The sequence below is a fragment of the Aotus nancymaae genome, unplaced genomic scaffold (genome assembly GCF_030222135.1).
Source record: "Aotus nancymaae isolate 86718 unplaced genomic scaffold, 86718_ANA_hifiasm-v0.15.2.pri h1tg000011l, whole genome shotgun sequence".
NCBI lineage: Eukaryota > Metazoa > Chordata > Mammalia > Primates > Aotidae > Aotus > Aotus nancymaae.
In genome coordinates, this window is record NW_026988422.1 from 88,164,391 (window position 1) to 88,305,119 (window position 140,729).

At 56.7% G+C, this 140,729-nt stretch overlaps 4 protein-coding genes across 9 annotated transcripts in view; 1 reads left to right on the forward strand and 3 right to left on the reverse strand.

The window, feature by feature from the left end:
- AHNAK2 (AHNAK nucleoprotein 2) overlaps nucleotides 1-12,850 on the reverse strand; it is a 33,366-nt gene extending 20,516 nt beyond the window's left edge. The window contains exons 1-4 of the mRNA XM_064375266.1: nucleotides 12,808-12,850; nucleotides 1,653-1,711; nucleotides 1,449-1,547; nucleotides 691-792 (exon numbers count right to left, since the gene is read on the reverse strand). Of these exons, the coding sequence (XP_064231336.1) occupies nucleotides 691-705 (15 nt within the window). The 5' untranslated portion in view covers nucleotides 706-792; nucleotides 1,449-1,547; nucleotides 1,653-1,711; nucleotides 12,808-12,850. The remainder of the gene's footprint in view (nucleotides 1-690; nucleotides 793-1,448; nucleotides 1,548-1,652; nucleotides 1,712-12,807) is intronic.
- Nucleotides 12,851-29,294: 16,444 nt separating this feature from the next.
- Nucleotides 29,295-48,045, forward strand: CLBA1 (clathrin binding box of aftiphilin containing 1). Of its 2 annotated transcripts, XM_064375267.1 has the most exons (6): nucleotides 29,295-29,802; nucleotides 31,179-31,324; nucleotides 33,266-33,392; nucleotides 37,954-38,070; nucleotides 41,618-41,687; nucleotides 41,913-48,045. In XM_064375267.1, exons 1-6 carry the CDS (start codon nucleotides 29,377-29,379, stop codon nucleotides 42,239-42,241), a joined length of 1,215 nt encoding a protein of 404 aa, XP_064231337.1. In that variant the 5' UTR covers nucleotides 29,295-29,376; the 3' UTR covers nucleotides 42,242-48,045. The 2 variants fall into 2 exon arrangements, with proteins under 2 accessions (XP_064231337.1, XP_012326557.2); XM_012471134.3 differs by lacking the exon at nucleotides 41,913-48,045 and having other exon boundaries at nucleotides 39,504-41,698.
- Nucleotides 48,046-52,092: 4,047 nt separating this feature from the next.
- On the reverse strand, nucleotides 52,093-64,439 carry CDCA4 (cell division cycle associated 4). The gene is made up of 2 exons (XM_064375268.1): nucleotides 64,243-64,439; nucleotides 52,093-55,646 (listed from the first exon to the last, which is right to left on the reverse strand). Exon 2 carries the CDS (start codon nucleotides 55,638-55,640, stop codon nucleotides 54,915-54,917), a length of 726 nt encoding a protein of 241 aa, XP_064231338.1. The 5' UTR covers nucleotides 55,641-55,646; nucleotides 64,243-64,439; the 3' UTR covers nucleotides 52,093-54,914.
- Nucleotides 64,440-86,923: 22,484 nt separating this feature from the next.
- GPR132 (G protein-coupled receptor 132) lies at nucleotides 86,924-99,083 on the reverse strand. 5 transcript variants are annotated; one of them, XM_012471129.3, is made up of 3 exons: nucleotides 99,014-99,083; nucleotides 93,040-93,151; nucleotides 86,924-88,685 (listed from the first exon to the last, which is right to left on the reverse strand). In XM_012471129.3, the coding sequence occupies exons 2-3, from the start codon at nucleotides 93,044-93,046 to the stop codon at nucleotides 87,586-87,588; spliced, it is 1,107 nt and encodes a 368-aa protein (XP_012326552.1). In that variant the 5' UTR covers nucleotides 93,047-93,151; nucleotides 99,014-99,083; the 3' UTR covers nucleotides 86,924-87,585. The 5 variants fall into 5 exon arrangements, with proteins under 5 accessions (XP_012326552.1, XP_012326551.1, XP_064231339.1 ...); XM_012471128.3 differs by lacking the exon at nucleotides 99,014-99,083 and adding an exon at nucleotides 97,173-98,433; XM_064375269.1 differs by lacking the exon at nucleotides 99,014-99,083 and adding an exon at nucleotides 97,173-98,433 and having other exon boundaries at nucleotides 93,040-94,305.
- Between the last annotated feature and the right edge of the window lie 41,646 nt (nucleotides 99,084-140,729).

Below are 140,729 nucleotides of genomic sequence, written 5' to 3' on the forward strand. Positions count from 1 at the left end.
CAGCCTGTCCATGCCACCAGGCCCGGCAAGGCACCAGGAACAGGGAGGAATGGCTTCTGCTTTTTCTGTGGCTAAAGGTTCCCTTTTTCAACTTCTTCATGCATTCTTCACAAACACGCGAAGCACCGATTGTGTGCAAGGCACTGGTGCTCAAGCCAAGGAAGAACAGCAGTGCCAAGGAAAACACAGGACATTGGGTGCAGCTGCTGGACCTGGGACACTGGGGCCCGTGTCCTGCAGACCTCTTGGACTTCTGGGGCCTCCAAGGACAAAACCAGCTGCTTTAGAGGCAGAGTGCCCTCATCATTGGGTGCCAGCAGAGTCTGGCACATGGCTACATGGCCTAGGAGCTGCCTGGCCCCTTCCAACCCCACAGCTTGAATATGCCACAGACATCATTGTACAGAGAAGAAAACTGAGGTCTGCACAGCCAGGTCTACCTGACCAGGAACTTGGCTGTGCATCAAACACCAGGAAGGGGTGGAGGAGAGGGTCAGGACAAGATTCAGCCTTCTGGAGACCCTGCCCTTCCCCAGGCCTGATGAGGGGGACAAGAACACCCCTCCCCAAGGTACGGGGCACACTGCCAGCCTCCTTGCTCCTCCCCTGCCTGCTCTGAACTCAGACTCCCTGGCTGGATCCCTTGTGGACAGACACACCTCTCTGACCCTCAGCTCCTGCTATACCCACCTCTGGACGACTCATCCTGAAAAATGTCCGTGAGTCCCCTGAATCCCGCTTCCACCAGGATCTCCGTCTCCCAGAGGAACCTTGCCTGCCGGGGGCGTCTTCCTGCAGCCACAAGTGTTGGGAGTTAGGCACCAGCCCCAGCTCAGGGACAGGGAGGGGCACACGTAGGCTGGCACCAGACCAGGAGCCCTCCCTTCAGAGGGGCCCAGAACCTCCAACATGCAGCTGTGTGCAGAGGGAGCCGAGTTCCTCCGGGCACATCCACAGAGAAAAGGCAACAGCTGGCCTTCCTGCTTCCTAATAGGGCCCAGCCTACAGCCCACAGCTCCCACAGGGAAGCCCCACAGCAACTGGAGTTTTGTATGGAGGGAGATAAGAAATTCAAATACAAAAATGAATCCTGTCCTAGACATGCCTCCTCTGATCCCTTCCCCAAGTCCACATCTCCAGAGATAGCCATGGGGCTACCCAAAAGACCACTCTTTTTTATATGAGTGTGTTACACAGGTGCACATATGCACACATGCTGTGCCCCTGAAACAGATTCATGAAGTCTGTTCCCCATCAGCCCACATGCATGCTCGCAAGAACTGCAGGGTACCTCCATCCCACTGTGTCCTGGCAGGGAGGGACCCCCAGGGCACAGAGGAGTCTGAGAGGACATCTGAGTAGGCACAGGTGTGGCCCAGTGGGCTGCCCACACAGGACAATGCAGGAGGAGACCTGGGTGCCTGTAGGGCTCTGCCCAGTAGGCTCACCTGGAGTCCAAAGTCAGCAGCCTCAGTCGAGTATTCGTAGACAGGTGAAGACCCCTGTGGCCGTGGTCGAATGACCTCATCTGCAGGCCCCTCAGTCACCTGGTGGGAGACAATCCAGTCACCTTCGCCGCTTGGTTCTCCCAGGGCCCAGGGAGAATGGAGGTGGGGTGTGAGGAGGACACACTTCCTCCTGCTCTCACTTACAGAGTGGTCATCTTCCGTTTCTGCATCTGGCTCCGTGGGCTGCAGCTGTCGGCCGGACACTGAAGAGAGAGCGGCTGTCAGTGGAGACAAGCAAGCTAGGGGAGCAGGTGGGGGCCTGGGGGAGGGAGTATACGTGCACTGTGAAGCGGGCAGAGTCCTGTCCTGGACACTGGATCTGAGAGCAAATTCAGGGGCCTGGGGAAGATCTGTAGCCACTGGGCTGGAGAGGCTGTGGCATCAGGTCAGGTAGCAGTGAATTGAGACTGGACTTATTCCAAGTTGGAACAGATTTAGTCCAAGAAAGTTGCTTAAAAAACGCAAGGTGTCTATTATCGTATAACCACACCCTGGGAGGATCAGAATCCAGAGTTCCTAGAATATGTTGTCTAAAATGTCCAGCAGCCAGCAAAAAATTTCAAATCACACAAAGAAACAAGAATGTATGCTCCATACTGAGAAACAAAGCAGTGAATGGAAAGCGTCTCTAGGTGTCCACCAGTATTCGGTTTAATACAGACTTCAAAGAAACTACACAAAATCATGTTTAAAAAATTAATGGAAAATATGTTAACAATGGCTCAGTGAAGAGAGAATCCCAGAAAGAAACAGAACTTATTTGTTAAAAGGCAAGCAAAAATCCTGGAGTTGAAAATTTACTACTGGGGTTCACCAACAGAATTGAGATACTAGAAGAATTATCAGCTTGTAGATTAATATAAATTAACCAATTTGAAAAACGGGGGTCGGGGGAAAGGTTGAATGAAGAAAAACAAACAGCCTCAGAGATCTGTGGAGCATTAACCACAGATAAAGAGGCAGAAGAGAGAGCTGAGGTGACGGCTGAAAACAAGCCACAGGATCCAAGAAACTCGAGCAAACCTAAGCAGGAGAAAAGCAGAGATCCAGACATATCCCGTCAAAATGCGTAAGAGAAGGGACCCGTCACATAATAAGGGCACGAAAATACGACTAACACCTGAATCACATCAAAACCATAGAGGCTAGAATCAAGTGGAACAATATATTCAAAGGCTGAAAGAAAGTGTTGTCAGTGAAGAATTTGATATCAAGCAACCTAGCTCTCAAAAATAAAGGCAAATCGTCTGGGCATGATGGCTTATGCCTGTAATCCCAGCACTGTGGGAGACTGAGGTGGGAGGATTGCTCGAGCCCAGAAATTCAAGACCAGCCTGAGCAATACAGTAAGATCTCTACAAAATTTTTTTTTTAATTAGTGGGGCATGGTGGTGCATGCTGGTAGTCCCAGGTGCTCAGGGGGCTGAGGCAGGAGGATAGCTTAAGCCTGAGAGGTTGAGGCTACAGCAAGCTGTGATTGCACCACTTCACTCCAGCCAGGCAGAGCAAGACTGTCTCAAAAAAATAAAAATTTAAATTAAAAAAAGCAAAATTAAGGCATTCCCAAATGAACAAAGACTTGGAAATGTCATTGCTAGCAAATCTGTCTTACAAGAAATACTAAAGAAGTCCTTTAGACTTAAAGGAACTGATGATACTAGACGCTAAGTCAATGCACAGAAGAAATGAAGAGTGCTGAAAATGGCAGACACGCAGGTAAGTATAAAAGAGTCTATGACTACATATTGTCCTCATTTTATTTCTTAACTTCTTTTAAAGACATAGGATTGTGGCCAGGCACTGTGGCTCACACCTGTAATCCCAGCCCTCTGGGAGGCCGAGGTGGGTGGATCACCTGAGGTCGGGAGTTTGAGACCAGCCTGACTAACATGGTGAAACTCTGTCTCTACTAAAAATACAAAAACTTAGCCAGGCGTGGTGGCGGGTGCCTGTAATCCCAGCTACTTGGGGGGCTGAGGCAGGAGAATCGCTTCAACCCAGGAGGTGGAGGTTGTAATGAGCCAAGATTGTGCCACTGCATTGCAGCCTGGGCAGCCAGAGTGAAAACTCTGTCTCAAAAGAAAAAAAAAAAATTGGATTGTACAAAGCAAGGACTGACAAACTTTTCTTGCAAAAGACCATGTAGTAAATACTTTACGCCTAACAGACCACGTGGTCTCTGTTATAACTCTGCAGCTACAGTATAGGAGCAGCTACAGACGATAGATAATGTGGAAGTGAAGGAGCGTAACTGTTTCAACAGAACTTATAAAGCATAAAGGAGGCTGGATTTGGAAGACAGGCAATAGTCTGTGAACCACTTACACAAGGCTCAGCACCATAGTGTTGGAATGATAACATACATAGATGCAGTATAGATGTGACCATACTAGCAAGAAGAAGGGGGAGGAGAGGGCATACAGTTAGGCCTTCACATCCGTGGGTTCTGTATCCTGAGTTCAACGAACCTTGGGTCAAAAATATTCTCCCAAATTGCATCTGTACTGAACACGGACAGACTTTTTTTATTCCCTAAATAATATAGTATGCCAACTATTTACAAAGCATTTAAATTGTATTAGGTATTATAAGTAATCTAGAGATGCCTTAAAGTCTAGGGGAGGGTGTATGTAGGTTATTTGCAAATACTACATCGTTTTATAGAAGGCACTTGAGCATCCATGAATTTTGGATGCAAGGGAGGTCCTGGAGGCGGTCCCCCATGAATGCTAAGAGACAACTGTATCTTGGATCAGAGTTTCTATAATTTACCAGAATTAAGCTGGCATTGCTTGGGGCTATCAGCGGGGGGGAAATTCATTGTAAATGGGGTCGAGAAAATTTGGGAGGGGATGAAAGTGTTCCAGAGCTGGATTGTGATGTTTGCACAACTCTACAAGGTTTGCAAAATGATTGAATTGTTCATTTACAATGGGTAAGTTCTATGGTTTATAAACTATACCTCAATGAAACTGTAAAAGAAAAGATAATTAACTGTATAAAACAAAAATTAAGTCAGGCATGATGGTTCACACCTGTAATCCCAGCACTTTGGGAGGCTGAGGCGGGCGGATCACTTGAGGCCAGAAGTTCAAGAGCAGCCTGGCCAACATGGTGAAACCCTGTCTCTACTTAAAATACAAAAATTAGCCAGGCATGGTGGTGAACGCCTGTAATCCCAGCTACTCAAGAAGCTGAGGCAGGAGAATCACTTGAACCCGGGAGGCAGAGGTTGCAGTGAGCTGAGACCGTTCCACTGCACTCCAGCCTTAGCAACAGAGCAAGACTCTGTGGCCAAAAAAATAATAATAAATAAAATAAAATGTATTTTAGAATTTTACAAATACAGAAGTAACCCATATGACAGGATGGGGATGGAGTGCAGAAGCGGCTGTTGTGAAGATACTTGAAGTAGGACAATCTTACTTGAAGGTATACTGTAATAAGTTAAATATTCAGAGTATAAATCATAAAGCAACCATTAAAAAATAGAAAGATGTATAGGTGATAAGCCAACAGTGGAACTAAAATGGAATACTAGGCTACTGCTCAGATGGCCAGGCCCAGACCCCTGGCCTCCATGACCTCCCAGGAGAGCCACAACCTCCGTTTCCTCCACCCACCAAGCCAGCCTTGGGTGCAGTGCCTCATGCCTATAATCCCAACACTTTGGGAGACTGAAGCAGGAGGAGCACTTGAGGCCAGGAGTTTGAGACCAGCCCGGGCAACACAGTGAGACCTCATCTCTAGAAGATATTTAAAAATTAGCCATGCATGGTGGTGCATGGCTGTAGTCCCAGCTACTCAGGAGGCCGAAGTGGGAGGATTGCTTGAGCCAGGAGGTTGAGGGTGCAGTGAGCCGAGATCATGTCACTGCACTCCAGCCAGGGTGACAGAGCAAGACCCTGTCTCAAACACCAAACAAACAAAAAATACCTAGATTTCTTTTTTAAAACACTGAAGTAAAAACTGGCAAAACTGAAAGGAAAAATAAACCACAATTATTATACAATAGGAGATTTTAACACTCTCAGGAAATGACAGCCTTACAAAGTAGAAAGCGCCCATCAATCAACGAGACCAAACTGGCACTCGGAGAAACTCCTGACAGCAGCCGGTGCGTGCTACTCTCGGGTGCACAGGGGACAGTCGCTGAGACAGACCCCAGGCTGGCTCAGAAACCTGTCTCAGCAAATTTAAAATAGTTTCAATCATCCTAGGTCTCTTCTCTGACCAATGGAGTCAAGACAGTGTGGCAGAAACACACATCAGTAAACAGAACACCAAGTCCGGAGCAGGCCCGCACTTTCCACGGCAAATTAACTCTGCCGGGTTTGTTTGTTTCGTTTTGAGACAGCGTCTCACTCGGTTGCTCACGATGGAGTGCAGTGGCGCAGTCTCAGTTCACCGCAACCTCTGCCTCCTAGGTTTGAGCATTTCTTGTGCCTCGGCCTCCCAAGTAGCTGGGATTACAGCCATGCGCCATCATGCCTGGCTAATTTTTTTTTTTTTTGTACTTTTAGTAGAGATGGGGTTTCACCACGTTGCCCAGGCCAGTCTTTCTTGAACTCCTGACCTCAAGTTATCCACCCACCTTGGCCTCCTGAAGTGCTGGGATTACAGGTGTGAGCCGTCATGCCCAGTCAATTCCTGTCAAAGCAGCCCAGTTGTTCCAATAGAAAGCAAAGTCACCAAATGGTCCTGGAACAGCTGGTTATTTATTGGGAAACCAATAAACCTGAACCCTTCCACCCCATCACTCATGAAAACGAATTTGAAATGAATCATAGAGGTAAATGTAAAACCTAAAACTCTAAAACTTCTAGAGGAAAACAGAAGAGACCGTCTTTACCACATGGAGGTCAGCAAAGTTTTCTTAGACAGGATACAGAAGATACGAATCATAAAAGGAAAACTGATCAATCAAAGTTGTCCTAATTTAAGACGATGGTCTTAAGAGCTTTCATTTTCCTCAGAAAATGAAAAGGCAATGAATGTATCTGGCAAAGGACTTGCATGAAGCCCGTGTACAGCTCAATAGAAGACAAAAAACTCCATGAAAAATGGGCAGAAGATTTGAATAGACATTCCACAAAAGAAAATGTATGAACGTCCAATAAGCACAAGAAAAGACAGCCGGGCGCGGTGGCTCACGCCTGTAATCCCAGTTACTGGTCTATATTAGAATTGAGAGCTTCTGTTCATCAAAAGACACCACTAGGGGCGTGAAATGGAGATTAGTATAGCCAAAACACAACAGAGGTTCCTCAAAAAATTCAAAATAGAACTACCAGCTGGGCGCGGTGGCTCACGCCTGTAATCCCAGCACTTCCGGGGGCCGGGCGCGGTGGCTCACATCTGTAATCCCAGCACTTTGGGAGGCTGAGGAGGGCAGATCACAAGGTCAAGAGATCGAGACCATCCTGGCCAACATGGTGAAATCCCATCTATATTTACCAAGCAAAGGCCTCCAACGCAGAATGCACAAAGGATGCTTGCAAACCAAGACAAACAACCCAATAGAAACATGACAAGAAGACGCTGGAAAGGTGGCTCATGGAAGAGAATGTTCAACCAGCCGATTAGCATATGGAAAGATGGCCAGCCTCTCTAGTCATCTGGGCAATGCCACCAAAACCACAAGGTGCCACCTGCTCCCAGGAGAATGGCTGAAATGGAAAAGCCAAGGCGGGCCACCTGGGACGAGGCCTGGGGCAGCCGGAAGTCTGTCCTGGTGTGGGAGGGGTGAGCTGGCACAACCACTTGTAAACAGACTGGTAGAGTCTATCAAAGCCTGACATGCCTACCCTGTGGCCCAGCAACTCATAGCCAGGGGCAGGGCCAAGAAATATGCGCACCTATGTCCCTCAAAAGATGGGTGCAGGAACGTCCATCTCAGTATAATCTGCAGCACCCAAAAACCAGAGATTCAAATGTCCATCAACAGTAGAATAAAAAAAAAAAGTGAGGCATTTGTCCAGGGGAACAGTATATGCCTATGTGCATCACGGATGAGGTTCACGAACACAAGGTTGCGATAAAGAAGCCCATCACATGCAGGTCACAGTCAGGCGCAGGGCTGAAGTCCCAGGGGAAGCGGGCAGACAGGATCTCTTGGTAGTGGGCGGGGCCTACTTCCCAACCAGAGGACTAGTTACTTGGGTGTGCCACGGTTTGCACCCTTTCTCCATAAAAACATTTTAGAATTCCACATAAAATAAAAGACAATTATAAACTTTACACTAATAAATCTGACAATTTAGACCAATTGGATATATTCCTAAAAAACTCACGAGAAGAACCAAACTTGTCCAACCCACGGCCCACAGGCCAAATGCAGCCCGGGACAGCTTTGGATGCGGCTCAACACAAATTCCTAAACTTTCCTAAAACATTATAATATCCTTTTGCAATTTCTTCTTTTAGCTCATCAGCTATCGTTGACGTATTTTACGTGTGGCCCGAGACAATTCTTCCAGCGTGGCCCAGGAAGGCCGAAAGAGAGGACACCCCCGACGGATGATCCAAATAGTTTTGCAATGATTTAAAAATCAAATCCCTTATTTAAAACCATCGCACAAAAAGAACTCGAGACCCAACCCCCACTCCAAATTATCCTCTAAATATTCCAAGAAGAAACAGTACCAATCTTACACCAACTTCCAACTCTGGCACCCTGGCTTGGGCTCCAGGGCCTCCTCCAGCAGTGACGCATTGCTGGTAACGAGGAGGGGCTCAGACCTAAGGACCCCACCCCTGCCCCAGACCCAGATTGGGAGGGAGCATGTCCCTGTCCTTTGGGCCAGTATCCTGGCCTCAGGACCAGCTGCTCCCTGTCCCCTGCGGTAGGTGTCCTGGCCTTGGGTTCTGTCCCACAAAGGGGAAATGGGGAGGCCCTATCCCAACAGGAGTCTAGGCCTGGCTGCTGCTCTCAGGCAGATGTCCTGTGTCGCCCTGAGCGAGCTCACCCCCCTCTGAGCTTTCATTCCCTTGTGGATACATGGGCCACGCTGCCCGCCCTGACTGTGGGTTGCCAGGGTATAGACACTGCGCCCCCAGAAGCACCCCCAGGGCCACGCCTGCTCATCCCAAGAGCACCTCTGCCTGCGCAGGCCCCCGCAGCTCCCTCGCTGCTTCATGGGCGTTTCCTTGCCCTTCTGCAAAATGGCTCACAGCCTAGGCCCCCTCTGGCTCTGCTCTCAGGCCTGGCAGGGCTGGGGGATGGTGTCTCCTGGAGGAGGTTCTATCAAGAGAGGGAAGAGGAGGGCAGGAGGTAAGGGCAGGCAGGGCTAGGCCAGCGCCAGGAGGCATCAAAATTCATCCCCACATCATCCCGCCCCCGCTCCCGACCTTCCTACTGCTCAGGTGGCCAAGCCCAGACCCCTGGCCTCCATGACTGCCCAGGAGAGCCACAACCCCCTTTTCCTCCACCCGCCAAGCCAGCCTTGGGCAAGGTATCAGCCTAAGAATTGTACCCCTGGCGACTCCACGACACAGTCTCCCCCACAGGCCCCCTCTCCCTAACCAGGCGGTAAAGGGGCAAGGCCGTCTCCCTTCTGCATAGCCCTGTCCTGGCCACCTCAGCCCATCTCACTCACCTGGGCACACAGACACTGCCCACCACCTGACAGGCCCCTGCTGCTCCCACCTGGACGCACCCCCAGCCTGCAGAGACAGAAGCTGGCCAGCCCCACCACTCTGCCTCCCAAATGGCTGCCTCCACCCCTTGCCCACCTGCCCCTGACTCCCTCCACGTGGCCCTGCCAGGGCACCCAAGTGCCCCCCCAACCCTGAGGGACCACCAGCTGAGGCTGCCCCGGCCCCTCTGGAGCTGCCTGGAAATCCAGCCACACCAGACCCACAGCAAGTTCGTAGGACGGAGCTGTACTGAGGAAGGGGACAGGAATCTGGCCAGAGCCTGCCCACCGCTAAGCCAAAGGCAATGGCAGGTAAGCCACTCTCTGGCCTGTTTCCCTTCCTGCTCTGCCCAGACCCCTCAATCCCCAAGGTGGGTAACAAATGAGAAGACCGAGGCTGGGAGAGGAGAGCACTTACCCAAGGGGACCCAGCCGTAGGGGCGGAGCTGAGGCAACTCCCCCAGCCCGTCCTTACCCAGGAGCAGAGGAGGGTCCCTGGGTCACCTGGCTCACAGCTGCTCATGAGGAGGGAGGGGCTCCCCGCCTCAGCATTCAGGGTGGGGCAGGTGTTCTGTTCTAAGGCTGCCCAGAAACCCAGCTGCCTCCCCCTCTCTCCGCAGCCGCCCCAGCCAAAAAGCCCCACCCAGCAGGCGGGAGCCTGGATGGGTTGGGGGTGGGGGACAGCTGCCGAGAGGCCCAAGACAGGGTCAGGAGGCAACTCCTCGGAGAAGGGACCCGCCAGGCAGGGGAGCGCAGGCCTTCGGGGGTAGGGGTGGGCACCACAGTCCACGGCCAGACAGCCGGCTGCACTTCCAAATCTGCTCCAGGGGAGTCTTGTGAGTGTTGGGGCGGGTGAGGGAGGGTGTAGACAGCAGGCCCTGGGCACACCCTGTGCTGGGAACCTGTGTGGGGGAAGGAGGAGGAGGCGTGACCAGCCCTGCTCCTGCTGGCTCGGTGCCTGGTCCTGCCGCTGGCCCACGCGAGACAGTCCGCAGCCCCACCCTCAGCCGCCGCACTGGGAGCAGCTGTTCCTACACTGCCCGTGGTAGGGATGGAGCTCTCTGGCCACACAGCTGCGGAGAGGGGACCCCTCTCACTACGGGGGCTGGCAGGAGCTTAGCCCAGGGACGCAAACAGAAGGAGGAAATCCTGCCTGCCTCGAGATAAGGCTGCCCGGCCAGGCTACCAGCCTCGGACCCACACCAGTGGGGAGAGAGGAAGGCCCCCAGTATCCCAGTCCCCCACCAAGAGCACCGCTTCCCAGGACCGAGGTCCTCAGGGAGCCCCGCCTCGGACCAGGGGCGGCCACTTTTGGCCAGCCCCACCCTTCGGCTCTCGAAGACAGGCTCTGCAAGTGGCCCCATCGCCTGAATCAGGACACTGGTTGTTGACAGTGACCAAAGCCCCACTTCACAGAGGAGGATGTGGAGTGACACGCCTGAGCCAGGCCCAGCTGGTCAGGCTGCTGGCACCTGGTATCTCTCCCGATGCCCTTCCCCGCCTCCCTGGGCCCCCCAGTGCCCCGGCCTCGCCTCGACACTACCATTAATACTCTTGTGGTGCAAACTTGCACCCTGGGGAGGGACCCCAAGACCCAGGTCAGCTCCTTGCATGCCAGGGTGGGTGGGGGTGGCACCACAGTGACAGCCAAAGCGGACACCGGACGGCCCAGAAAAGTTGCCTCCCCAAGAACTGGACTATTCTGGTGCAGGGCGGGAGCTGGCAGGGCAAGGGGAAGTGTGTTTGGGGGAGGAGCAGATCCTGGGCAGGAGGCGGGAGCTGGGGGCGGGCATGGAGAAGGAACACAGGCTGGGGAGTGCAGAGGCTCCCTGACACAGAGGACCCCTCCAGCCGCCAGCTAAGTGAGAGTACTTAGAGGGCCCAGGACAGGTCCGTGGGGGAGGAGGCAGACGTTGCTTAAACAAAACCCAAGTTTGCATCTAAACTGGCAGCCCCAGGGCCTCACCTCTGGCCTCCAGGTGGGAGAGCATGGTTGGGTGTATTTCCAAGTCACCAAGGCCCTGGGGGCTGGAAGGGAGGCGACTGGCTCTCTAGTGGTCAGAAAAGTCCATCCTGGGTGGGAGGAATGGCCCCCTCCAGGCTTGCAGGTGTGTGTGCACACGTGTGTGCTCATGGGATGTGCGTGCTCAGGGAGCGTGTGCACTTATGTGTCTGGCCTGGGCTCCTCCCTCTGAACACCCATGGGCAGCTCTGAGTGAGGCCAAGGAGGTGGGAGTCCCGTGGGAGTCACTGCCCTCGGGCTGGAAGCCGGGTGCCCACCCAGACGCAGGAGCACGCAGCCAGCCACACTGCGACCTCACCCAGTCGTGGAACTTGATGAGGAAAGGGCCAGGCCGGCTGACTGTCACGAGACCCACAGACTCCTCAGCAGCGTCCCCACCCCTCCCCGGTGCTTCTCGAGATAACTCTTTTGGGATTAGGCAGGCAGAGCCAGCTCAGGCAAGGCTGTGGCAGGGGGGCGGGGGAACCAGCCTCAGTCCCCTAGACCCGGGAGCTGGGCTCCTCACACACCCAGCAGCCACTCCCCACTGCAGCCCAGCTGCGCCCATGAGGCTGTTCACATGAGAAATCACATGAGGGTAAGCCCTCTCCCAAAACAACCTTCTGTAGCTCCCTGGTGCCGTCTAGCCCTAGCCGACATCCACAGCCTCTCCAGCCCTCACTGCCTGCCTGGGCCACGGGCTCTCTCCTGCCTCCAGTCTTTCTCAGGCTGTTTTCTCTGCTGGGCAAATTCACAGACTAAGCTTGGCCACCCTGCTATGGCTTCCGGGCGCTGCCTGGTCCCTCGTCCCAGAACACTTGCTCATCAAGCACTCAGAGCCTGGCACACAGTAGGTGCATAATAAATGCTAATGCAGGCAGTGCATAGGAAAAGGGAAGGAGCTGCTCAGATCTCCTGGAAAGGCCTGGTAAGTCTGGGGGGGATGGGGAGGCAGCAGGGGGCCCAGTTCATCTCCTTCTGCTCCTGGAGAAACTGAGGCACAGGGTGGCACAACAGCCACCTCTCCAAGGGCTTTGGCAGCCAAAAAGAGCAGCCCCATGCTGCCACCCATCCCAGGCGGGCTAGCCCCACAGACGTCCGGGACAGTGTGACCCTGTGATGGGGCTGCCCACCGCCCCAGGCCCCCACGGCCCCCTCAGGCTCCCCCAGGAGAGTAGGCCTGGGCTTGGGAACCAAGCAGCCTCCACAGCCAGCCAGGGCCCCCATGTACCAAGCAAGCCCAGGTCATCCGAGGCCTCCTCCGCAGGCCACACGCCCGCCTCAGGGACTTGCACACCTGCAGCTGCCCTGCAAACATGTGCCCTTGATGTTAACCTCCCCCACACCCAGACTCCCTGCAAACAAGAGCCACTGTCCCCTACCTGCCTAGGGCCCACGGCTCGGTGTCCTGCCACACAGCTTGTATGCCTGACATCTCTGCCCAGCCCGCGGGCCCTGGCTGGAGCCACAGTGAACTAACACCCTGGCCTGTCCATCAGCTGTGGGTCAGGGGGATGCCCAGCCCAGCTCTGTTCCTCTAGCCCCCCTTGCTGGTGGCCTGCTGGCCCCCACAGACCCTCGAAGCAGTGAGGCAAGCAGGTGCCTGGGGCTGACTGGGAAGGGGGCCGAGGTGCAGAGGGTGAGCACAGGAGCCACTTACCGAGGAAGCCACAGACGGTCTCTCAACTGGCCCAGAAGTGAAGATCCCAACTGGCCACCTCCCCCAGACACGCCCGGTTCTTCCCTCCACAGCTCCTCCCCACATTGTCCCGCCTCCGCCAGCTCCTAGGGCTGGCTCTGAGCCCTGCCAGGACCCATCAGCGGGAGTGGGTGGGTCCCCTGATGGGCCGGGAGCCAGACCAGCCCCCAAAACTCACTCAGCTTCTTGGAGCTGGGGACCCCACCCCGAGTGCCCCCCCAGCCTGAGCAGCTGACTGCAGAGGGACAGACCGCTCTGAGTCACACAGCCAGCCTAGCCTGACTAGCGCCTTAGTGGGCGCCAGGTCCTGCTGTGTGGACAGACACAGGCCTGAGGCAGGTCCCTCTCAGGCAGGCTCTGCACAAGCCCTGTGCCTCAGTTTCCCTATGAGTGCCAGGACAGAGGCTGGCCGAGAGGAGCAGAGCCATAGCCTAAGGGCAAGGCTGGGGGGCTGGGCCAGTGGCCTTAGGGCCTGGTCAGCTGCCACCTGCCTGAGGCCCCAGGGCAGCTGACCCCAGCCTCCTTTCAGCCTTCTCAGCCCAACTCACAGCAGCCCCCACCCCTCAAAGCACCAGGGTATCTGGCAAGCAGGGTGTGGTGGGGCTCAGGAACCAGCAATTTTCTTTTCATAGACGAGGTCTCGCCATGCTGCCCGGGCTGGAGTGCAGTGGCTGTTCACAGGCGCGATCTCACTGCTGATCAGCACGGGAGTTTTGACCTGCTCTATTTCCGACCTGGGCCGGTTCACCCCTCCTTAGGCAACCTGGTGGTCCCCCGCTCCTGGGAGGTCACCATATTGATGCCAAACTGAGTGCGGACACCTGAATGGCATATCGCACTACAGCCTAGAACTCCTGGGCCCAAGCGATCCTCCCACCTCAGCCTCCCGAGTAGCTGGGACCACAGGCACACGTCACCTCGCTTAGCTGGAACCAGCATTTTTGAAACAGGGTCTGTCTCTGTTGCCCAGGCTGGAGTGCAGTGGTGCAATCATGGCTCACTGCAACCTCAAATTCCTGGACTCAAGCCATCCTCCCATGTCAGCCTCCCGAGTGGCTGGGGCTCCAGGCGACACAACCACGCCTGACTACTTTTTAAATTTTTTTTGGAGAGATGGGATCCTACTATATCGTCCAGGCTGCTCTCATATGCATGGGATCAGGCGATCCTCCCTCCTCGGCCTCTCAAGTAGGCAGGGCTGCAGGCACACAGCGGCACGCCGTGAGGCGAGCAGGCAGGCGCCCAGGGCTGACCGGGAAGGGATCCCAGGTGTGGGGGGTGGACACAGGAGCCACGAGTTTTTAATTCTTAATTTAAATTTTTAGGCTAATTTTTTTTTGAGACGGAGTTTTTTGTTCTTGTTACCCAGGCTGGAGTGCAATAGCGTGATCTCGGCTCACCACAACCTCCACCTCCTGGGTTCAGGCAATTCTCCTGCCTCAGCCTCCTGAGTAGCTGGGATTACAGGCACGTGCCACCATGCCCAGCTAATTTTTTGTATTTTTAGTAGAGACGGGGTTTCACCATGTTGACCAGGATGGTCTCGATCTCTTGACCTCGTGATCCACCCACCTCGGCCTCCCAAAGTGCTGGGATTACAGGCTGGAGCCACCGCGCCTGGCCTAGGCTAATTTTTAAATTTTTCGTAGAGATGGGGTCTTCCTATGTTGCCCAGGCTAGTCTCAAACTCCTGGGCTCAAGTGATCCTTCTGCCTAGCCTCCCAAAGCGCTGGGTTCCGGTGTGAGCCTCCGCACTGGCCTAGCATTCTGTTAAACAAGGTTTCCATCCTTTCTAGTCATTTGGATGCAAGTGGTGGCTGACAAACACCCAAGTCCCATGACCCCAAGTCCCCCACTCTCCAGAGCTCCAGCTGCCTGGCCCACCTCCTGGTCACCTCTCCCTGCTGCCCCCCAGGCCCTCAGCCCCCACTTCTCTTTGCTCTGGGCAGCCAGCAGAACCTGGCAGGACTCACCCAGCTGTGCTCCAGGTAGCCCCCTTGGGATCCCAGGTGCCAGCCCTGTGCCCATAGCCCACGTGGGGACCTGTCTCCAACAGGCAGTCTGGAGCAGGCCCGCACAGCCAAGGCCCAGCCCAGGTCTCGGGGCAGCGAGGGGCCACACCCGCTTAGGAGGTCAGCAGCGGAATGGCCTGTACCCGCACCAGACCCCAGCGGCAGACAGAGGCATGGGAAGGTGTGGCCGAGAGGGCTGAGTCCCCACGGAATGCCAGGGTGGCCTGAGGTGGGCACAGAGAGAAGGGGTCCCCAAGTAGACCAGAGGGCTCCAAGGGCAAGAAAGGCTCTGTCCCAGCCCAGGGCAGGGGCACTGGCAGGCAAATGGGGTGGGAGAGGCCCCAGGGGCTCCTCAGTTCTGAAAGGCCGCGAGGCCCCTTCCTGGCCTCCCCCCATTGCAATGCCCTAAAGAGGCTGACACAAAAACCTAACGGTCACAAAGGTGGAAAACAACTCTATTTACACCGAGGCAGGAAAGCTGGCCAGGCCTGCTCCGGGGACACACCCTCCACTCCCAGATAGCTCTCACCTGGGAACGCGGTTTACCTGTTTACCACCTGACACCCACACTGCCAGGCAGGGCGGGGCTGGCTGAGTCAGCACTGTACCCAGAGGCCCAGCCCGGCTGCAGTGGGACAGGAAGGGGACACTGGCTCAGAGCAGGGCCATCACACCAGACACAGCACTGCGTCCCGAAAGGGACTTTGCCCCCACCCCAGCGGCCAGAGGTGCCCTGCAGAGCTGGCCACACGAGCGCTTCCCAGACGCTCACGGCAGTGCTCCCAGTGTGGTCCACCAAGCCCTGGAACTAGGACGAGATCTCCCAGTGCACCCCTCCTCAACACAGACACCAGGGGAGCGCACCACACCCCGCCCCCGGCCCTCTCCAGACTAAGCACGTGCCACTGGCTCTCCTGGGACACCCTCGAAGCTCAGATCCTGGACTCGCTCCCTCACCAGGCGGTCAGCACTGAGCCCTTGGCTCCAGAGCCCCTGGCGGTGGGTGCCCAGAGCACGGTGCAGACGCACAGCAAGGGAAGGGGTCAGGCTGGAGGCCCTGAGCTCTGTCTCAGGGCCACCGTACCGCGAAGGGTAGGAGCTGCAGAGCCGCACTCCACACCCTGCCCCTGTTGCTATCCAGTCCGGAGAGGGGCACATTTGACCACCAGCAGTCGGGTGCTGGGCAGGGCCTCGCTCACCTGCCTCAGTTCCCAGGGACTCCACAACAGACCCCTGGCAGCATGTGGCGGGACTCAGTGGTCAGGCAGGTGCCTGATCAGCTGGAGGGGACGGTGGGCAGGGCGTATGCTGAGCCACCACGTCACATACCCTGAGACCGAGGCTGTCCAGCACGTGCCATGATGTGCACTGCACAGCCAGTCCTGGCTCAGAGCTGCCAGGACCCAGGACCAGCTAGGAGTCGCCATGGGAACTCGGCTGCTGGCGGGGCGGGGCGGGGCCGGGCTGAGGGCAGCGGATGGTGAATCAGCCGGCAGAAGGCCAAGGCGTGAAGCTCGGCATTCTCAGGGCGTGTGTCACCACGGAGCCCATGGTGCTGCCTCACCCAGGAGCCAGGCCTGCCAGGCAGCAGGAGCGGGCCGAGGACCGCGGGCCGGAGCCCTAAACAAAGGGGCCCTCACTCCACTGGGTGGGGCTGAGTCACGGGGCCTCCTACCCACCCAGGCGCCACCCCCGACAGCCCCTCCAGCCTCAGGGCTCACACGGACATAGCCCAGTGAGGCTCCCCCAAGTGTCCTGCCCCTGCGTCGTCCCGGGCACCCCCAGCTGCCCTTGCTTGACTATACTTTTGGTGGGGTCCAGTCCAGGCAGGGGTGTGGCTTGAGATCCCTCTCCGGACTCCTGCCCGGAACAGCCTGCGCAATTGCCTACCCTCCCACCACCACCCCTGCAGGAAGCAGTCCCTCCCGAGGGCTCTGCAGAGAGGAGGCCCCAGGCCACTCCCACCCTCACTAGCACACACTGGGTCAGCAAGTCTCTGCCGCAGAGCAGGCCGGGCAGGGACGGGCAGCCGGAGGGGAGGGCGGTGGCTGCAAATACCTCTGCGGGCCTGTCGGGGTGTGGGGAGGGGGGAGTCCCTCCCAGCCCTTCCCACCCCTGCCTCCTGGGCCCAGCTCCACGTTTCCATTTTAGAAAGTGCTTCTGACTATTAAATATTTAACAAAGCAAGGAAGGCCTTGGCTCCTGGCCTGCTACGGGTTCCAAAAAAACAAAAATGAAGGATAATCTGGAGGCCCAGGCTGAGTGCAGCAGGAGCCTGGCGGAGACACCCTCGAAGCTCACAGTGGGCCAGGGACCCCGCTGCCCTCAGAGTGGGTGGAGAAGAGCAGGGAGCACGGCCTGTCCTCCCTGTGTGTCCACTGAGACTCCGCTAAGCTCCCTCCAGGCTCACCTGGCCTCCGTGGGGGCATGGAGCAGTTCCTTCCCACCAAAACTGCCCTAAGACCTAGGGACTCCCCGGTGCCCCGCTGCCCTCAAGACAAAGCCCTCCCTCCAGCAGTTGGCCCTGTCCCCTCTCCATCCTCCCCAACCCCGTCCCAGATGCACTGGGTTGAAAGGCTTGCAGATCCCTGACCTCGCCCCTGGCCTCTGCAAGCTCCTCCTGTCTTCCTCCGCTTCTTTTTCATAACCAGTCCTAGTCTCCATCGGGCCGGTTTCCCTCCAGGGAGCCCTCTCTGGCCCCTCTGTGCCCCCCAAGCCTGCACTGGCCACAAAAATGCGATTCACTTTTGTTGAATGAACACTGGGTGCATGCTTGCTCTGCTGAGGTATGACCTTCGGTCCCAGGGTCCCTGGGTGGCTGGCTCTGAGACCCAGATTGATGAATGGACAGGTAGCCAGACAGACGGGGAGGCACCCCACACCTCACACCATCCCCGAGGGCAGGGTCTGCCTCTGCCAGCCAGAAGACCAAGCTGGGAGAGGGTGGTGTTTTACTCCTTTAATGGGTGGCAGGGACCCTCAGACAGCCAGTGCTTCCCACTTGCTGGGGATTCGGGGCCTTTCCTCCCCAGCAGCCATACTTCCCCATACCTGGGCAAGCCAGCCCCCAGCTAAGCAGATGCCAGCTGCCTGAAACACAGAGGCCTTCAGCATAGGTGTCACAAGAGGGAGGACACAGAGTGGGTCAGAGGGAGAGCTGGGAGTGAGCCCAGCAACCCAGGGGGCTTCCCGGAAGAGGCAGCTTCTAGCCCAGCCCAGGACAGAAGAGCTTGGCCAAATGGAGAGAAGGCAATGAGGGCATTCCCACTGTAGGCCCAGCCACAATGAGCCCAGGTGGGAGTGGCACTCAGCTTCCTGGGCATGGAGAAGGCTCGGAGGGAGCGGGCTCCTGGGACATTGGAGCCAGATGCTCTGCAGGCCTGACTCTCCTGCCCACTTCTGAGCCCCATCCCCTTCCCTGGGCTGCACCAGGTGGGCACTGCCTGAGGCTTGGGGCAGGAGCCGGAGGCCAGCAGGCAGCCAGCCTTTCTCCTTGGTGATCCAGCTTCAGTTTCCCCAGCAGGGAAAGAGCTGGGGTGCTGTCAGGAACACACTTATGACATCACTCTTGGTGGCTTCTGAGAGGCCACCTCAGTGGGGGATGAGGGGGACAGTCCAGGATGCCCTGTGCTGCCTCCTCCTCAGTGCCCGTTCCTGCCACTAGGTGGCTACAGAGGGGCTCCTTTGCCTGCGGCACCCTCCCTGGTGGGGCAGGGCAGAGCCAGCACCTGTCAGAACAGCAGGTCACCGACCAAAGCGCTCCATGTGCCGCTCTAGCCCCTGAGAGCCCAGGGAGTCCTCGCTGTCCCCAGCCTCAGCGTCCCTATCTGCAGGATGGGAATACACAGCCCTCCCCCAGGGTAGACAGTCTGGTCAGGCAGATACTAGGGTGGTGACAGGCCCGCCAGCACTGGTACTCGGCATCCCCGCCTGCATGGCGCTGGCAGCACGGGCAGCCACAATCACTCCTGTCCCCGAATGCAAGGTCCTGACCCACATTTGCAGCGCCGAGGCCCTGAAGAGAGCACCAGCGAGGCACAGAACAGCCAACACCACCTCCACAGCTGCCCGGCTTTGCACCTCTCTTGGGAAAAGGCCCAGCCACGTCATGGCCCCCACCCCAGAGTAGAGACCACCCAGACATCCTCACATGGTGTCACTGCACCGGGGCCTTCCCAACACGGTGGTGTTCCTTGGGGCGTTGTGGGAGGTGCTCAGGCCAAGCCAGGGGCAGCAGGTGCAGGGCGGGGACTGGGGCCAAGGCTGGGGGAGGCGAGGGGAGGCTTTCCCTGTCTCCCCAGCTGTCGGGGGCCCAGCTCTGCCCCTGGGAAGGGGCCAGTCTGCCCCTGGAGTAAGCAAGGGTGTGACACCCAGCACCCATTGGGAGTGAACTGGCTGGTGTTACAGTCAGCAGCACTCCGTGGGGTTGGTGCACCCAGGCAGAGCCCCCTTCCCTGGGGCTGTGAAGGAGCCGGGCTTGGGACCACTAGGTCGGGCGATCGTGATCCTGTGAGGGATGTTCCCAGCCCGGCCACCAGGGGGCAGCCTTGGTGCGAAAACTGCCGAGGAGATGGCTCCTTGCTGGGCTGGTGCCTGGGGCTGCTGGCAGAGGGCAGGTTTGCAGGGGAGAGTCTGCCCATCTCTGGCCTGCTGAGAGGGGACTGCGGGTGGAAAAGGCCTGGACCAAATCCGGCTGGGAATGGCAGTAGATGGCAAGCTTGTCAGGAATGCACATTCCTGGGCCACAGGGTTGGGGAGGGCCTGGGAACCGGCACACTGGACAGGACTCCCAAGGGCTCTGACCTTGCGGCTCTCCTACCAAAGCCCCAGTGAGCGCCACTGACCTTATTCCCTAAGAGCAGATGGTTCTGTGGGCTGGACACAGGGAGGGACTGCCTGGGAACCACGAAGCCAGCACGGGCTCTGCGGCGACAGCGGGTGGATGAGATGGTCCTAGACCCTGCAGCTTGGGAGTCTCTGGGTGCCCAAGAATGAGGAAGAAGCGGGGTGGAAGGGCTGTGCTGGGAAGCTGGGGGCAGAGTAGTGGTCCCATGTCCCTGGGGCCCCGCCCTTCTCCTTCTGACCAGGTTCACCTGCAGTGATGTGGGCAGGGCCAGCCATAGTGAAAGAGGAGGGGCCGAGGGCCCCCAGCCCACCGGGGCCATCATCCTCCCATTGCTGAGCCCAGACACGGGCTCCCGTCTGTGACACCGTGAAGCCGGTGCTGTAGGGGCCTCCCAGCTCTGGAGCCCTTCAGACGAGCCTCCCACCCAAGGTGCTCACCAGACAGGCCACAGGAGGGGCCTTGGGAACACCTGCTGCAGCGGGGGGCATGACCAGGCCGAGGGCACCCCTCTGCACCTGCAGCATCATGGGCACCATTACCATCGACCTGTTTTCCCCAAGGAGTAGGATGCAGCCTGCACCAGTGCCGGCCAGCCCAACCCCCTGGCCGGTGGCTGCCAATGCCCTGGGTGTGGCCAGGCTGCAGCAGCAAAGACCCAGTGCCCGAGAGACTGCCCCCCCTCCCCGCCCTGCCCTCCAAGATGCTGAGACACCCAGGCCCTGGAACCAGGCCCAGTGTGGGGACAGACACACAAAGAGCACCAGGTACCCATTCTGTAGACTGGGGCTCAGAGGGAGGCTAATGACCCTCTGAGGGGCATGCCAGTGGGCAGCACCCACTTTCCCTTGCCCAGCACTGCGGGACCCTGTGGCCTGAGTCTGATCCCATTCAGACCCCTCACCAGGTTCCAGAACTCAGACATAGCCCTGCCACAGCCTCCACCTAGCCGGCGACCCCCCACACAGCCACACAGTAGATGCAGCCGAGACCACACTGGCAGCCCTGGACCAAAGCCGAGAGCCCACACTCCCGGACCAGCGTAGCTGCTCTCCCCCAAAGCAGGTGGGATGCCCTGGGTCGCGGTGGTCTCGGCTTCCGTGCCCCATGCAGACACCAGCCCAGCTCCAGAGCGCGGTAGCACCTCCCAGGAGGCTGCCTCTCGACCAGACAGCATCCCAGCAGCGGGGCAGGCGCGAGGAGAGACAGATAGGGACCGCGAGTGACAGAGTGACCGACAGAGACGAGTCAGCCACCGAGACACACAGTGAGCGGCAGGGACAGCCCCAGAGGCCGGGAGAGGAGCGGGGACCGAGAGCCGCGGACAGATAGAACGCGAGGCACGGGAGAAGAGACCCCAGCACCCGGGGAGGCCCAGAACCGCGCGCGAGTCCCGCCGGCGTCCCCGAGGCCCCCGCCCCCACGGCCCGCACTGCGCGCCCCCGGACACGCCCCGGCGCGCGCCCCCGCGCGGAGCCCACCCGCCCCAGGGGAGCGGGCTACAGGCGGGGAGGGGCGCACCGCTGCCGGGGGCTCCGGGCCAGGTGGGCAGCACCATGTGGAAGCAGTCGCACATCGCGGCGGCCGGGCGGTGCGGGCCGGGCGGCCCGTCGCGTCCAGTCGCTGGTCCCGTCTCCGGCGCACCGGGCGGGCGGGCGGGAGCCGCGCGCTGCCCCGCTGGCCTGCGCTGCCGCTGGCGGCCAGCCTCGAACTGCGGACACGACGCGCCTGGTACCCGGAGGCTCAGCTAGGACCCCGCCCGGGTCCGCCCAGCCCGGCCCGGCCACTGCGGAGCGCGCGCGCGGGCGGTGCCGCCGGCCTCATTCAGCCCATTGGCTGCCGCCGCCGAGGCCCCGCCCCTCAGGGCCAGGCCCCGCCCTCCAGACCAGGCCCCGCCCCGCGCCGCGCCCCCGACGCGCCTGTCGCGTCCGCAGGATCGACTTTGGACTCTTGCCAGGGAGGGACCGCCGGACCCCCGCACTGAGGCTCCTGGACTTGCCGCTGCCTTCACCTCCCAGTCCGCGGAGACAGACACTTTAGTCGCGAGCTGGGGTGGGGGGCGGTCTGCGGGGACAACGGTGGTCGCCAGCGCCCCCGAAGGTGATCTGGACGCACAGGGACAGGATAGAATTCTGCAGGGGCTGGGGCGGCAGATGAGAGCGTGCGGCGGGAACGGGGTGCCCCGGACGGGGCGGCGGGGTGGGCTCTGCGGGCGGAGCGCCCGGCGCTGGGGGCTGTCCTGGAGCCCGGACCCCGCCCAGAGTCATCCTTTATGCTGATTCTTGTCAAGAGCCTGGGGCCTAGGACACAGCGGCGACCAGCACCCCAGTGGCCCTGCCCCAGGGGCTCCGGGTCTGGTGTAGACACAGGCCAGCCTGCAAAGATGAGGCTTCTGCAGGGCGGCACTGCTCTGAGGGCGGGGAAACGGGGGTCCTGGAAGGCTCCTGGCAGCGTAAGCTGGGACCTTAGGGGTGAGGCATGAGCCAGGCGGTGCAGGAAGAGTGTTCCAGACAGAGAACAGCGTGCGCGCAGAGAGTGAGGGCAAAAGGGCTGGCTTGACAGTCAGGCCCAGCGGGTGGGGGCAGGGCAGCAAGGCTGCTCAGGGGGCTCCTGCGGGTGGGAGGTGCCACCCAAGGCTCCAAGCAGGCTTTCTGAGTTTGGTGAGAGCTGAGGAAAGACTGCGCACGTGGCTAGGTGTGTTGGCATGGGGCACTGCTGGAATCAGGAGCAGCTGAACGAGGGAGTGAAAGGATCCCGGGATATTGGGGCAGGGGGCACTTGGTGAGGACCAGGGTTCGAGGGTGGGAGCCTCCCTGGGATCTAGCTTGGGCACCACACAGAGGTGGCACACCTGGGGGTGGGGACAGGGAGGGCAGGGGCCCAAGGGAGTTCTAAGAGTTAGCTGAGGCCTGGCCTGTGTAGACCTGAGTGGGGCACACCCGGGAAGGATCGGAGTGCTGCAGAGGTTGTGGGGGGAGGCAGGGCTGGAACAGTCCCAGGAGAGGACCACCAGCACCAGGAGGACCTGCCTGGCAGTGTCCGGGGGTGTGGGTCAGATGCAGGGACACACACACACACACACACACGGACAGACATACAGAGACACAGAGATACAGAGACACACAGATAACAGACACACACTCATACAGGCACATACGCTCACAGACACACACAGGCATACAGACACAATGGACAGAGACATTCAGATGCACAGATACACAGATACATACACAGGTACACACAGAGACACACAGACACACAGACACAGGCACATACACTCACAGAGACACGCACATAGACACACACATACACATAGACACACACACAGAGGTGGTACACCTGGGGGTGGGGACAGGGAAGGCAGGGGCCCAAGGGAGTTCTAAGAGTTAGCTGAGGCCTGGCCTGTGTAGACCTGAGCGGGGCACACCCCGAAGGACTCACACACAGATACACACATGCACAGGGGCGTACACACACAGACACATACACATAGAGACACACACAAACACACACTCTCTCTCTCACATACACACACAGACACCCTTTCCCAGAGTGGGAAGAGACCAGGCTGTATGGGAAGGGCCATGCAGACACACACAGTCATAGGCAAGGTCACAAACTCACCACCACACGTCTCAATACACCGGGAGACAGGCACACACACTCAGGCCCGCAGGCAGGAACACCCACACCAAGAAGAATGCACATACGCACAGGTGCACACACTCCGGCTCACTGGGAGGCCAGGCACAGCCAGCGTGCCCAGGTGCGATGACATCCGCGTGCAATGACTCACTCCGGACAGTTCCCGTTAGCTGCGCTGCAGCCACCGGGCAGCCGTCCAGCAGCCAGCCAGATGGACGCCAGAGCCACTGCCCGGAAGAGGCCCTGGCAGCCTCCTCCCCACCAACCCAGGCGGGGTGGGGCACGGCCTTCTCCCTCCTGCGGGACACGCGTGGGTCTTACCCCGCCTCCTCACGGTGTCCTTCTTTCAGGGCTGAGCAGTGTTGCCTGGGGCCCAGAGGCCCTGCACTCACCTCATTCCCCAGGGACCCACCCTGCTCTGCCTGCCTGGAGTCAGTCACTCCCTGGGCACAGGGAAGTAGCCACTAGGGTGCCCGCGTGCGTGCGCCTCTGTCTGCCAGGTCTGCCGGGGGCTTGGTCTGCCACTCCTCTGTGCCTCAGTCTGGCTGCAGGGCCTGGGAACAAGGGGCAGCCTCGGGCACTCACCCACCTTTGTGTCCTCAGCCTCGGTAGGTGTGTGCCCTTGGCAAGGTCATGTGGCCCCCTGGGGCCATCCAAATGAACTGGCCCCTCACCTGATGGTCCGGCATGATCTGTACAGGGCTATGGTGACTCCCCTCCGCTTTGCGGGGCGGGTGAGGAAGGAACCCTGGGTGGGGAGGCCAGGGCTGCCTCCCAACGTGTCCCTGTCCCTGGGCTCCTACCTGCTGCCCCTGCCTCTGTTTTCCTTCAGAAAGATGAGAGAGCCCTCAAGGCCATCTCGGTGGGGGCTGAGTGAGAGCACAAGTTCAGCGTGGCATCGTGGGAGTGTGGGGACACCACACTCGGGAGGACTTTGCCCTGGCCCTGCCCCTCAGTCTGGGGTGGCTGAGACCTTCCCCAAGCTGTGTCCACTGAGCCTGCCCACCCCTGGCTAAGAGACAGTCCCAGAGCCCAGCCACGGCTGCCCAGGACCAGGGACTTTGCCTCTGCCCCGGGTGGAGCTGTCCACTTCCACAGCAGGCACACACAGACACACACACACACACACACAGACACACACACAGACACACACACACAGACACACACACACACACACAGCTACGCGGTGCTCCCCTGCAGCCCCACATTCAGGGCCCAGAATTCAGGACGAGGTGTGGGCAGGGCCTGTTCTGCCCAGGGGCGCCCTCCCCTCTCCTGCCCGCTCTGAGACAGAGGGCTGGTGTCTCTGCAGTGGCCTCTGGCTCTGCCCCACCCTGAATGCTGGGGCTGCAGTCTGGCTGTGACTGTCAGGGGACCTGGGAACCCTAACTAAGGACTGCCCCTCCCTCCCACCCTCCTTCTGGGGTCTTCTCCCAGCTTGAGGGTTAAACTGAGTGTCCTGAGTAACAGACACCTTGGGGTGTCTTTCCAGAGAGCTTCCCCACCTCAGGGAACCCCAGTACTCCTGGGGCCCTAAGGGCTCTATCTCACTCCAGACGCCTCTGGGAGGGCCTGCAACGGTCAGTGCACCCCCACAAACGGGCAGGCTGCGGCTATGCGAGGCTGGGGACTGGCTCCCCCGGGCCCAGCCAAAATCCCTGCACCTGCCCACCAGGGCCTCAGCAGCCCAAACGGGGCCCAGGGTCACAGCAGCAGAGAAAGTGAGGGGGCCTGGCAGCCCCCATCCCAGTCCATCCCTACCAGCTGAAGCCTGAGCTCCTGTCTTCACGCCCAGCTCCAGTCTCCTCCCCATGTTCCCCTCTGGAGACAGATGCCCGGCTGGGAGGACCACAGAAGCGAGGCTCAGGAATGCATGCCCCCATGCACAGCATCACGGGACACGAGCCTGACTCATGGTCACCCCTGACACACACGAGGCCCCACACCTGCTGTAGGTGTCACCCCAGAGAGAGGCTGTCACATGCTGTCTCCTGTGCACGCAGCCTCTACCTCCTCCTTGGACCACTGAGATGACAACACTGGCCCAGCCCACTGGTTGCCCACGGCCTTCCTGAGGCTGGGTGCCAGGACATGGGGTGCAAGCCCTGGTGGGACCTGGGTGAGGAGCCGAGGCTCCCCAGGCCCTGACGCGTTGACAGAGCTGCCACCCTGCCCCCATGGCCTGACTGGCTGCTCGCCTCCACCCTCCGCCGGCAGGGATGCCCACGGCATCAATGATTGATGCTCCTGCGGCAGCTGCAGCAACGTAAGCAAAAATAGCTCTGCCGTGGTCCTTGCCCCACCCCGGTCACAGCCTTGCGTGCAGCCCAGCCCCGTGCCCAGATGGAGGGGTGTGAGGAGAGGTGAGAGCGGCGAGGACCGTCTCAGCCGCCACCTGCCCCTGCTCAGTCTCTTGCACGGAGGTGATGGGGGAGGACCCCTGCGAGCGGGTGGGGGCACTTGTCCACCCAGCCTCCCCCTCTTGACTGACCACACTGACTCCTGACCTGCAGTGGCCTCACTCTCTCTCAAAGCTGGGTGCCTGTTTCAGGCCTGGGTATTGTCCCCACGTCCACTTCCTCTGCACCCACACAGCTGGGATCAGGAAACACGGCTGTGGGGGGCATGTCAGGGTGCTGCCCTCGTCCCACGCAGGTGGGCTTCTTTCAAGCCCTGTGTCTCCATCGAGCCCTCTGGCTCAGCAGTCCGCCTGGGATCTGAGTGGCTGCAGGCTCCCATGCTGCCGCCTGCAAGCCCTGTCGTTCCTGCTGCTGGTGGCGAGCACAGGCGCTCTCCCCTGCTTGCCCTAGGGACTTGGGGCTGAGGATGGCAGAGGAGCAGGACGCCTGGGTGCTTCTGGGGACCCCTGCCCAGCCAGTCCTTGCTCATCAGGTGATGCTGGAAGGTGCTGAGATGACTGTGGGGTTCTGTGGGGGGCGGCACCAGCCAAAGGGCCCAGGCTGGCCCCTCCTCCTGAGGCTGGGGTTGGGAAGCTCCGCTCCTCTGCAGAGGGAAGGTGCTCCCCACACACTCATTGAGCAGGGCTGGGGCTCAGGGGTGCACAGAGGTGGCTGGAGAGGTCCTGGGAGGGCCACATGGGCTCTTCCTCCTGACACACTGTACCTGCCACCTCCATGCCCCTCAGGAGCCATGGCTAACGTCCCCCACACCCAGACTTTAATGGGTGCCCACCCTCTGGCGCCCAGTCTTCTTTAGCAGCTGGGGCCAATTCATCTTGAGCAGTGCCTGCTCTGCTCACCAACCTAGAAGCCTCGTCCTCAGCTGGTGCCACACAGGGCTGTGCCATGAAGCCGGCTGGTCTGCCCAGAGCTGGCCCAAGAAGCCAAGCGGCCTAGCGACTACCTGGGCTGCCCCACCTCCTCCGGCAACCAGGGTTGGGCACCTGAGGTCAAGGTCGCCTCTGCCATTTCCTCTGCCCTTGGCTTCCCCAAGGCAGCACCTTTCAGTGGGTTGCAAGGGGTCACTCAGTGTATCAGCGCCGCGGCTGCCATAACAAAACCAGAGACGCAGTGGTGGAAAACAGCATGCAGCACTGACCAGCTCTTCTAGGTGTGGGCTGGATGGTGTGCCTTCTGGAGGCTTCAGAACAGACCTGTTTCCTGGTCCTTTCAGCCTCCAGAGGCACCTGCAGTCCTGAGCTAGTGCCCGGCATCACTCCGGCTCTGCTTCCATCTCTGCGTCTCGTCTTGGACTCTGACCTTCCTGTTTCCGTCTCAGGTCCTTTGTGATCACTCCTCACCAGGCTCCTCTCCTCCCTTCCAGAGCCTTTCACTGAAGCACATCTATAAAGTGGCTTTGACCTTGTAAGGTCACATATTCACAGGTTCCCGGGATTGGGATGTGGACGTCTCTGTGGGGCTCTGTTCAGCCACCACACCAGCTAATCAAGCCACATTGGGCATTTTCACACTCAAACCATCCTGGGGGTACTGTGCGCCCCACGCTCTCCACGTGGAGGCTGAGGCCCAGCTGGGATGGGGGGATTGCAGAGAACCAGGAGAACAGCTCCTGCCCCAGCTCTGCTTCTCACACAGGCCTTTGGGGCTGGGCCTCAGTTTCCCCACCTGTACACAAGGACAACACTCCTCCTGCCCGCCCCCCCACCAGCTTCCTGGGCCTTAAGGATGGCAAGGACAGTGCAGGGATGAGGGCAGCAGTGGGAATGGATGCTGCCCCTAGGCTGGCAAGACAGGCTCAGGCCTGGGCTACAAATCCAACCACTGCCCAGTCACCATCCAGTCCCAGACGGTCTGATGGAAGAGCTCCCATACTGCGTGGCCTGGCTGCTCCGCCCCTCAGGAAGGAGCGGGGACAGGAGGCTGGTCTGAGGTGCAGAGAATGATCTCATCTTGCCATTTGTAATATTAAATTTTTCGGGAGCTTGGCTGAGAAGGACCAGTGGGGGAAAGAGTGATTCAAGCAAGGACAGAGTCCAGGCCCCAGGGTGAGAGAAATGTGAGCCTGGAGGTGGACAGGGTGGACAGTGGGTGGGCTGGGCAGCGGGTGGCTTGGGCAGCGGGTGGCTGGCTCAGGGCTTCACCAGGGCCAGGCCCTCCCCTTACTCAGAAGAGGCAGTGATGGGCCCAGTCTGGGAAGGCCAGGGAGGAGATGGAGTCAGGTTGACTCCTTGAGTCTGGGGGTGAGGGCAGAGGGCAGAAGGCCTGGAAGCCCAGAGGGGAGCTGGCAGAGGTCAGGCTAGCTCCTCAGTCCCGCCGTGGCTGGAGAGAGACTATCCACCGGCCCGGCTCTGCCGGGGGCTGGCTGATGACAGCGGAGGGGGCACTCCGTGGGGCCTGCGAGGGAGGGGTGGAGCCTCCCCGCCGCTCCTTTCCCCGGGAAGGCGGACGAGTCAGGGGCAGGCGAGGTTCTGGGGTTCAGGAGTCAGCAAGACGGACTTGGCCCTCGCCTGGGGGAGCTGGAGTCCTGAGGGGCCGTGGCTCAGCTGCACCCACAGAGGCGGCGCGGCGAGCTCAGCCGCGGGGCGCCGGGAGAAGGTGCTGCGGGTGATAGATGCGCTGGGACGGGCCTGGGGGACTTGTCGTGAGGAAGAATCACTCGGGCAGCGAACTGAGGACGGACAGAAAGCTCGTGCGACCCCGCGCCCAGGGATCTGCCAGCGGGGAGGCCAGACCCCACGCGCAGTGGCTGCGGCCCGGGGCGGGGCGGGGGCGGGGCCTGAGGGCGGGGCCGGGCCAGGGAGGGCGGGGCGGGGCCGAGGGGCCTGAGGGCGGGGCCGGGCCAGGGAGGGCGGGGCCGGGCGCGGGGCCTGAGGGCGGGGCCGGTGCTGGTCACGCCCCGGGTGCGTGCTGACGCCACGGCGGCGAACGCCGGAAGCGGAGCTGGCGCACGCCGTTGCCGGGCAACAGGGCGGCGCGGACTGGAGGGGACGGCTGGTGGCAGGTTTCGCCCGGCTTCGCCCCGTCGGGCCCAAGCGAGGCGGCGACGAAGGTGCGTGCGGGCTCTGGGTCCAGGACGCGTGGGGACCCTTGCGAGCCGCGGGCTGGGCGCTCAGCCGGCCACCTCGGACCCTGTCCAGACTCAGGCGGTCCAGGGCTGCCCTGCGGGCCGCGCGCGAGAGGGACTCTCTGGAGACCCCGGGGCGCCGCACCCCTCCTTCCCACTTGGGCCTCCAGTGGGAGCCCGGCTCCCGCTCCTCTGGTCAGCGTGGGGCTCCCAGGCCCGCTAGCGACTCTCTCCAGAGAAGGAGCCCCGCCTTGGGCCGCTCGTCGCACACCTGCCGTGGGTCCGGGACGCGCCCCTGTGTCGGGCTCCGCGCCGGCGCGCGTAGTAGGAAGCCAGGACTCCCGGGCCACCGGGCCGTGCCTGCGGCTTGTGTCAGCTCCACAGCAGCACGTGGGCACTCTCCACCATCAGCCACTGGGCAGCCCGGGGCACTCCTGCGCGTCCCAGGCCCTGTCCAGGGCGGGGGAAAGTTGGCGGCCAGCACTGTGGTGTGCGTGTCTCAAGAGCAGCCGCCCATCGGGCCTCTGCTGGCCTGGCCACTCCAAGATGCAAGACCGGCTGGAGCTGGAGGGAGAGCCTTTGAGTGACTTCCAGGATTTGGAAGCAGCCAAGGCTTCCCTCCCAGTGGCACCTGAGAGGCTGACTGATGACAGTTTGGAATGGATGCGGATCTCCCCTGACCTTCTCCTGTCGGATGGGAAAGCCAGCAACTCCCTGCCCCGTGAGGGCGGTTCCACCTGCACCACCCGGTGTCCTGACCCTGGGGAACACAGCAGCACTTGGGGGGAGTTTGAAGGCTTTCGGGAATCTTCAGCTAAGTCTGGACAATTCTCACAGTCGCTGGAACTCCTGGAGGGACCCACAGAACTCCAGCCACTGAGAACCACTTCTGCCCCAGAGGAGTGCCGTTCTCACCAACCGTGCCAGGGTGGACCTTGGGTGACAGGAACTGCTGCTATCCCACCTTCTGAGGTATTGCTACAGCGCTGTGGTCACCATGTTGAGTGGGACGTGTCTACACACCAAGAGGCCTGCAACCCTGAATGCTGTGGTGTGCTAACCAGGGATGGGCTGACGGCCTCGGAGGGTCTGCTTCTCTCCTGGCCTTCATCCCTGGCCATGTGGTTGGCAGTCCCATCCTGAGGCCAGGGAAGGAATGAGTTGGCAGAGGAGGCTGCAGAAATGGGTCATGCCAAGGCCAGGTGGGGGCCACCTGAGCTGGGTCCCTCTCTGTGACCATTCCTCCCCCTGCCTGTCCACTCTCCATTGGCAGGCTGCACAGGCCCCAGGTCGGGGCGTGTAGGGAGGAGCTTTATGTCTGAATTCTGAATCTGCAGAGTTCAAAAGTCTCAGAGATTCTAAAATCACATGATCACATTTCAACTTGTAATGAATTGGGTGATGCCTGATCCGACCCGTCCGGGAGCCCTGGTCCCAGCCCTCGGCCCCTTGCCCCCTGCTCTCTTTCAGAACCCACTGTCACGTGTTTACTGCTGGTAACACCTCTGATCCTTCTCTTTTCCTGTCTTCTTCCTCCTTCCATTGTCTGCTTTCTCTGCCACTTCTTCCCAAATGGTTCTTCCCAAACACCATCATGAGAGATAAGAAGTAAAACCAGTGAGGAAGGAAATAAAGACATTGCTGTTCTCAGGGTGGACTGTTTGTTTTCTAAACGGGTCAGTTTCCCTGGACCCTGACGAGATCCACTCTAATAGCGTAAGGTCTGCTGTCCTGCTTGTTCTGAACACAGGATTTGTTTTCCAGCATGATGGATGTATTAGGGAACAATTTGAGCGTAGTTGAAATTTCACAAGAAAGAGTAGATGAATGCAGAAAACTGCCCCCAGCTGAGCTGAGGCACAGTGGAATACATGAGAGTCGCATACGCACGCCCTCAAACAGCTATCAGCGCCCCAGTGTAGCACACCCGTCCACACCTGGTGTTAGGACCTCGCCCAGTTCAGACCGCCCTCCTCCCACCTGTTCACGCTAACTCAGCCTGCAAGCCTTTGTCTTTTCCAAGGTAAAGTGCTGTGCTTATTGTAGTGTATATAATTTCTTAACCAAACATGGAAAACAGTGCTAACGTTGTTGGGTGGCCATCTTTTTTCATGTGTCACTGACAAAGTTTCGATGTTTCGCCCTGACCTCACTTTTCCCATGAGCCCTCTGGTGTTGTGTGATTTTGCTAATGTGGTGATTTTTAGGAGTGAATACGTCAAGTGATAGTAACACGAATGGTATGATCAATTACAGATTTCATGGGTATCGTAATTATTTCTCTGGAATAAGGTAACATGATGTGTCTTTCTCCTATCTTTAGTATGCTTTTGTTTTTTTCTTTTCAGCCCATTCTCAGCTATGAGAACATTTTAAAGTGTGCTTTTCAAGAAATAACAGTTCCGCAGGCAGCTGAAGACATTTCCACCCTAGACCATTTCCTAGAAATAAGCAGTGAAGAAAAGCCTGGCCTTGAATGTGTGCATAAATTGTGGTAATGAACTTAAGAAATATTTCATACAGCAGCCCCATTTTTACTTTTGTTTGATGAAAGTAGATGTGCGAGGCTTTGTTTTCGCCTTTAGGTCACAGGGGTCCTGTTGGGCGAGGGCAGCAGGATTGATGCTCCTGCTGTGGCCTTCCACTCCAAGCCCCGTTCATCCCCTCCCACACCAGGTCACCTGGAGCAGCTGGACCCGAGCCCTGCTGCCCCTGGGTCTCAGTGCCAGCGCTGGTGGAGGGCTGGGGGACTCGCACTCTGTGCGAGTGGCTGGTGGGCCTGGGCAGCGGGTACAGGGGCCTTCTGGGGAATGTGGCTGAGTGGGCACTGGCTGCCTCTTGGTCCTCAGCCACAGAGTTCTAGAAAATACTCCACACTCTGGAGCCCCATTCTCAGCCCCAGGCCCAGCCCCATGGGTGTGCTCCCAGTGCTGGCTGCGGGCCTGCGGGCTCCTAGGGGAAGTCACACATGCAGTCGTTTGTAGATGGTCATTTTCTAGGGGCGCACTTTCAACTGAACATTGAGAAAGAAACAGTGCTCTAGTGGATTATGCAGCAGTGGTTGAGAAGCTCGGGATAAGTTGGCCCAAAGCCCCAGAGGGAGGAGGGAAGTGAAGGCTGGAGTGAGCTGGCTTCCCTGTTTCTCGGTGTGGTCTTTGGAGAGGGTCTCCCAGCAGCCAGGGGAGAGCCAGGTTGGCCTACTGATTTGTGTGTCTCTGAGCAGGCCTGGACTTTCAGAGGACTCTACAGATAGGCCGTTCTGGGCTCTAGCCCTGGCCCACTGTGGCCTCTACTGGGGTCCATCCCAGCACCTGCCCCAGAGTACACTCCACAGGGGCCTGAAGACAGGCCTGCAGCCCAGAAGGCTGCAGCCAGCATTGCCCAGACAACCAGTGTGCCCTCTGTATGTGGTGCTTCTGCAAAGCGTGATCCTGGAGAAAAACTGCCAAGAATGTGGTCCCAGCAAGCTGGCGTGGGAGGTCACTGCTGGCAGTACTGACATCTCTGTCCGCAGCAGCACGACTCATGGACCCAGAGGCATGGGGAGTCCTGGGTGTCAGGACTTGGCAGGGCTGGACACTCATGGGACAGAAGGCTGGATGGCACTTTGGGGGTGGAATAGAGCATGGTTTGTGTGTTCTGAACAGTGGCGTATTTTTGGAAATGGTTTGGCGTTTAGCACGTCTGGCCTTCTGTCATCTGGAGTGCAGTGAGTGATCTCAGCTTACTGGAACCTCTTCCTCCTAGGCTCAAGCGATCCTCCTGCCTCAGCCTCCCAAGAACTGGGACTACAGGCACACACCACCACACCCAGCTAATTTTTGTATTTTTTGTAGAGACAGGGTTTTGCTGTGTTGCTCAGGCTGGTCTCGAACTCCTGAGTGCAAGTGATTTGCCCTCCTCAGTCTCCCAGAGTGCTGGGTGGTGAGCCACCACACCTGGCCTTGCAGTCATTTTCCCTTTTCTGCTCGCGCGTGAACTGCTTACAGGAGACTCGTCTCAGTCGCCCGCAGCACGTACCAGTGACGTGTGGCACGTTCGTTTGTGAGCATCTATTTTGTACTCGGCACAGTTCGAGGCACTTGAGTGAACAAAACCAGCAAAATACCCGGCCTCATGGAGCGTCTGCTCCTCGGAGTAGACAGTAAGGGCGGTGGTGTGAGGCGCAGAGGGGGCATGGGAGGGAGGTTGGGGTGCCGCAGGATGGCACGTGTTGTTCGAATAAAAGCATAAATGGGTAAATAAACGAGACAGCTCAGGGCTCCTGCAGGAAGCGCTCTTTTTGGGTTTCTTAACAGCCATGTGCCTCTTGGCTCTTGTGGGTCTCAGCTTAGGGGTAAAGGCCAGGTGCCTGCTGTGTGCCTCGGGCAGTGCTGCAGTGACCTCATCAGAAGGGCTTCAAGGTCACCTTTTAACAATTGCATCTATTTTCCAGTAATGAATCTAGAAAACTCTGGAGAGCCCTTCAGAACACACACACGTCTGCTTCTCAGTGCCTCTGGAGTGAATCTCATTGCCAGGAGAATTTTTTTCTCGTTCTCGGGATAGATGCCATGCAGAAGGTAGGTGGTTTGGGCTGAGACAGGGCTCCTGGGAGTGTGGTTGGACTTCACTGTGGCCAGTGGCCCTTGGCTGCTCCCAAGGGTAGGTTTGGGCAGAAGTGGGGGAGTCACCTGGACATAGGTGGGTTAAAGCCACTTGATGGCCCCATAAACGTGTCGGGGCCGTTGGATAAATCCCTAATGCTTGAGGCAGGAGCCAGCAAAGCCTAGAGCAGGAGGCAGGGAAAGGCTCCAGAAGGAACCGGCCTGAGCCCGCAGCAGACAACAAATAGAGCGCCGCGCATCAGTTCACACACGGCCGTGCACACGCTGCCACACGCACACACCGCCACACACGCTGTCACACGCACACACCGCCACACACGCTGTCACACGCACACACCGCCACACACGCTGCCACACGCACGCTGCAGCCCACACACACGCTGCCACACGCACACACCGCCACACACATGCTGCCACACGCACACACCGCCACACACACGCTGTCACACGCACACACCGCCACACACACACGCTGTCATACGCACACACCACCACACACACACGCTGTCACACGCACACACCGCCACACACGCTGCCACACGCATGCTGCAGCCCACACACACGCTGCCACACGCACACACCGCCACTCACGCTGCCACACGCACACACTGCCACACACACTGCCACACGCACACACTGCCACACACACGCTGCCACACGCACACACCGCCACACACACGCTCACACGCGCACACCGCCACACACACTGCCACATGCACGCTGCAGCCCACACACCGCCACGCACACACCACCACACACACACTGCCACATGCACGCTGCAGCCCACACACCACCGCGCGCACACACCGCCACACACGCTGTCACACACATACACTGCCACACACACTGCAGCCCGTACACCGCCGCACACACACTGCAGCCCGCACACTGCCACACACACACACTGCAGCCTGCACACTGCCGCACACACACTGCCACACACACTGCAGCCCACACACTGCCGCACACACACTGCCACACGCACGCTGCAGCCCACAAACCACCACGCACACACACTGCAGCCCGCACACCGCCGCACACACACACCGCCGCACACACACTGCAGCCTGCACACACTGCCACACACACACTGCAGCCCGCACACCGCCGCACACACACACCGCCACACACACTGCAGCCTGCACATCGCCACATACACCGCCACACACACACTGCAGCCCGCACACCGCTGCACACACACTGCCACACGCATGCTGCAGCTCACACCACCGCACACACACCACCGCACACACGCTGCCACACATGCTGCCACACATACACCGCCCCACACACACCACCACACGCACACTGCCGCACGCACACTGCGGCCCGCACACTGCCACACACACACACTGCAGCCCATACACTGCTGCACGCATACACTGCCACACACACCGCCACACACACACACTGCCACACGCACGCTGCAGCACACACACTGCCGCACACACACTGCAGCCCGCACACGCTGCCACACACACTGCAGCCCATACACTGCCGCATGCATACACTGCCACACACACCGCCACACACACACACTGCCACATGCACGCTGCAGCCCACACACCGCCGCACACACACTGCCACACACACACTGCCACACGCACGCTGCAGCCCACACCACCGCACACACACCGCCGCACACACATTGCAGCCCGCACACACCGCCACACACACACTGCAGCCCGCACACCACCGCACACACACACCGCCACACACGCTGCAGCCCACACACCGCCGCACACACACTGCAGCTCGCACACACTGCCACACACACACTGCAGCCCATACACCGCCACACGCACACACTGCCGCACGCATGCACATACTGCAGCCCGCACACACCGCTACATGTGCACATGCCACCATATGCATACTGCTGCATGCACACCACTGCCACGCGTGCACACCGCCGCACATACACACATTGCCGCATGCGCATACACCACTGCCACGCACACTCTGCCGTGAGCACACACCGCCATGCACACACACACCACCACACGTATACTGCAGCCCACACACCCTCATGCACACACTGCCGCACACACTGCAGCCCACACACCGCCTCACGCACACACTGCCACACACCGCCACACGCACGCTGCAGCCCACACATCACACGCACACACTGCAGCCCACACACCGCCGCACACATACTGCAGCCTACACACTGCCGCACACACACTGCAGCCCACACACCGCCACACGCACATGCTGCAGCCCACGTACCACCACACACACACTGCAGCCCACACACCGCCGCACACACACTGCAGCCCACACACTGCTGCACACACACTGCAGCCCACACACCGCTGCACACACCACTGCATGCACACTGCAGCCCACACACTGCCACACACATGCTGCAGCCCACATACCGCCGCACACACCACCACACGCACACTGCAGCCCACACACTGCCACACACATGCTACAGCCCACACACCGCCACACACACACATCACTGCACGCACACACCGCCACATGCATGCTGCAGCCCACACACCACCTCACGCACACACTGCAGCCCACACACCACCTCATGCACATACCACCACACACGCTGCAGCCCACACACCGCCTCACGCACACACTGCCGCACACACACACCACCACACTCACACTGCAGCGTGCTCACACCGCCACACACACACTGCAGCCCACACACCGCCACACGCACATTGCAACCCACACACCACCACACACACACACCACTGCACGCACACACCGCCACACGCATGCTGCAGCCCACACACCGCTGCACACACACTGCAGCCCACACACCACCTCATGCACACACCACCACACACACTGCAGCCCACACACCACCTCATGCACACACCACCACACACGCTGCAGCCCACACACTGCTGCACGCACACTGCCACACACCACCACACACACACTGCCGCACGCACGCTGCAGCCCACACACAGCCACACACACACTGCAGCCCATACACCGCCACACGCACACACCACCGCACGCATGCACATACTGCAGCCCGCACACACCGCTGCATGTGCACATGCCACCATATGCATACTGCTGCATGCACACCACTGCCACGCGTGCACACCGCCGCACATACACACATTGCCGCATGCGCATACACCACTGCCACACACACGCTGCCGTGAGCACACACCGCCATGCACACACACACCGCCACACGCACACCACTGCCACGCACACACTGCCGTGAGCACACACCGCCATGCACACACACGTCACACGCACACCACTGCCACGCACACACTGCCGTGAGCACACACTGCCATGCACACACACACCGCCACACGCACACCACTGCCATGCACACACGTGAGCACACACCGCCATGCACACACACCACCACACGCACACTACTGCCATGCACACACACCGCCACACGCACACCACTGCCACGCACACACTGCCGTGAGCACACACCGCCATGCACACGCACACCACTGCCACGCACGCTGCTGTGAGCACACACCGCCATGCACACACACTGCCACACGCACACCACTGCCACGCACACACTGCCGTGAGCACACACCACCACGCACACCGCCACACACACTGCCGTGCACACACCGCCATGCACACACACACCGCCACACGCACACCACTGCCACGCACACACACCGCCACACACACTGCCGTGCACACACCGCCATGCACACACACACTGCCACATGCACACCACTGCCACGCACACACTGCCATGAGCACACACCGCCACACACACTGCCGTGCACACACACACTGCCACACGCACACCACTGCCACGCACACACTGCCATGAGCACACACACACCGCCACACGCACACTGCCGTGCACACACCGCCACACGCACACTGCCGTGAGCACACACCGCCACACGCACACTGCCGTGCACACGCTGAAGCTCCTGAGCTGTCACAGAAAACGTCAGTCATAGGGAGGGTCACCTTTCAGCGATCTAGATGGCAAGGATCTTTCTTCATTCTTAAATTTATTATGGAAATTTTCAAACCTGGAAAATTCAGAAAGGACTGGCCAGGCAGGCAGATTGGTCCTGGTGAAGATGGGCATGAAAATGGTTGCCCTGGTGGCCCATGGGCTGCACACTGGGCTGGCCAGGAAGGAAGTGAGGGCTCCCAGTAAGGTCAGCCCTGGCTGTGTCATCGTGCGAAGAAAACAGGACCAGGAGGCTAGGGCGTGGGGGAGGCCTCCTGAATAGGAGGCTTAGAGGTGGGACAGCTCCGAGTGGCGGCAGCCTGAAGGGTGTCTCCCGAGAGTGGCTGCGAAGACATTCTGTTGAGCAGTTTGAGGGGCATGAGGTCCTGGAGGGAGGGAGGCCCGTGAGCCGGGGATGGGCAGCAAGTGGCAGGGCCATGCCGGGGAAGCTGGCCGGCCTGACCTTCAGCGGGGCCTGAGAGAAGTTTGCCGTTTTAGAATGAAGTGAGTAGAGGGCTCAGGTTGAAAGACAACAGGAGACAAGGGTGACTGGCTGGCCGGCTGATGGGTCTGTCTCCTTAGGACCTTTCTGGAGGCCAGGGCCACGTCATGGACGATTCTGACCTCAAAGAGCCTGAAGGACTCCTGACTGTCAGCAGCTTCCGCCTCCACCATTGCAAAGCCCTGATCCAGACCAAGGTGAGTGGCCGCCGAGCAGAGGCCAGGGGACTGCGCTGGCCGTGTCCACGCAGCTGCCACCCTCGCTTTTTCTGTAAGACAGCTGCAGGGTTTCTTCCTTTAAGCCTTGTGGACTTACAGAAAACAAACATTTCTACTATTTAGGGCAGACAAGCAAAGTGTGAACCCCACTGCAGCGTGCCCAGGAATATGAGTGTGTCATCCATAAAGACTCTTAGGCCAGAGGACCCAGGATGTGAGTGGGTCACACAGGAGAACTGCCAGAAGCCAGCCAGGCAGGGAAGGGAGCTGCAGGGAAGCTGAGCTGCCAGGTGTGGGTGACAAGGCTGGAAGGATGGGGCAGGGCCAGGCTGAGACTCTCGGGACGGGACGTTGAGTCCGCCTGGCAGCTGTGCTGGACAGATCTGACTGTGGCGGCTCCAGCCGTGGGCCACGTGCCTTCCACAGGCTCTGTCGGCAGCTTTTCTCTCAGGAGCTCAGGTTCCTGCCGCAGAGTCCCTCCACCCACAGGTCAGCGGGGTTCAAGGCGGGAAGAGGGGTGGGCAGAGAGGGGGACTTCTTCCTGTAGCCTCTCTTTCATCAGGGGGAAGAAAGGCTTTATTCCAAAACCAGGTATTGCAGGAGGGGCGAGTTGGCCAGGCCTCGCTCACCTGGTTTCCTGCTCACCTGGAGACCCAGGGCCCTAGAGCAGTCAGGGCTCACTGTGTGCACCCAGGAGATGGCGGGAGGGGCGTGTGGGCGGCCATCAGCACGAAGGGTGACGTGCAGGGAGGTGCAGGGGTGAAGTACTGCCCTGTGGCCTGGCAGGAGGGGACAAGGTGAGCTGGGACAGCAGGAAGGTTGCATAGCGCAGGAGGCGGCCAGGTCAGCTTCTGGGCAACAATTTGGCATGATTGTGGCACAGCTGACGTGGGGTGGGTGACCTGGATGGTCAGCACACAGGTGACAGGTGCCATGGAGCACACAGGAGAGGGCGCTCATCATCCATCTTCACCGGCTGTCTATCTTTTTGCAAAACACCCCAGCACAGGAGGGTCGTCCTAGAGCAGTGGGCCCGGAAGAGATGCTTGTGGCTGTTTGGCTGTCAACAGCCAGTGCCAGGGTCGGCGTCCAGCCGCAGCTCCGTGGGGAAGCCTGCGGTGTCGTCCACGAGTGGACGCTGCAGGCTGTGAGTGTGCAGGGCAGTGGCAGCCGCCACCAAGGAGTGCCAGACACACAGGACAAGGCCCAGAGACCCCACCTAAGATGCGGGCTGGCCCCAGGCCCGAGCCACAGGCCCCACGGTGAGGCTGACATCCCATGAGAAGGTTTCTAAGAGGAGAACCAAGGAGAGGACACCGAGGGGCCGAGGCAGCGACGCAGAGGCAAACGCCCAGGCTCGTGTTTCTGGTTGCGGGGGGTGCGCGTGCCTGACCGCTGTCCTCTCCTCTCAGCTCTCGGGGCCGCCTGGCAGCAGGCAGGGGAGCCCGATGGCCTGCAGCCGCTTCCTGAAGACCCCCTCCTGCGGCGGTGGGCAGCACTTCACTCTTCCACGGAAAAAGATGTTCACGCCACGCAACCTAAAACTGACATTCTTTAATAGCAATGTTTGCTAAAATCAGGATTACTTTATACCGTTATGAGAAATTTTTCATTTTCTTCCTGTCTGGGTTTGATGCTGGAAACCAGAACTGTCTGTGGAGTGGTTTTCCAGATCCCAGGCCCGTTTCCTGGAATCTCTCCAACGGGACCTGTCCTGTGCTCTGGGCCCATCTCAGGTCTCACCGGGAGACAGAGGGTATGTCCTTGGCAGAGCCAGTCCTCGTGGTAGGCAGAGGTTTCTGGGCGCAATGGCAGGCTGCCGGCACCCAGGTGACACCCAGGGGTCCCCTACCCCATGTGAATGCTGCTGGCACCTGCTGGGGGGTGCCTAGGGATGGACCCTGGGCATGGGTTCTGGGCTGCTTAGCCCAGGGGAAACAACTCCTGGTCAAAGGGCAAGGCACTGAAATGTCACCAGAGGGACAGCTGTTGAGAGTGCTGAGAGGCCGGGCACAGTGACTCATACCTATAATCCCAGCACTTTGGGAGGCCGAGGCGGGCAGATCACCTAACGTCAGGAGTTTGAAACCAGCCTGACCAACATGGAGAAACCCCATCTCTACTAAAAATACAGAATCAGCTGGACATGGCGCATGCCTGTAGGCCCAGCTACTCGGGAGGCTGAGAGAATCACTTGAACCTGGGAGGCAGATACTGCGGTGAGCCGAGATCGCGCCACTGTACTCCAGCCTGGGCAACAGAGCAAAACCTCGTCTCAAAAAAAAAGAGAGAGAGGGAGTGCTCATTTACCTTTCTGTCTGTCCCACTCTGCCCTGCCCCTGCCTGCCGTGTGGTCAGGACACCACGAGCGTGTGCAGCTGTGCTGATTCTTCAGTGCCTCGCGGGCCCCTCGCTCACTGCCCAGCAGCCTCAGCACAGGCCTTTCTCCCTCATGGCTGTGGACAGGAGGTCACACCACTGGCCTGAGAAAGCTTCTAGTGGGCCCGTGGCTTTCCCTCATTCTCTGCTAAGGAAAACTGTTCTCTTCAAAGGGCAGAGCCAAGAAATCAGCCCTGACTTTTGCACAATTTTATTAAATAAAACGGCCTAGATAAGCCTGTTCTCACTGGTTCATCGACTGGGGGGACTGATACTTGAAATCCTGTCCCCAGGAGAGGACTGAAGTCTAAGCAAGCGGCCACCCTGGCTGTCTCTGTTCCAGCCAAGGCCACTCGCAGGACCGTAGAGTGGGATGTGTGCAGTGATGGGCAGGTGTTTCCATCAGGAGGGGAGGAGGAAGCGATGTCCCTGCATGCACCCTGGCCTCAGCCACCCCGCTGTGCAGCCAGCGCCGTGCTTTGGAAAGCTGCCTTAATGGTTTTGCATTTTCAGCCAGCTGAAAGTGGGAATTCAGACTGTTTTTGTAACACGCAGCTTCTTTCAAAGGCACTGTCTTTTGGAGCCAGCAAGACCCCCCAGGAGGTGCCCCAGCTTCCCAGCCTTTAGAAGTTAGCCTTTAGGCCAGGAGTGGTGGCTCACACCTGTGTTCCTAGCACTTTGGGAGGCCGAGGCGGGTGGATCACAAGGTCAGCAGTTCAAGATCAGCCTGGCCAATATGGTGAAGCCTCATCTCTACTAAAAATACAAAAGTTAGCCAGGCGTAGTGGCGGGCACCTGTAGTCCCAGCTATTCGGGAGTCTGAGAGAGAAGAATTGCTTGAACCTGTGAGGTGGAGATTGTGGTGAGCCAAGATCACGCCATTACACTCCAGAGCAAAACTCTGTCTCAAAAAAAAAAAAGATTTTAACAAGCCAAGATATTCCATCCTGCACCTCCCATTCCAAGATTCAGGTTCAGACTGTGTTATGGCATCACCATGTCACCCATGGTGGCTCTTGCTCTTCACATGGCTGGACGTGGGTGACCCACATACCTCAGAAGGCCAAGACTTTGTCCTGACCTCCCTGTGGCCCTCACAGGAACCTCAGAAGCAGCAGGTTCCAACCCTGACTTCTGTCCCACCCAGCAGAGAAGAGAGGCCCTGCTGCTGTCATCCCCAGCGGGGAGTGAGAGGAAAGAGGACCCCACAGAGTCAGGTAAGGAGGGACCAGGCAAGGTGCATGCAAACCGCTTGCCCACAGCTGCCAAGCCCCCAGGATCTGGAGGTCCCCTGCGACAGAGAAGTCCAGAGCTCCCTGGCCTCCCTCGGGTCCACATTGAGTGCTTGGGAAGAGTGCCAAAAACTGGGAGCGGGGCAGGGAGCTGAGGACACTACCCGGGAACGTCCCCTCACAGACATGCTGGGATTTTTGTTCCCAAAGTCTGGAGGCCCACCAGGGGCGCTGGGATTGTGGGCGGGAGACAAGCCCCAGAGGTTGAAGAAGAGGAGCAGGGCTACAAGAGCCCCCGGGCACAGGGCAAGGCGTTGGAATGGAGAGCAAAGGAAGCCTCCAGTGACCGAAAGGATGGCAGTCCGGCTGAGGAACGGATAAATCCTGCAGCCTCCGGAGCTGGTGGCTTGGCGCGACACACAGGCCGATGTCCAGAATTGCCTCGGACCTCAGGCCCGAGAATCGCGGTGCTCAGACCTCAGGCATGTCCAGAATTACCACGCTCAGACCTCAGGTCCCCACACAAGCACGTGCCCTGATGCCACCCTCAGGACATCTGAGGCCTTCACCACAGCTGCAGAGAAGTCCGGAGCCAGCTCAACTGCAGGGAGCAACAACTCCGTGCACTCTGGCAACCTGGCAGCAGAAAACACGTGCCCCTCTCTGGAAATAAACGTTGTTTTCTTCAGCCTTCACGCTGTTCTTTTATATGAAACGTCGAGCCTACAATGAGACATTAGGAGACACGTGAGCCACAGTGAGCAGCGGAGGCAGAGACGGGCCGGTGGTAACACTGAAGTCAAGGGCTGTGAGAGGACTCCGGGGAGGTGGGGAGGCCCGTGGAAACGGCAGGTGACATCCGTGAAGAGAGGACCAGCAGGAACATGGCACCTTCAGAAAAGAACAAAATGAAGAGCTGAAAATGAAAACGATAGTATATAAATGAATACTCTTCAGACGGGTTTAGCAGCAGACCGGACGCCGCAGAGGAACGGGTCAGTTTACCTGAAGACTGGTCACTAAAGAAGATCCAAACAGCAGGGAGGGCAAACGACGGAGGGCCGAGAGCTGTGGGGCAAAGTCCGGCCTGACCTGGGTGTGACTGGAGTCCCAGAAGCAGGAAGAGGAGACAAAATGAAGAAATATTTCAAAATTGAATCGCTAAGAACTTTCTGAAATTGATGAAAGAAGATAATCCACAGATCCAAGAATCTCTGTAACTGCCAGCAGGTGCCATATGGAGAAACCGGAACACATCCTCCATTCCTAAAGGCAGCTCGGGTGGAAACAGGAGATCCACGTAGAGAAGCAGGAATATGAACAATGCCTCACTTCCCACCAGAAGGCCACGGACCCACAGCTGCTGTGCTCAAGGGAAAAGGAAGGCCGACCTACTTCACATACATTGAAATATTCTTCAGGCCGGGCGCGGTGGCTCGCACCTGTAATCCCAGCACTTTGGGAGGCTGAGGTGGGTGGATCACCTGAGGTCAGGAGTTTGAGACCAGCCTGGCCAACATGGAGAAACCCCATCTCTACTAAAAATAGAAAAATTAGCTGGGTGCGGTGGCGGGCACCTGTAATCCCAGCTACTCGGGAGACTGAGGCAGGAGAATCACTTGAACCTGGGAGGGGAAGGTTGCAGTGAGCTGAGATTGCACCACTGTACTCCAACCTGGGAGACAGAGTGAGACTCCATTTCAAAAAAGAAAAAGAAATAATATTCTTTAAAAATGAAGGCATTATCAGCCAGGATACAGAAACCACATCAGTTATCTGAAGGAAAAAAAATATAAAGACTTACTAGGCGTGGTGGCTCACACCTGTAATCCCAGCACTTTGGGAGGCCAAGGCAGAAGGGTCACTTGAGGCCAGGAGTTTGAGACCAGCCTGGGCAACATATTGAGACCCCCATCTCTATAAAAAAGTAAAAAAAAATTAGCCTGGTGTGGTGGCACTCACCTGTAGTCCCAGCCACTGAGAATGAGGCGGGAGGATTGCTTGAGCCCAGGAGCTGGTGGCTGCAGGGAGCTGTGATCGCACCACTGCACTACAGCCTGGGCGACAGAGTGAGACCCCCATCTCTTAAAAAAAGTATTAACTAGCGAAAGGTGGTGAACTGCTAAAACGGTTTTGGTTTGGTTCTGATTAGAGACAGGGTCTTGCTATGTTGCCCAGGCTGGTTTTGAACTCCTGAGCTCAAGCAACTCTCCTGCCTTGGCCTCTCTTTTTGTTTTTGTTTTTAAATAAAGACTTACAGGCCCTGAAGTAGCAGGTGTGGGAAAGCAGCGTCTCTCAGCTGAGGGTGAGGTAGAGTGAGGAACTAAGAAGGCCTAGGCCAAGCCCCCGCCCCCCGGGCTGAGATGCAGGCCTTTCACGGTGAGTATGGCTGCACAGGATTGGGCCTGGGCAGAGGAACTGAGCTGGAGCTGGTCAGCAGGGACAGCGGGCAGGAGGACAGGTGCCCCCAGGAGCACCCTACTGGAGTAGCTCAGGAGCAGAGCCACTGCAAACAGGGGGCATGCCAGGGCCCATCGTGACCTGCTGGGCTCCTGTGCCAAATAACAATGATAGAGGACCAGACCCAGAGGGAAGCCCCTCTCCACGCCAGCTGCTGCCCTTCCCGGCTGTCCCCACCCAGTGCTGAGCATGGAGCGGTGCAGAGCCAGTCGTTTCTCCCACCTTGGCCTCAGATGGGCACGCTGTCCTGGTCCCGTGGGTGTGGCAAAGGCCCTTCCTCCCACAGATGTCAGGCCTCAGATGGGCACGCTGTCCTGGTCCCGTGGGTGTGGCAAAGGCCCCTCCTCCCACAGATGTCAGGCCTCACATGGGCACGCTGTCCTGGTCCCGTGGGTGTGGGAAAGGCCCTTCCTCCCACAGATGTCAGGCCTCAGATGGGCACGCTGTCCTGGTCCCGTGGGTGTGGGAAAGGCCCTTCCTCCCACAGATGTCAGGCCTCAGATGGGCACGCTGTCCTGGTCCCGTGGGTGTGGCAAAGGCCCTTCCTCCCACAGATGTCAGGCCTCAGATGGGCATCCTGTCCTGGTCCCGTGGGTGTGGCAAAGGCCCTTCCTCCCACAGATGTCAGGCCTGCGTCGTGTCAGCAGCCTTCCTCTGCCCGCTCCTGCTCTGTCCTTCACAAGTCTTTCCCCAAATAAACTTCTTGAACGTGTAAATCTATCCTGGCCTTTGAATCCCAGAGGCCCTGAAGGAACATGACGGTCACCTGACCCAAGTGACGCTGCAAAGCCCTCATTCTTTCTAGTGGATGTGGCGCTCTCTCCAAGCAGATCAGATGCCAGGGACATGGCCTTCAGAGGCTTCAGCCATCATGCAAAACATCTGGCCACCCTGAAGCCTCTGTGCTGGAGAAATGCCAGGAGCGGTCCCGGAGAGATGGTGAGTCCAAGGCTGCTGGAGTCTTCCGGCCAGCAGGCCAGTCCTGTGAGGGAGGAAGCCTTCAGGGTGGGATGTGTCCAGCCGCAGCCGCAGCTGCTGCCTGACGGCAATGGCCTGACGGATCCCAGCAAGAATCACCCGGCTGAGCCCAGCCAGCCGCTGGCGTGCGACCATGATGGTGACAGATGGTGGGTGCTGCATGCTGTGAAGCTAGTGATGGTGGCTACACGGCAGGAGGTGACTGGAACGGCACGTGTCCAGATAACCAGGGGCCACAGAGATCGCTGGAAACTCAGCATTTGAAACTGAATGATGAAAGCGCACTTACCCAATTTGAGTGAAAGCAGGGCTTGGAAGGAGATTTATAGCTTTAAATGCTTATATTAGAAAGTAAGTGTAAAAGCACCTAAGATTTCATGTTAAGGTACAAGAAAAAGAGCAAATTAGACCAGAAGTAAGTAGAAAGAAGGAAATGAAACAGAGCCGAAATCAACAAAATGGAAAATGGCAGCACACTGGGCAGAAGGGGTGGTCCCAACCGAAGACATAAGAGCGAGCCACTGTGTGACGTGCGGCTCTCCCGTGAATCCTGCTTCAAACACACCAGATGTGGAGACAACTTCAGTAGCACACAGCGGCCTCTGCTCAGCGGAGGGAGCCAGCAACAGAGCCAGGAGACAGCCGTGGAAATCGGAGAAAATATTTGGAAACCATGTATCTGAGAAGGGGTTAATATCCAAAATATATAAGGAACTCAAACAACTGAACAGGAAAAAACCCAGATGACCTGACCGAAAAAATAGAAAGGACCTGAACAGAGCCTCACTGTGTCGCCCAGGCTGGAGCGCAGTGGTGCCCTCTTGGCTCATGCAACCTCCGCCTCCTGAGTTCAAGTGATTCTCCTGCCTCAGCCTCCCCAGTAGCTGGGACTACAGGCACATGGCACTGTGCCCAGCTAGTTTTTGTATTTTTAGTAGAGATGGGGTTTCACCATGTAGGCCAGGGTGGTCTCGAACTCCTGACCTCAGGTGATCCGCCCGCCTCTACCTCCCAAAGTGCTGGGATTATAGGCATCAGCCACTGCGCCCCACCGAGAAGACATTAAAAAAACAACAACCCACATACAGATGGCCAACAGCCGTATGAAACTAATGCTCCGTATCGGTAATCATCAGGGAAATGCAGGTAGAGGAAGACTGCACCGAGCTGTCCCTCACACCTGTTAGGACGGCCGTTCTAAGCAGATGAGATGCTGCTGCGGGTGTGAAGGAATGGAATGCTTGTGCGCGGTGGGCGGGAATGTCAAGTATTACCGCCATTATGGAAAGCGGTCCAGAGGCGCCTGGAAAAGTTAAAAATAGAACTACCATATAATCCAGGATTCCCACTACTGGGTATTTATCCAAAGGAAAGGAAGTCGGTACGTTGAAGAGACACCCGCAGCCGTGTTTATTCAGCCCTAGTCACCATAGCCAAGCTGTGGAACCGACCTAGGTGTCCGACAACAGTCGAATGGAGAAAATGACATGCACGATGGGATGCTATTCCGCTGTAAAAAAGATGAAATCCTGTCATTTGCAACAATGTAGAGGAACCTGAAGCATTTATGCTAAGTGAAATAAGCTGGGCACAGACGGACAAATCCCACGTGATCTCACTCATACGTGGACCCTAAAAAGTCAAAATGCCAGGCATGGTGGCTCAGGCCTGTAATCTCAGCACTTAGGGAGGCCAAGGCAAGAGGATCACTTGAGTCCAGGAGTTTGAGAGCAGCCTGGGCAACACAGTGATACTTCATCTCTGCAAAAATATAAAATAAAATGAGTCAGGTATGGTGGCACACACCTATAGTCTCAGCTACACAGGAGGCTGAGGTGGGAGGATTGCTTGAGCCCAAGAGGTCGAGGCTGCAGTGAGCCGTGTTTGCCTGCGTGAGAACAAGACCCTGTCTCAAAAAAGAAAGGCGGCTGGGCACAGTGGCTCATGCCTGTAATCCCAGCACTTTGGGAGGCCGAGGTCAGGAGTTAAAGACCATCCAACCTGATGAACATGGTGAAACCCCATCTCTACTAAAAATACAAAAATTAGCCAGTCCTGGTGGCATGTGCCTGGGGCAGGAGAATCGCTTGAACCTGGGAGGCAGAGGCTGCAGTGAGCTGAGATTGCGCCACTGCACTCCAGCCTGGGCAACAAGAGTGAAACTCTGTCTTTAAAAAAAAAAAAAAAAAAAAGGCCAGGTGCAGTGGCTCATGCCTATAATCCCAGCACTTTGGGACGCTGAGGCAGGTGGATCACAAGGTCAGGAGTTCCAGACCAGCCTGGCCAACATGGTGAAACCACATCTCTACTAAAACTACAAAAATTAGCCAGGCGTATTAGCACATGCCTGTAATCCCAGCTGCTCACGAAGTTGAGAAAAGAGAATCGCCTGAACCTGTGAGGCAGAGGTTGCAGTGAGCCAAGATGGTGCCACTGCACTCCAGCCTGGGGGACAGAGACTCCGTCTCAAATTTAAAAAAAGAAAGGCAAATTCATAGATGCGGAGTAGTGTTGACTGCTGGAGCCTGAGGGCCTGTGGCTGGGGACGTTGGTGAAAAGACATGACACTTCAGCTGGGAGGCCTGAGCTCAGGTCTCTTGTACAGGGGACTGCATTCTTGAAAACCACTAGAGGAGTAGATTTAAGTGACAAGTATGTGGCAGTGCATTCAGTTAGCTCTATTGAGCTGTTCCACAATGTACACATATTTCAAAACCTGTTGTACATGATAAACATACACAATTTTTGTCAATTAAAAAACTTTTTTTTTTTTGAGACAGAGTCTCGCTTTGTCACCCAGGCTGGAGTGCAGTGGCACAATCTCGGCTCACTGCAACCTCCGCCTCCCAGGTTAAAGAGATTCTCAGCTTCCCGAGTAGCTGGGACTACATGTGTGAGCCACCACACCCGGCTAATTTTTATCTTTTTAGTAGAGGGGTTTCACCATGTTGGCCAGGCTGGTCTCGAATTCCTGACCTCAGGTGATCCGCCCACCTCGGTCTCCCAAAGTGCTGGGATTACAGGCATGAGCCACCGTGCCCAGCCAAAAATTAATTTTTTAAAAAAGAACAGCAACGCACACAACCTGGGCAAACCTCACGACATGTAAAGGCCAGGCCCTGCAGGTGCCCATTCACAAGCAGATCAGGGCCACAAATCCTGGTGGCACGGCAGGGGGTCACCTCCCTACCCTACCCATAGCAGCTACAGGATGTCTTCCCAGGTAAACCGTTCAGGTGGACGCTGACAATTCTGGCATGCTCTGGACTCTATACCTCAATTTTTAAAAGTTAAAAAGGAACTAAAAGGACCGTTTAGGGGATGGGATATTAAGGAATTCTCCCTAATTTTCCAGTCACAATCTAGCATAACCACAAAGCATCTGAGGCAACTCTCAATCAAGTTAGAGGTTTATTTTGCCAGCTCCCAGGAAGAAGAAACACAGAACCACAGGAAAGTCTGTGACCTGTGCTTTTTCCAAAGAGGATTTGGGGACTTCAGTTTGTTGTTTTTTTTTTGAGACGGAGTCTTGCCCTGTTGCCAGGCTGAGTGCAGTGGTGCAATCTGGACTCACTGCAACCTCCGCCTCCTGGGTTCAAGTGATTCTCCTGCCTCAGCCTCCCAAGTAGCTGGGATTACAGGCACATGCCACCATGCCCAGCTACTTTTTGGATCTTCAGTAGAGACAGGGTTTCACTAGGTTGACCAGGCTAGTCTCAAACTCCTGACCTCAGGTGATCCGCCCACCTTGGCTTCCCAAAGTGCTGGGATTACAGGCGTGAGCCACCGCACCTGGGCAACAGAGGGAGAGTCTGTCTCAAAAAAAAAAAAAGAAAGAAAAAAGAAAAGAAAGGCCGGGCACAGTGGCTCATGCCTGTAATCCCAGCACTTTTGGGAGGCCAAGGCAGGCGGATCACCTGAGGTCAGGAGTTCAAGACTAGCCTGGCCAACATGGTGAAACCCTGTCTCTAATAAAAATACAAAAATTAGCTTGGCGTGGTGGGTGCCTGTAATCCCAGCTACTCGGGAGGCTGATGCAGGAGAATCACTTGTACTCAGGAGGCAGAGGTTGCAGTGAGCTTAGATCACACAACTGCACTCCAGCCTGGGTGACTTTTCTTTTTCAAACAAAAAACTTTAACCTGTTTTTAGGGTCAAAATGTCTCAACATCTGGGATTTGCTTTAATATTCTTTCAGAAACACACACACAAAAGGCTGGGTGTGGTGGCTCACACCTGTAATTCCAGCACTTTGGGAGGCCTAGGCAGGCAGATCACTTGAGGTCAGGGGTTCGAGACCAGCCTGGCCAACATGGTGAAATCCTGTCTCTACTAAAAATACAAAAATTAGCCGGGCGTGGTGGTGTGCACCTGTAACCCAAGCTACTCGGGAGGTTGAGACAGGAGAATTACTTGAACCCGGGAGGCAAAGGTTGCAGTGAGCCGAGATCGCGCCACTGCACTCCAGCCTGGGTGACAGACTCTGTCTCAAAGAACAACAACAAAAGGAAACACAAAGGCTGAACAATGGTAATATCTGGTCAGCCCGGGAGGCAGCCCAGGCTCCGCGTCCTGCTTCCCGGCTCTGGGCCCCGGGTGTCTGAGCTGTTGCGGGCAAGCCTGCCTGGCTCGGGCCAGCACCTCCATCTCCGGTTGGGAGCAGTGCCTGGCCCTCAGCTTGCATCCAGGTGTAGCACGGAACCCTGAGGCCATAGTCAAAGGCCAAGTGTTTGGGGGTGGTGGCAAGGGTTGTGGCTTCCTGGGTACCCTCCAAGTCCCCAGTGCCCCTCAGCACCATGCTGGCCGGGCCCATGGGCGAGGAAGAAAACACGAAGCCTAGGCCCCTTGCAGCCGCATAGCACAGCTCTGCAGGAGTGGTGGCCCCACGGCCACAGGGACAGGATCACAAATCAGGATCCTCAGATGGGCTGGGATCTGACCACTTTCCTGGCCCTCACCCCAGCACCCACTCCAGCTGCACACATGCACACCTGTGTACACACACACACGTACTTGCACACACATGCACACCCTCCTATACCACCCAGACAGTCCCCACAGTGGGCAGCCAGGGTGGAGGGAGCATCTTCCCACCTGTGACTCACCGTGGGACAGGGCTTGGGCCGACTAGGATAGCCAGTCCCTGAAATGGGCTCAGCCTCTGGCCAGGGACAGGAGGCAGAGGGACCGCCTCAACTGAGCTCTTGGAGCTGGGCAGCACCCCTCCCTGTTCCCCTGCCCCTCAGTGGGTGGCTGGGCCCAGTGCAGCTGCCACAGGCCAGGCCACCAGACTAGGCTGGAAGAACAGGGTGAAGATGGCAGAGCCCCTGGGAGAGTCCTGGGACCAGACCTCCAGCTTGAGGGCAGCAAACACCCCACCTGGCCCTTGCCCTGCAGGCTGCCCAACTTCATCAGTGGTGGGGCAGCCCCTCAGGGCCCGCACCACGGTGCCCTCTGTTCCCAGGCCTGCTCAGCTCTCTGTAGGGTCCTGGAACGCCCCTTCATTGACCCCAGTGAGAAATGAACACACCTCTAATGAAAGTCCTGTCAACCAAATGCAGCCCACAGGCCTGACTGTGCTGCTCTGTCAGCTCAGGTAAGGAGATGCCTTGGCAGTGGCCACCGGGCAGCCAGGTGGCAGGTTTACTGGGCATGCTGGATCTCTCCACAGCCTGAGATGGAGACGCGTGCATACAGGAAGAGGAGCGCTCATCGGGCAGAGGCTGCGTGGTCGGAACAGCCCCGTCCAGGTTGCTTTGTTTTGAATCCGACTGTGGCGGAGTTTTCAACTCCACTCTGGGCGTCTACCCAGCAGGAGCCTGTGAACCCCCACCCTATGCAACTTGCTAACCTTCAAACGGATCCATCTAACTACCCCAGTCTGATGGGCTGCAGGAATGTGGGGGCAACGAGGCCACGAGGCCTCAGGGCAACCCAGGATTGGGGTACAGTTTATATATTTGGGGCCTTTTCACAAAAAGATGAGGGTGCTGAAGGGTCCCTGAAGGCCCCAGAGGTGGCAGGGAGAGCCCAAGCCTGGTGTCTGCAGGCCGACGAGAACCACAGCACAGTAGCCATGGCCAACAGGGTGCTCAGAGCGCATCATTTTTAGGGCCATTCTTGGACCATCCATTCCCGTTCTCTGTAGGTTTCTCAAACCTCTTGCTCTGGCGTTGACCAAATTGTTACCCAAGAAGCAGGCCTTCACCTGCACCTCCAGTTCATTCAGCTGGTTCTGAGAGCTTCAGGGACAGTCTGTGGAGCTGCTCCCGGCCTACTCTACAAGGCCCGCCGGCCCCTGCCGGCCTCCTCTGCGCAGTGCAGAGGCTCATTCGAGCCCACTGCAGGAGGCAAGGGGGCGGGTCTGAGAAGCCGGGGCTTGTCTCCCAGGGGCAAGGCAGAGGGATGGGCCGACGCAGGGTTCGCCTGCACAGCGCGGCAGCCCCAAGGGCTTAAACTGCCCCCAGCTGCAGTGAGACATCAGGTGACATCGCAACCAAAGGCTGCACTTGGCAGTTACATCTTCCCAGACAGGCACTTGCCGGTCCTGAGAATACTGCAAAGTCTTACCACCGAGGAAGGGCTATTACCCTTGACCCTCAGGCATCCACACATCACAACTCCCTCCCTCCTTGCCTCTGCTACAAGCCCTAAGCTGGCACTGAGGACACAGCCACCTCCACACGGGGCCTGAGACAGAACAGGGGCCTTCCTGAGTAAATGCAGTGACCCAGCACACACAGCACTGCCACGAGAAAGCGTGGCTCAGTCACAGTAAAATCCCAGTTAAGGATGTGGCTCGCTGGTTGCAGATGGAAACTTCTAGCAACCCAGAAACCAACTATGAGAGTTCGTGAAGAGGGACATGATCCCACCACCACCTTTAGGTGGACACCAGTGCTACACGCCGAGTGTCGCAGCTCAGACGTCCACCCGCCCCAGCCCTTCCCCGCGTGCGCTCCGCTCGCCCGCTCATCTGGCTCTGCGGAGACCACAGGGCCAGCGCCATGTCGACATTTGTTCCGCAGTCTGCTGCTGAGTCCTGCTTGTCTCTGCCCTGCCCACTTCACTGAAGAATGAACAACCTGGGAGAAGGTGCCTGGGCAGCTGTGGCCCAGCAGGGATCCAGGCCATGACGACTGGGCTCAGCCCTGTGGAGACCTCCCCACCATGAGGAAATCCTGCTCAGGCGTCTGTGGGCAGAGCAGACAGCGTTCTCCAAGGCGCGCTGTCATCCCCGAAAGATCAGTTCCCTGGGAGGAGACTGCCATCTTCACACTATTCCGCATCTTCAAATAAATATGCATTACCTTTTAACCTTGGAAACAAGGCACTTCCGAGGTGGAAGGGGCTCTGAAGCTGTGTGCGAAGCACGCTGCATGTGAGGGGAACCCGCCCCGCGTCGGGGAACATCCCCGTGAAACCATCAACTAAAATGCCCGCTGCCCTCAGGGTCTGGCCAGAAGCAGGCCCAGGGAACAGTGCCAAAATTTTCAGTGATTGTAATTTCTATTTCTGCTTCTGAATAAACATTTTGTAAACAACTTACTAAACACTTGGAAAATTTGTTCCCAATTAAAGTGAATTTGTACCTACATATTTTAAAATACCACATACACAGTCGGGTGCAGTGGCTCACGCCTGTAATCCCAGGACTTTGGGAGGCCAAGGTGGGCGGATCACCTGAGGTTGGGAGTTCAAGACTAGCCTCACCAACATGCAGGAACCCCGTCTGTACTAAAAACACAAAAATTAGCCAGGCGGTGGTGCATGCCTGTACTTGGGAGGCTGAGGCAGAGGAATCACTTGAACCTGGGAGGCGGAGGTTGTGGTGAGCCAAGATTGCACTCCGGCCTGGGTGACAGAGTGAGACCGTGTCAAAATACAAAACAACCACAGACACATGGACTGAAGCTGTAGAGGAACGGCAGGAAAAACACAGGACTACTCAGACGCTGCGCAACGTCGGAAACGAGCAGACCTCGCCGGGCAGCCACAGGTGAACACGCGAGTCCAGGGAACGAGGCTGGCTGCACTGGTGCTCACGGAGGCTGCGCTCCTGACGTAGCAGCTAATCTGACCTTCCCGCCTCTGTCTCTGTGGTCCTTCCACAGACCCAGTCTGTTTTTCTGACTGAGCACCCCAGAGCTCTCACAAGTCACGTTCTCTGAGCAGTTTATAATGCTGAACAAACGTTTCTAAAAGACAAGAATGCTTTGCAGAAACGAGTGCTTTAGGGTTACTGCTATAAAAAACACCCTTTAAACTAGGGACCATGAGATTAACTTTCGACATCAGGGGGCTGTCAGAGGACGTGGACACCCCCAGCCGGGTGCTGAACAAGGTGAAAGGAATTTGCTCTACAACCCAGCGTCCATTTAATGCAGCCAAGTGAAATTCCTTTCTCACCTTACAAAGCACCATTAGGTAATACAGCTGAGCTGATCCTGCAGAAACGTCCCCGGAGGGTTACGCCATAGCCGTAACTAACACCACATTCCCATTTTGTTTGCTGGATAATTTTTTAATAAAGTGAGGTGTACATCACTGATATTTAAGAATGGCTATATGCACAAAAGAAAACAATCCTTTTTGGCTAAGGGGCAAGAAAGTTAGAAAAAGCATGAGAAACAGGAAACACGTGGGTGAGGCAGGGCAGGAGGCGAGGCTGCAGGCACCAGCAGCTCACTCCCTGCGGCAGGAACCGTGACCTGACAGATCAAGGGGCCATGAATGACACGGATTCAGATTTCTTTCATTCTAGACTTCAACCTAACCTTAACCTTTTGCTCCAGCACCAATCTTAACAGAGCAGCAAAGGCATTCCTAATTCAGCAGCAACGCTACTTCCTCCCCCAGGGCAGGTGCCTGGGCTGCCCCTGATGGGAGCCTCCAGGAACACCATCTGTCAGAAGGCACCAATGAGGGGCTCTGAGGTCCCTGAAGACCAACTGGTGCCCAAGATCTGCAAACAAATATCTGACCTTTGCTTTCAACGGCATTTACATATAAATAGACATAAATAAAATCCTCCATAATTCACGCTTACGTCTAGGAACATGTGGCTCCCAGACTTTCTAATGACAACAGAGTGTAGGAGCTGCGTGCGGTTCCTGATCTTCACGCAGGTCTCACTGGCACAGAACAGAATGGAGACGTATCACGCACACACATTTCAAGTAAAACATGATACATTCACACTGACTCGGACTGTAGTGATGCTCACTGCAAAAAAATCCCTTATTTCAACCTTAAAACAATGAAACACCAACTGCAACTGTTCAGGCTATAAATGTTCTAATGTAGCAGCAAAGGGATGTTTATAGAAAAAATATACTTTTAAGAAAATAGCTGAAAAAATCTAAACAGATAAAGTATACAAAGTTTAAAAAATATATCTTAAGACAAAATAACACAAACTGAATTGTAAAAACTTCACCCATCTAAATTAAAGGAGGGTGACGCAGCTTGGGCTCACCGTCCTCCGCAGTGGGGGACACAGAGGGACAAGGGGCCAGGGCTGTGGGGACGTCAGGACTGGCCCAGAGGTGCCAAGCCTTCCAGAACAGCCTCTCCCTGGCCCTCCGCAGGGGGACGAGCGAGTGGGACGGGCCTGGGGCTGCAGACCCTGCTGCTGCTGCGCTGTCCTGGGATTTCTCAGAACAGCAGACGGGCAGCAAGGCTGGGCCGCTGGTGACAGGCGCACCCTCCGCGGGAGCCAGTGCTCACGTGTCCACGCGTCAAGACACGGCTGCGAGCGCTCAGGGCTCCGGCTCAGGTCTCCACCAGGATCTCCACCACGTGGTCCAGCTCGCCCAGGTCGGACTTGCAGCTGGAGCTGGGGCCTGGGGTGGCTGGAGCCAAGCCTTCGAGCCCTTCGCAGGGGCCCGGCCTGGCGCCCCCCATCACGCCTGTCAGTACCGTGTCCAGGTCATAGTAAGGGCTGTCCACGTCTGAGAACAGCTCTTCCATGCAGCCGGGGTTCTTAGTCTCCAGCGTTTCAAATATCTGATCAAGTGACTTGTGAAAGCCTCCTCTGTTTTCTCGAGGGCCATCCAACTCCCAGATGCCGCTCTGTGGGTGCCTCGGCGCCTGTGCTGAGGTGACTGGACAAAGGTCAGACACCAGGCCCTGTACGTGGCCATCTCCCAAGCCAGGGGCAGGACGTGCCGCCTCCTGCTCCCATGCTGAGCGGCACAGGATCTCCGTGGAGACCAAGCGGTCGAGTGGTGCCCGCCCTGCCGCCTGGGGCGTCACTGAGCGCCACGTCCCATCCTGTGTCATCTCCTCTTGGATCTGCCGGACCGTGTTGGCAATGAGGACTGAGCGGCACAGGTTGGGCTCCACGAGCATGTGGCAGAGCTGCAGCTTCACCAGGGACATGTCCAGGAGCGACTGCCGCTGCAGGCTGTAGGAGGACACGGTCTTCAAGCCGGCCAGGGCTCCTTCCATGTCTTCCTCGTGGCCAACACATTTCCTCTTCAGTCCTCGTGTGAACATTGCGTCCTGCGGAAACCGAGGAAGACACCACTTAGCGCACGGCGGACTCGCCGGCAGGCCAGGCCCTTGGGTCCCATCTGACTGCCCTGACTGTCCTCGAGGAGCAGCAACTTCGTAACCGGCAGGAAGTCAGAGCGGTCAGGTGGAGCCCAGTGGGACACCCCCCCAGATAACTGCCATCCTGCCTAATCCAGCCACAGCCATGTTGGAAATGACAACCCTTTCAACTGTACCTAACAGTGTTCTCCAGCAGAAAAGATAAATGAACTAAAAATAGGAGAAATACGTAAGAGAAATATAAGCGTTCAAGAGCTTGGCTAAAAATCTGTATCAAAAAATCTAACAGTGCTGCCCAGAAAAAGAAGAGACCCTTTGGTAACGTTGAGATGAATGTGAACGGTGCCAGCCCGCGGAGGGCCGCAGGGCTGGGGCAGGGCCGGGCGCACACACCTACCATTCCGACTTCCCTCAGGATCCTGTCTGGGACAAAGTCACGTCTGCATCTCAGAAGGGCTCGTGTCCTCCCCGCTCAGTGCTTTCACTAAAAGCCTCTCCATGTCGCAGGCAGCCGTGCTGGAATGCTGCGCCGCCAGGAGCACACGGGAGGGACTGCTGGGCCACATGCTCTCCCCGTGCAGCGAGTGCGCCGTTTGGTACACAATTCTCCCAGGGACATGGGGTCCTCTGGCCGAGCCCATGCGGCCCTGGGCAGCCCCTTGCTCCCACGCCTGCCATGCCGCCTGCCTTAGGGCTCGCATCCGTTCCTTGGCCCCGCCCCCGCACCAGTTCATTCCTCCCAAGGTGCAGAGGCTCTGCCTGGCGCCTTTCTATCTGACACATCTCAGGGCCAATGCTCTCCACTCCAGGGCTCTGCTTGAACACAAGCCTGCACAACCACTGCCTCACAGGCCACCTTCCCTCTCATCCCAACTCCTTTCTCTTCAAAGGAACCAAAAATGGCAGGGAGTGTGTGTTGGGGGGTTCTCCACCAGTGTGTTGTGGCAGTCCACGGCTGACCAAGGTGGCCTTTCTCAGCGTGTGCCTCGGCGCTGGTGCTGCTGGTTGAAGATGCAGATTCCTGGACCTCACCCCAGACCTGGGCAAGCTCCCAGCTGGCACCTCAGGCTCCGCCTCGCTGGGACGGCTCCCCTCAGATGCACAGCACGGAAGCACTAGATGGACACTGGCCATGCCCACTCTCAGAAGTACAAGTCCGCGCAAACTGTTTTTTTCAACGGATTCTAAATTGGGACATCTCTGGGGCATGAAAGGCGGAGCAGAGAGAAGGGTGGGCTCTGGCTTTTGACAGGGGCCACTCTGAGCCAGTGCCATCTTGTGGGGAGCTGGGAGGATGACAGCTGGCTCAGAGCCACACTGGTGTGCAGTCTGATAGGACAAGCATGGCATGCAAAATTAAGTTTCTCTCTTCTCATGCTTGTAATGTAGCAAAATGCTTTTATTTCAAATCATTTGTTATGCACCAATGGGGTTACAATCTTTTGAATATGCAAACTTTGGAACTTCTTTTTCTTAGTCAATCTGATGGCTCCCTGTGACCAGGTGTACCCAGGTGCTTTTGGAAAGCTGGGGTACGAGAGGTGTGTGCCGTCTCTGCTTGGGCTCTGGAGACAAGGATGGGAGGTTTTGCATTGCAGAACAACTAGCTACCAACCATAACCCTCCCCAGGAGCCCCTTGGGCGGCTCCGACCTGCTGGTCCTACCCCTGAATAGACAGAAGAACGGTTCCCCCGTTCTCTGAGTTTCCTTTCAGTGTCATAGATCTCACTGCCTGTGCATTTAACATGCCTACATTTTATAAAACTAAGTGACCTCTTGGGCATTTATCCCAGAGAAATGAAAACCCAATGCTCATGGAAAAACATGTTCCAGAACGTCCGAAGCCGCTTTATTTGTAGTAATTCCAAACTGGAAACAAGGAAAAAGTCCCCTTCACCTGGGCATGGTGACACACACTCGGCTCCACCCATGCCTCCAAACCCGACTCTGCAATATAAAGGAATGAACTCTTGACATACAAGACGGATCCTTCTCTTGGAAGATCAAGGGTATTATGCTGAGGGGGAAAGGCCAACCTCAGAAGGGTGCCTGCTGTGGGATCCCATTTATGCCACACTGTCGTGCCGACCCAGAGTGGAGGGGCGGCGTGGCCAGAGAAGGACCCACACACGGAGGTCTCGGGGGGTGAGAGGCCTTCTGCTCCTGGGCCGTGGGGTGGTTCCACTGACGGTACAGCACCAGACACACGCACGTGCGCCTACAGCAGCCGTGATCACATGGAGCTGGGGCCTGGCTGTGCATCCTACAAGGACGCAACCCTGGGGAGCAGAGGAAGGGCAGGGGGACCTCCTGAACAATGCTCTGCAACCTCCCCTGGTCCTACAGTACTTCCAAAATTAAAATGAAAACTTATGTGACCATTACAGGTACACCCTCAGGCTGTGCACGACCCCTCACCTACACACACCAGCTTCTCAACTAATTCTAAATGAAGGAGAGTTTACCACCAAAACACATTTAAACATTTCAAGTACTTGTGGTAAATATTCAAGTTCTTTGTGTCAGCCACAAATTTAACTTTTCAGAGGTTTTCATTCCAATTGTTTAAATCACTGGCTTAAAATTGCTAAGTATATTGATAATTAACATAACACTATGTCAACTACAAAGGGACACCCTGTGTTGGGGGAAAAATTAAGTCCCACAGGTTCCTCTGTGGAACTCACTAACCTTTCAGGTTTTTAGTTACTCTTTCAACCATATCTCAGTCCCAAGCCTGCATAACCAAACCAAATCCTCTTGAACAGCATGCATGAAGCCCAAGTTTACAGACAGAGGAACCCCTGGCTGCCTCCCCTGACTCTGGAAATCCAGCAGCACAGGTCTGCAGGAGATCAGCATGGCTGACCAGGACAATGAGGGCAACTCACAGAAGGAACGAGAATACCAATGGGACAGGCCAAGAAGACCCACAACCACACTGGGAACCAGCTCAAGCAGCTGCCCCAAGCTCCTAGCGCCCTACAGGCCTCACTTTCCTTTCCTCTGAGGGTCCTCAGAAATGCCAAGTCATGAGTCCAAACCCAACGGCAGACCCTCCACCCCTTTCTGAAAGCCAGATATGGATCCTAGAAGCCTCCCACTGGGAATCTTATAAAGGGATGAATTAAGTTCTTGGCCTGCTGCTGTCAGCAGTCCTGAGGGCAGCACTAGGAATACATGACCGCCAGAAATCACGCTAATAACATCTGCTCTGAGCAAGGGAACATACAGACAAAACAATGGCGGAACTACATACAAAAACAGAACCCTCGCCCACAGTCTGCAGCAATCCGTCTGAAACCAACCCTTTTCCTACAGTAACCAGCCAGGAAGCCAGGCTGCTCAAAGTCAGACTAGCAGAAGCTGGCTGCTTTCTCTAGAACAATCCAGGAAGCTAAACAACACTCTCCACAGCAAGCGGCCCCAAATGGCCAGGACATGATTAGAAACTACAGCCTCTTCAGTGCTTGTCCCTGCTTCCAGTTTAGGACTACCAGAGAAAGCCAAACGTGTTCCCTAAGCCCTCTCACAGGAACCCCCCTTTTTTTTTTTTTTTGAGACAGGGTCTCACTCCGTCACCCAGGCTGGAGTGAAGTGGCATGATCTCAGCTCACTGCCACCTCCGCCTCCCAGGTTCAAGGGATTCTCTTGCCTCAGCCTCCTGAGTAGCTGGGATTACAAGCATGCACCACCAGGCCCAGCTAATTTTTGTATTTTTGGTAGAGACAGGGTTTCACCATGTTGGCCAGGCTGGTCTCAAACTCCCGACCCTGGGTGATCCACTCACCTTGGCCTCCCCAAGTGCGGGGCTTACAGGCCTGAGCCACTATACCCAGGCAGGAGCCCAACTTCTAACTGGCCACCCCAGGCCCCCAGGTCAGCAGTCTCCATCAGCCATCCTGAGCTTCCCTGGTTTCCACTGTAAAGCTCTCATGTCCACTCCCCTGCCTGCGAGTCTCTGCCAATCACAAGGGAGGAGGGCCGCACCCTTGCTAGGGCAAGCTCTGGATAAACAGCCTCTGCCTGTTCTTCCCTGGTTGCTTATTTCCACAGCTCACTGCAAACGATCTGGAAGAGAATCAAAAACCACAAAACAAATTCTCTCCCAGGATCCTATCCACTCAGGAAAAAACCGTCACCATCTGGGTTCCGCCTTCCCAGCCATTTCTCCCAGCACTTTCCTCTCTGCATACGGGAGGGGGTTTTACACTACTGCCAATTTTCCCAATCGCAAACGATACCAGTTTCTAACTTTAGGTGCTTTGGCATTTCCAGCATTTGGCTTCCTTAGCCTCAATTCTTTAGTTACTAGGGTGAAGTGCAGGTACATTGTTAAGGGGCCTGATAAACACTGTCGACCTGCGTTCTAAGAAGGTGGAACGCGCCACTAACTTTCTCATATACTCATTTCTGCACATTTGCTGGTAAAGCCTCCTCCTGCTTTGCCGAGTATCTGAGCCCCACGGCTACGCGCTGCTTCCCTCCTCCACTGAGCTTCACCTCTGTGTTCTATCCTGTTCCACAGCTGCTTTTCTGCCAGGACCAGACACCTTGGCCTCCTTGTGTAGGTCCTTCTCTGACCATGCCACCCTCAGCTCTGGGTCAAGCACGACAATGTGGCATAAATGGGATCCCACAGCAAGCAGCTTTCTGGGGTTGGCTTTTCTCCCTCGGCATAATTGTCTTGAGATCCTTGCAAATTGTCTTGTGTGTCAAGAGTTCATTCCGTTCTATTGCTGAGTAGGATCTGGAGGCACAGATGCAGCAGTGTGTGTCACCACGCCCAGGCAAAGGGGACTTCTTCCTTGTTTCCAGTTTGGAGTTATTACACACAAAGCTGCTATGCACACTCTGGAACATGTTTTCACATGAACGTTGGTTTTTCATTTCCCCGCGATAAATGTCCAAGGTCACCTAGTTTTATAAAATTTAGGCGCACTAAATGCACAGGCAATGATGAGATCTATGATACTGAAAGGAAATTCAGAGAACAGGGAAACCTTTTTTCTGTCTACTCCATGGTAGGACCAGCAGATGGGAGCCTCCAGAGGGGCTCCTGGATAGGGAAGCCTCTTAGCCTAGTTTCACCACTCTCAGTTGTAAGCATTCTTTTATTTTTTTGAGACGGAGTCTCACTCTGTTGCCCAGGCTAGAGTGCAGTGGTGCAATCTCAGCTCACTGCAAACTCCACCTCCCCGGTTCAAGCAGTTCTCCTGCCTCAGCTTCCTGAGTAGCTGGGACTACAGGCACGTGCCACCATGCCCAGCTAATTTTTGTATTTTTAGTAAAGACAAGGTTTCAACATGTTGGCTAGGCTGGTCTCAAACTCCTGACCTCAAGTGATCCACCCACCTCAGCCTCCCAAAGTGCTGAGATTACAGGTGTGAGCTACCACACGTGGCCACAAGCATTCTTTTAAGACTTAAACAGGCTAGGTGCGGTGACACAGGCCTGTAATCTCAGCACTTTAGATGGGAGGCCGAGACGGGCAGATCACAAGGTCAGGAGATCAAGACCATCCTAGCCAACACGGTGAAATCCCATCTCTACTAAAAATATAAAAAATTGGCCAGGCGTGGTGGCACATGCCTGTAGTTCCAGCTACTTGGGAGGCTGAGGTAAGAGAATCACTTGAACCCCAGAGGCAGAGGCTGCAGTGAGCTGAGATCGTGCCACCGCACTCCAGCAAGACTGTCTCAAAAAAAAAAAGGACTTAAAACAATGGCCAGGCGTGGTGGCTCTAGCCTGTAATCCCAGCACTTTGGGAGGCCCAGGTGGGCGGATCACCTGAGACCTGAGGTCAGGAGTTTGAGATTAGTGTGACCAACATGGCGAAACCTCACCTCTAAAATACAAAAAATTAGCAGAGTGTGTGAGCATAACACCTGTAGTCCCAGTTACTCAGGAAGCTGAGGCAGGAAAATTGCTTGAACCCGGGAGCCGGAGGTTGCAGTGAGCCGAAATCACGCCACTGTACTCCAGCTTGGGCCACAGAGACTCTGTCTCAAAAAAAAAAAAAAAAGAAAAGAAAAAAAGACTTAAAACAAGTTGAATGCATACAATGTGGTCGATTCTGACAATGGAATGCAACTCAGCAACAAACCTCAATGATTTACGCAACAGGGATGAATTTCAAAACATTATGCTGAATAAAAGCAGCAAGACACACACAAAAACATGTATTGTAGGATTCTATTGATCTGAATCTTCAGTACAAGCCAAGCTAGTCTAAGCTGTGAAAGCACAGAAGGGTCACCACCAGCAGGGTGGGAAATGCTACAAGGGGCCAGAGGGAATCCTCCAGGATGATGGGGATTCTCTAACCCCTTGCTGGACTCGTGTAACCCAGGGACCTGCGTAGATGGACACAAGTCCTACAAGGGGCGACAGAATCCCCATCACCCTCTACCGCATCATATCCCATACAGAGATCCCATTCTGGTGCCATGAGAATGTCCCTGTTCTGTCACTTCAAATCATTCCTGTCAAATGTTCCAAATCTCCAGCAGCTGCTAATTTTGTGTTGTACCCAATATTTTAAAATGCTGACAGGTTTATTACTATTAATACAAAAAGGGGTGGCCGGGCACGGTGGCTCAAGCCTGTAATCCCAGCACTTTGGGAGGCCGAGGCGGGTGGATCACGAGGTCAAGAGATCGAGACCATCCTGGTCAACATGGTGAAATCCCGTCTCTACTAAAACTACAAAAAATTAGCTGGGCATGGTGGCGCATACCTGTAATCCCAGCTAGTCAGGAGGCTGAGGCGGGAGAATTGCCTGAACCCAGGAGGCGGAGGTTGCGGTGAGCCGAGATCGCGCCATTGCACTCCAGCCTGGGTAACAAGAGCGAAACTCCGTCTCAAAAAAAAAAAAATGGGGTAAAGCTGAGTTATTTTTTTTACAATCATGTGACCCCAAAGAGCTGTCACCCAGAAAATGTGCTGAGGGGTGAAAAGGGTAAGACTGGGCTCGGAGAAACTGGCCCGTGAGGATCACCCTGAATCGCGTTCTATCTGTGTTTGTGACAAAGTCAGCAAGAATATGGTCCTGACCAGCCCTGAGGGATACCTGGGCTGGGCTCAGCTCCCTGAGGGCCTCCTGTGTGACTCTGGCCTGAGGCTGTTTAACTCCTTCTAACACAGAATGATGACGGGCCCTACACCAGTGGGGCTGTGGAGTCTAGCTTCCTGTTCAACTTTTTTTTTTTCTTTTAAAGATGGAGTCTTGCTCAGTCCCCCAGGCTGGAGTGCAGTGATGCATATCTCAGCTCACTGCAACCTCCACCTCCAGGTTCAAGTAATTCTCTTGCCTTAGCCTCTAGAGTAGCTAGGATTACAGGCACGTGCCACCACACCCGGCTAATTTTTGTATTTTTAGTAGAGACAGGGTTTCACCATGTTGGCCAAAGTGGCGTCAAACTCCTGACCTCAGGCAATCCTCCGGCGTCGGCCTCCCAAAGTGCTGGGATTACAGGAGTGAGCCACCGTGCCCAGCCCCAGTCAATTCTGAAGGTCTTTCTACACATTTAGTTAAATGTCTAAAATCCCACCAACTCCTCAGGGTGTCAACGGGACAGCCAAGGCTGTCAGGGTTCCCCCTTGGTCAACTCTCAGCACTGCCCTTAGGCTTCTAAACCAAGTACCGACCAGAGAAAACAAAGAGGGCCAGATGGACTGAGGACATGTCCGATACGGCAGGTGAACAGCCAACAGGCCGCTATGGACAGCAGCCTAAGCTCACCCAGGAGCAGCGCCACAGTGCTGCTCAGGCAAGTACAGTACAGCTCAGGGACGGGCCCTGACTACAGCAGCAGTGGCCACCCCTTCGGGGCTCAGCAATCCCACCAGGCTGGCTGAAAATGCCGATTGCCAGAATATGATCAGTAGGGCTGGGACGGTTGGGGACAGACTCAACTCTTCACAGACAAAATGAATCTTGACCCTCATATCATACCATATAAAAAATTAACCTAAAATGGATCATAGACCTAAATTTAAGAGCTAACACAATACTTCAGAAAATGAAAAAAAATAATAATTTGGAAAATATTTCTTAAATGTCAGAACTGAAAAAGCTTTAACTATAAAAGAAAAAAAAAATCAGTGAATTGGCCTTCATTTAAATTGAAAATGGACCCGCAGCCACTTCGAAGTTTCGGGTTTTTAAGCAGACAAACAATTTCAACTTCTACCACACGTTAGATATATATAGGCTTTGAAATATTTCATCGGGAAAACAGGGAGGAGCAAGGTCTGCACTCTTCAGAGCTACTGAATGGGAGCTCCTCCTTCCACAACGGTCTGCTGGAGACCGTTCGTGAACAATTACTGGGATGGGTGCTATCGCCCAGGCTGGAGTGCAATGGTGGGATCCCCGCTCACTGCAACCCGCACCCATCGGGTTCAAGCGATACTCCCGCCTCAGCCTCCCGAAAAGCTCGGATTACGATTACAGGCGTGCGCCACCACCCCGGCCAATTTTTGTACTTTTAGTAGCGACGGGGTTTCACCACGTTGGCCAGCTGGTCTCGAACTCCTGACCTCGCGATCCACCTGCCTCGGCGTCCCGAAGTGCTGGATTCCAGGTGTGAGCCTCCACGCCCGGCCAATTTCCGGTACTTCAGTTACTTGGAACGACACACACCCTTTCTTTTTCCTGAAAACATGTTCCAACGGCCAGTTGAGGGAACTTCCCAGCCCCCTTCCCAAGATAAAGGCGGCACCTTCCCTGTGTCCCGCGGATTTCCACTCTAATTATACAACATGGGGACACTTGACAACGGAGTGGTCGCACGCAGGAAGTTTATAAAACGCTAAGTCTGTGAACGGGCGCGGTTCTTCTAAGGCTCACTCTGAGAACGGTTATCTGGGTCCCGCCGCCCCGTGCGCCCCACACGGAGGCCGCAGCAGAGGCGGCAGCGGGGACCCCCCTCCAGCAAGCAGTGGGAGCGTTTGTCACCGCGGTCCTGTCGCGGGCATCGGCCCTGCCCCCAGACCCGCCTGGGCCCGCCGGGGCGCCCCGGGAAGGGGTCTGGGCCTCCTCGCACCTCCTCCGCCCTCTCCGCAGCCGGGCTCCACCTGAGCGGGGCGGCCGCTGCGGTGCCCCCGCCGTTCCCTCCGCGGCCAGCTGGAGCCGAGGCGCGGGAAACGCCGCTACGAGCCCCGGCCGGGCCCTGGCGAAGTCCCGGCCCCGAGCTCCGCATGGAACGCACACGGCGGCCGCCCCGAGGGGAACGCACCGCCCAGGAGAGCGGCAGCCCCAGCGGGAGTCCCGGGCGCCGCCTCCGCCCGGATCCAGAGCCCGGAGCCGTGGACCCCGCGCGCCGCCGCTGGGCTCCTCCGCGCGCGCGCCGCCGTAGCCACCCTCACGGTCCGCCGGACCCGCTCACCTGACCCGCGAGCCTGCCCGCCGGGTCCTCCGCTCCGCTGCCGCCGCCGCCGCTGCCGCCGGCTTCCCGCCGTTGAGGGAGGAGCGCCCGCCAGCGCGGGCGGGGCATGCGACCGCCACTCCGCGCCCACAAAGGGCCGACGCTGCGCTGGCCGCGCGCCGCGCTCGCTGATTGGCCACTTGCGGGCCAGGGGCGGGGATTCTGGTTCAAACCCGCGCGGGCGGGGCCTCTGCGGCGCGTGTTCCCGCGCGGAGGCATCAACCGTTGGAGCCTCCGCGTCCGGCCCCGCCCCGCCCACGCCCCGCCTACTCCCAGGTCTCCCGGCGCCCAGTCCGGCCCCGCCCCGCCAGCTCCCGGGTCTCCGCGCGTCTGGCCCTGAGCGCGCGTGCGCCTGGGGCTCACGTGGGGCCCTCGGGCGAGCGTAGCGGGGCCGCCGGGTAGGAGACGATTCTCTTTCGCTTCTGCCTGGCTCGACTTCCCCGCGGAGGGATGCGTGCCGGCGTGGGGAGGAGCCGGGCACGGCAGTTTCCGGGCGGCCTGGGCTCCGGGGTCCATCCAAGCCTCTCCAGAAACCGGGGCATCTCACAACGTGAAAGTAGAAAGCCGGGACACGTGTTTTGAATCTCTTAGTAGAAAAGATTTTAAATAGGCTACGAAAGCCTGCAATCACTGACTTCAGTAATATTCTTTGAGCGCCCGCCATAGGCTCGGGAGGTGTGGCTGCCGCTGAGAACCAAGTGCAAGTGAAACCTCCGGCGTGGCGGGCAGTGGTGGTGGAGGGGAATCCGCAGATGAATCCGCAAACACGGATGCGCCAAGGTCAATAGTAAAGGCCGAAATGCTGTTGGAAAAAGCTGGGAATGACGTGGGGGCGCTGCTCACATCGGACTCTAGGATGAGGTACATCTTAAGGCACCAAAAAGAAGAGTGGAAGAGAATTCCAGGAGAGGAGTGGCTGGGACAAAGACAGAGGCAGGCTGGAGGACAGTGGCGTGATTATGGCTCACTGTAACCTCAAAACTTGTACTCAAGTGATCCTCTCGCCTCAGCCTCCCAAGTAGCTGGGACTGGTACAGGAGTGTACCACTACCCCAAGCTGATTTTTTTTCGTCATTTTGTAGAGACAGGATATTGCCGCATTACCCAGGCTGGTCTCCGACTCCTGGCCGTAAGTGATCCTCCTACCTTGGCCTTCCAAAGTGCTGGGATTAGAGGCATGAGTCACCGCAACCACGAAGAATCACTGTTAGTAACAGATTTGGAGGAGGTGACAGGAAGGCTGGAGTATAAAATCCCATTAGGTTACCGCCCAGGTAAAAGAAAATGGGACTTGATAAGACCACCTGAGAATTTAAAGTTTATGCATGTCAAAGTGAAAAGACTAATGGGGAAAAGAGTTTTTCCTGGCTGTATTCCACACAAAGGTTGAATCTTTTAATATACAGATATTCTGCTAGTGAAATCTAGACAACAAAGAAAAGTGGTCTGGACCTGGTGGCACCCACCTGTAATCCCAGCTACTCAGGAGGCTGGGGTGAGTGAATCCCTTGAGCCCAGGAGTTGGAGGCTGCAGTGAGCTATGATTGCACTACTGCATTCCAGCCTGGGCAACAGAGTGAGACCTCATCTCTTAAAAAAAAGTGGGCATAGAATATAAACACAGTTCAGAGCAAAGAACATACAAATACTCCTTACAGGTGAACAGATGCTCAGCCCCAATCAGAACAAGAGCAGTAGGAATTAAAGTTGTGCTGGAATGTTGTTTGCCACAGGTCAGATTGGCAAAGATTTAAAATACTTTCTGGAGTAAGATAATATCTTCCAGAGGATATTAGTCTATTCTCACCCTGCTAATAAAGACATACCCAAGACTGGGTAATTTCTAAAGAAAAAGAGATTTAGGCCGGGCGTGGTGGCTCACGCCTGTAATCCCAGCACTTTGGGAGGCCGAGGTGGGTGGATCACCTGAGGTCAGGAGTTCGAGACCAGCCTGGCCAACATAGTGAAAGCCCATCTCTACTAAAAAGACAAAATTAGCTGGTTGTGATGGCGCGCACCTGTAATTCCAGCTACTTGGGAAGCTGAGGCAGGAGAATTGCCTAAACCCAGGAGGCGGAGGTTGCAATGAGCTGAGATTGTGCCACTGCATTCCAGCCTGGACAACAGAGCAAGACACTGTCTCAAAAAATAAATAAAGATAAAAATAAAATAAAAATCTAGAGAAATACACGAGGAAGCCTAGCCTGTAAATAAGTAAGAGAAGAGCATTACGGAGGCGACCCGCCTCTGTGTCAGTTACCTTTTGCTGTATGACAAACTTTCCCAAACTTGGTAGAGTCAAAAGGCAGCGTTTTATTTACTGCTGATCCTGTGGCTGGCATTTCGGCTGGGGTCAGTGTGCTCTGTCTTGTGAGGCGTCGGCTGAGCTCACTCAAGCCTTTGCGCCTCAGCAGGGATGACTGACTCGTCTCTGCCCTGTCATCCTCCAGAAGGCCAGCCCAGGCAGGAGATCTTCCAGCGGCACCAATACACGGGCTCTGTTTACACTTTCCTCTGCTCGGCTCACATGTGCCAATGGCGAGGTGGCCAAAACGCATCTGACCAAGCCCAGGGCCAGTGTGGACATGAGAAGACAATTCCCTGGAGGACGTTATTATTACTGTTACTGTTATTTTGAGACAGAATCTCACTCTGTTGCCCAGGGTGAGGTGCAATGGCGCGATGCTCTCAACTCACTGCAACCTCTGCCTCCTGAGTTCAAGCGACTCTCCTGCCTCAGACTCCCGAGTAGCTGGGATTACAGGCGCCCACCACCAAACCTGGATAATTTTTGTATTTTTAGTAGAGATGGGGTTTCGCCATGTTAACCAGTCTGGTCTCGAACTCCTGACCTCAAGTGATCTGCCTGCCTTGGCCTCCTGAAATGCTAGGATTACAGGCGTGAGCCACCGCACCCAGCCTATTCTTATGAGACAAGGTCTTGCTCTGTGGCCCAGGCTGAAGTGCAGTGGTGCAATCACTGCTCATTGCAGCCTTGACCTCCCCCGGCTGAAGGGATTCTCCTGCCTCAGCATCCCAAGTAGCTCAGGTCACAGGCACACACCTCCACACCTAACCAGATGCTGTTGTAATCTCGTACCTCTTACCAGATACTGGAACACACTGTGAGTAAACTTAACTATATACTTAGTAATGACAGATCGTGGTGTGTACTGCGGTAAAACTAAATGCATACAGATGCTCCTCCACTTAAGAAAATGAAAGAAACGATTAGCTGGGCGAGGTGGTGCGTGCCTGTAGTCCCAGCCACTCGGGAGGCTGAGGCAGGAGAATCGCTTGAACCTAGGAGGTGGAGGTTGCAGTGAGCTGAGATCACGCCATTGCACTCCAGCCCGGGCAACAAGAGTAAAACTCGGTCTCAAAAAAAAAAAAGGGTATAAGGATTTCACAATGAACTAAAATTATCATTAATTTCAGAAGGTTAGAGTTTGAATGTAGAAAATCCAAAGGATGCTGAGTGCCGTGGCTCAGGCCTGTAATCCCAGCAGTTTGGGAAACCGAGACAGGAGGCTCACTTGAGGCCAGGAGTTTGAGACCAGACTGGGCAACACAGTGAGATCTTGTCTCTACAAAACATTTTTAAAATTAGCCGGCTGTAGTGATGCACACCGGTAGTCCCAGCTACTCAGCAGGCTGAAGCAAGAAGATTGCTTAAGCCCGGGAGGTTGAGACTGTAGCGAGCCATGATCGTACCACTGTCACTCTGGGCGACAGAGCAAGACTGTCAAGAAAGAGTCTAGGAATTGAGAGGAAGGAAAGGAGGCAGGGATGGATGGATGGAGGAAGGAAGGAGAGAGGGAGCAGGAAGGGAAGGAGGAAGGACAGAGAAGGAGGAGGAAGGGAGGCAGGGATGGATGGATGGAGGAAGGAAGGAGAGAGGGAGCAGGAAGGAAGGAGAGAGGGAGCAGGAAGGGAAGGAGGAAGGACAGAGAGAAGGAGGAGGAAGGGAGGCAGGGATGGATGGATGGAGGAAGGAAGGAGAGAGGGAGCAGGAAGGGAAGGAGGAAGGGCAGAGAGAAGGAGGAGGGAGGGAGGCAGGTTGAAGGAATCCCCAGATACATTGTTCAAATTAATGAAAAATTAATGTGTAAACAAATTGTTTACTAACCTAAAGAGGATGGACGGGCTTGTAACAAGCAGGTGAGTCTCAGCCAATCATGGCGCTGAATGTCCAGCCAGCCAGAGGCTGAAAGCCGCCGAAACGTGACCCAAGGGAGACACCGAATGCAACCAGTCAGGCCCTTCTGTGTGTCGTCTCCTCTTCTGCAGCTGTAAATACAGCCCGCACAAGTTGCTGGGTGGTGCGTTCTAAACCACGTTCAGTCTGGGCTGTCTCCCGTGTACAGGAATGTTTTTTCTGCTTAATTAAATGCAGTTATATTTAACTGGTCTTAGATTTTTCTTTTTTAATACAGTCAATACAGGAAAATCAATTCTATTTGTATATATAGGAAACCCTTGGCTGCCGGGTGCTGTGGCTCACACGTCTAATCCCAGCACTTTCAGAGGCCAAGGCAGGAGGATCACAAGGTCAGGAGTTTGAGACCAGCCTGGCCAACATGGTGAAATCCTGTCTCTACTAAAAATACAAAAAAAATTAACTGGGTGTGGTGGCTTGCACCTGTATTCCCAGCTGCTTGGGAGGCTGAGGCAGAAGAATTGCTTGAACCTGGGAGGCAGAGGTTGCAATAAGCCAAAATCGCACCATTCCACTCCAGCCCAGGCGACAGTGCAAGACTTCATCACAAAAAAGAAAGAAAGAGAAAGAAAGAAAGAAAGAAAAAGAAAGAAAGAAAGAAGCCATTGGCTGGGTGCAGTGGCTCATGCCTGTAATCCCAGCACTTTGGCAGTGCAAGGTGGGCGGATCATGAGGTCAGGTGTTCAAGACCAGCCTGGCCAACAGTGAAACCCCATCTTTACTAAAAATGTGAAAAATTAGCTGGGCATGGTGGCAGGCTCCTGTAATCCCAGCTACGTGGGAGGCTGAGGCAGGAGAATTCTTGAATCTGGGAGTCAGAGGTTGCAGTGAACCGAGATCGCGCCATTGCACTCTAGCCGGGTGACAGTGTGAGACTCCATTGCAAAAAAAAAAACCATTATAAAATAATTTTTTAATGATGTCCTTTGCAAACCACTAAAAACATCAGCACATAGGTATAAATCTAACATCACGTTATATGCACAACCTTCACAGGAAACCACACGACATTGCTGAGAGAAATCTGTCTAAGCAAACGGAGGAGTGTACCAGGCACATGGATTGGAAGGCCTGCTCCTGTCAAGAGATCAGAGATCTTGAAATTTATCTTCTGATTCAATGCAGTTGCAGTCGAAATCCCAACTTGTTTTTATGGGAATCGACAAACTGATTCTTAAATTGTTATGGCAATACGAAGTGCCAAGGAGACCGAAACAACCCTGAAGAGCAGGAAAGCGGTGAGCTGGACTGTCGCTTTGTAGATTACGTGGCAGGGTCTACCAGACCTGAGCGCACCCGGAGCCTGTGACTCTCCATTGCTTGTAGGATGTGCACAGGAGAAAGGCATGCGTATGTTCACAAAAGGGAAGATTTGTACAAGAAAATTTACGGCAGGGTTATTCATAGTAGCCTTGTGAAAGTTGTCGGATTCAAAATGGAATCACTTGTGACGATCCCCTGGCTAAATGGAGCTGGGGAAGGCCGTGAAGGGAGGTCTCCCACATATGATGTGCCTGATTACAGGAACTATCACGAGATGTTTCCAAGCCACAGGTTACTACACAAGTCACAAAAGGACAGCTAGCTGCTGATACAAGAACACTTGCCTGACACGTGGTCTCACAAGCCCAACCCAAAACTGCTAGAGCCTAACTCACTCCCAGATTCCAAGTCCTGCCTAGCAACTACCAACACTCGCCTGTCAGAACTCACCAGCTCAGGGCCAGGCACAGTGGCTCAGGCCAGTAATCCCGGCATTCTGGGAGATTGAAGTGGGAGGATCACTTGAAGCCAGGAGTTCAAGACCAGCCTGGACAACATAGTGAGACCCTGTCTCTATAAAAAAAGAATTTAATTTAAAACTGTGAAAAATAAAAATTCACCAGCTCTTACAAGACGCTGCCAGCTCTAATATACTTTCTTTCAAAATAATGTGTGTAGCCTGCGCTTTCCCGAGTGAAAGCCTCACCTTTTCCCTTCGTTCTCCGGACACACTAGAGACCAGCTTTTATTACCTCCACCTGGTCTCTCCCTGTAAGTATGTCCCGGCTTGCAATCCACTTCTTACATATTATACCCAAATACAACCTTTTTATTTAAACTTAGAGATTCAACTCTCTCTGTTTTTTATTTTATTTTTGGGGGACAGAGTCTCGTTATGTCGCCCATGCTGGAGTGCAATGGTGCGATCTCAGCTCACTGCAACCTCTGCCTCCCAGGTTCAAGCAATTCTGCCTCAGCCTCCTGAGTAGCTGAGATTACAGGCGCCCACCACCACACCTGGCTAATTTTCTGTATTTTTAGTAGGGAAGGGGTTTTACTATGTTGGCCACGCTGGTCTCGAACTCCTGACCTCAGGTGATCCACCTGCCTTGGCCTCCCAAAGTGCTGGGATACAGGTGTGAGCCACTGTGCCCGGCTTCTCTATAGTTTTTTTGGTGAAAGCTCCAATCTGAAAACAAGCTGAATGTCTGTCCCCAAGAGAGTGGACACGAGGTGGGTGCATTCAGCAGCAGCACCCCGTTGTGAGATGAGGTGAACAAGCGTGGCTGCACGCAAACAGACGGATGGGTCCCACAAATGTCGTTCAGGGAGAGAAGCCAAACTCCTGTAAGGACTTCTTGCACAGGTGGAAAGCTCAGACAGGCGGAGGGGCGCCGTGCCAGAGAAGGGCCCTCGGGCAGCACGGGAGTCTCCCAGGCCCTGGCGCCCATCGCTGTCTTGATCTGAATGGTGGTGTTGACCGCTGTTTTGAGTGTTCCTTTTCGGGGCAGTCTATGTTTCTCTTCAGTACATAAGAGCAATGAGTACTCTGTGTCTCACAGAGTACCTAGGCCTGGATTCCCGGGCTCTCTGGGTGCTGCCCTGGTGGCTGGGGTTCAGGCCAGGCTAGCAGTCCCCAAGTCTGTCTTTTTGTTCCTTTGGAATTACCTCCCGTGCATATGTATTACCTAGTCAAGGAAGAAAAGCTTCTCTTTAATTAAAAAAAAGAAAAAGGCATTTGGCTTTTTAGCCTCACAGCTGAGCCCCTTCACTTGGGAGTAGCCTGGACGCCCTTGGTGCAGCTCGGATTCCAGGCAGGACGCTGCTGTGGCCCCAGCCACCCCTCATCACTCACCCTGACTCCTGGGGTCAACCCTGGGGCTGGGGGCTGTTGGGGCTGCCGTAGGGTGGGGACCTCAGGCCCACGTGTGCCAGGAAGTCCCCAGAGCACCAGCGAGGAGATGCTCAGGACGCGCCTGTCAGGGCCGCCCTCGCCTGTGACACGCCTCTCAGCCACCTTTTTCTTTTCCTTTATGTTGTTTAGTACTTTTGTCACAAAGAGCCACGGCCACTGGCAGAGCTGACGCTATTTGAATGGTAGAAAGTGCCCCCTTTGGGGCTGGGCATGACGGTTCACGCCTGTAATCCCCCCATTTTGGGAGGCCGAGGTGGGAGGATCATTTGAGTTCAGGAGTTTGAGAGCAGCTTGGGTAACGTGGCAAGAACCCGTCTACAAAACCCCCAGGAGTCAGCCGGCGGTGCTGTGTTAGTCCGTTTGCACACTGCTCCAAAGCACTGTCCGAGACTGGGTAATCTCACCCACTCTCCCAGACTTGGAAGAATCCAAATGAGAATTCCAAATTATGGGGAACAAGGACTTTCTGAAGTGTCTAAAATTCCTCACAGAGGCAAAAGAGAAAAACAAAACCGTGCTCCTGGTTTCTGTGTTTGCTTCCTGCCTCACTTCCTCCCGCCGTTTCTCCTTCCCCTTCACCAACTTCAGTACCAAGACAAAAATCCGGAGAAGGCGTCTAATGACTCGAACCCCGCAAAGAACTCAGAACAGCGGCGCCGCTCGCCCCTTTCGGGGTGCTGTGTTCATTGTGGAGTTTCAAGAGTCATGGACAGGTTCCTTTCAGGTCTAAAGCTCTGGCTCCTGTTGTGTTACCTCTACTCTGGCTTTGTGGGGGTGCCAGAGACGACCTGTACTAGGAGGATTCAAGCTTGGCATGTTGGCCAGGATGGTCTCCATCTCCTGACCTCGTGATCCACCCGCCTCTGCCTCCCGAAGTCCTGGGATTACAGGCGTGAGCCACCGCGCCCGACCTGCTGTTACTGTTTGCATCCAACCATTTCATTTTGTTACTGTTTTTGCAAACCAGTGAGTTTGTATTAATATCTCATGGCTAGAGTTCGAAAGTGAAAACTATAGGATCTTTGTATGAGTGTGTATGTGTGTGTTTATGTGTACGTAAATGTATTTCGTCACGTGTTTTTGGCCTCAGGTACCAAATCCGCTTAAAGTTATGTAGCCTAAATGCTTGTAAAGTTCATGTGACTTAAGTAAAATCTTAATAGGCTAGCGTTAAAATTTCGGTAAAGTGATATTCAAAATGTTTTAGGAATTGTCAGCATACTATTTTTTCTTTTTCTTTTCTTTTCTTTTTTTGAGACAGAGTTTCACTCTTGTTGCCCAGGCTGGAGTGCAATGGCGCGGTCTCAGCTCACTGCAACCTCCACCTCCCGGGTTCAAGTGATTCTGCTGCCTCAGCCTATCGAGTAGCTGGAATTACAGGCATGCACCACCACACCCGGCTAATTTTATGTTTTTAATAAAGATGGGGTTTCTCCATGTTGGTCAGGCTGCTCTCAAACTCCTGACCTCAGGTGATCCACCCGCCTCTGCCTCCCGAAGTCCTGGGATTCCAGGCCTGAGCCACCGCACCCGGCTATTATATATGCATATTTTTTGAGACTGAGTCTCGCTCTCTGGCCCAGGCTGGAGTGCAGTGGTGTGATCTCCACTTCTGGGAGTGATTCTCCTGCCTCAGCCTCCTGAGTGGTTGGATTACAGGTACCTGCCACTGTGCCTGGCTAATTGTTATGTTTTTAGTAGAGACAGGGTTTTACCATTTTGGCCAGGCTGGTCTCAAACTCCTTACCTCAAGTAATCTATCTGCCTCAGCCTCCTGCAAAGTACTGGAATTCCAGGCGTGAGTCACCACACCTGCCCAACTTTTGTCTAATTTAAAGCTTATTTAAAGGTTATATATAAAACAAGGTAAAGGAAACCAGGAAATAAGAGAGGTGTAAAGGAAGTTTAAAAGGTCATGGCTGGGCATGGTGGCTCATGACTAATCCCAGCACTTCGTGAGGCCAAGGTGGGTGGATCACCTGAGGTCAGGAGTTCAAGACCAGCCTTACCAACATGTCAAACCCCATCTCTAGTAAAATATGAAATTAGCTGGATGTGGTGGCACGTGCCTGTAATCCCAGCTACTTGGGAGGCTGAGGCAGAAGAATGACTTGAACCCGGGAGGCGGAGGTTGCAGTGAGCTGAGATCACAGCATTGCACTCCAGCCTGGGCAACTAGAGTGAAACTCTGTCTCAAAAAAAAAAAAAAAAACACAGAAAGAAAAGAACAAAAAAAAGAAAGGTATAAAAATAAAGAGGTATTTTTAATATAAAAAAAAAGTTGGCTGAGCACAGTGGCTGATGCCTGTATTCCTAGCACTTTGGGAGGCTAAGGCGGATCATCTGAGGTCAGAAGTTCAAGACCAGCCTAGCCAACATGGTGAAACCCCATCTCTACAAAAATACAAAAATTAGTCAGGCATGGTGGCACATGCCTGTAATCCCAGCTCTTGGAAAGCTGAGGCAGGAGAATTCCTTAAACCTGGGAGGCAGAGGTTGCAGTGAGCCGAGATCATGCCACTGCACTCCAGCCTGTGTGACAGAGTGAGACTCCATTTAAAAAAAAAAAAAAAAAAAAGCTTAGAGAAAAATAATTTTGTATGAGAACAAATCTTGTTTGGTAAATTTTGTCCTAGAATAAAATGAAATGCTTGTTCATGAAGAGGGATGTTCAGGACAAACCAGAAAGTCCAAGCATGTCACGAATGGTCTGTATAAATCATAATAAGAGGATTTATGGAAAAAAACTTTTATAATTGTCATAATTAAAGGGAAATTGTTTATAATGGTCTTTCTGGAGATTGGGTTTTGATATTTAAAAACTTACTAAAAAATTGTTCAGAACAGGCTGGGTACAGTGGCTCAGACCTGTAATCCCAGCACTTTGGGAGCCCAAGGCAGGCAGATCAACTGAGGTCAGGAGTTCGAGAACAGCCTGACCAACATGGAGAAACCCCCTCTCTACTGAAAATACAGAGTTAGTGGGTGTGGTGGTGCATGCCTGTAGTCCCAGCTACTCAGGAGGCTGAGGCAGGCGAATCACTTGAACCTGGGAGGTAGAGGTTGCGGTGAGCCGAGATCACGCCACTGCACTCCAGCCTGGGCGACAAGAGCAAAACTCCGTCTCAAAGAAAAAAAAGGCTAGAACAATGACATTTTCCTAAGGTATTGCATTGCTCTTAACAAAGTTACATCACATTATTATTTCTTTATGCAAAGTTCAACTTTATTGTGTCTTGCTGTTTTCAGCTTTCTCTCCCCTTTTAATAGGCCTGAAAGAATAACTCTGTCCTTCAACTAGTGTTTAACTCCTGTAAGTTTTCTATTCTTTAGGTGCTGTTTATTGTGGCCTGATGCTAAAAAATGTTTTGTCCTAGAGGTCTAAAGGAAATGTTTCCTTCCTACATAATATTCTGTGCTCTTGGCTTTAAATTATGAATCCCAAAATTTTCACTATGACCCCAGAAACACTCTATGTCTCACTAATTCAAGTGGCTTGTCATTAGTTGTGACTTGCTGGTGATCTAAACGGATCCCCCATGGGAACAGCAGCACACTGCAGGAGGTCTTTTTTTTTTTTTTTTTTTTTTTGAGACAGAGTTTCTCTCTTGTTACCCAGGCTGGAGTGCAATGGCGCAATCTCGGCTCACTGCAACCTCCTCCTCCTGGGTTCAGGCGATTCTCCTGCCTCAGCCTCCTGAGTAGCTGGGTCTACAGGCACCCACAACCACACCCAGCTAATGTTTGTATTTTTAATAGAGACAGGGTTTCACCATGTTGACCAGGATGGTCTTGATCTCTTGACCTCATGATCCACCCGCCTCGGCCTCCCAAAGTGCTGGGATTACAGGTGTGAGCCACTGCGCCCGGCCTAGGAGGTCTTTTTTTTTTGCCTTTGAGTAACTGGCTTTTTATACTTTAAGTAATTCTGATGTCGTCATTACTAAGTTGTGATTTGCTTAGAAAAAACTGAGATTAAAGTGTTTTAAATTGAAGTTATTACATCTGTGTAATTTTCTGCATGTGCTTTCAAAGCCCTCGTGCCACTGAGTTACACGGCTTTGACTCCTGGGTCTGAAAAGGAGACCAAGTCCTGCTAAATCTTTTTCTTTTTTTTTTTTTCTGAGATAAGTGCATGAGAATCTATACAATGTTTTTTTTCCTTTTTTGAGACAGAGTCTTGCTCTGTCACCCAGGCTGGAGTGCAGTGGCGCAATCTCAGCTCACCGCAACCTCCACCTGCTGGGTTTAAGCGATTCTCCTGCCTCAGCTTCCCCAGTAGCTGGGATTACAGGTGTGCACCACCACACCCAGCCATTTTGTATTTTTAGTAGAGATGGGGTTTCATCGATGGCAGCAATTTGGGAGGGCCGAGGTGGGTGGACCACTTGAGCTCAGGAGTTCACGACCATCCTGGCCAACATGCTAAAACCCCATCTCTGCTAAAAACACAAAAAAATTAGCTGGTCTTGATGGTGCATGCCTGTAATCCCAGCTACTGAGGAGGCTGAGGCAGGAGAATTGCTTGAGCGCAGGGCGCAGAAGTTGCAGTGGGGCAAGATTGTGCCACTGCACTCCAGCCTGGGCAACAGAGCGAGACTCTGTCTCAAAAAAAAAAAAAGTTGCATAGATTGCCATGCACTTGGTTTCTCACGTCATCCACCTGGCCCTCTTCCAAGTGTGCATTCCTTTCTTTCATTCCTGTTCTAAAGCTCTTTAATAAACTTTCACCCCTACTGTGAAACTTACCTCGGTCTCTGCTTCCGCCTTATGCCCCTCCGTCAAATTCTCCTGAGGAGGCAAGAATTGAAGCTGCTGCAGACCTGTGCAGACCCACTGCCAGCAGCTCAGGCACCTTTCACCGGTAACATGTCAATGAAAAGAGTCAAACTCTGTAAAAAATTTGGAGAGATTTATTTTGAGCCAAATATGAGTGGCCATGGCCCGTGACACAGCCCTCAGGAGGTCCTGAGAGCATGTGCTCAAGGCGGTTGGGGTGCAGCTTGGTTTTATACACTTTAGGGAGACATGAGACATCAATCAAACACATTTAAGAAATACAGAAGGCGGGGCCCAGTGGCTCACGCTTGTAATCCCGGTACTTTGGGAGGCTGAGGCAGGCAGATCACCTGAGGTCAGGAGTTCAAGACCAGCCTGGCCAACATGGTGAAACCCTGTCTCTACAAAAATACAAAAATTAGCCGGGTGTGGTGGTGCATGTCTGTAATCCCATTTACTTGGGAGGCTGAGGCAGGAGAATCGCTTGAACCCAGCATATGGAGGTTGCAGTGAGCTAAGATTGTGCCACTGCACTCTAGCCCGGGCAATAGAGCGAGACTCCATCTCAAAAAAAAAAAAAAGAAAAAAGGAAATACATTGGTTTGGTCCAAAAAGGTGAGAAAACTGGAAGCAAGGAGTGGGGGCACCTTCTGCGGGGAACAGACAAACCACAGGGAGTTTCCTTGTGGGCAATTTGTGCGGGAGGTTTGTGGCTTTTTAATATTTGTAGCTGTGTTGTTTAGGAGTAGCTACGGGGAGGGACGTTTGCCTGCCAGCAGTTCCCAGGCTGGCGTTTCACCTTGGCTTAGTGGTCCTGGGGTCCCCGTATTTATTTTCCTTTCATACTAGCAAGCCCCCGGAACCTTCCCACGTCCTCGTGGCCACAGCTTCTTGTGCTGTTCTTGGTCTCAAACTTCCGGGATGTGCTCTTTCTCCACCAGTGGCACAGTCGTGGCTCACTGCAGCCTCAACCTCCCGAATAGCTGGGACCACAGGTACGCGCCACCATGCCCGGCTACTTTTTGTATTTTTGGTAGAGATAGGATTTTCCTGTGCTGCCCAGGCTAGTCTTGAACTCCTGGCCTCAATTGATCTTTTCCCTGCAGCCTCCCAAAGTGCTGGGATTACAGTCGTGAGCCGCCACGCTGGCCTCCTGAGGCCTTTATGATCCTTGCCAGCCTCCTCCACTCTCCTCTCCTCTCCGCTCCAAGCCACTGGGGACCTTGGGCCAAATTTTGTGGCCCTGCCCAACCCTCCAGCCCCTGCCCCTGGGCCCCTGTACATCCCTGCCCTCCTCCCCCTCCCAGGGTAGCTGGGCCCTCTAATGCAAGTTGGCCACATTGACCTCTGCTCAGGAGCCCCCAGCACCCCGGCACCCCCCCCCAGCTCAGGTGCTCAGAGTAAACTCCATTGTCTATGCCTGTGCCCCGCCCCACCCCTCTGTCACTGCCTACTCCCTCGGCCCCTCTGCCTGACAGCTGTGCCCTTATTTTAAGCGCCCCAGTTCAGGCTGAATTCTAAAAACATGCGCCCTCCCGGATTCCCCTGCGCCAGCCGCTGGAACTGGTGACTGTGGGGAGGTTTCACTCCCAAGGTCGTGCCACTGTACACGGCAGAGTGGAGCTTAACACTGATTCCTGAGTGGGCCTGACCTAGTCCCGGTAGCCGTGAAAAGGGGGCAGTGTTCTGTGGCTGGTGGCAGGAGGGGGAGTCGGGGGGTCCAAGCACGGGAAGACTTCGAGTTGCTCATGCTGGTTTGAAGATGGGGGAGGGACGTCAGAAGGAATCAGAGCAGCCCCAGCAGCAGGGAGCGGCCGTCAATGACACCCACAAGGGGACAGGGCCCCGAGTCCACCCGCACACGCACCGGCTTCCGCGGCGACGGGAGTGAGCTCGGAAGGGGACCTGAGCTGCAGACGCGCTGCCTGACCCCAGCCTGAGCAGAGAACCACGGGCTGCAAGCTCAGAAAGCGGGGCTGCTGGAAACCACTGAACGTGGGTAACGGGAAAGGAGACCACCACCGAGAGAGGAAATGCTGCCAGGTCAACTGTGACGGGGCTTGTTGGTGGGGCCCACCCGACTTATGGGACTTAGAAGGGGGCTGTGCACGGAGGTCACCCCTACGCACCTCTACCGCCGTGCCTAGGCCTCTGCACGTGGGTGTCCAGCTCCTCCTCCTCTCAGCGTCTCCTGGACACTGGAACCTAACGCGTCTCAACAGAACTCTTGCCCCCGCCCGAAGTGTCCTGCCTCGTCACTTAGTCAGCCACCTGGGACTCATCCCAAGCGTTGGGTTCCTCCTGCAGCCTCCTTCTTTCACCTCCGCCTCCCACCTGCCTGCAGCGTCCCCAGCCCCACCTTCGCACCGACCTGGAATCTGCCCGCCCGCTGCTGCTGGGCTCAGAATCTCACCTGGACCCAGCCGCCCCCAGACGTTTGTAGCTGCTCCTGAGAATCCATGCACTTCCACGCCCGCCAGGGGCCCTTCAATGCGAGCTGGCGTACTGGCCTCGCTCGGGAGCCCTGGCACCCCCCTAAGGTGCTCAGAGTAGACTCCGGTGTGGGTGCCGATGCCTGCCTTCCCGGGCTCTGGCTCCCCTGGATTCTCACTACTTCCCGAGAGCCTGAAGTGCTCCCGGCCCTGGGCCTTTGCCCTGCGCCTGACCCAGATCAGCTGCAAGGCTGCTCCCACTTCCACTGGTCTAGGCTCAAAAGCACCTGCTCAGAAAAGCCATCCACGGCCCTGTGTGCAACCCACCTAGCCCTTCCAGCAGAGGTGACCCTGGCGCATTAGATATTGGTCTTGTTAATCTTCCTAAGAAACCAGTGACCTGGATACGGTTATTGTCTCCATTTTCCAGATGAGGACAGCGAGGCACAGAGGGGTTGGGTCACTGGTCCAGGGTCCCAGAGAGTAACGGGCAGTGCTGGGGTCTCAGCTCAGGCCCTGGCGTCGCAATGTCCACACACGAATCCTCAGCATCACGCATGTGTCTCTTTGCAGGCAGAGGGCAAATTTGCTTCCTGTCCAAGATAGTAAAGATAGCTTCTCCCTCTGGGGCAGATACTGGACAGGTTTGCCAGCAGTCCTTTAAAAGATCAGTGTTTCCTGTCTCAGGGGTCCTTAGCTGTGTGCACAGCATCCACCAGGGCCACTCCTCGTTGTCCGTGGGGCTTGGGGGCTGGGGGGAACGGCGCTCGTGCTGTCGGCTGTGTGCGAGTAACAAAGTCCTTGTCTCAGACCCAGGCGTCTCATGTCTTTTACCCACGTTCATAACGCTGGCAGGCTCGCCTGTTCACCTGCAAACAGGGTGAAACCTCAGGCCCTTCATTTCTTCCCTTTCCCTCCTCCTCCATGAGGCCCAGCTTTTAGCCTGCCAAGGGAGCCAGGAACGAGACCTTGCAGGGGGCTGGGGATCGCACACATAAGTAGAAGCATCCAAGATAAAGAATGTGGGGAGTCTCATTTTGGAGACGGGAGTTGAAGTTAGGAAAGTGGTCAGGCTGGACCAACCTCTGCCTGGGCAGATTGAAACTGGAGATGTCAGTCCAAATCCATTTCAGTATGGAAAGACAGATGTATATCCGTATGTGTGTATAGACATAACATATTTTCTGCAGCTCTGCAAACAGTGAGCAGCCCTAGTGCCCAGATCTTGGGTTATTGTTATTTTGGGGAGGGGATGGAGTTTTGCTCTGTCGCTCAGGCTGGAGTACAATGGTGTGATCTCGGGTCACTGCAACCTCTGCCTCCCAGGTTCAAGTGATTCTTGTGCCTCAGCCTCCTGAGTAGCTGGGATTATAGACGCCTGGCTCATTTTTGTATTTTAGTAGAGAGAGGGTTTTTCTCCATGTTGGCCAGGCTGCTCTTGAACTCCCAACCTCAGGTGATCCGTCGGCCTCAGCCTCCCAAAGTGCTGGGATTACAGGCGTGAGCCACCACGCCCAGCCTTCTCTACCATTTTGTGACACAGAATGAAAGTCCTCACCAGGGCCATGCCCTTGAACTTCTCAGTCTGTAGAACCATGAGCTAAGTAAACCTCTTTTTTTTTCTTATAAATTATACAGTCTCAACTAATCTTTTATAGCAAGACAAAATGGATGGAGACACACACGCACGTGCATGAGAGAGAAGGGTGAGCCTGACCTCATAGTGGAAACCTCAAATCCTCTCCCCAGAAATGGTGGAATAATTGCTTATTCATTAATCAATGCAAAATTAAGACTAATTAACTTTCCAGTGGGGGGGGTGGCAGACACCATTGTACCCAAGTGACGAGGGTTGCCATCACCGCGATGGCCGGCGTGGCCCTGTGGCCTCCGGTAGGGTGCCGAGAGAGGGAAGTCTCACCGCTCAGAGGGTTCCTCCTGGAAATGCAGACCCCACAGCAAACAGACAAGGCCAGAGTGAGGAGGGCCGTCCCACAAAGACCCGCAGAGGATGTCGTCGAGACAGCGGAGAATCGGCAGGGGCTCTGCGGAGTTGAGGGGTCACTGGTGGCTTCCTGATTTTTCACGGTTCACTGCAATTGCTTGGGAGAGAGTTTGTTGATTTCCAAAACACTCTCTGAGCGGCTTAGGGGACCAAGCCTGAAGTCCGAAACTTATTCTCAAGTAGCACAGAAGCAGGAGGAGCCAGAGAAGGGACCGCGGGGCCACGTGCACGGCTGGGGATTGTGTGACAGGAAGGGCCACGTGCACAGCTGGGGATTGTGTGACAGGAAGGGCCACGTGCACGGCTGGGGATTGTGTGACAGGAAGGGCCACGTGCACGGCTGGGGATTGTGTGACAGGAAGGGCCACGTGCACGGCTGGGGATTGTGTGACAGGAAGGGCCACGTGCACGGCTGGGGATTGTGTGACAGGAAGGGCCATGTGCACGGCTGGGGATTGTGTGACAGGAAGGGCCACGTGCACGGCTGGGGATTGTGTGACAGGAAGGGCCACGTGCACGGCTGGGGATTGTGTGACAGGAAGGGCCACGTGCACGGCTGGGAATTGTGTGACAGGAAGGGCCACGTGCACGGCTGGGGATTGTGTGACAGGAAGGGCCATGTGCACGGCTGGGGATTGTGTGACAGGAAGGGCCACGTGCACGGCTGGGGATTGTGTGACAGGAAGGGCCACGTGCACGGCTGGGGATTGTGTGACAGGAAGGGCCATGTGCACGGCTGGGGATTGTGTGACAGGAAGGGCCACGTGCACGGCTGGGGATTGTGTGACAGGAAGGGCCACGTGCACGGCTGGGGATTGTGTGACAGGAAGGGCCATGTGCACGGCTGGGGATTGTGTGACAGGAGTATCCAGGTCTCTCTGCACTGTTTGCCACTTTCTGTAAATTGGGAACTATTTCAAAATAAAAAGCTTGATGAATGCATACACACAAAGCAGTGTCACGTGTTTTCCACGAGTGCCTGTACAGGCAGGTAAGGATTTAGGAAAGGTCTGGGTACAGCCTGTGAAGGCCTCCGCGGTGGCGGGGCCCCAGGTCTATGGCGCCCTTCGCAGCTGCTGCACCCTGGCGGCCGCGGGCGACAACTCGCGGGAAAGCGAAACCCGCCCGATCCATTCAAGACCCGCCGCCTGGCGCCCTCTAGGACCGTTCTTGGGAACAGGCGGACCTTTCACGGAAGACCGTCTGTCCTGGCAGGATTGGGGAAACCCAGGAGGAGGCTAAACGAAGATCTAACTATGCTTTTGAGCGCGGCTCTGTGCCAGGTTCGTCTTAGGCGTCGGACGTGTAGTATCTGAATTAATGCCCCACCAGGTCTGTGGGGCAGTCACCACTCCCAAGTTATGGATGAAGACAGGAGGCAGCAAGTGCTGGACTCGCCTGTCCACAGTGAGCTGTCCCTCAGGAGTGCGGCCGCCGGCGACCATTCAGTGTGCTCCCATTCACATGTTCACTGCCCGAGAGCAGGGCTAGGGCTGGGACTGGCTCACGCCTGTGATCCCAGCACCTTGGGAGGCCAAGGCGGGTGGATTGCTTGAGACCAGAAGTTCAAGACCAGTCTGGGCAACACAGTGAGATCCTATCCCTACAAAAAATTTAAAAATTAGCTGGGCGGCTGGGCATGGTGGCACGTGCCTGTGATCCCAGCTACTCAGGAGGCTGAGGTGGGAGGATCACCTAAGCCCAGGAGGCGGAGGCTGCAGTGAGCTGAGACTGCACCACTGCACTCAACTTCAGCCTGGGTGACGGAGCAACACCCTGTCTCAAAGAGAAAAAAAAAGCTGGGTGTGGTGCTTCACGCCTGTAATCCCAGCATTTTGGGAGGCTGAGGCAGGTGGATTACTTGAGTCCAGAAGTTTAAGACCAGCCTGGGCAATGTGGTGAAACCCTGTCTCTAAAAACAAACAAACAAACAAAAAACGGTGTGGTGGTGCCTGCCTGTGGTCCCAGCTCTTCAGGGGACTGAGGTGGGAGGATCGCCTGAGCCCAGGAGGTGGAGGCTGCCGTGAGCTGAGATCGCGCCATGGCACTTCAGCCTGGGTTACAGAGCGAGACTCTGTCTCAAAAGAAAAAAAAAGAGTCCTCAATATGCGATGCCCCCATATGTTGTCCCCTCAAGCCATGTCCCTCCCACAAGGCCAGGAGGCTGCAGGGCCACGAGAATGTGGCCCCCCCAGGCTGTGCTCCCCTGGACCAACTCCAGGCAGGAGGATCCCAGAATTCCCAGCAAAACGCTCCCTGCCTCCCTGGCTACGCAGCCTCTCCCTGGGCTGTCGCTGCATGCCAGGCAGAGTGGGGATGGTCGGAGGTGGGTGGGCGTGGATGGGTCTCCTGAGACACAGCGCCTTCCGGAGAGCCTGTGGGGCTGCTTCTGAACCGCTCCTGCCCCTGGCGTGCAGATGTCTTCCTCGCAGTAGCACCTGGGAGAGCTATTCTATAGGTCAGGAGTCTGGGTGGTCCTCTCTCCCTGTCACCGTTTCGACAAGGCGGAGGACAGGGCAGTGAGCAGATCCCGGCGCTGCCCCTCCCAGGCCCTGTCTGAAGAGTGTCTGAAGGGGCCAACTGTGGCCTGAGCCTGGAGGGCAGGGCCCAGTGCCCGAGGCAGGGGTGGCCCTCGGGGCTTCCTTCCTCATTCCTGCCTCTCTTCGTGGGTCGCAGTGGGCTTCACTGTGGCCTCCTCACTACCTGGGGTGCCCTGGGGAGCACCTTGTGGAGGGTGCCTGAGCGAGGGACAGCGGGGCAGGGAAGAGGCGGACAGTGAGCCAGTGAGTGAGCGCAGACTCCACACGGGCGGCTCCCAGCGCTGGCGACCTCAGACGCTCCCACCAGCAGCACGAGCCGGGTGACAGGCCCAGGGCCTGTGGTCAGTGAGCAGTGGCTGATGACAAAGCCATGCTGTGACCCTTGGTGACTGCCAGAGCAGCTGCAGGGCAGTGAGGAGCCAGGCAGGCCCGTGACCTCCAGCTCCCCAGCTGCCTCCCTCCGCCCACAGCCCCTGAGGGTCTCAGCATCAAGGGCCATCTGGGCCTCCCTTCCTGGGTGCCCGATCCCATCTGGGCCTCACATTGGGCAAGGTCCCCGTAGCTGCCCCTCCCATCAGGTGAGCCCCGCCCCTCGGGTTTGACTTGGAGTGGTTTGTCTTTGCATAGAGCTTCTCCACCTGATGGTGACTGTCCTGGGTCCTGCAGGCCTGGTGTCCATTTTTAAATTTCGCAACAGACGTTGCTCCCAAGCACCCTCTGGCCTCCCCGCATGCAGTGGTGCAGTCCTAGTCACTGCAGCCTCCACCTCCCAGGCTCAAACGATCCTCCCACCTCAGCCTCCTGAGCAGCTGAGACCGCAGGTGCCACCTCGCCAGGCTGTGCCTGGTGACCTTCCTGCCACTGTGACACCAGCGTCTGGGCAGTCCCTCACCTGAGCCAGGTACTCTGGCTGCCTCGGCCCAGCCCTGCTGTCCCTACCGGTGGGTGAGATGGCGCCCAGTCTGCAGGCTGGGATCTGGCATGGGAATGAGGCTGTTATTTGTGGCAACAAAAGATGAAAGAGTGGACTCTGGCCTTCAGAGCAGTCAGAACCTTTTGTTGTTGCTGATGTTGTTCGAGACGGAATTTGCTCTTGTCGCCCAGGCTGGAGTGCAATGGCTCGATCTGGGCTCACTGCAACCTCCACCTCCCGAGTTCAAGCAATTCTCCTGCCTCAGCCTCCAGAGTAGCTGAGACTACAGGTGCACGACACCAGGCCCAGCTAATTTTTTGTATTTTTAGTAGGGACGGAGTTTCGCCATGTTGGCCAGGCTGGTCTTGAACTCCTGACCTCAGGTGATCCACCCGCCTCGGCCTCCCAAAATGCTGAGATTACAGGCGTGAGCCACTGTGCCCTGCCCGTTTTACTGTTTTGAGCCACCAAGTTGTGGTGACTGGTTGTAGCCACAGGACACTAAGCCCCTGACACCCTTAGGATCCCTCCAGCGCTAGTCCTGAGTGTTGCAGACGGTCCAAAACCTCAGCCCCAACTTTTCAATCCATGGTCACAGCTGTTCTTACGAGAGTCGAGGGGCACACTCCTCACAGCAGGAGAAATGTTCACTCAAAGGTTAAATGGAATTCTTTCTTTTTTCTTTATTTATCTATTTTAATTTTTTTTGAGATGGAGTCTCGCTCTGTCATCAGGCTGGAGTGCAGCGGCGTAATCTCGGCTCACTGCAACCTCTGCCTCCCGGGTTCAAGTGATTCTGCCACCTCAGCCTCCCGAGTAGCTGGGACTACAAGTGCACACCATCACGCCCTGCTAGTTTTGGTATTTTTAGTAGAGACAGGGTTTCACCATGTTGGCCAGGATGGTCTCCGTCTCTTGACCTTGTGATCCGCTCACCTCGGCCTCTCAAAGTGCTGGATTTACAGGCGTGAGCCACCGCGCCCGGTTATTTTTTTTTAATACCAAAAAAAGAGACAAGGTTGTTTCCATGTTGTATTTTTCTGATGACTCTCTCAAGAAAGACGGCGATTTTGGCTGGGTGTGTGGTGGTGCACGCCTGTAGTCCCGGCTGTTCAGGAGGCTGAAGCGGGAGGATCGCTTGAGTCCAGGAGTTTGAGGCTGCAGTGGGCTACGATGGTGCCCCTGTACTCCAGCCCAGGCAACAGAGAAACAGAGCCAGGCCCTGTCTCTAACAAAATAAATAAATATATATGTATTTTTAAGGAAGAACGATTGCACAGCTGCCTTACAAAATGAAAGTGCAGCTCGGCCCCACCGCGCTGCGCAGCCACGCTGGAAGGCCCTGCGCTGTGCTGGGGGCTGGGCTCCCTGTCCAGGTGCGGCGCTGGCCAGCTCGGTGCACTGAGTGCAGGGAGGAAGATGGACCCCGATGGCCCCGCGAGGTCAGTGTCATTGGCCCCATTTACGGATGAGGAAACCAGGTCATCACTGTGACCTGGCCTAGGCAGGGCCTGTCGGGACAGAGCCAGATCTGACTCGGCCCCAAGGTACAGGGAGCTGGCTTTCTCTGTCAGACAAGCAGGCCAGCTGCTGCGTTCCCGTCTCAGTGAGGGGCTGAGGGCATGGACCCCACCTCGTGCAGACACCTCACCAGCTTCTCCCCGAGGATGCAGCTGGGGACCCTGGCACCCCTTGGCTCTGCTGTGGCTGTGTTACGCCTGTCCTGGTGTTCTGGACGTGGACATTTGAGGTCCCCCATGGAGGACGCCTGGGCTGCCCTCTGGGAACCGGAGCAGCTGGCCACCCTGCCCCACAGCTCCCAAGAGACCTTCCGGCTCAGCACAGACCCAACCCCAGGCAAGGGCTTCTGCCCCCTTGGAGGTGGCAGGCTGCCCTATGCCCTACTGGGCACTGCCATGGTGCTGGGTGACCCCGGCATGCTGCCCACTGGCGTTCTGAGGCAGGAGCTTGGAGGGCCCATGTGTGCCACTGCATCCGGGGGACACTTGCAGAAATGCCCAGAAAATAAAGTCATCAGCACTGATGTGATCAGGGCAGCCACCGGGTACCTCTGCCAGCAGCCCTACTGCCTGGCCACAGCTGAGGGAGCCAGCCAGGCGGGCTGCTGATGAAGAGGCCCCACTGCCTGCCATACACTCTCTGGGCTCCCGGCAGCCTGGAGGCATGGCTGTGCCCTTGGCATGCAGCCACCTTCCATGTGGGAAAGCCCAGGGCCAGGGGTCACCGAGGGAGTGGCTTCAGAAATGAGAAGTTGTGAGTTTGTCTTCCAGAGGGGACACGGGCACTGTGGCTGGGGGGCTCAGTGGAGAGGAGCCACATTGCCGGCCCCAGGACCCCCAGCCTGCCAGCCTCCACGCCGCACAGTGGGCTCAGCAGGACTCCTCCATCAGCCTCTTGGGGGAGCATGGTGACCCCGGTAGGTGCACAGGCCCGGAGAAGGTGTGGTCTGCCAGTGCCACGGGCGACTGCAGCTCCTCGGTGTCCCTGGTGTGGGTCAGCCTGGTGACGTCTGTCCTCATGGACCACTGTTTCCACCCCTTGTGGATTCTGGACACTTCTTGGCGGGAATGTTCTGTGGCCAGCACGTAGATGATGGGGTCAGCCACGCTGTTCACAGTGGACAGGCACAGAAACACCACGGACGCTGTGTACAGCCTCTCCTCCAAGGCGCACATGGAGCTCCTGTCTCCTCTGTAGTAGGAAAAGGCGGCAGCTTTGACGAGGAGAACCAGGTGGTACGGGGCGAAGCAGACGAGGAAGATGACCACCACCGCGATGGCCGAGTGCTTCACCCTGGCCTTCTGCGCGGCGCTCAGCCCCAGGCTCAGCTCGATGCTCCTGAAGATCCGGTGATTGGTGAAGGCGATGATGGAGAGCGGGATGGCGAAGCCAGCGGCGAACCTGGCATAGTAGTACCCGGCGATCCTGCTGTCTATCTGCAGCATGTCGAAGCAGGTTTCCTTGTCTTCCGCCTCAAACACCGGGTAGTGAACGATGCCCACGAGGATAAAGATGCACGCGGAGATGAGGACGGCGGTCCTCTGGCGGCGGCGGCCCCGGCTCTCCAGCGCGTACACCACGGCCACAAAGCGGTCACAGGAGATGCAGCACAGGAAGAGGATGCTGACGTAGATGTTACAGAAGAAGACGTAGGCGGTCGCCCTGCAGGCCGGCAGGCCCAGGGTCCAGCGGTGCCCGTTGTGGATGTAGACGACCCACAGCGGCAGCGTGCCAGCGTACAGCAGCTCGCAGAGCGCCAGGCAGAGCAGGTACACGGCCAGCACGTTGCCCTGCAGCACCTGCAGCAGCGCTAGCCACGCGGTCAGGCAGTTGGCCGGCAGCCCCAGCACGCACACGGCGCTGTACACCACGATGAGGACCACCCTGCTCTCCTCGAACGACACGTTGCTGCAGGCCCTGGTGGGGAGGCCCACGGAAGCCCACGGGGTGGTCGCTGGGGTGGCGTTTCCTGTGGGACAGAGACAAGAGTGAGGACGGGGGTCCCTGGAAACCACTGGGAGAGACTTTGCTGTGGGAGGAAAGGGCAGAAGCTTCATGGTCGCTCAGGCTAGACACGTGCAGGCGTTTAAAACATTTCCAGGCCGGGTGCGGTGGCGCACGCCCGTAATCCCAGCACCTTGGGAAGACGAGGCGAGCGGATCACGAGGTTAAGAGATCAAAACCACCCTGACCAACGTGGTGAAACCCCATCCCTACTAAAAATACAAAAAATTAGCTGGGTGTGATATTGTGCCTGTGGTGCCAGCTACTCGGGAGGCGGAGGCGGGAGAATTGCTTGAACCCAGGAGGCAGAGGTTGCAGTGAACTGAGATCCTGCCACTGCACTCCAGCCTGGGCGACAGAGTGAGACTCTGTTGCTTGTGTGTTTGAAAAGAATGTTTATCCTGTAATTGCTGTGAGCGCTCTTCTAAGCAGTCTGTGAGGCGCCGCTACCACCCCGCTTCAGTGCCATTCCCGATTTACCACCACTCCCCGCCTGGCCCCGAAGGTGGGCACTGCCCTATCCTAATCTCTAGTCTCCCTACACCTTTCTTTGCCCGTGTGAACTGCCAATTACTAAAAAAGGTCATTAAAAGCTCCTGTGGGGATGGCGGAGTTGTCCGCTCCTCCCAGTGCTTGCTTTATGGATTCGAAGCTGTTGTTAGTGGGGGCATAGGAGTCATGCACGGCTCTGTCCTCCTGGTGGACTGACCCTCTTCTCACTGGGTCAGGTGATACTCCTCCTCTCGGTGGTAGGCAGAATAATGACCCCACCCAGAAGATGTCTGAATCCTAACCCTTGGGACATGTAGAGATGATAGGTTACGTGGCAAAGGGGAGCTAAGGTGGCAAGTTGAATGAAGACAGCTAACGAGCTGACAGTCACATAAAGAGATTATTCTGGATCATCTGGTGGCCCCAACATAATCACCAAGGTCCTTAAATGTTTGAGAGGGCAAAAGAAAAGGAGATCAAAATGATCTCAGCAACTGCCCCAGTCGCAGCTCTCCGGGGTCAGAAACTCATCCTCTCCAGCCGGGGGCTGCTGGTGGTCGTGCAGGGTGTGCAGCGGCGTGACTCCCAGAGCTCTGCCAGCACCGCAGGCTCTAGCGTCCCGGCTCCACAAGCTGGCTGTGTTCATGCTTCTGTGCCTTCTCTGGTTACAGACCACGGAGCCCCCACCTCCAGGTCAGCAGGAAGCGGTGCACAGACCTGCCCTTGGCGCCCGGGGGATGCTCGGTGCGTCACCACACTTCTCTGGCTACAGCAGCTCCAGGCAGGGAAAACTTCAGCTGTGCCCTGGCGTAGGGTGGGGGTCCCTAGCACTGTCCAGCCCCCTGGCCTCAGGAACCTTCCACAGGAGGACGTCGTAGGTTCTTTGACCTCCCTCCTGGACTTGAGGGCCCGCTGACCCCCAGCACGATGGGGCGAGTCACCCCGAGCAGGGTCGGCCCTGAGCCCCCAGCGTGCCGCTCTCTTGTTTCTTTTGAGATGGAGTCTGTCACTGTTGATGCCCAGGCTGGCGTGCGGTGGCGCGATCTCAGCTCGCTGCAACCTTTGCCTCCCGGGTTCAGGGGATTCTCCTGCCTCAGCCTGGCCACTTGTTTTTGTCCATTTAACAAATTCGGCCGGGCATGGTGGCTCACGCCTGTAATCCCAGCACTGTGGGAGGCCGAGGCGGGCAGATCGCCTGAGGTCAGGAGTTCGAGACCAGCCTGGCCAACATGGAGAAAACCCGTCTCTACTGAAAACACAAAAATTAGCCAGGTCTGGTGGCGGGCACCTGTAATCCCAGCTACTCTCGAGACTGAGGCAGGAGAATCGCTTGAACCTGGGAGGCAGAGGCTGTAGTGAGCCAAGATCGTGCCACTGCACTCCAGCCTGGGCGACAGAGCAAGACTCAATCTCAAGGAAAAAAAAATTGAAAAATTGTGGCAAAATATACATAACAAGGAATTTGCCATTGTAACCGTTTCTGATCAGCGCATTCACCGTCACCGACATCCTGAAGCACAGCTGTCTCATCTTCCCTAACGAAAGAACCGCCTCACCTGCCCCCAGGAAGCACTCACTCCACATTTGCCCCCCGCCACCCAGCCTCCACTCCACTTTGTGTCTGTGTGCTGGGCTCCCCTGCCACCTCCCCGCGTGGGTGGCATCTGTGCATGTCCTCGGCGTGCCCCTCGCGTGTCACTGCCTCCATCGCCACGGTGTCCTCAAGCTCCCTCCTGTCTCAGCGCGTGCCAGGACCCTTCCTTTCAGAGGCAGCCGGCGTTCCATTGCATTCAGCGTTCCTTCCAGGGTCTCATCAAAAGTATAGAAATAGCTGTATTCCATCGTGGCCTTCCTCTGTGAACCATCCTCCAAACCTGGCGTGTGCCGTGTTCTGCTCGTCATTCCTCTGCCCGTGGACGCTGGGCTGCCTCTGCACCTTAGCTGAGCTGCTGGGAGTCACAGTGTTAGGAACACGAGGGGGTCTGTTCACGTCCCTGCTTTCCATTCTCCTGGGTCAGACCCAGAGCTGGAATTGCCGGGTCTCACAGCAGTTCCGTCTCATCTTCTGGGCGCCCCTCGCTGTCCTCCACGGTGGCTGGGCTGCCCCATCTTCCGCCCCAGTGTGCAGGGCTCCCGTCTCCCCACAGCCTCCCTGTGCTCGTCTGGCTTCTCTGGGTGCGAGCGGCCTGCCCGTGGCTCGCCATCCTCCCTGGGACGGGGAGGGGGTGGGTGTGACTGTGCTGCCGCGCATCCGGTTGTCACCATTTCACTCAAGACACGGGGCTGTGGCGGGGGGCAGTGGAGACAGTTCTCGGGTGCGGGTGGGAGGCCCAACGCCTGTGTCTGCACACGCTGTTCTTCACCCGACACCTGTGTCTGCACACGCTGTTCTTCACCCGACGCCTGTGTCTGCACACGCTGTTCTTCACCCGACGCCTGTGTCTGCACACGCTGTTCTTCACCCGGCGCCTGTGTCTGCACACGCTGTTCTTCACCCGGCGCCTGTGTCTGCACACGCTGTTCTTCACCCGACGCCTGTGTCTGCACACGCTGTTCTTCACCCGACGCCTGTGTCTGCACACGCTGTTCTTCACCCGACGCCTGTGTCTGCACACGCTGTTCTTCACCCGACGCCTGTGTCTGCACACGCTGTTCTTCACCCGAACCGCCCTTTCCCCATCAAACGAGTGAGCCGGCCTTGCTGTGTGAGTTCCGAGCTCAGAGGCAGTTTCCGCCCCCCAACGCCTTGTCTCCATCAGGACAGTCGCACGCCCTGGGAGGTAGAGCGTTCCAGAATCCGAAACACAAGAGGAGACCCCGGCAAGACCGGGGTGGCCAGAGGGGCCCCTCCCAGCCTTAGCCCACACAGAGCCACTGTGGTCCCTCCCCAGCCCCACACACTGTCGCCCGTGTGGTCTCAGTCAGGGCTTCAGTGCCCCTCAGTCCCGCGCCCCCTGCTCCGGGCCTCACGAAGCCTTGGGACCTTCACCTCTGGACGCCAGGTCCTTGCTGTCTGTGGCTCTTTGCCCATCTGGTGAGGAGGCTGTCCCCCACTGCCCCACACCCACAAGTGACCTCCTGGGAAGAGCGTCTTCCTGGTGGGTCAGAAGCAGGGGCAACAGTACCAGGGGACACACGGATGGGGAGAGGTGGCAGTCAGCTCCTCGTGTCCCGGACCAGGGGACGCACGGATGGGGAGAGGTGGCTGGCAGTCAGCTCCTCGTGGCCCGGACCAGGGGACGCACGGATGGGGAGAGGTGGCAGTCAGCTCCTCGTGGCCCGGACCAGGGGACGCACGGATGGGGAGAGGTGGCTGGCAGTCAGCTCCTCGTGGCCCGGACCAGGGGATGCACGGATGGGGAGAGGTGGCTGGCAGTCAGCTCCTCGTGTCCCGGACCAGGGGACGCATGGATGGGGAGAGGTGGCAGTCAGCTCCTCGTGGCCCGGACCAGGGGACACACGGATGGGGAGAGGTGGCAGTCAGCTCCTCGTGGCCCGGACCAGGGGATGCACGGATGGGGAGAGGTGGCAGTCAGCTCCTCGTGGCCCGGACCACGAGGGCTCCTGCGGGACCTGTGGGACAGCCCTGACTCCGTTCTGCGCCACCCTCCCAGGAGCCACCAATTATGCCCTCATTTCTGCTCCTGGCTTCCTAGAACTTCGAGAAAGAATTTTGAGATCAGTGCTTCGTTTCTCCATGGAGCGCCTCTGGATTTATTATTGCTGCGCTAGTTTTAATCTTGCTAATCTATTTTTCTGTGTTAATTTTTGAATTATGAGACACGGGCTCCCTCTTACGTGTTCAGAGTCGGAGAAGGCTGTCTCACCTGACATACTGTGCTGGTTCCGCTCTCGGTGTGGCTCTAGAATAAGCTTTCTAAGTACATGGCATGCGTCTTGTTGGTCCTATCAGGACGTTCACTCAGAGTTTAAAATGACCTGGAGAAAGAGTAGGTGGAAATTGCTTTAGGGAAATCAGATCAAACCACAAATTAATTCATTGACAAAACAGCTAGTATTTCCTAATTGACTAAGTGCCTCGTTGATCTGTAGGTGTTTTGTAAAGTTAAGGATCTGCCATTGCATCCCACGGATAAACAGAAGCAAGGCTCCAAGCCAGCAGGCCTCAGAACATCACGTCACGCACCGTGACTTTGTACGATGCTTTGTTGTTGAGATGGAGTCTTGCTCCGTCGCCCAGGCTGGAGTGCGGTGGCACAATCTCAGCTCACTGCAACCTCTGCCTCCCGGATTCAAATGATTCTCCTGCCCCGGCCTGCCGAGTAGCTGGGACTACAGGCGCCTGCCACCATACCCAGCTAATTTTTTTTTTTTTTTAAAGACGGAGTTGCGCTCTGTTGCTCAGGCTGGAGTGCAATGGCTCGATCTCGGCTCACTGCAAACTCCACCTCCTGGCTTCAAGCGATTCTCCTGTCTCAGCCTCCCAAGTAGCTGAGATTACAGGCACACACCACCACACCCAGCTTGTTTTTGTATTTTTAGTAGAGACGGGGTTTTACCACATTGGCCAGGCTGGTCTCGAAATTTTGGCCTCAGGTGATCCACCTTCCCAAAGTGCTGGGATTACAGGCGTGAGCCACTGTGACTGGCCAATTTTTGTATTTTTAATAGAGACAGGTTTCACCATGTTGGCCAGGCTGGTCTTGAACTCCTGATCTCAAATGATCTATCCACCTCGGCCTCCCAAAGTGCTGGGATTATAGGCGTGAGCCACTGCGCCTGTCCTATGTACGATTCTTGTCAGTTATATCTTTTTTTTTTTATTTTTATTTGAGATAGAGTCTTGCTCGGTTGCCAGGCTAAAGTGCAGTGGTGCAATCTCGGCTCACCGCAACCTCCGACTCCCTGGTTCAAGTGATTCTCCTGCCTCAGCCTCCCAAGGAGCTGGGATTACAGGCATGTGCCACCATGCCCAGCTAATTTTTGTGTTTTTAGTAGAGATGGGGTTTCATCATGTTGGCCAGGATGGTCTTGATCTCCTGACCTGGTGATCTGCCCACCTTGGCCTCCGAAAGTGCTGGGATTACAGGCGTGAGCCACCGCGCCCGGTCGTCAATTATATCTTTATAAAGCTGGGAGAGAAAAGAAAGTTGATGAGCTTTCACAGAAGACATAAAAATAGCCCTAAAACTCACACCTGTAAATCCCAGTACTCTGAGAGGCTGAGGTGGGAGGATCACTTGAGTCCAGGAGTTCAAGACCAGCCTGGGCAATATAGTGACACCCCATACCCACAAAAATATAAACAGGCATGATGGCACACACATGTAGTCCCAGCTACTCGGGAGGCTGAGGTGGGAGGATCGCTTGAGCCCAGGAGGCGGAGGTTGCAGTGAGCTGAGATTGCACCGTTGCACTCCAGCCTGGGCGACGGAGAGAGACTCCATCTCAAAAAAAAAGCTCCTAAAATGTGAAAAATGCTCAACTCCACTTCTAATCAAAGAAATGCAAACACGAACATCCGAAAGGCAGTCCTTTAAAATCTTTTTGGCCTACCATGTTGGCAAAAAGAAAGAGCTTTTTAATTCATAGTGTGCGAGAGAAGGTGGGGGTCCTTCCACGGGGCTGATGGAGTGTGAATCGGCTTGCAGCAGAATTTCGCAGTGTTTCCGAAAATCTTAAATGTGCTTTAACTTTTGACCCGGCTAAACCCCTTCTAGGAATTTTTCCTGGTGAAGTAACTACCCAAGGTGTGGTGTGCACCTGGCCTGGAAGCTGTGTCACCCACGGCATGAGGGGTTGGAGGAGGGAGGCACAGGGGGTGGGCAGCAGACGGCTCAGGGCACGCACGGGGCCTTGCAGGGCACCCAGGGGCCTGTCCCTCTGCTTCCTTCCCTAACCTGAGCAGCCAAAGAGGGTTTGCAGGGAGGCAAGTGCCCTAAACCCATCCTCAGATGGTGTTTATGCCTCGCCCAGAGCCCTGCAAGGCCTGAGAGTCTCGCCCTGCTGTTTCTGGACCCCGTGCAAGGATGGAGGCTGAGCTGGCTGACCCCAGCGGGGAGGGGCCGAGTGGGCTGGGGCCAGAGCCTCCTGGGACCAGTCCAGCTCCTTCTGAGCCCCAGGGGTGTGGGGGGCTTCCCTCCTCAGCAGCTGAGCCCGTGCAGTGGCCCTGGAGGCCTGCACACTCCTGTTCCCTGGTCTACTCCTATTCTGCAGCCGGCCCTTCCCGGCAGGAGTGAGCCCTCGGAGCTGCTGCCTGAGGCCCCTGGGCCCCATCAGAACAGCTGAGCCGCCCAGGGAGGGGCTCCCAGGGAGTCTGCTCCCTCGCTTTAACTGGACCTGGGAGGACACGCTCTTGCTGGTACAGGGCTGGGCCACCCAGTCCTTCCCCATGCCAGCCGGCACCCTGGGCACAGAGCTGCAAGCACTTCTGCAAAACCAAAGGAAATGGCAGCTGAGCTGAAAACGCACACTCTCCTCCCGGCCCAGCGACCTGAAGTCTCTCACAGCGAGGCCCCTCTGGGCTCCAGGCCCGTATGCTGAGAGCAGAGACTGGCCCAGGGTAGGAGCCGGAGCCACCTGCCTACCAAGCCCATCCCATGTGGCCCACACAGCCCGGGCTGCCAATGTCCAGATCCTGGCACGTGCCTGGAGAGGATGCCTGGAAAGAATCAGTGGGCCCAGCAGGAGAGCAAGCCAGGGCGGGGCAGCCCTGGCACCGGCCTCCCACCAGGACGTGGGCCCAGCAGCAAGGTCCTGTGCCAGGTCCCGCTCCTCACCACCACCGGGACATCCCAGCTCCCCTGTGCCAGGTCCTCACCACCACCGGGACATCCCAGCTCCCCTGTGCCAGGTCCCGCTCCTCACCACGCACACCAGCCAGGCGTGGGCGCCAGGGGAGCCCTGCACCAGCCTTTGCTCCTCAGACCACCTCCAGGCTTTGTCACCATCCTCCTCAAGGGCCTTCCTGGACCAGGGACCGGGGTCCCGCCAGCACCTGCTCACCACCCTTGCATCACACCTGCCCCTCCTGCTGCCTCTGGGAGCCTCTGCCTCTTTTCGAGGTGAGCGAGCCCAGGATGGAGGCTCAGGGTCCTCTTGCCAGCCAACCCAGCGGCCCCACGTGCCAGCTGCCGTGTCGTGGCCTATCCCAGTCAGTGGCCAGGGCTGTTTCCTCCACAGAAAGGGGCACAGGGCACAGCAGGTCGCCTGCGCTTCAGGCACGGCTCTTCCTCGGGGAGGGTGCAGTGGGCCCCGGGGCCTCTCTCAGCTTCCCCGGGGCCGGGTCTTCAGGTGGAAGGACAAGGCCAGGCAGAGGCTTCCTGTGTTGTCTCGCATCAGGAAGCAGGTGCCACCCTCCCGGCATGGGAGGAGCCTCCCGGCTGTGCATGGGGACTGCTCCTCCTTCTCATTGCCCCAGCTGTCGGGCCCACTGGCGGGGCTCCTCTTAGCTGCAGGGTGGGTGGTTGGGAGGGATGAGCCCTGTGGGAATGGCCCCCCGTGCAGCCTCCCTCTCCCCAATCAGCAGCAGGGTGCCCCAGCCCTCCAGAGCTCAGGGGACAGCCCACCACGCCCACAGCACCAGCAATGCCAGCCTGGCCTGGTGGACTTGGGGGCTCTGTCCTTGGTCTGCTCTGAGGGACTATGACAGGTGAGGCCCCCCCATCACTGTCCAACTCCAACTGGATTCAGGGCAGCGTGGCCAGGCGTGACGGCCATGGCGAGGTCCCTCGGATGACTCCAGGCACAAGACCACAGTGTGGGTGGGCCCAGGTCAGCCTGACAACCCCGTCCACCCACCCCTGAGCCCCACCTGCATCTCCCGCCCCTGCTGGCCCTGGCCCCGCCTCCGCCTCCCCTCAGCACACGACCACGGCCCCATCTCCCAGCCTCCACGCTGGGCAACTGTGTCCCGGTCCAGCTTTGTCCTCAAGCCACACCTTGGCAGCCCCCGAGGCCAGCCTCTGCTGCTCTCTCTCCCGTGTCCAGCCTGCCTTACCTCACTCTCAGCACGCTAGCTCACGAGGCCGCTCTGCAGCCCTTCTGTGCTTCCTCCGTGAACCTGCGTTCTTCCTTCTTTCTTCTTTATTTTTTGAGATGGAGTCTCGCTCTGTCGCCCAGGCTGGAGTGCTGTGGCGCGATTTCAGCTCACTGCAGCCTCTACCTCCCAGGTTCAAGAGATTCTCCTTCCTCAGTCTCCTGAGTATCTGGGACTTGACAGGCTCACCACCATGCCAGGCTAATTCTTTTTTTCTGTATTTTTAGTAGAAACAGGGTTTGCCATGTTGCCCAGGCTGGTCTCAAACACCTGGGCTCCCGCGATCTGCCCACTTCAGCCTCCCAAAGTGCTGGGATTACAGGTGTGAGCCACCATGTTGTGACTCTTTATTATGGAACTTTTCAGACAGACACAAAAGGACAGAGAAGGAGCCCTGGCCCCCGCCGCGTGCAGAGAGCAGTTCCTCATTCCACCCGCCGGCCGCAAACAGCTCCTAAGGCTGCTGAGGTCTGTCGTGTGGATTTGCCTGTAATTTCTAAGCTGTTTCTCGGTTGCTGGGCATTCCCGCTCATTTCCATCTTTCACTCCCACCTGCTTTGGCGCCGGGCAAACCTGTGACCTCGTTTCTGCACCACATTTGAGACAAACCCCAGGGAGGGAGCTGTTGAGTCACCAGCTGCAGCACCCGGCTCCTCCAATTTGATAGATTTTTTTGGTTTTCTTTGAGATGGAGTCTCGCTCTTGTCGCCCAGGCTGGAGTGCAATGGCTCGATCTCACTACAGCCTCCACCTCCTGGTTTCAAGCAATTCTTCTGCCTCAGCCTCTGGAGTAGCTGGGACTACAGGCACGAGCCACCATGCCCGGCTCATTTTTTTATTTTTTGTAGAGATGGGGTTTCACCATGTGGACCAGGCTGGTCTTGAACTCCTGACCTCAAGTGATCCACCCCCCTCGGCCTCCCAAATGCCGGGATTACAGGCATGAGCCACCGTGCCTGGCCCCAATTCGATAGATTTTTAAAATGTGTCTTTCAGAGATTGCTGATGAGGTGAGTCCTTCAGGCATTCTGAGTTCTTATCTTATCCCACCTCATCTTATCCGATCCGCATCCTATCTTCTTCCAGGACGCTCTGCCCTGCCACCTCTCAGGCCAATCTCCTGAAACGTCATTTCGTGCCCAGCCTGGCTGGCCAGTCTTCAGTCTCAGCCCTGCAGTGGTATAACCCCACGTCCTGCACTTGACAGAATGTACGGTCCCCCCCAACACACACACATGCTGTGCCGGGTGCGCCGGACGCCGCCCTGGAGGCCTGTGACCTGCCCGGCCCCAGGATCTTGCCATGCATCTAGGCCGACTGTCCCTGCCCCCGGCACAGCCCCCGCCACGCTGCTTCTCCCTCCGTGTAACCCCAAAAGCAGCACAGGCCCCAGAGAGAAGCCCGGCCCCTCGATGCCCCCACCAGTCACGGAAGCAAGTGGCCAAGGAGAGGCTCCAGGGACAAAGTCCTGCCCCCGACTCACCACTGTCTGGACCAGCAGCCAGGGCGAGCCTTTTCCAGAAACAAGTCTTGGGGAAGGTGGCGGCCACAAAGGTATAGTGGAAGCCATTGTCCCGGCCCCCAAATCCTCCGGCCCCACCACACCTGTGGTCACTGGGGGTCCTCAGTTCTCTCTTGGGAGACCCCAGATTAAGACACGCAACAAAGCCTCCATCTTTACCAACAAAGCACCTTTGCCTTCAGGTGCCCTGCTGCCCAGCCCCTGGCTCCCAGCCCCCAGCTCCGTCCCAGGGCCTGGCCCCACAGGCTCCCTCCCCAGCGCACGGAGCCCAGTGACTTACCCAAGGTCCCGCCTGCACGACTGGCCTCGCACCCTGAGGTTTCAGGAAGTAGCAGGGGTCCAACTATGTTCTCTCTAGAACTCGCCTAACCACAAACAGGGCTGAGCTTGGGGTTGGCCAGCCGGGGCTGGGGGATCTCGCTGGTGATTGCAGTGTGGCCTCGTCACCTTCCTGGGGGCGGGAGTGGCAGGAAACCCCAGACCCACCTCTCTTGGCAAAAGCAGCGCTTATAGCGGGCTCCACTCACTCAGGAGCTCCCAGGCAGGGGCCGGGACCTTTGTGTCCCCAGACAGGCACTTCAGGACACACGGCACGGGGGTCCTGGAAAGACAAATCCAGCTCCTCTGCAGCTCAGCCTGGTGCTGCCAGCTCTCGGGGCACAGAGCAGGCGGCGTCCCAGAGGCTACGTCCTCCCACCTGTCTGGGGTGCCAGGAGTGGAGAGGCCGAGTGCACTCACTGCAGCTCCGGGACCAGGGTGGTACCTGCATGTCCTGATAGGCCAGGCACAGACCCTGCACACCAGCGACCTCCCCTCCCCACCTCCCTCTCCACATTCCTTCCCAGCCCTCCTTCATCCAGAACCGAGGCTGGCCTGCCCAGAGCCCTGCAGGTGGGCTTCTCTGTGAGGGGTCTGTGGGAACTGGAGGGTGGCAGGTGGGGGGCCTGGGACAGTCTCCCTCACTGTGGTTCTCCTGGCCCTGGTGGGCCTGATGTCCTTGAAAGATGACGGCTGACTGTGGACAGCACCCACAGCCCCACTCACCCCCAGGCTGCTTCTGGGTTTCAGGTGAGAGACCCCCCCGGGTGCCCACTCCCGTCCAACCCAGGCTCTTTCAGCAGTGGGGGCAGGGCCAGGCTGGGGGAAGGAGCTGGGCCCACAAATGTCTCCAAGTGACACTGGCCAGCACTGCAGCAGGGACATCATTGAGCTAAGACCTCACAGTGCTGGTTGGGTGCGCTCAGACAGGAGAGCCCGGTGGAGGCTGAGCCCCCGGCCACACTTTCCCCCAGCCACGTGGATCACAGCTGCCTCTGCTGCAGACCGTGTGGCTGGAGCCTGCCTCTGAACAGCGATTTTGGAGGCTTTGCTTGTGTGGCAGTGGAGTCCCTTGAAAGCTGGGCTCGCCCCACCCCAGCAGAGAGGTGCAGATCTCAGAGCAGGGACCACCTTGGCTTTCCAGAAACTCTGGCCCAGGGGGCTGTGATCCTGCGGGGATCTGGTGCAAACACGCCTCCCACAGGCCGCTGCTCCTGGGGCCACTGGCCTCCCGGGTCTTTGGGCCAGGACAGCCCCACCCTTGGAGCAGCAACAGGCACAGCGCACATCGGCCAGTGAGGGTGATGGCCAGGGACAGCTGTTGGGTCCTGTCGCTGGCCCCAGCAGCCCCCGGGACCTGCCCCTCCTTGCGCCCCACTGGGTGGTCTGTCATGCACGCCTGCACCCCCAGCTCCTCTGCAACCCCAGCTGAGGGGTCCAGGAGTGACGCCCGGACCCAGCTCAGGCCATGGTCACCCTCCATGCCTTCTGACCTTTGCCAGGCTGTCCGGGAATAGCTGATTCAAATGAGGTCAGCTGGATGCCCTTCTTGGGTCCTTCACTGGGGTCTGGGAAGGGAAAGTTGGGTCCCTGGGTGGCAGGAGCTGTGGGTATGAGCTGGGGGTTTGCGGTCATGTATGGGCTCCCCTGCCTCTGCCACGTGGAGAATCAGGCTGGGGTGGGGGGTGGGCAGGAGCCTGGGAGTACAAACACTGGGAGCCTAGTGGGTGTGGACCGGCCCTGCCTAGTCCCACGGGGCCTCCAGGACCAGTGGGGGCCGCCCCGGGCTGTGCCGTACCTGAGGTGTGGTCTCTGAGAAGCCCATCACAGAGCTGGCTCTCCCTGCCCTGACCCCAGCAAAGTGATTCATACCCAGAGAACCCCTCCCAGCAAGAAAGCAAGTTTCAGACAGGAAGCCACCAGGACATCCCAGGGCTGAGTGAGGCTCGATAACACTCCCTGCGGCCCAGGCACGGCAGTGGTGAGGGCCCAGCTGCAGACGTGGTGGCAGCTTCACCCCCGCTGTGTGCACCAGAAACTGCCCTGATGTCCAGGGGTTCACCAGCCATTGTCCTGGCCCGTCTGGACCCCTCCTGCCAGAAGCCAAAGTCAGTGATCGCTTGCTAACTTGTCCAGTCAGTCTGTGAAGGCCTGGACCCCGGGAGACGAGGCCAGGAATAAGGGAGGGGAGGTCAGAGCAAACTGGGAGGATGGGGCAAGGGACCCCCGGAAGAGCCCCTGGGCATGGGGCCAGCGAGGCCTGCCCCACCTCCCAGGCTCCCGGGCGGACACAGGGCCTTGCTCTTGCCTGGCACTAAAAACCCTGAACAGCCAGCTCTGGAAGCCTGCCAAGGTCTGTCCGGGGCCCTAGGCAAGGGGGAGTGTGTAGAGAATGGATGTCGTGGGGAGCAGGCAGCCAGGCTCAGGGAGGGGTGGGGGCTGGGGCAGGAATCCCCAAATGCACCTCTGGTAACGGGTGGGCGACAGGGAGTGAGCGAGGCTTGATGTGGGGTCTCAGGCACATCTGAGCCCAGTGCTCAGGGTGGTGTGCCCTTGCCAAGGCAGGGCACCAAGAAGATTCAGGCTGCCCAGCACAGGAGCAGCAAACATCCAGCACCGAGGTGACCCTGGAGGGAGCCACTGTGCACCATGCCTGCAGCGCTCTGGGCAGGTCTCCATTATGGAGGCAACTGGCCAGGCCAGGACACCACTGGGCAGAGCAGCAGGCAGGGCTGTGGGGTCCCAGGACCCCCATCCAGGCTGGCACAGAGGTGGCATTTCAGCTGCCCAAGAGTCTCAGCCATAGGGAAGCTCCTGGGCAAACAGGGCAGACAGACAGGGTGGGGCCAGGTGGGCACAGGAGGTGCTAGGACCCAAAGGTCATGTTGTCACTCCCGTCCTGGGGGTCCTTCTTGTTTGACTCAGGGACCCAGGAAGGTGGGGGCCGCTGTGTCTACTTTCAGCTCTGGGCAGAGCTCGGCCAGAGGAGCTGCCTGTGAAACTGTATTTAGAAAGAAAGCAAGAAGGCATCGCTTCCTCAAGTCTTCAAGCCTCTTTCTGTCAGAGAGGTGCCTACTCTTTTTCTTCCTTTTTTTAGACTGAGTTTTGCTCTGTTGCCAGGCTAGAGTGCAGTGGCGTGATCTCGGCTCACGGCAACCTCCACCTCCCAGGTTCAAGCGATTCTCCTGCCTCAGCCTCCAGAGCAGCTGGGATTACAGGCGCACTCCCACACCCGGCTAATTTTTGTATTTTTAGTAGAGATGGGGTTTCGCCATGTTGGTCAGGCTGGTCTCAAACTCCTGACCTCAGGTGATCCACCCACCTCAGCCTCCCAAAATACTGGGATTACAGGCATGAGCCACCGTGCCCGGCTGGTGCCCGCCTTCTTTAACCCACAGGATTGGCCGTTGAAGCGACCTGTCAGTTGCCTGTAACTGTCCCCGCTGGAGGATCTCCTCGGCTGAGTCTCGCCTCTGCTGCCCGTTTCCTGTACCTGGGGCTGTGGTTTGAACCTGTGCTCCAGAAGTTCACATGTTGAAAGTGGAATCCACAATGGGAGTGTTTCCGGATGGGCTTCTAGGTCATTCTGTTAACGAGGTCAGGAGGGTGGGCCCTCATCCAGTAGGATGCACAGACTGCGGCCTCACGGAGAACTCCCAGCTTCTGGAACTGATGGGAAAGGTGTCTTTCCATTATGAGCTTCCCAGCCCAACCAAAGGTGGGCTGAGACGCCGAGGAAGTGGGTTTGAAAGCCTTGGTGAGACTCAGGGCAGCCTGTCTGACTGGGGATCTCTGCGGAGAACGTCACCCCATGCCAGGAGGCGCGCATGGCATCAGTCCGGCTGCTCCTTGGGGGGTGCGGGTGCTCAGCGTGGGAGGCCCGAGTGGGGTCCCCTGGCACCCTGGTCAGCCTGTCTGGAGACTGCCCACCCACTGAAATCCCACTCCACCAGCTGCTTCCTTAGGTGCGCTAAGGGGCAGTTTTCCAAGAAAGAGCTTCCCCTCATCCCCGGGGGCCTGCGTCTGCTCCTAACGGAGGCACGTGGCCCCTGCAGTGAGCTGGATTCAGATTTATTTATTTCTCTCTCGACTATTAGGCACTCATCGATATTTATTTTATTGTAAAACCGACACAACCTAAAAATAACCGTCTTAACCGTTTCTGAGTGTACAGGCACCTTCACCCGCTGCGCAGCCAGCCCACCGTCCATCTTCTGAAACGTGTCACGGTGCACAACCGAACGTGTCCTCCAGACAGGCTCTTCCCACTCCTCCCTGTGCCCAGCCCGGCAGCCGCCCTTTCACCTTCTGTCTCTACAGATGTGGCTACTCAGCTTTCCTCGTGAGAAGCGCGATCACGCACGCTTTGTCCTGATGTCTGGCTCGTTTTACTCCGTGTGACGTCCTCGAGGCTCATTCCTGTCGCAGCCCGTGTCGGAAGTTCCTTCCTTTTTAAGGCTAAATCACATCCCCGCGTGTCTGTTTAGCCGTTCACGTGTTGGTGGGTGGACGCTCCTGGCTGCTGTGAATAATTCTGCTGTGACCAGGGGCGTGTGGGATTCATGGACTTTTAGATCTTCAGTGTGTTTCTGTCAAACCCAGTCGCTATTATTGCTATTATTATTTTGAGATGGCGTCTCTCTCCGTCACCCGGGCTGGAGTGCAATGGCGCGATCTCAGCTCACTGCAACCTCCACCTCCCGAGCTCAAGCGATGCTCCTGCCTCAGCCTCCCAAGTAGCTGGGATTACAGGCACATGCCACCACACCTGGCTAGTTTTTGTATTTTTGGTAGAGACGGGGTTTCACCATGTTGGTCAGGCTGGTCTTGAATGCCTGACCTCAGGTGATCCGCCCGCCTCAGCCTCCCAAAGTTCTGGGACCGCATCTGGCCCCTAATCATTCATTATTCTTGATGATGCTCGATTGTCCCAGATTTGACAAGTGGTCCGCTCTGCCTCTGTGCTGACAATTACAGGGCAAACTCTGTGCGTCAGTTTCCAGGCACGGAGCCCCCTCCGTCAGGTGTGTCTGTGTTGGTGCCTCGCCGGAGCCCTCTGGTCGGACGGTGACTCTTCCCCTCGGAAGAAGTGTTCTCGGCCTTCTCTGACTGCCTGCTCGCTCTCTTGGGGGAGGGCTCTGTCCCGGCCTCCTCACCCCTGGGTGTTGGTGATGCGAGCCGGGGGTGGGGACGGGATGGCAGGCCAAGCGGGAAGAAGACAGGCAGAAGCGTCCTGGGGTTTCTGTGGGGGACAGCCACTCTCGTAAGAAGGCAAGAGGCCCCAGGTTCCAGCCAGGGAAGGGGTTTTCAGGGAAGTTTTGGAGACAGAAGAGAAGATAGGGGCTTTTGAGAAGTGTCAAGAACTGGATAATTCTGAAACTCCTTGACCGGGGCATACCTCAGTGTGAGTCATGAGTTGCAGTTTCAACAGTCATAGTGTGTCCTAGTGAGGCCCAGGAGAGGCTGCCTGTGACCCCAGAAACTCCAGACGACCATGCCTAATCCACTTAACCCACGAGTTTTCTCTTCCTCAGGGCTGACATGGCAGCACCCACAGCCATGGGAAGACCCCAGCCTCATGGTCCCTGGTGGCAGCTTGAGCTCCAGCTTTCACATCTGTGTTCCAGGAATGAGGAAGGAGCACAGGAGAGCAGAGCGTGGCCCCACCCCTGTGTGGAGACTTCTCAGAATTCCCACCCAGTTCACTGGCTCCATCTTCCCTCTTTCCATGTGACCACGCCTGGCAGCAGGGGAGGCTGGGAAATGTAGTCTTTGATGTCCCGGCACCGTCTGGTGCTGGGGGCTCTTCTAAGTAAGAGGGGGTGCAGTGTCGGGGACGTGTGCTGCGACAGCACATGCTGTCACCAGCTTCTCTTCCACGCAGTGAGGTCAGGTCCCTGGCAGCTGAGTGAGGTGCCACTGGCCAAGCCCAGGGACTCAATTACCCCAAATGAGGAAAGGGTCAGGGGATGTTGAACTGGGAAGAAGGAGGCGGAGCCCGAGGCCAGAGAAGCTGGGCTTATGGGAGAAATGGTTTTTCTGCTAGACTGTAGCTCACAATGCCTCTGGCACTTCACCTCGGGGTGAGGATAAGGGCTCGGTTGCTCGCGACTGCCCTGACTTCAGACGCAGGGCACGAGGGCGGGCACCCTGGCTATGACAAATGCGAGGCCCGGTGACCCTCTCCTCGGGCTCCATCATTTGCTAGAGCAGCTCACAGAGACTGGAACAGCTGTTTGCTTCCTCCTACTGGCTTTTCATGCTTTCCCTCAGCAGAATATTTTATATTATACATTTTTAAAATTTTACATTTGGAGACAGGGCCTGGCGCTGTCACCCAGACTGGAGTGCAGTGGTGCAGCCTCGGCTTGCTGCAACCTCTGCCTTCTGGGCTCATGCAAGCCTCTCACCCCAGCCTCCCAAGTAGCTGGGACTACTTGGCATGAGCCATCACACTCAGCTAATTTTTGTGTTTTTTTGTAGAGATGATCTGGCTATGTTGCCCGGGTTGGTCTTGAACTCCTGAACTCAAGCAATCTGTCCACCTTGGCCTCCCAAAGTGCTGAGATTACAGGTATGAGCCACTGCGCCTGGCCGCTTCTGGCTTATTACTCAAGGAGACAACTCAGCCAGCAGAGATGCACAGGGCGAGGTTGGAGATGGAGCCTGGAGCTCCCATGCCCTCTCCAGGCACCACCCGCCAGCCCAGACACTCTCGGAACCCCATTGTTCTTTTTTTTTTTTTGAGACGGAGTCTCACTCTGACGCCAGTCTGGAGTACAGCGGCGCAATCTTGGCTCACTGCAACCACTGTCTCCAGGGTTCGAGCGATTCTCCTGCCTGAGCCTCCTGAGTAGCTGGGACTACAGGCACACACCACCACGCCCAGATAATTTTGGTATTTTTAGTACAGACGGGGTTTCACCATGCTGGCGAGGATGATCTCGATCTCTTGACCTCATGATCCGCCCACCCTGGCCTCCCAAAGTGCTGAGATTACGGGTGTCAGCCACCACGCCCGCTGTTCCGGCTTTTCATGGAGGCTTCATCACACGGGCTTGGTCTCCAGCCCCTCCCTTCCCCAGAGCATGGGGGTGAGGCTGAGAATGTCAAGCTTCTCACTGTGGGTTGGTCTTGCTGGTGACCAGCCCCCGTCCTGAAGCTACCAGGAGCCCAGGAAGAGCTGCCTCATTGGAACGAAAGACACTCCCACTGCCTCAGCAAGTCAAAGGGACTAGGAGACCTGTGTCAGGAACGGGGTCAGACGCCAAATACATATATCTCATGACGTCACACTAGGAGAAGAAAGAGGAGAGGCAGATGGAGGAGGAGGAGGAGCCCCCAGTGGGAGGTGAAGGCATCTCCTCCCCAGGGGAGCCCTGGGAAAACCCACCACGTCAAGCCTTGCACCCAGGATTGGTGTGAACGCCAAACCGTCATCCACGTGGCTTGGCACTCCCTGTCTCCGCCCACATCACGTGCTCTCCCAGGGAGTCCTGCCTAGGGAAATGACGATGGCAGACAACTCTATTGCTCAGCTCAGGAACTTCCCATATGCAGCGGACACTTCGGGAGAAGGCATCACACAGTTCCTGGCGACGTCTGTGTGTTCGTCACGCACGGGTCACACGGGTGTGTTTAGGTAGGGACTGTCTGTGGACTGTGCCCTGAGGATTGGTGGCCACGTCTGTCTGTCGTACTTCAGTAGCGGTCTGAGAGAAGTCATGAGGATTCGCAGCAGGTGCTACAGGCTGCTGGGGGACCCTGTCAACACGCCAACGTGGGCAGGATGCCGGCTCCCCGACCAACTCAACCCCGGGAAGCTTGGCGGAGCCGTGACTCCAGGAAGCATCCTGGACCCTTGAAGCCCCCTGGGGTGTGTGTGTCAGGGGGCTCTGAGCCCAACGAGTGGCTTTCCCTGGGGCAGGCAGGGGCACTCGAGGTGACACACAGGACACAGACTGTAGGAACCACGAGAACAGCAAATGGCCCAGAGTCGGGGTGTGGGTGACTGCCCTGGGCAGCGGGGGTCGTGGAGGCAGCCTTTTCAGCTCAATGAGAACGGTGTGCAGTTGGGGTGGGACAGCCTTCTCAGAAGGAGAGAAGGGCGGTAACAGAGAGGTATGGTGAGGATGCCAGAACGCAGAGGGGCGGGCAGGGCACTCCCCCGCTCTGGCACTGCGAGATCAGGCCCCGCCAGCCCTCGGCCTCCATCCCCTGCTGGCTTCGGCTCCATCCAGGTTTCTCACTCATCCTTTGGGGCTCGTCAGAGCACCCGCTTCCTGTAGGAAGTGCCCCCACAGGCAGGCCCACGGGGAGCCGGGTGTCTCCCCTGTGTTCCCCTCACGCCCCCCACTCCCCGGCTCCAAGAAGGAGGCTGTGTCGCTGCCTCCTCTGCCCCAAGTGGACAGTTGCCAGATGAAGGAATGAGCCCAATTCCCAGCTCCTGCTCCCTGCCCGTGGGATCTGGGCAAGTTGCCGGATGCTTCGGGCCTCAGTTTCCCCCTCACCATCTGCCTTTTCGTGGGGTCCTTGGGAGCTCCCTGTTGTTCGTTACCCCAGTGAAGCGGATGGAGGCTCAGCCCAAGGCTGTTTCCAGAAAGGTCACCTGCTGGTGGGGGGCTGGGAGCATCCCTGGAGACAGGAGCTTTGGAATAGCTGCTGGGGTGAGTGCGGAGGTGGGAGTGGAACCGCTGGGAGCAGAAAAAGGGGCTTCCAAGAGGCAGGAGGGTGCGGACACGCCAAATCCCTGGCCGTGAACCGCGCACCCTGTCCAAGTGCGGAATTGCTCCGGGGCTTGCCCGAGTCGAGAGGGGGCTGCAGGGCATCCTACGAGGCATGGTGGCTCCAGCCAGGCGGAGCGAGCCAAGCCAGGCCCAGCAGCCAAGGCCCGGAGCTGGCAGGTCTCCACGACGGGAGCCAGCCCCCAGCCCCTCTCTACCTCTGGCTTCTCAGCTCCCTGCTCTCCCCTCAGGATGGGAGACCTGGGAAGGCCCTCAGTCCAGCCTTGATTTCTGGAACAGTCCCAGGAGGGGACTCTGGCCCATCAGGTTCTGGGGCCCACGCTGGGCCAAATGGCTCCTTGTGTGGGGGGAACCCCACAAGAGCTGAGGCAAGGGTCTGAAGCCTCAGTATGTTCTCACATAAACATAGAATTAGAAACGAATTACGGTAATATAGTTATTTATATATAATCACAGCTATTCCTATGTAATCATAACTATATACATCTATGTAATCATATAATCTTTAATCTTACTGATAAGTCTCAGGTTAAGAAGCGTGGGACTGAGGTGGCATCGGGAAAGAGGTGACCCTAAGGCAAGGTGCTCTAAGCCCTCCGTCCCGCCCGCGTAGGGGCTGCCGGAGTTCGCTCGGCTGTGCGGCGGCGTCAGCGCTGGGAAAGCGCCCGCTGATTAGCCAGCCGGGGAAGGACACGTCCGACACGGCCGCGACGTCCCCTTCCTCGAGGGAATGAGAAGAAAACTCTGCTCTCCCAAGCTTTTGTGGGAGGCCTGGGGGCCGTCGGGGAGGCCCGCAGACATCGGGGGCTTGTCTCTGTGTGACGCTGTCTTCGGCGGTCACGCTCCATGGCCACTTTCAAGTTCCGCTTCTGCACCTGGTTCCTCTTTTCCTTCGAAGATGAGAATTAGTGACAGTAACGTAAATCACAGTGACCTTGCTATTTCTTGACAGGCATGAAAAAAGTGCTGACCCTGGGGTTTTCTCCTCACCTCGGCTTCTTCAGGCCTTGGGCCCCTGTCCACAGGACACGTGACTTTCCTGCCCCATCACCGACCCCCATGACCTCATGCCACCTGCCCTTCCCCGGCTTTGTGCTCGTTATTAAGTCAGAGCGTCCAGGCACCTGGGCCCGAGCTCTCTTCCCTCTGCCTCTGTGTCTGCATCTTTTATTCCCACGGTTCGTGTCCGCAGCAGCAGGGAGGGGTTCACAGAGCCCTGCAGGGCTGGACCCCACAGCCCCTCTTCTGGGCTGCCCCGGCCTGGCCAGGTGTCCAGCCGGGCCCCAGAGCCTGCCCCTGCACCGGCACCCCCGCCTCCCCATAACCTCCCCATCCTCTTCCTGTTTCTTCCAGCAGCCTCGGCTCCTGCGGCGACCACGTGTCCACGGCCCCCCAGGATGGGCTTGTCATTCTCTCCCCGCTCTGCTTGGCGCTGGGTTCAGCCGAGGTCTGGGCCGGCTTGGCACCCCCGAGAGCTCCCAGGTGCGGGGGGTTTTCCCCTGTGGTCTTGAACTCTGGGCTGGCGGGGGGTGCTCCAAGAGCCCATCTGTTACCTGGAGGGTCCAGGGGAGATCGAAGCAGCCCCGGGGCGGCTTCCTGGAGCTGGGCTTTGGCTGTCCCGTCTCTGGGACTGTCATTCCCAGCTCTCCTCTCTAGGAACTAGTGGGGAGGAAGACCCTGCAGCTGTGGGAGGCCAAGGTTGGGGGGTCTACCCTCAGTGTAGGGGTGACAGCTTGGTATTATGTGGCCCCCTGAACCCCAGAGCTGGTCCCTGAAAATTCTCCTCAATCGCAGGGTATACCCCTCCACCTGCAGCTCAGGGCCCCAGCCCCAAAGCTCACCCTCAGAGACCCTTCCTTGGGGCTGGGGCTGGTGGGGGCTGTGTCCTTCTCATTGGCTTTCACAGCGGGGCAGGCTGGCCCTGTTCAGAGTGCACTTCCCCAGGGACCCGACTGGAGCCTGGCTGCCCTCTGCCCCCTGCGGAGCTGGTGCTCCTGACCCCGGCCATCCCTGGCCTCCATCCTTTTTCCTCCCTGGCAGGGGAGCAGCAGCAGGCAGACCCCAGTTGAACAGTCCCTGTGACACTGTCTGAGGGCTGGGAGCCAGTTGAGGCCAACACGTGCCACGTCCAGGGCCAACTTCCAGGACTCAGGAAGGAGTGGGGCGCAGCCGGCTGCCGTGACTAGGTGGGGCCAGGGAGGCTGCTGACTGTCCCACCACACCCCAGGGGCATCTGCCCAGGCATAGCTCTTCTGCTGGGTGCCAGGCCCCAGCGGGGGGCCCACAGTGTCCCCACAGGTGGGGGACCTACCCTCCTCCCGGCCCTGGGTGTCCTCCACAGCGCCACTGCCCGGAGCTCCCCCGGGGCCTGCCTTCCACCCCACAGCCCCTGCCAAGCTCTTGGGGCCTATTCTCAGTCAGTTTTAGGAACTGCTTGTTTCGCCCTAATGGTGCCTTGAGACAGGAAGGGCCCAAGACAAGGGCCACCCCCAGACCTCAGGGTGGAGGCAGGAACGGGGGCAGGGCGGTGGGGCAGGCTGCTCCCCAGAGGTCCTCCTGGGACTCAGCAGAGGGCAACTGCTGTCCCACCGCCATCTAGGCCAGCACGAGCTCAGCACAGAAACCCTCTCAGGGGAGCACGGCTCAGTGGCTCCCCACAGGCGCTTCCTCTGCCTGTGCCAGTGAGGGGGTCCAGTGTCCCCTGTTCCACTGAGGGGACAGTTAGGTCTCTGGAGACATCTTTGGACCTCACAGCAGGGAGAGGTCCCACTGGCTTCTAGTGGGTGGAGACCAAATGTCCTGCAACACGCGGGGCGGCCCTCCCGCCACCACAAAGAAGTTTCCAGCCCCAGATGCCTGGACACGAAGCCCTGGTAGCCTTCAGGCAGCCAGGGGAGGGTGAGGGGCGGTCCTGTTTCAGAATCATTGCTCCTGACGCCCCCACGGGAGGGCTGGCAGCTGGGAGGGTGGCTGAGAGGCTGCCAGCGCCAGGAGCCCATGTGAAAGAGGGGCTGCCCTTGCATCCCTGCCAGTGTTCTCCAGCTCAGGGGAGGCGCCGAAAGGTGCGGTGCCCAAGCTGGCAGCTGAGCCAGGACAGTGACCCAGACAGCCCTGGGGAGACAGCAGCCTCACGTGGAAAGCACCCTGGCTGACGTCACACTCAGCACCCACACCGGAAACATTTCGGTTCCTTCTGCAGGCTGTTGGGGTCCAGCCAAGCTCAGCTGCCAGGGGTTGGTTAACAACCCAGGGTCAGGGACCTCAGGTTCCTGGGCTGGGGGACCCCCACCTGTCACTAATGGAGGAGGACCAGTGGAGTGGGGCTGACCCCACAGAACTGGGGGTGTCTGGCAGACAGACCTGCAGGCCTCCTGAGGTGGGGGAGCTCTCTGTCTCCAAGGACCTCAGTCCTGGGAGGGGCTCCTCCCATCAGCAGGCCCTGGAGAAAGGCCACTGTCACGACCCTGGGCGTGTGGGCCAGGCCGAAATCCTGGAGCAGGACGGGAAGCTTTGCAGAGGGCCTGGGCTTGAGTGGAGCCCAGTGAGGCAGGCCAGGGCAGCCCAGGCGAGGGACAGCCAGTGCCAAGGCAGGGAGGGGGAGGGGGACGCAGAGTGGGCAGGGCGAGGGGCCAGGGGAGGCTGGGCCAGGAGACAGATAGCAGGGGAGCAGGAGGGCTCGGGGCTGTCTGTGGGAGAGGAGGACTGGGGGAGGTGACATCCCCAAGCCGCAGCCACCTGCAGGAGAGGCGAGGCCTGGAGGACGTCCAGCCTGCGGCCACTGCACAGGCATCGACGGGGCTCTGAGGAGACGGGGACCAAGGGTCCGGAGGGTCCCAGGGTCCAAGGCCTAAGAGGCCACGCGAGGCTGGCAGGGCAGAGTTGCCCACCCACAGGGAGGAGGATGGGGGCAGGCCAGAGGGAGAGTGGGGAGCTTTCACCAGGACCTCGGGGCTGGAGGGCCGAGGAACAGGGCGTGCATGTGAGCACGGCATGCCAGTGTGTGCATACGTGTGTGTGTGAGGGTGCACACACGTGTGGGTGTGAAAGGATTTCTGCTGCCTGCTCTGACCGGCCCACCGCAGGGCAGTGGAGGACACTCCTCTTGCCTCACAGAAAATGCAAGGGGTGGGGGCTGCCTCCAGTTCCTGCCCCATCACCCACAGACTCCACAGCCTTGGCCTGTGATCCCTGCCCAGGGGCGTGGCTTCCTTCCGGGGTGGAGGAACCCAACAGCCACCTGGACAGGGCCTTGCCCCGAAGCCACACCTTCTAGCTCCCTCGCCCCAAAGCCACACCTTCCAGCTCGGCTCCTGCTGGCACCCACCAGAGAGATCGCATCTGAGCACACACATGCGCACTCACACGCAGACACAGGTGCACACACAGGCATGCACTTGCGTACGTGTGTACAGACACACACACACACAGGGACACCCACAAACCCCCACACATGGCTCCAGGCAAGCCTGGACCCCGGGGCCACCTTCCTGCCGTGAGACCCCAAGCAGGCTGCCTCGAGTCTCTGGGCTGGGCTACCTCGGGGCAAGATGGGGGTGTAGACCGGATCCATGGGGGCAATGCCTTGTGCAAACTGCTTAGAGGTGCTGGGGGCGTCTTCCCAGCTGCAGCCTTGGGCTCCAGCTCTGGCCTGGGCACTGGGCTTGCCCGGCCGCAGCCAGCCAGCCCGTCAATCCTCCACCTTCAAGGCGGCAGTTCCATGGTCAGCAGAGCGCCCTTCCTTTGGCTTTGAGGTGGACAGGCTCTGAGGTCGCCGTCCGCTGGCCTGTGACTTCACTCGAAAAACGGGTCCTTTCTGCCCCAAGAGTCTGCATCAGAAGACTATCTTTTCTTTTCTTAGAATTGCTTTTTATTGCATTTAAAAAACCATAATATACATATCAAGAAACTCCTTTCTGGTGTTCAGTTCTTCAGGTTTTGACAAATGCAGTTATGTTATCTACTCCCGAGTCACGATTCAGAACAGTCCCATCGATCACCCCAAAATTCCCTTCTGCGGCCCCGATGTGGTGGGACCTGTCCCCACCCCCAACCCTGCTCCCACCAATCTGGAATGTTCTATTAATGTAATTAATCGACCAACGTGCAATTTAATCAATGCATCTAATTAATGCGACTGATAATCAGTTAATATGCACAGTAATGCTTATTAGTACAAACAGTAACCTTTTTAATCTGGTTTCTTTCACAAAGAAAAATGCACCGGAGACCCCTCCATGATATTCGAATTGATGGCTTGTTCCCTTTCATTGCCGAATAGTGTTCCATTCCATGCACGGACCGCGGGTTTTATCTGTTCGCAGACTGCAGAACATCGGGTTTGTTTCCAGTTTTTAGCGAGTATAAATAAAGCTGCCGTGAAGATTTGTGAGCGTGGGACTTCTGGGTGAGAAATGGCCACAGTCTTTTCCACAACGGCTGCACCCTCCCGCAGTCTCGCCCGCAGTAAATGAGGACGTCCTGTGCTCCGCGTCTGTGTCAGCGTGTGTCAGCGTGTGGCAGCGTGTGTCAGCGTGTGGCAGCGTGTGGCAGCGTGTGGCAGCGTGTGGCAGCGTCATTTTACCTGTTTGATTATTCTGTAGCCATTTAGTGGCTGTGCGTGGCATGGCATGGGGTCCAGTCTGCACTTGCCTAATGAGATACCACGTCGAGTGCCTCTTCCTGTCTCACTGGCCATCTGTACACCCTCTGCGGCACGCCGTTGGTTCAGATCTGCAGCCTTCTTTCTTTTCTCCTTTCCTTTCCTCTTTCTCTCTTTTTCTTTTTTGAGGCAGAGTCTCACTCTGTCTCCCAGACTGGAATGCAGTGGTGCAATCACAGCTCACGGTAACCTTCAAGCCCCAGGCTTCAGCAACGCTCCTACCTCAGCCTCCCAAGAAGCTGGGACTACAGGCACACGTCACCATGCCCAGCTAATTTTTCATTTTTATTTTTGTAGAGACAGGACCTCTCATGTTGTCCAGGCAGGTCTTGAACTCCTGGCTTCAAGTGATCGTCCCACCTCAGCCTCTCAAAAAGTGCTGGGATTGCAGGTGTGAGTCACTGCACCCAGCTTTAGCCCATTTTTAAACCGAGTTATGTGTTTTTTGATTGTTCAGTTCTGAATTCTTTATATAGTCTGAATGCAAGTCCTTTATCTGACAAATGATCTGAAAAGTTTCCAGCAGTCTGTGATAATCATTACCTTTTAAATCTGCGATTCGGCCTCTTTTTTGTTCATATTACTAGTGTCTTTTCTTTGTTCTTTCTTCCCAGAACTGGTGATCCATTTTTGGTTAATTTTTTTCCAAGAGCCAATTTCTGGCCAGGTGCAGTAGTTCATGCCTATAATCCCAGCACTTTGGGAGGCTGAGGCGGGTGGATCACCTGAGGTCGGCAGTTCGAGACCAGCCTGACCAATATGGTGAAACCCAGTCTCTACTAAAAATACAAGATTAGCCGGGCGTGGTGGCGGGTGCCTGTAGTCCCAGCTACTGAGGAGGCTGAGGCAGGAGAATCGCTTGAACCCAGGAGGCGGAGGTTGCAGTGAGCCGAGATCGCACCACTGCAACAAGAACAAAACTCTTTCTCAAAAAAAAAAAAACAACAATTTTAGTCTTCACTGATCTTCTCTATCGCGTCTCTGTTTTCTGTCTCATTGATCACTGATCTCTGATCTTTTTATCTCCACTTTCTCAGCTTTCTGGGCTTACCCTGTTTTTGTTGTTTCTTTTTTTACCTCCCAACTTCCTCTTTTTAAAATCTGTTTTTTAAAACTTAAGGTATAATTTACATAGTGTAATTCATTCGTCTGCTGTGCACTGTTCTGACTTGACAAAGGCATCCAGTTGTGGAACCACCAGCACAAGTGAGCTGTAAAACACTTCCATCTCCTGGCCGGGCGTGGTGGCGCACGCCTGCAGTCCCAGCACTTTGGGAGGCCAAGGTGGGCAGATCACAAAAACTCCTCTATCCACCCTCCTCCCACCATCCATCCACCCAACCTTCCCCCCATCTCATCCACTATCCCTCTATCCACCCCTCCATTTCTCTATCCACCCGCGCCTCCAGGCATCCATCCACCCACCCATCCATCCATCTCAATCCGTCCTTCTATCCACCCATCCATTCCTCTGCCCACCCCTACTCCATCCATCCATCCCTCTATCCACCCCTCCACCCCCCATGCATCCATCCACCCCTCCAGGCATCCATCCACTCATCCATCCATCCTTCTATCCACCCATCCATTCCTCTGCCCACCCCTACTCCATCCATCCATCCCTCTATCCACCCCTCCAGCCTCCATGCATCCACCCACCCCTCCATCCATCCTTCTATCCACCCATCCATTCCTCTGCCCACCCCTCCTCCACCCATCCACTCCTCTATCCACCCCTCCACCCCCCATGCATCCATCCACCCCTCCAGGCATCCATCCATCCACCCATCCATTCATCTCTATCCTTTGATCCCTCTAACCACCCACCCATCCACCCATCCTTCCCCCATCTCATCCATCTATCCCTCTATCCACCCCTCCGTCTCTCTATCCACCCATCCACTACTCTATCCACTCCTCCACTCACCCCTCCAGGCATCCATCCACCCACCCATCCAACGATCTCTATCTATCCCTCTATCCACCCATCCGTCCTCCATTCACCTATCCCTCTACCCACCCATCCGTCCTCCATCCACCTATCCCTCTACCCACCCATCCGTCCTCCATCCACCTATCCCTCTACCCACCCATCCATCCTCCATCCACCTATCCCTCTACCCACCCATCCATCCTCCATCCACCTATCCCTCTACCCACCCATCCATCTATCCCTCTATCTGCCCTTCCACTCCTCTATCCACCCCTCCACCCACCCATCTATCTCTATCCATTCATTCCCGCATCCACCCACCCACTCCTCTATCATCCATCCATCCATCCTTCTATCCATTCCTCTATGCACATCTCCATCCGTCCATTTCTCTACCCAGCCATCCCTCTATCCACTCTTCCTCTCCTCTGTCCACCCCATCCATCCACCCACACATCCCTCTATCCACCCCTCCATCCATCCATCTCCATCCATTCCTCTATCCATTTGTCCATCTTTTTATACATCCGTCCTTCTATCCATACACTCACCTCTCTAACCATCCACCTCTTCCCCCTTCCTTTTCCCTCCAAGCCCCATGTCGTGGGGGGCTGACTCCAAGTGGGGGTGCTGCTTCCAGGCTCCATGCCTTAGTGAATTGGAGACCAGCAGAGAAAGGCCTGATAGGCCGACCTCAGGGCTGCCACGGATAGCTGGTGCAGCCCGCCACCACGTCCATCCACCACAGGCTGAGGACAGCAGGGGGTGCAGAGGGCGCGCCCCCAGGCCTGGTAAGTGACCCTTTTCCACACAGGTTCAGAGAGGGCTCCAGAGGAAGGCGTCAAAGCCCAGCCTTGCAGGATGATGGAGGGAAGCTTGGGGAGGCTGCGCCCTCGGCAGCCGGAACCAGGGGGCAGTGCGGGCAGGCCTTGGGAATCCTTCTGTCAAAGTGGACATGTTGGGTTTGGATACATCTAAGTTACTCTGTAATAAAAGTCGTTTAGGCTGTCCAGAGGTCTGTGACAGTTTTTTCTGTCACCAAGTGATGTTGTGTCTCAGGACGTCCCAGCTGCCTGGTGACGTGATGCCCAGCGGCCAGCGCCAGGGCTGGGCTGGACTGGACAGTGGGGACCCTCTGTCCACTAATCACTTTCTAAGCCGCCACAGCCTGGGGCAGCCGTACATTGTGGTCTCTAGGGGTCCTGGTGTTCTGGCCTGAGGCCCGAGGTCTGTGCTGTCACACCACCCCTCCTCTGGCAAGCAGAGCCCAGGGAGAGGGTCCGGAGGCAGCTGGGTGCTCCCCTGGGACACAGCCCTGCCCTCTGCCTTCACTTCCCACAGCTGACCAAACCCACCATGCTCTGGGCCTCACCCTTTCACACCCTGGACCCCAAAGAGCCCTCATGAACACCGACAGGAAGAGCGGGAGGGCCAGCATCGAGGCACCCTAAGAGCCCTGCCCCATGGCCCTTCCCTCCAGCTACCTCAGACAGTCTGAAACCAGCGAGGGAAGTCCCAGACCCTGGGGGCGACCTTGTGTTCTTCCTGTGCGATGGTGGAACTCAGGCACTGCCACTGCTCGGGAGTGGGGTCCCGCCAGCCCTGATCCTCCCTCCATGGAGCTGGCCCTGGGAGGGCAGGCAGCTGGCAGTGCCCCCTCCACTGGAGGCAGCAGCCCCTCAGACTCTGTGCCTGCAGCCCAGCCTTGGGTGGGAAACAGCACACCCCGCACGGGGCAGGGGCCCACTCAGTTCCCCAGACAGTGACTAATGACCCAAGCTCAGCCAGTCATTGGAAATTTCCTTGATTCAGAGAAACGCCCGTCACCCTCAGCCGGAAAATCTCTTGGTCCCCTGGTCACAGTGATTGAAGTACCTCAACCATAACCACACAACAGGGAGTGATGTGGGGGAGTCCTGGGCTTCTAGGGGCTGGCCATGGCTCCCTGACTCAGTTTCCCTTGGGAGAAAGCACCAGAGACCTGTGACCTCCCCGCTCTCCCTGGGCCTGGCTCCCATCGGGTTTATGCAGTGAGGTGCAGACCCTCGGTAACTGTGTCCTGGGCCTCCCCCCCTTAATCCCTCCCATGTCACCTCCCATTTCCTGTTACTGCCAAGCTCCAGGGCCTGAGGCAGGAGGACAAGCAGCATCCTGGCAGGAACTGCTGGTGGGGGAGTCTGGGCATGCTCAGTGGCGCCCCCAAGAGCTAAAAGGGACTCTGGGGGGTGACCAGGCCCTGGTGGGGGAGGTACACTCCCAGTGCCCAGCTCCACACCCCATGGCCAGGCCCTGACCTGCAGGGCCCCAGGCTCCCAGCTCCGCCTCTTCTAACCAGGCTGATGGTCCGTTTCTCTTCCCCTCCAGAGAGACCCAGCTTCCCACAGCCTGTTTCTCTGGGGGACAAGGGGAGGACCTGCAGCCTGAGGATTCTCGCCAAGATTCCTGCCTCCCTTTTTTTTTTTGAGACAGAGTCTCCATCTGTCTTCCAGGCTGGAGTGCAATGGCCTGATCTCCGCTCACTGCATCCTCCGCCTCCCCGGTTGAAGAGTGACTCTCCTGCCTCAGCCTCCCCAGTAGATGGGACTACAGGGACCTGCCATCATGCCCGGCTAATTTTTGTATTTTTGTAGAGACGGGGTTTCACTACGTTGGCCAGGCCGGTCTTGAACTCCTGACCTCAGGTGATCTGCCCGCTTTGGCCTCCCAAAGTGCTGGGATTACAGGCGTGAGCCACTGCGCCCGGCCCAACTCCCATTTTCTTGGAAGAAACTGAGGCACGAGGAGCCTGAGAAAGTTACCTGCGGTCACACAGCATATCAGAGGCAGGGTGAGTGTGAGGGTGAGCAGCAGAAGTCAAGGGACCAGAAACTTCTTCCACCTGCTATCTCCGAGAGAGCAGCCTCCCTGTCCTCCTCTTGCCACAGTCCCCCCAGGATAAGGCGAGGGTGTCAGGGGTCTGGGTCCCCACTTGGGACCCCACCAGGCTGCTCCTGGGATGGGCTGTGCAGGCCAGGAGACTGGCAGACCTCGACCGGTCCCGGAGCTGCCCTGCCGCCTGGTGGCTGCTCAGCGCCCGCCCGCGCTCCTGGGCCTCCGACCTCCAGCTCCCGCGCCTGCGCCCGGGAACGCGCCGAGAGCAGCAGAAGTCAAGACGGCGGCCGGGAGGTGCTGTTCCCCGCAACCTCGGCTCCAGCGCTCGGGGCCGCTTCTCCCCCGGGTGCGCCGGGACCCTCAGCACGCCGTCCTCTGACGAGGCTCCCTCGGCCACAGTCCCCTCCCCTCCCTCGGACGCGCTGCGGGTCCGGAGCCTCGGTTTCCCAAGCAGGGAAATGGGCGTGCTGTGCCCACGGGGGCAGGGAGGAGCAGGAGGCCCGCCCTCGGGGCCTGGAGGATTCGCGTGGCCTCCGCGGTCCGAGAGAGCCCCTCTCCCCTCGCGATCCCCGGGACTCTCTTCCCCAGTCCCCACACCCCGGTCTAGAACTGGAGCCTCGCAGCTCCCCGCCCATCGGTCAGAGTTCCCTGTCCCCTCCCCCTAGACCCGGAACCAGCCGGTCCCCTCCGCGCCTCTCCGACCCTCGCCGGAGCATTCCCGCCCCGTCCCCTTCAACCTCCGCCCCCTGCCGGAGGCCTCCCCGGCCCTTCCCGCCCGGCGGGGCAGCCTCGCGGCGGCGGCACCCGCGCCCACCCTCATGCCGCCGCGGGCTGCAGCGCGCCCGGGCCTGTCGGGGCCGCTGGCGGAGCAGTGGCGGGGCGGGCCCGGGGCGGGCCTGGGGCGGGCGGGGAGGCTGCGTCTGCGCGGCCCGCAGGGGCCTCCGCCGAGGCTGGAGCGAGCCCAGGCAGGCCGGGGCGCTGGCGCGGGGCGAGCCGGCGGGGGCGGGGGGTCCCTGCGCGCGCGCGCGCGCTTCCCAGGCGCATCGCCCTCGGCCTCACCTCTGCCTCTTATTTGCAAAATCACCCCGACGTGGGGGATGCCGTTGTTCCCACTTTTCAGATGCGAAAGTCCAGACACAACTGAAATTAGTGTCCAGGCGCCAGATGCCACCCGTCCTCACGCAGAGGTTTGCACAGAAACAAGCGCCATTCCTGACCTTGGGGACGTCGCCGAGCCCGTCTGCAGGCAGGGCAGGGAGGTGCTGAGAATTCGGGTGCACGTGTCAGCACCCGGTGCCCCAGGGCTTCCTCCCCATGGAGTCCTCCCTCAGCCCCCTCCCCGGAGAAACGGCGGGCTCTCTGGAAGGAGGTCGAGAGCGGACCGGCTCCCGCCAGGGCCTCTATTCTGGGAATGGAGAGGTGGGCGGAGGAGAGGGGTTCCTGGGCCACCAACCCCGTCCAGGCCCTGGGAGCCGCCCCCCTCCCCCCGGGAATCTAGCTCCCTTCCCAAACCACCCGCTGGCCGGGGCCGAGGGCTGGGGGCGGGGGCGAAGCCGAGCGCGCTGACACACGCGCCTGGAATTCCCAGGAGAGCCGGCCGCGGCCCGTGACCCCTTCCGCTCTGGGCCAGCCTCAACCAGCGGGGCCGAGGGGAGGACAGGCTCCCCCCAGGGAGGTGGGGCGCACACTCACCTCGTTCCTCCAGCTGGAGCCGGCCCTGTCCCTGTGCCTGCATCGCAGCAGAGGGACCCAGGCAGATGTGACCTCCCCTCACCCCACAACCACCAGACACAGCCCAGGGCAGACCCTGCCCCGCTCCCTCCCCAGGGCCTTGAGCACATTGCCAAATGCTCTGTGCCTCAGTTTCCCCATCTCCGCAAAGGGCGCTAACGGCCATCTCAGAATGGTTCGTTGAGATTCAGAGTCTGGAACGGCGCCTTGTAAACGTTGTTACAATTGCATGGAAGGGAAACTGAAAGCCAGAGCCTCGACACCACAGAGCCACCCGCGGCCCACCCCCCCCCCGCCCCCACCGCCCCTCGCAGTGTCCTCCGTCATCACGCCCTGGGTTTTGGAGGTGCAGAGGGTGCCCAGCTAGGAGCTTGGGGAGGCTCACGCGTTCACACTGGTGTGAAGGGGCGTGCATGTCACGTCCGGCAGTGTGCTGTGTGCCCCTCCACGTGCGGAGGTGTGTGCCTGTGCATGAGTGCTGGTGTGAACACGTGTGTGCCCTGTGCTCATGCAGGGTGCAGTGTGTCTGTGTGCTGGCATCGGTGTGTGCTGGCGCATACTCTGGCCAATCCACTCCTCGGGTGTGGTGTTGTGTAAACAGTGGCGGTCTCAGATGCCAGCCCTGGGGGGACACTGGGCCCCCTCCCCCAGGTTTGGCTGGCCCAGCTTGTCCCCTCCCCGATCAGCCCTTGCCAAGGAGTGCTTTGCCATCTGGGGGCTAGAGGGAGTGTGGCAGGCTCAGCACCCTGCGAGGGCAGGCCTGTGCCCTGAGAGCAGATGGTCCCCGGCTCACCCTTCAGGCCAAGAAGTCCCCCGGCTCAGGTGACAACAGAGCCCGAGAAGGGGGGCCAGCCCCATCAGCCAGCCCCAGGGATCCCCCAACCCCCGACGGCGCTGGGCACTCAGGATGGGGCACTCTGCAGGAGCCCTAAGAACTGGTAGTCCAGGGAGGTGGGGTGCTGTGTGCAGACACACTGCGGGGGCGGGGGACTCTTGCTGCAGAGCCAGGAATCCCAGGGTGCATGGAGCTCCCTGCCCAGGTTGCTGGCAAGCCCCTGGGGTGAGTAGGCCCGGCTGCCCCTCCCTGATCAGGCTTAAGCCTGCTTCTCAGAGCCCCCCCAACCCACTGCCCTCACAGCAGGGTAGCAGACGGAGCAGGGGGCCACAAACTGACGAACTGAGACCTGTCCTTTCACTCTGTGCCCAGAGACCAGGCAGACTACCCGGACCCAGAGCCCAAAGGGGTCCCATGGGCTGGCCCACCCCACCACATCCCCGTATGGCCTCCACCCTGCATGGCTTCCGCAGGCTGGGGATGCCCCTCTCCTGGTGTGGGGGGCTGGGGTGGAGTGAGCCAGGGCCCCCACCCATCCCTGGCCTTGTCCCTTCTGCCCCAGGTTCCTCGGCACCTGCCCGTCACAGCCTGCGGACTGACAAGGAGCCCATGCTGTGGGAGACAAGCTGGTGGCCAGGATGGAGGCTCCTCACTCATTCATTCACATCTCCAGCAAACAATCCCTGCGGCTGCCAGTGCCAGACCTGGCCTGATGCCTGGATGTGTGTGACTGGAATGATCAGGGTCAAGTAGTGTGGGCCTCTGAGGGTCATGGAGAGGGTCATGAGGGTCACGGAGAGGGCAGGGTGGTCTCTAGAAGCACCCGGGGTGCAGGTCTGAGGAGGGATGGGCTCAGCTGGCCATGGCTGTCACCAACACACCGACATCTTGGGACTGGCCTCTGCTTCCCCCAGCCTGGCTGCCCACGGTCCCCACCCCAGCAGTGGGCAGTGTGTGGTCACCTGCTCTAGGCCTGCTTCCCCTGCAGCCATCCTCCAGGGGACAGTGTCCCTGGGCCCTGATGGCCTTCAACTGCCACGGGATCCTCCCAAGGTCCTGACGTGCAGCCTCCCCTGCAGCCTCGTGGTGGTACCAGTGTCCTCCCCAGGCCCTTCATGCATAGACCAGTCCCCAGGGACATTGCTCCAAGCCAGCAGCCTGTGGCCCTCCCAGCGCCTGCTCCCAGGCTCGTCCTCTCCCCGACCTTCCCCTTCTTCAAATCCTCTCACCCAAGGGCAGAGACAGGCATTGTTGCACCACCAGGGGGCGCCCTGCCTCAGGTGTGCGCTTAGGATGCAGCAGTGCTGCTTACCTGGGAGGCCAGGGGCTGGGGACAGAAGAGGCTAACCGACCCCTGGCCGGCACCTTCTGGGCTTCAGGACAACTCGATCAGGTGGTCACTGTGAGTCCACTCCCCAGATAAGGAAACAGGCCAGAGAGGGGGTGCCACCAGCCCTTTCTCTTGGGATAGGAGGCCTGGGTCTCCAAGATCTCCCCAAGCCCACCAACATGCTGGGTGGCTTTGGGAAAGTCATCTGACCTCTCTGAGCCTCCATTTCCCCACCTGTAGAGTGGGGGTGGGAAGGCATCATTGCTGGGGCTGAGCAGGGGACTACAAAACAGAGCTTAGGGCCCTGTCTCCAGCAGGCACCTGGCTGGTCTCCCGCCCATGGGAGCAGGGAGCCACCCCACCCAGCACGGGCACCTAAAGGCTGCTGTCTCCACCAGCAGGTGACCCTGCACCCATGGGTGGGGTCCACAGGGCTAACTCAGCCCTGCTCCAGCCAGCTGGGGACAAACCCTTCTGGGGAGGGTTTGGGCTGTGGCCGGGACAGGGAAGCTGCCTTTCTGCTTTCTGCTGTGTGTGTGTGTGAGCCCATCTGTGTGTGCCAGGGCCTGGGTCCTGTGTGACCCCTAGCAGGGATGCCCCAGCTGTCAGACTCTCCCTCCTGTGGCCCCCTGCTGTCCCCAGATGAAGGCAGAGACCCCCAGCTCAGAGTGCCCTGGGGGTTGGGCATGCCCACTGCTTTGAGCCACAGAGACCCAGGCCCCAACCTCCTCAGGACCCCAGGGCCTCCTGGGCCATCAGGGCGGAACCCCCACCTCCTGGCAAGGTGGAACCCTGTTTGGCAGCTGAGGCCCTGGTGCCTGAGGCCATCAAGAGAGGTCAGAAGGGGCAGAGGCCACGACTCAGCCAGGAGGAGGGTGCTGCTCGCTCTGTTCAGGCAGTGGGCCAGGTGCCAGCAGCACCACGTTCCCACGCTCTGTGGTGCCAATCTTGGCACCCCAGCCCTGCCCCACCCTTGCCTTGCGGGGACCAGGGCACCCGGAATGTGGCTGTGGATTCCGTCCCCTGGGGCCACGGATTCCTGTCTCAGTGGGCGAGGGCGGAGGACGGCTTTCCACCCTTTGATCCTTGCCAGCTCAGTGAGCCAGGCCACGCCCAGGCCCCGCCAGCCAGGCCACAGAGGAGGCCAGGAGGCAGGCCCAGGCGAGACAGGGCTGACTCCCCCAGCTCGGGAACCCTAGCTCCCAGGGCCTGGGCCTTCTCCCCAGGTGCCCCAGAAGCTCCTGCTTCACCTCTTGCCAGCTGGGTCCAGGGCCTGGTGCCCAGGCTAATCGGGCAGAGAAGACCAGCATTGCACAGTGACCCAGTCCCCACCTTCAGCATGAGATGGCCACAGCAGCCCCTTCCCTCACCTCCCCAGTCTGCCCCAGGGCACAGAGTCCCAGCTCCTCTCTGCCAGTCTCGCCTCACCTGCTCACCCTCCTGCCCTAGCACCCCCCCTGCAATTCTGCAGCCACAATTGCCCCACTCGGAGACTCCTCCAAGGTGCCTGGTACTGGTCAGGACATCAGCCTGCTCAGCATCAGGACAGACCCCAGAATGTCCTGGGCTTCTGACCACAAGAGCCAGCACAGGCTGCATGCCGGCCCCAAGCTCAGAACCCTCAACCCTAACGCGCTTGCCTCCTGCTCCCCCAGCCACTGGAGCGGCTGACAGCTGCACACCTCCGGGGGTCCCCAACCCGTATTCAAGCACCACTGAGCACCCCAACCAGTGGACAAGGGGACGAGGGCTCGCACAGGAAACAGGGCCATCTCTGAGTCTGGGGGAGGGGAGGGGAGTCTCAAAATCCCACGTGGGTGGGGCCCAGGGCCAGGTGTCCAGAGAAAGGAGGGGCCCACAGAGGGGTCTCTCCCGGACTCCTCAGAGGCAGGAGGATGGCCCCACTCTGCCAGCCTTCCTGATCTGCCAAGTGGAAATTACAGTCATTAGCGGCCCCTCCCAGAGGCCCGTGCTGCCCGGTAGGCTTGGGACTTGCCCCCTCCCCTCTGCCACATGTGGCCCAGGGAGAAGGCGCTAAAGGTGGGCGCGGGCTGCAGGGTGAGGCAAAGCCACGGAGTCACCTGGCCTGCAGGGAGCCCTGGAGGGTGGGATCCCTGGGCCCCAGCCCCGCGCTCCTGCCCACTTGACACGGCGGGCACCCTCCTTCCTGGGGGTCCTTACTCCCAGCGCCAGCCTCGCCATGAGATTGCCAGGGTTTCGGGGTGGTCCCTTTCCAATGGGGCGCCTTCTTATGCAGACATAGAGAGGGGAGCGGCCAGACTGGGGGTCGTGCAGCCGGGGAGGCACGTGCACACTGGGGCGGCCGCGCTCCCTGGATCCAAGAGTGGATTCCTGAGCAAAGCCTCCGCGGGTGGACAAAGCGAGTACGGCGGGGGTCCGAGTCCTGGCACGCGGCTGCGCACCCCCGCGCCCCTGCACCGCGGGCGGGGCTGGGGCCGGAAACGCGCGCGGCGGCGGCGGATTCCTGCGCGGTGGGGCAAGCCCGCGCCTGCGCGCCGCCCGGACAGGGCACGTCGCCCGCGCGGGGGGTGCCAGGCCTGGGAGGAGGGGACCCTGACACCCCTTCACCGCCCGCCGGGGCGGGCCGCGGGGCTGGACGGGGGCGGCGCGGGGCGGGGGGCGGCAGAAGGCGCCTTTGTGTGCCGCGTCCCCGAGCGTGTCGCGGCGGGCCCGGCACCGGCCGCGCTCCAGCGCCCGCCCCCGGCCCCGCGCATACCTGGCGAGGCCGCGAGGGGGTTCTGCGGGCCGAGCCCCGCCTGGGCTGCGCCGCCGCGGGCGGGAGAGGCTGAGGACCCTTTCGGGAAGCCCCTCCGAGGGCTGTAACCCCAGGGCCGTGCCCCCCTCCTGACCACCGCAGGCATGGACCCCCCAGCACGCTGCGGGTGGGACCGGCAGGGACCCTGGAGGGTGGCTTGGCTGGCCGGTGGTTGGGAGCGAAGTCCCGGGGTTTGGTCCCCTGAGGGGTTGGTTGGACGTCCCGGAGCAGGTGGCTGCCACCGCGGTGGCCACAGCGAGTGGCCGATCGGGGTCCCTGCTGAGCCCGGGAGAGCTGTCGCGGAGGGTCCAGTCTAAGCTCGGGGAGCGAGGGGCGAGGGCAGAGCCGCAGAAGTGTGGGCGACCTGCGTGGTCCGAGAGGCCCCAAGGTTCCCGGCAGGGCGGGGACGGCTGGGGCGGGGCCAGAGCAGAAGCCACGTGGAGAGGGCCTGGGAGGGTGCGCGAGGAGCCTTGCGTCAGAGCCTGCCTCCAACCCTCCCCGCAACCCCCACCCCATTCATTCCTGTCCAGGAGCTTGGACTCAGCCGGGACTCTGCAGGGGTCAGCAGGAGCAGGGCCGAGGGCCCTGTTGGGAAGGTCCTGTCCCACTAGGGAAGCCTGGGCCCCTGGGATCAGGTGGAGGGCTGGCTGGGCTGCGAGTTGTTTCCTCTCAGCCTGGAGCAAGGCCACCGCTCCCAGCGCCTGCCCTCCTCACTCCCGGAAGCTCAGCTCAACCTGCGTGTGCCGACCCTCTGTCCCCCAGGCCCAGGTTGGACCCTGGTCAGAACAGTGCTCCCAGAGGGAGCCGGTAACAGAAGGAGCTAGGGTGAGGGAGGGGCAGAGAGGAGAGAGGGGCAGGAGGTGCTCAGGGCAGGAGTGTCTGGAGTGGGTCTGGACCAGAACAGGACGGGCATTTCAGGCAGAGTGGACAGAGAAGCCAAGGTGCACGGGAGAAACGCCTGCTGTGTTCCCCCGCCGGGGAGGCGCAAGCCTCGGGATGGAAGATGAGGCTGGAGGAAGAGGCCTGGGCTGGAGCATGGCCAGGAGGGCAGTGGGGAGCCATGGAGATGTTCGAGCAGGGGAGTGACAGGGCCAGATTTGAGTTTTGGAAGGATCACATCTTAAGCCATTAAACAGATTTCTAGGATTTTCGGTTCCTTCATTCATTTATTTATTTACTTTGAGACAGAATCTTACTCTGGCACCCAGGCTGGAGTACAGTGCTGCGGTCTCTGCTCACTGCAATCACTTGAGGCCAAGTGATTCTCATGCCTCATCCTCCCGAGTAGCTAGGATTACAGGTGTGCACCACCATGCCCAGCTAATTTTTTTATTTTTAGTAGACACGGGGTTTTGCCATGTTGGCCAGGGTGGTCTTGAACTCCTGGCCTCGTGATCCACCCACGTTGCCCTCCCGAAGTGCTGGGATTACAGGTGTGAGCCACTGTGCCCAGCGGATTTTGGATTCTTCCTTTTTTTTTTTTTTGCCAAGTCATTGAGCAAAAAGTCTCCTTTTTTTTTTTTTTTGAGATGGAGTTTTGCTCTTGTTGCCCAGGCTGGAGTGCAATGGTGCGATCTCGGATCACTGCAACCTCCACCTCCTGGGCTCAAGCAATTCTCCTGCCTCAGCCTCCCGAGTAGCTGAGATTACAGGCATGCACCACCATGCCTGGCTAATTTTATATTTTTAGTAGAGACAGGGTTTCTCCATGTTGGTCAGGCTGGTCTTGAACTGCTGACCTCAGGTGATCCGCCCATCTTAGCCTCTCAAAGTGCTGGGATTACAGGCATAAGCCACCATGCCCAGCTCTGTTTGAGATGGAGTCATGTGCCACCACACCCAGCTAATTTTATATTTTTAGGTAGAGATGGGGTTTCACCATGTTATCCAGGCTGGTCTTGAACTCCTGGCCTCGTGATCCACCCATGTTGCCCTCCCGAAGTGCTGGGATTACAGGCGTGAGCCACCACGCCAGCCCTGGATTTCAGATTCTTCATAGGTAACATCAAGCACCCTCCAGAGTTTGGCCAGCTTCACGCTCCATCAGTGGGCTCACCATAGGCATTCTAATCTTGATTGTGTCGGCTGGTGTTTATTTTTTAATGGTGTTTAGTTTTGGAACCTGAATTTCTTTAAAAAGGAGCGAGCATGTGCGTGCTCCCGGATGCCTGGTTGCCAGCTGCACTGCCACATAAGCATTGTCCCCTAAGCTCGAGGGAAGATCCTACTAGTTGGTCTGCACGCCGTGCCAGCCCCACCTTGCACTCTGGGGGCCCGAGTACCTAGCTCTCACCAACAGCGAGAGGCGTGATGGACATCGCCTGAGGCGGACCCTAAGGCTTCCACGTGCCCCTCTGCCTCTCCTGTCTGCAGCTGCGGTCCACACCAAGGGGGGCCCTACAGAGGATCTTGGGCCCCCAGACCTCCACCTGCTCCAGAGCTGCCGCCGGTCAAGCCCTTGTTTCCGGCTTTCTGTGCCCTAAATAAGCTTCCGTCAGGTTTGAGCTGTCAGCGTTCTATGGTGGGTGTCGCAGCTGTGAGGCTGCCCTCACGCACGCACGCTCCTTCCAGGTGAAGGGGACCTGCCGGGACGTACTTGTTAGAGGAGTTTCCACCTGCTGCGCGCAGCCTGCCTGCGTGCCTATGCTGTTGGCTCCTCCATCTGCTCCTGCGTGGTTTCTTCTTTTGGTTCCTTTATTATCTCTCTTTTGGTCTGTTTCCCAGGGAATTAACTGCCAGAAGCTTGGTCAGTCCTCAACTCTCCTATTCACCCTTTTCTATAGATTTTTAAACAGACATTGAACTCTTCACCCGGATTGGGGCGGAAGGAAGGGCAGGCTCGGCCCCTGGCCCTGATCTGCAGCAACTGCGTGGCTTAGGCCAGCCCCTTCCACATTTTCTGGCCTCATCTGCACAGAAAGACACCTCCCTCACAGGAGGACCTGCCTTGGACGCTGTCCTTGAGGAATGGGGGAGGGTGTAATTCTTCCTCCTCCAGGACGGCCCTCGCTCACCCCGCGTGCTGCTTCACTGCTCGGGCTGGGTGTTGCAGCTGAATTTCCACGTCTCACTGGGCCTGGCAGTGCTTCCTGACAAGCAGCCTGACATTCAGGGCACGCTTCTCGGCCAAATTGACCTCACACCCTTGAGAAGCTCCAGAATGAGTCTGACAAGCCTCACTGGGGTGGATACATCCCTCCAAGGTGGGGGTCAGGCGACTCAGGGGTGGCACAAGGGTGAAAGGGTGTGCTCCCAGGGTGCATGGGCCGCACACAGGTAGCCCCTGATGGCCATTCCAGAGCCACATTGTGCCTCGGGCTCCTCCCCCAATTTTTAGCTCCAGGAAGGCCTGCTCAGAGATTCCCCCTGCCCCCCCAGACAGAGGGTGGGACGCACTTCCATGGATTGGAAAGGACCTCCTGGTGGCTGCTGCTTGTGAGGAAGAAGGCTCTGTGCCTTCAAGGAGCCAGCCAGGTTCCTGTGCAGGACGTACTCGGCAGACAAGGAGGGGAACCACACCCAGAGGCTCGGGGCCTGGCGACGCTGCAGAGGATTCCCCTGCACCTCTGGGCCTCATCATGCTGTTTCACAGGGCGCTGCCCACCTCGGGCACGGTGAGCTGATGGTCAGAGTTATCCAGGGAGGGCTTGGCGATCCGGCTTGCTGGGTGTGGGCCAGGAGCTCGGGCTGGGGCTGTGGGGGTGTGCTGCTGTGAGATTGCTGTGGGATTGGTGTGTCCCGTGGGAGGCGAAGGGGCTGGATCCTCCTAAAGGAATGTGCCTGCGTGCACAGCCTCTCCAGTCGTGGGCAGGGACCCAGACACAGCCCGATCTGCTGCCATGCCTAAGCCCCTTCCCTAGCCTCAGTCTCCCCATGCAGGGAGTACTGGGCATTCTTCCCTGGCCAAGTCATGGAGGAGGTTGGAGGCTAGAGGCCGAGTTCTGCTCCGGTTCCAGTTGCCACGGGGCCATGGGGGGCTTCAGCATGCACTCAGGGAAGCAGAGGCCTTTCCGGGGAGGGGGCCAGTGCTCGTGCCCATGGTGAACCTGCCAGCACAGCCTCTGCCTGTTCAGCCTCCCCGGGCCAGCTCCAGGCTTTGCCAGGCCTCCCTGGAGCCTGCACCAGCCATGCCCACCAGGCACAGGCCAGCACCCACAGAGGCTGGCAGGTCTGTGAGCCCAGGCTTAGGGCCCCACAGAGGCAGACCCAGAGGTCGCAGAGGTCACAGACTCTCAGCCCATGCAGCCTGCCTGGTCCTGACCCACCAGGCCACCTGTGTGGGTGCAGCCACCATCCACATCCCGGTGGCCACGCCCAGGGCCCACCTGGCTCCCGTCCCATGGGCACCCCAGGGAGGTCTTCCTGTCTTCTCTGCCCACAACTCTTCGCGCTCTCCCTGAGCCCTCTTCCCTCACCTGGGATCTGATCTTTCCTCCTGGACACCTCATGATGCCCACAGCATGGTCTCCGTCTCTGTGCTACAGACCCCATGCCTCTGTCCCCAGCCCCGACTTTTCTCCAAAGTGCGACGCGGGTCTCCAGTGGCCTCCGGACCTCCATCTCTCAGAGGTATCCCTCCCCTGGCAGTCCAGGTTCTGGAGCACCCCTTTCCCTCCCTCCTTGATCAATTCCACCTCCTAAGCATCTGTCCACTCTGAGCGCTGCTGGCCCCTCTTCCAGTGTGACCTCGCCTCTCCTGTCCCATTCCAGGGTTCCCACCTCGCCTCAACTCCATCCTGGCTGCCAAGAGAGCATCTCAAACACACATCTGACATGCCCCTCCTCTGCTCTAAAGCACGCCATAGCTCCCCAGTGCCTGGAAGATCAAACCCAAGATCCTGCTGTGGCCACAACCTCAATAGAGCCCACACTGCACCAGGCCATGCCTGGCTCTTCACAGGTCACCCCATCCCCGTTCTGCCCCCATGCTGAAATTCAGGTGTCACTGCTTCTGCAAACCCTGTCCTGCCACTGCCCCCCTCCTGAGTCCCATACAGCTCCACACCCACCTTCGCGCCCCTGACCTGGCCTGTGTCTGAATCAGCTGAGAAGCCCTTGCCTCTCTGGCCTTCCCTGGCTGGGTTTCAGGGCCCAGCCCCGGACCTGGGTCAGATACTGTGTCTCCCCGAACCACAGCAAGAAGAGCCCTCACAGGGGCCTGCATAATGACATGCTCAGCCTGCAACTGAGAAGCATGCTGGAGAGGGGCAGTGACCGACGTGGTGTTGCACCCGAGGCCCAGGGGGCTAACCAAGGAAGGCGCCCTGCGCCTGTCCCCTCCAAGCCCTCCTGGAAGCTCAAGCTGCCCTCCAGCCTCAGGGAGGAGCTGACTCCATTCCCCACAGGTCCAACCCCTGTCCCCCTGCCTCCCAGCTCTCTGTAACACACACACACACACACACACACACACACACACACACACACACACCCCTACCTGAAGCAGCTTGGCTGAGCCAGGCGTTGGGCAGGCAGGATCCAGCACGCCCTGGCATCCCGGCCCGATGGCTGGGAGGAACCCAGGCAGGCCTGGTCAGCACCCGGCATCTCAGGAGCTCAGGCCCTGGAGGTGTGAGCAGAGACCACCAGCACAGCCCACTGACCCACCACCGAGCCGTAGGGCTGACGAGCCAGGGCGTCCTGTCCCTGAGTCACATAACTCAGCAGGGGAGGGGCTGCCACAGGAAAGCCAGGTCCCAGCACTGCTTATGGGGAGGGCGGAGGGGGCTGTGTGGTGCTGGGGGCCAGGGCAGCTCAATGTAGCACGGCCAGCTGGGGTGCAAGGCAGGCCCGGAGGGGCCACGACACCTGCCACAGCCCAGAGCCGCCTCCGGGTCTCCAAAGCCGCAGGAATGTGGGCCCTGGAACCTGGTGAGCACGGCCAGAGCGACGGTGGGCCCAGTGCAGCAGCGGCCCCTCCTCCACCCCTCCACACCAGGCTGAACGGCAGCCCCCAGCCCAGTGTTCCAACGTGGCCTGGAACGAGATCTCAGGTTGCTTGGTTTTTTTTTTCTCACAAAAGATAGATGGATTTCAAGATTAATTCTTAAATATTTTATAATTTTGGTCTTTTGGAAAATAATGTCTTCCCTGTATTTTTACTGGCTTTAAAGAATGCCATTGACGGTGGGACACAGTGGCCCACACCTGTAATCCCAGCACTTTGGGAGGCCAAGAGGGGCAGATCACTTGAGGTCGGGAGTTCGAGACCAGCCTGACCAACATGCAGAAACCCCGTCTCTACTGAAAATACAAAAATTAGCCGGGCGTGGTGGCGTGCGCCTGTAGTCCCAGCTACTCAGGAGGCTGAGGCAGAAGAATCGCTTGAACCTGGGAGGCAGAGGCTGCAGTGAGCCGAGATCACGCCACTGCACTCTGGCCTGGGTGACAGAGCGAGACTCCATCTCGAAAAACAAAAACACGCTATTGACGTCTTCGTGTTGGGCCCTTGTTGAGCTCTGATCAGTACTAATAGCTGTCGGTCATTTGGGGAACACCAAGCGTCATCGTGAAAGACGCGGGACGTGACTTTGCCTCCCTTGATGTAGCTCCTCAAGGGCCGATTTCTTTTTCCTGCCTTGTCGCGTTGGCCAGGACTTCCGGGATAATATGCACGTTCCTAACCTCAGAGGGAGGTCACGGGCAGGCTCCCCGTTACGCCGGCCGTGGGTGTGAGGGAGACAGTCCTTACCAAGTTAGGAAAATGCCCTCTCGCCGTATTCTCTACTTTTAAAAATCTTTAAATTGTAAGTATATTAAATGTCATTGAATGCCACATTCCACATCAATATAATGATTACAAAACTTTTTTTTTTTGAGACAGGGTCTTGCTGCGTCGCCCAGGCTGGAGAGCAGTGGTGTGATCTTGGCTCACCGCAGCCTCGACCTGTTGGGCTCAAGTGATCCTCCCGCCTCAGCCTCCAAGTAGCCAAGACCACAGGCAGGCGCCACCACGCCCAGCCCGCATGATGCCATGATGACTTGACTTTTATTCTGGAGCCTGGTGAATTTCCGTGTTAACATCTCTAATTCGAACCCTTCTGATATTCCTGAGATAAACTTTACGTGACCTTGGTATTCTGTGGGATTTTGGTTAGCTGATACGTCAAGATTTGTATAAAACTGGCTTCCAATTTGCTTGTGTTCCCGTTTCTAGCTGTCTACCAGCTTCATAAAATGGGTGGGCCCACTTTCCGTCAACTGCTCTTTTTCTGAAACAACTTACGTATCCTCTGGATTATCTGTTCCCCACCGGTCCGGTGTGTGGGTGCTGTGAGTGCTGCCCTGCTGGGGGCTTCGGGAGGTCTGTATGCGCGTGTGTGGTGGGATACAGGTGTGCTTACCACTTTAATTTCCTTTTTTTTTTTTGAGATGGAGTTTCACTCTGCCACCCAGGCTGGAGCACAGTGGCGCGGTCTCAGCTCACCGCAACCTCCGCTTCCCAGGTTCAAGCGATTCTCCTGCCTCAGCCTCCCGAGTCACTGGGACTACAGCCGCACACCACCACACCTGGCTAATTTTTTTATTTTTTAGTAGAGACGGGGTTGCGCCATGTTGGCCAGGCTGTTCTGAAACTTCTCACCTCTGCTGACCCACCCACCTCAGCCTCCCAAAGTACTGGGATTACAGCTGTGAGCCCCGGCGCCAGGCCTGGTTAGTACGTTAACGTCTTAAATGATTATTAAATTCTATGACTTCCTATGTCTTCTTCTCTCAATTTCAGTATTTCTTTTCTCTAGTCTCCTTCAGAGGAAAACCAGTTTCCGTATTTTCGATTTTCTGTGAATCTGTGCCTTGTTCCCAGGTTTGCTCGTTCCGTACTGTACGCGCTGCTTTAAAAGCCTTACAGCTGAGTAGCGCTCCCACGGCCGCAGTGCTGTCCTGCCTCTGGCCCGTATGTTATTCTTCCCTTCTTTGCTTCTTATCAGTCTTAAAATACACTTAGACAGTCAGCTTCGATTTTGTTCATGATTTTTATTTTTTGTTTCTGTTCTCTGCTGTTTTACATCGTTCTTCCTTGTTTCTTTCTATGTATTTTGTGTGTTTTTACGTATTCTTGACTTCATTGATGTGTTTTCAGATTGTCTTATTTTCAGATAAACATATTCAAAGCGGTGTAATTTATTCTAATGCCTTTAAAAATGTGTTCCGCACATTTTAACTGGTAGAGAATTTCATTATGATTAAATTCTAAGCATTTTTCAATTTACCTTATAAATTCCTATTTAATCCAAAGGTTACTTAGGACTTTTAAAAAAAGTGCTATGGCTTTTTGTTTGTGTGAGCCGGGATACTCACTACGTTGCCTAGGCCAGCCTAGAACGCAACTGATCCTCCCTCCTCAGCCTTGCAAGTAGCTGGGACCACAGGTATGTGCCACAGCACCTAGCTTAAATACGACTTTTTTTTTTTTTTGAGATGTGGTCTCACTCTGTTGCCCAGGCTGGATTGCAGCAGTGTGATCTCGGCTCACTGCAACCTCCACCTCCTGGGTTCAAGTGATTCTCCTGCCTCAGTCTCTAGAGTTGCTGGGACTACAGGCACCCACGACCACATCTGGCTAAATGTTGTATTTTTAGTAAAGATGCGGTTTCACCATGTTGCCCAGGCTGGTCTTGAACTCCCAGTTATCAAGTTCTTACGTGTCCTTTTGAAGACTTTCTAAGTATGGCCAACATAGTAAAATGAGTCACCCACCACTCTTTTTTTTTTTTTTTTTGGTAGAATGGGGTTTCACCATGTTGCCCAGGCTAGTCTTGAGCTCCTGAGCTTCAGCAATCTGCCTGCCTCAGCTCACCAAAGTGCTGAGATTATAGGCGTGAGCCACCATGCTCAGCCCCACCCCTCGTTCCTGACCTCTTCTCCTTTGTCTTTCTCTGTTGCAGAGTCCTGGAAGTTAAATGCTCCATTTCCCAGCCTCCCTTGCAGCTGGGAGCAGTCATGTGACTCCATTCTGGCCAATGAGATACCAGAGACACTTGCTGAGAGGTGCCGTCAGAAAGCATTGCTTTTCCAGTGACGTGTGGGGCAATCACCACTTTGCTCTTCCCTTTTCCTCCTGATTTGAACGCTCCGTTGCCATCACGTTGGGAGATGAGGCAGCCATCTTGCAGGTAGGAGGCAGCAAGGCTGAGGAAAATGCCATCCTGCTTCAGACAGCAGAATGGAGAGAGAAGCCTAAGATGGCGACAGCACAGTCACACAGCGGAGTCAGGACTGAGGCCACTGCCCCCGGGTCTCATGGGAGAAAAACAAACCCCTGTTTGTTGGCCTCATGCTAATTGGGTTTTCTTTTACTGGAAGCCAAGATATTTCTACCTTATGAAACCAGACACACCCATGCATGGCACACATACGTCACGGGTGATGGCGGACTGTCCCCTCAGCACCTTGAGTTTTCCACTGGACCGTCAAGTTTGCAGATCATCCTTTATCACTGCCTGGCAAGCTGTCTTGTTCCTGTTTTCTTGGGTTTTGTTTTTGTTTTTTTAAAAAACAAGGTCTCACTCTGTCGCCAGGCTGGAGCGCGTTGGCACAATCATGGCTCATTGCACCCTGGACCTTCTGGGCTCAGTAATCCTCCAGCCTCAGCTTCCCAATCAGCTGGTACTAAAGGCACATGCGCCATGACCGGCTAATTTTTACATGTTCTTTTAGAGACTGGGTCTTGCTTTGTTCCCCAGGCTGGTCTTGAACTCCTGGACTCAAGTGGTCCCCCAGCCTAGGCCTCCCAAACCGCTGAGGCTGTAGGCATCAGCCGCTGTGCCCGGCCTTATTCTTGTTAGCGGTAGTATGCCACCACTCTGTGTGTGACGTGACTATTTCCCCAGCCTCGTCGGCCTCTTCAGTTGTTTCCAGTCATTTGCTATTGGGGTAGGAAGTGGAACTCAACTCTGGAGGTAGGGCTCAGACACTGGACCTAAGTGAGGACTAGCTGAAACAGGTGCAGGGCACAGGCACCTCCCCATGAGACACATCCGCCAGTGTGCCATGTCAGTTTACCATTACCATAGCAACACCTACAAGTTATGGCATCTTTCTACGGTGATGTCCTGACGACCCAGGTTACCACCCTCATTCTAGAAATGTCTGCATACACCATCCCTTAGTTTCCATGTAATTAAAAGTGGGTGTAAGTGGGGTGCAGAGCTGCCTCTGAGCTGCTGCTCTGGGCACACTGCTGCTGGGTGGCCCTGCTCCACAAGGGGCAGTTCCTCTGCTGCTGCTGTGCACGGCTGCTCTGCTGTGCGCAGCAGCTTGGCTCTGAATTCTTTCCTAGGTGAAGCCAGGAACCCTCCTGGGCTAAGCCCCAGTTTGGGAGCTTACCTGGCCTGCGTCACTGTTACAGACAGTGCTACAAGGAATAACCCTGGACGTACCTGATTTCATACACCTGAGCACATATCTGTGGGATGAATTCCTAGCAGTGGAGATTGCTGTCTTTCGATGTTCCGTCCGTGGATCTGAGAACAGGACGTGCCATTCATTCACTCAAGTCTCCTTTCATGTCCGTTAGTGGATTTAAAGTGTTCTTCCTTCTGATTGTACATGTTTCTTTTTAGGTTTATTCCTAGGTTTTAAAAGTATTTTGGTGTTACGGTAAATGGGATATTTTTTCTCATTAATATTCCTGCTAGCAAGTCTTTTTTATGTAGATGAAGGGGAGTTATCATGTTACTTTTGTTCCAGCCACAAAACTTAAATATTGTTTGTAACAGAAATTAAATTGACTCTCTCGGGTTTTCCAGGGACTTATTCATGTCATCCGCAAAAAACGATATTGCATTTCCTCCTTTGCATTTTTCTTCATTTCTTTCTCTCTTCTGATTGCAAAAAAATTAAATAACAGTGATGATAGAAGACACTTTCCTGAGTTTTCAGCTTGACCGAGATGCTTCTAGTATCTTCCCCGTTTGATACAAGGGTAGCTTCGAGGCTGACATAAATGCATGGCAGCAGGTTGAGAACGTTTTATTGAGAATGCAAGTTGATTCTGGCCACGACGAGCAAGGAGATTTTTACTTACCCTCCTGCCATAAACAACGATAAAGTTGGGCCCAATGTATGAGACAATTATGTACAGGAAGGGGACACCTGGCAGGACTGTGATCCCTGAGATAAGGTAAGTACCTGAAGTGAGTCCGAGTTTGCCCTGTCTTTTTACCTTGGGTTTTCCTACCAAGGTATGCGAGATAAGCCACAGCAGAGATCATCAGCCAGAGATCACAGATCAGCGTTTGGGCTGCGGAGGTGGCTGTGATTGGTAGAGCAGGGCACTGGAGAGGAGGGTGCCACGTAGAATGAGGGTGCAGAGCCTGTGTGGGGGTTCCCTCGGACCCCTGGATGCGGCCAGCTGTACATGTGTGACGGTGATCCTCCACGAGGCCTCGCAGGAAGCCGCTGCTGCGGGCCACGAGCTGACGGAGAGGCCCGGCGGTGTGCAGTGCTACGTGACGTCGCAGCTCCTGCCCAGCTGCGGTGGAGAAACCTCGCTGAGCCCCTCAGGCAATCAGTTGAGAAATCCGAAAGGCCAAAGGGATGAGACTCGCACTCCGGAATAAGGGCCGAAGCGTAGACTGAGAACAAAGTCAAACAGACTCACCCTTACAAAGCGTAAGAGCAAGCCCGGAGCGGTAGCAGCAAAACGAGGGAATTGGAAGCTCTGGACTCTCCTTTTCCCATCAACACATCACTCAACAATAATTCATGAAGATTCCCTTTGCAAGAAATCCAGAAACTAGTCGAGAGTCTCCTGCAGTCCAGGTGAGCATGAATCTACTCACATTGAAACTGGTAGGGAAATTCAAGACACTCTCTTGGCATAATCCCTACCCCCAGCACAGTGCCGTACGACCGAGAGGAAATCCCCTAGCTCCCAACTTACCACGGAGTGAGCAAGAGATGAGCTGTGTATTCGACACCTCAGCTTTTCTGAGGGCTGCCCGGGTGGCTGACTTCTGTTTAGCCTGTCTGAGAGTGCTAATGGGCCTGGCATAACCCTGCTGCCTCAGGGCCACGAGAACAGACATGGTGGGATGATCTAGAGTACAAGTAGTCACCACAGTGCAACTCAGCAAAGAGTGAATAGGAAACACACACACAGACACACACACACAGACACACACACACACACAGACACACACACAGACACACACAGACACACACACACAGACACACACACACAGAGACACACAGACACACACACAGACACACACACAGACACACACAGACACACACACACAGACACACAGACACACACACACAGACACACACACAGACACACACACAGACACACAGACACACAGACACAGACACACACACACAGACACACAGACACAGACACACACAGACACACACACACAGACACACACACACAGACACACACACAGACACACAGACACACACACAGACACACACAGACACACACAGACACACACAGACACACACACAGACACACACAGACACACACAGACACACACACAGACACACACAGACACACACACAGACACACACAGACACACACACACAGACACACACACACAGACACACATACACACACACACACGCAGACCCACCTCAGATCCAAGCTTCTCCCTAGGGAAGGAAAGAGTTGAACAGAACACCCAACAATCCAGTCTTCTGGCGGCTACCTTTGGTCACTTGTCTAAAGTGCTGACAGGACCTGGCATACTCTAGACACCTGGACGTTGCAGAAAACAAAGAAAGCGGGGTGGGCCAGCAGGTAGTTTAAAGAGGCCCCCAGAATCTTTGGCTTGGCTGATTGGTGAGGGTCTTCTCCGGTACCTGGCCAGTTCGTGAACACTTGACAGAGGCCTGCTTCGTTTAATGTTCAGACTCATCGCAGAAAGGCAAGGAAATGAAGAAACGGGGAACACTGTTTCAAAGGAGTAAGATAAATCTCCAGAAACTGACCCTAGTGATGTGGAGTTGTATGATTTATCCGACAGGAAATTTAAAATAACTATCAGAAAATTGCTCACTGAAGACAGGAAAACAATGTATGAACAAAGAGAGAATTACAACAAAGAGGTAAAAAATACTGAAAAGTTCCAAACAGAAATCATGGAGCTGAAGAATATAATAACTGCACTGAAAAACTCACTAGAGGAGTTGAACAGCAGACTGGATCAAGCAGAAAAAAGGATCAGTGAACTCAAAGAAAGGTCATCAGAAATTAATCATAGGAGCAAACAGAGAAAGGAAAACAAGAGGAAATAAAGTAGCAGGGACTTATGGACACCATCAAGCAGATCAACGGATGCATTAAGGAAGTCCCAGAAAGATACAGGGAAGGACCTTTATATTCAAAGAAATAATGGTTCAAAACTCCTTAGATTTAGGGAAGAAAATGGACATTCAGATTCAAGAAGCCCAAAAAATCACAAATAAGATGAACCCAAAGAAATTTACACCAAGGTACATTAAAATCAAATCGTCAAAGACAAAGAATTAAAAAGCAGCAGGGAGTCCAGGCACGGTGGCTCACGCCTATAATCCCAGCACTTTGGGAGGCCGATGCAGGCGGATCACGAGGTCAGGAGATGGAGACCAGCCTGACCAACATGGTGAAACCCTGTCTTTACTGAAAATATAAGAATTAGCCAGGCATGGTGGCACATGCCTGTAGCCCCAGCTACTCAGGAGGCTGAGGCAGGAGAATCACTTGAAACCAGGAGGCGGAGGTTGCAGTGAGCCAAGATTGTACCCTCTGCACTCTGGCCTGGCGACAGAGCAAGACTCCATCTCAAAAACAACAACAACAAAAAAAAAAAAAAAAAAAAGAAAGAAAGAAAGAAAGAAAAGAAAAAGAAAGCAGCAGGGAAAAGCAACTCATCACATTTAAGAATCTCCGTAAGAAATTAAGAAATAAGCTAACTTTTTAGAAATCTTGCAAAAATGAAGATGAGAGACATACTTTCCAGACAAACAAAAGCTGACAGTATTCTTCACTGCTAAACCTGCCTCACAAGAAGTAATGGAGTTATTTCACGGGAAATGGAAGGACCATGCACAGCAACACGACAGCACAAGAAAACGGAAAACTCTTTGACAAAGGCACATACATAGACAAATACAGAACACGGTGTTACCCTCATGGTGGTGGGAAATCACTTTTAGTTCTAACATAAAAGTTAAATGACAGAATTGTTGAAGATAACTACAACTAAAAATATTTTAATGGGTGCATAATCCAATGTCAGCTGTGACGTCAGTAACAGAAAGTGGGAGGAATGGTAAAAGTGTAGAATCCACTTATGTGATTAGTGAAGTGTCATTAGCTTAAAACACAGTATTTTAATTATAAGATATTTTACGTAAGCCCTATGGTAGACACAAAGGAAACACCTATAGAAGTTACACAAAAGAAAAGGAGAAAAGAATCAAAGCATAGCAACACAAAAACATCAATGAAACCAAAACAATATAGAACACGGAAAGAGGGATACAGCACAGGAAACAGGAAAGGAAGAAACAACAACGGGAAGGCAAACGCTGCCTGATTCCACTCCTGTGAGGTACCTGAAATAGACTCGCAAAGCCAGGGAACAGAATGCTGTTCGCCTGCCAGGCGCTGAGAGGAGGGGGACGGGGAGCTTCTAATCGACGGGCCTGAAGTCTCAGTTTTGCAAGATGAATGAGTTCCAGAGACCTGCACAACATCGTCCCCATAGTTACAACACTGCAGTGTACTACACTTAAGAATTTCTACAGAGGGTACATGTTAAATGTTCTTATCACATAAAAATAAAAATTTTAGACGAGGAAAACTGAGGTCATCTACAAGCATATCCATTGCAGAAAACTGAAGCCTCAGAGAAGACTCAAATCATTATCTCAACAAACCAGGGATAACTTTGCTATGATTGTAAAATATTTCCTTCTAGTCCTTTCTATGCTTATATAGCCATTGTCAAATGTTTACAAATAAGAGATGGTATCAGAGATTTTTTTTTTTTTTTGAGATTGAGTCTCGCACTGTTGCCCAGCCTGGAGTGCAATGGTGCGATCTCGGCTCACTGCAACCTCCGCCTCCTGGGTTCACGCGATTCTCCTGCCTCAGCCTCCCGAGTAGCTGGGATTACAGGCACACACCACCACACCTGGCCAATTTTTTGTATTTTTCATAGAGACTGGGTTTCACCACGTTGGCCAGACTGGACTGGTCTTGAACTCCTGACCTCGTGATTCATCTGCCTTGGCCTCCCAAAGTGCTGGGATTACAGGCGTGAGCCACCGCACTCGGCTGATATTATTTTATAATGCATAATTTTGCTCAATTTACATTTAAGAATAAACTTTTTTTTGAGACAGGGTCTTACTCTGTGGCCCAAGCTGAAGTACAGTGGTGCAATCATGGTTCACTTGAGCCTTCTGGGTTCAAGCAATCCTCCCACCTCAGCCTCTCAAATATCTGGGATTACAGACACATGTGACCATGCCTAGCTAATTTATTTTTATTTTTTAGTATTTTTTTGTAAAGACAGGGTCTCACTATGTTGCAGAAACTGGTCTCCAATTTCTGGGTTCAAGCAATCCTCTCACCTTGGCCTCCAAAGTGTTGGGATTACAGGCATGAGCCATATTAATGTTTTGATAACATTATTTTATGTTATCAAAAAACAAGCAGCCAGGTGCGGTGGTGGGTACTTGTGGTTCTAGCAATTCAGGAGGCTGAAGTGAGAGGGTCACTTGAGCCCAGGAGTTCGGGGCTACAGTGAGTCATGATCATGCCACTGCACTCAAGCCTGGGCAACAGAGTGAGACCCTGTCTCAAAACAAA

Coding starts and splice junctions, on each gene's coding strand:
- CDCA4 (XM_064375268.1), bottom strand. CDS start 55,640: ATGTTCACACGAGGACTGAAGAGGAAATGTGTTGGCCACGAGGAAGAC.
- CLBA1 (XM_064375267.1), top strand. CDS start 29,377: ATGCAAGACCGGCTGGAGCTGGAGGGAGAGCCTTTGAGTGACTTCCAG. Junction 31,325..33,265: donor GAATGTGTGCATAAATTGTG/GTAATGAACTTA, acceptor TCTATTTTCCAG/TAATGAATCTAGAAAACTCT. Junction 38,071..41,617: donor AAGCCCTGATCCAGACCAAG/GTGAGTGGCCGC, acceptor TGTCCCACCCAG/CAGAGAAGAGAGGCCCTGCT.